This window comes from Ammospiza nelsoni, chromosome 8 (genome assembly GCF_027579445.1).
Source record: "Ammospiza nelsoni isolate bAmmNel1 chromosome 8, bAmmNel1.pri, whole genome shotgun sequence".
In the NCBI taxonomy this organism is placed as follows: Eukaryota; Metazoa; Chordata; class Aves; order Passeriformes; family Passerellidae; genus Ammospiza; species Ammospiza nelsoni.
Genome location: NC_080640.1, coordinates 5,586,886 through 5,730,598, shown reverse-complemented (window position 1 = coordinate 5,730,598; position 143,713 = coordinate 5,586,886). Strand labels below are relative to the sequence as shown.

General features: G+C 43.6%; 3 protein-coding genes across 8 annotated transcripts; 1 reads left to right on the top strand and 2 right to left on the bottom strand.

Moving 5' to 3' along the window:
- The first annotated feature begins 39,290 nt into the window (after positions 1-39,290).
- On the top strand, positions 39,291-72,797 carry GRK5 (G protein-coupled receptor kinase 5). Its single transcript, XM_059476839.1, has 12 exons — positions 39,291-39,381; positions 42,275-42,371; positions 44,482-44,545; positions 45,086-45,226; positions 46,586-46,776; positions 51,092-51,129; positions 51,940-52,029; positions 53,318-53,526; positions 61,880-62,017; positions 64,276-64,413; positions 65,188-65,319; positions 66,097-72,797. The coding sequence occupies exons 1-12, from the start codon at positions 39,291-39,293 to the stop codon at positions 66,193-66,195; spliced, it is 1,428 nt and encodes a 475-aa protein (XP_059332822.1). The 3' UTR covers positions 66,196-72,797.
- Positions 72,798-93,543: 20,746 nt separating this feature from the next.
- RGS10 (regulator of G protein signaling 10) lies at positions 93,544-114,763 on the bottom strand. 2 transcript variants are annotated; one of them, XM_059477045.1, is made up of 5 exons: positions 114,681-114,763; positions 109,170-109,288; positions 107,699-107,785; positions 100,701-100,844; positions 93,544-97,032 (listed from the first exon to the last, which is right to left on the bottom strand). In XM_059477045.1, exons 1-5 carry the CDS (start codon positions 114,727-114,729, stop codon positions 96,886-96,888), a joined length of 546 nt encoding a protein of 181 aa, XP_059333028.1. In that variant the 5' UTR covers positions 114,730-114,763; the 3' UTR covers positions 93,544-96,885. The 2 variants fall into 2 exon arrangements, with proteins under 2 accessions (XP_059333028.1, XP_059333029.1); XM_059477046.1 differs by lacking the exon at positions 114,681-114,763 and adding an exon at positions 113,683-113,855.
- Positions 114,764-122,521: 7,758 nt separating this feature from the next.
- On the bottom strand, positions 122,522-143,326 carry TIAL1 (TIA1 cytotoxic granule associated RNA binding protein like 1). 5 transcript variants are annotated; one of them, XM_059476676.1, is made up of 12 exons: positions 143,096-143,326; positions 136,653-136,749; positions 133,309-133,458; positions 132,957-133,011; positions 132,560-132,647; positions 130,590-130,665; positions 128,569-128,677; positions 128,197-128,292; positions 128,028-128,112; positions 127,613-127,736; positions 126,998-127,137; positions 122,522-126,165 (listed from the first exon to the last, which is right to left on the bottom strand). In XM_059476676.1, exons 1-12 carry the CDS (start codon positions 143,122-143,124, stop codon positions 126,048-126,050), a joined length of 1,167 nt encoding a protein of 388 aa, XP_059332659.1. In that variant the 5' UTR covers positions 143,125-143,326; the 3' UTR covers positions 122,522-126,047. The 5 variants fall into 5 exon arrangements, with proteins under 5 accessions (XP_059332659.1, XP_059332660.1, XP_059332662.1 ...); XM_059476677.1 differs by having other exon boundaries at positions 124,550-126,165; positions 133,309-133,407; positions 143,096-143,302; XM_059476678.1 differs by lacking the exons at positions 122,522-126,165; positions 126,998-127,137 and adding an exon at positions 127,195-127,489 and having other exon boundaries at positions 143,096-143,311.
- Between the last annotated feature and the right edge of the window lie 387 nt (positions 143,327-143,713).

The window sequence follows — 143,713 nt, the reverse complement described above, 5'->3', positions numbered from 1 at the left end:
GTTCTTCAGTTTTTCTTCAGTTCCTTAAAAGCTTAGGAAATTAAGCATGCAAAAAATATGTGTTAAAACAATGAGCAGCTAAAATAAATTTTGAATTAAGTCTGCCTATGCAGCTTAAATTAATCTTTCAGTATATATATCAAGTAATTAATTTTCTTCCCCAGGAGCCCTAATGCTGTCAGTTCAAAAGACTGAGTTAGTCTGGGGCTGGAACCGGGTTGTCTAATAAAGGAGCATAGAATGGCTGACTCATTTACTGCATGAGGTAAAAGGTGTGTGATAAATTTAAATGGGGATTTGCAGCATCAAAGGAAATGGTCTCATAGCCAAGGCAATTGAATGGCATACTAAGGAACTGGACAGGGATAGATCTTATGTGATGATAGGCAAATCACTTAAAATTAGTTTTTCACAGTTGGCCTCTAATTGTGCTTTTTCCATTTTCTGAGTAGCTGCCTTGAGATTTTTGGGTCTTGGTTACAAACGTGTCCAACTGAAGCAAATGGAAGGTTGGCTTTGGACAGAGAGAACAGCATTTAAAGTTAAATACACAGAAAATCAAGTAGCACTAATCAGTAGACACTTTTTACCTTAATCTTCACATGTTTCAGCTCCTCATCTGCAAAATTGGAGTCTCTGTCTCTCAAAGGTGGGGTGCAAATAGATCCATGAATACACCTGAGATATCTAAGGGCTGTGTTGGAGATGTCACAGAAAGATCCATGGGGAGATGAATCACTGTGTCTCCAGAGCAGGCCTGACTGGTGTGCAGTAAATACAGTCCAGGGCCACACACTGAACCAGAGGAGAGCACCAAACACTGAATAGCTGCTCATTATTAGGCACTGTCTGTCCTGTGCGCTGAATGAGGGAAAGGCCCTGTGGGAAAAGCAGTTTGCAGTGATGTAATTACAGACTGTACCAGAACAGTGAGCAGTGGCATTCAGGCTGCACCAGCAACTTTAATTTAGGTTTTTCCTGGGTCTTGAGTCTGAGCTTTGCAACCTCAATCACGTTCCTTTAATAATTCAGGGTACGTCGATGCAACGCTGCAGCTGAATTCTTCCTTGTGGCATATTATGTCCTATTAAAAAAGATATTCTGTAATCAAAAGTGAATGTCTTGCATGACTTCCTGTTTGCTCCCCATGCTGCTATGGATAATTGCCTCTTTCCTGCGGGTGGAATCAAGACTGTTGAAGTCCAATGGCCTCAACCATGGGCTGCTTATTCGATGTGGCGTGTTAGCAGCAGGGATTTCCTTGTCCCTGGCTGGAGACCTGCATACTTTACCTCTTCCATGCAAGTAGGATGAAATTAATCAGTGTTGGTTTTCTCAGCAAGCAATGAAATTTTAACCACTGCAATGTCGGAGGAGGAAGACTCCTCAAAGGGGACCAGGAGAAGGTGCCTGAATGAGAAGCCCCTGCCAAGACATGAACACTATGCTTAAGTGTGTCTGAAACGTTGGGCGCAGAGAGTAAATAAGCCCCATGACAGGTCTAGCCTAACTACCCAGCACTTCCATGGCAAGTAGCCCATACTTTCACCAACCTTGGCATCGAGACGAGGATAATATTTTTGCAAGGATGAACTGCTCTCCAACAATGTCTCTGATGTTTCAGCGTCAATGCAAGCATGCTTTCCTTTCAGATCAGCCATGTGGCTCTTCTTTTCCATCCCTTTCCCCCTTTTCCTTTCAGAGAAGTACATTTTATGTGTCTGCTGAAGAGGAAATCCCTGTCTTCTGTGGAGTTCCTGGGCTGAGGACCCAGAAGACAGTGCACCTCAGTCCTGGGAATGGAGCTGTTTAGCCTTAGCTGATGGTTCTCTCCCAGCCTCGTGCACTGTGCTGAGTGTTCCCATATCCCACCCTCACAGGAGAGCCTACCCATCTCCAAAGTGATAATTACACACTGAATTCCATTTTTAGAGAACTCCCAGCAGCTGTTGCACTGACTGATGAGGTGACAGGAGCAGTCTATCCATGCACATGGGACACAGAATATTGCTGGTGAAGCCACAGCTTGCTGCAAACATCTGTGCGCCCAAAAGCCTTATACAGCATCTGCCCTACCTGTTCTGGAGGTCAGCAGGAAAGTACAAGCACAAGAGGCTACTCTGCTTGGTAGAATTGAAGGGGCAACCCAAATCTAAGTGGCTGCCCCATAAAAGTGATTCTTTTCCCCATGTCTGGGCATCCCTTCACATTTACAGACTCAGAGGTGATGCTTCACACTGAGGGAAGGTGGTGTCACACAGCTGAGAAAAGACAGCATGAGCAGTTGCACAGTTCTTATGTCTGACTTCATCCACCTCACTTCCTCCTATGCTCTTGACCAGAATAACTTGGGAATGAATTTCCCATGTAGTTGTGAGGCTGCTTTACCACACCAGAGTTACTCCTTGCCATGTGTCACTCTGGTATAAAACTTTATGAGATAACCAGATTAGATTTCAGTGTACCCAGTTGATATATTTGAGCAAAGCAATTTCTTGGTGGGTCAGCACCTGGCTGGAAGGATGCTGAAGATGGCAAGCATTAGGATCTCAGTTTTTCATTTATTTCTTCAGATCCAACATGTTGAAGTATCCTCTTCCAAGTGAGAAGTAAAATGTCTAAATACATTTTCAGCATCTAAATATCTTATCACTGCTTATGAGGTAGGCAACCCTACTTGAAGTTTGTATCATTATTGCCTTCTGTTCACTGAAATGTTTTCAGTAACTTTGGAAGTGATAGTCTGGGCTTCTTGTTTTGCAGATCTGAAACATTATCTGAAACAACACCATTATTTTGTGTTGCTGGATATTTGTATGTTGAAATTTAGGAAAAACAAATGGGGCAAAACATTCATAAGGGCAAGATGTTTTTCATATGGCAGTGGAAAAATAGACCAAGAAATGACCAGGAAAAAAAAGAGATAAACTGAAAAAATTCAAACACTAGAATAACTTTTAAAACATGCTAAAGTTTTCACATATTTTCCCCATGACAATGCAGTTTTCATAAGACTGAAGTTCTGTCTAAAATTGGTTTTTCTTTTTTAGTAGACCTAAGTAAGACTGCTCATGGTTTTTGTGTCTGGACACAAGCTGCCACACCCTCTGCATCCATCCCAGTAATTTGGTATGAAGGGATCCCTGGTACTGCAGACTTCTGTCAAAAAGGAGGAAAAAATACTTACCACTGGCAATCCCTTTCTTGCACAAGCTACTTTCAGTACATTTGGAGTTTCTAAATGACTTTAAAACTTCCTTTCCACTCCTCCTATCAATTTTACTCAGCAGCTCAGCTCCTTCACACCCACTCAGAGGGGGCTGTCTCTCAGCAGGCAGTCAAATCAGCCTGTCAATAAAAACCAAGGCAAAGTCACTGTCTGTATTAATATAAATGAGCCACTTGTAGTTGAGCAAAAGATCCAGTTAAGTGGTAATTTAGCAGTGTTGTCACAGGTCAGTGGTACCCCTTAAAAATCGTTGAGGATTGATTATGTTTTTCAGTATATTGTTGTCTCTGATTACTTAGGTTGGTGGTTGAGCTTATTGTGCAATTTTTTTAAAGGTTGGGATTGACAAACACTTATAAAATAAGTAGAGTTTTGCCAGTGTGGGTTTTTGTTGCACTCGAAGTTTGGGGTTTCAAAACATCAGGAGAAAAAATGGAAAGAAAAATACCCAAAAAAATTTAGCAGTGAAGTAACAACTAGCAGCATCTACTATTCTGTTAAAGGATTCACTAATAAAAGGGCTGGGATGCTTAGGACTTGTAGTGACTATTGAGCAGCATGCAGAGTAAGTAAAGCCCATGAATAGTTTTATTATGTGCCTGTCAGTAACGTGTGCTGCTTAAATATGCACTCACAGAGTGACTGTGCTGGTGGCTCTGTGCTCTCTGCCACTTTCTGACCTGGTAAAAGTTTCATCTTGAGAAGGGAAAGCTGCTTTGCTTTCTACCTGGGCTGCTTTAGAAGTCAAAGAGTAGTTCTGCAGAAGTCTTTTCGTCTTAAGAAAGTGATTCACAAGATGTCTGCATTGGTTTCCTGGAACCAAGATGTTTATTTTGTGCTATGTACAACAGCAACAGTTCTGTAGATTTCATAACATTAAACATTCAAATTGCAACTTCTACTGAAATTTTCTTTCAGCGTGCATTACCCAGAATGTCACCAGGCAGGAGTCTAAATAACAGCACTAGACAGAAAGTAAGTTTGGTATTTCAGTTAAAAACTTTCAGACTGGGCATAAAAGTCCCAAATAAAAAGAAAAAAAATTCTCAGTAGCTACGGTCTTTGAGAACAAATCATCCAGTTCTGTCATTCCCATCCAAGGCAGAACAAAATGAGAACAACTAAGTGTTTGTTCCCCGAATTTCACAGGGCGTTTCTGAGGTGAGCTTTCATATTTCTCTGAGGGATTTTTTTTCCCAGTCCTCTGGCCTTGCGGCAGAGACATTGTTGAAAGCCATTTAAGAAGATAAAGGCAAACCCTTTTTCTAGCCAGGGTGGTGATCAGGGTTTTGGTGTGGGCAGCCCTTCCCCTGGGGCTGCACCAGTACCACATGAAAGTGCTGGGAAATGTTGGTGGGGCATCTTTTGTGATCAGGGTGAAGCAGTTTGGAATCCCACCCTGCCCTGAATACCTTTGTGACTGGCCCACAGAGGCAACTGTTCAAACACTGTGCTTGGGAAACCTCACCAGAGGCCCTGATCCAGGGCCATGTGCTTTTCAAGTGTAATTTATGGGAATGGAAAGCAGCTTACTACTAGCAATGGGAATTTTTTGACTAGAAGTGTAACACACCTGCCCATCTGTCTGTCAGCCAGTCATTCTGTCTCCCTGCTCTTTTTTGCTTTTTGTTCCCTTTCTGTGCACTGATATTTTAACTGGCAGCCAAATGTAAAAGAAAGGATATGTTTAAGAACATGGTACCTAATAATTTAAGTTTAAAAAAAAAGACTTAAAATATTCCCATTGCACATTCACAGTCCAAATTTCCTGGTGATTAATCCTGGTGCATGCATTTCCACTGTCCTGCTGGTGTTGATGTGGAACTGAGAGACGGAGTGAGTGTTTTATTCATGTAAATTGTGCTTGACAGAGGAGAGGTGGGAAAACTAAGGTGGGCTTGGATCAAAGAGCTGCTGGAATGGGTGGGAGTCATTCTTTCCATCCCAGTTGGTCAGAGCATGGTGCTGATAACACCAAGGCTGGGGATTCAATCCCCATATGAGCTGTTCACTTGAAAGCTGGACTCGATGGTTGGGTCCCTTCCAACTCAGAATATTCCGTGGTTTCAGCAGGTTTAACAAATGTCTTCATTATTGGCAGCAATTATTTGTTGTCTTTCCCTGCACCCCATCATTCACTAAGGGATATTTTTGATTCTCTGATTGAGGGGCTCAAGCATTAATGGCAAACTCCATCTTCATCTTCCTCAGCTGAGCCTTGAACCTGCAGTTCCTGCTTTTGAGCACGGGGCTTGCTCAGTGACCCATGTGGAAGGGTTGCAGTTGCCTGAGTGAGTAACTTTTACAAGATACCAGGAGTGTTGGTGGAGGGCTGGAATAACTCGGCAGAGTAGCTCAGATTTTGTTAGGATGAGAATTTGTGTTCCACTGGCAAACAGCGTGGTCTCAGGGCAGGGCATTTTCACTTTGCCATCTGACTCTGCTCCTGGCATGAGGCTGGATGACCAAATGTCCCTCCCCAGGGTCCCTCCCCAGGCTCTGGACCCCACTCCTGTTTTCCTGTGCAGTGATTATATTGAGCTCACAGGATCTGGTTTGATCCTCCTCCTGCTGCTGCTACAAAAAGGGTGGGTGGGTTGTTATCCCTCCTGTCAAAATCTTTGTCCAAAATCCACAAAGCCACAAATGAGTTCTGGTTCAAGTACTCGTGCAAACATATTTATGTGACTGCTTGTAGGATTTGACTTTCAAATAGAATTCCATGAGCAAAGCTTCAATGCAGCTGCTTTCAAAAAATAAATGAGAAGATCCATATGTATCACTGAAGTGTATTTAACTGTGAGTTTGTTCCAATATTCTCCAAGCATATTTTCCATATCAGTCCAACTGGACTGTTTCCATCTCCAGTGTAATGCTGCTGTGATGTGTGGAGTTTATCCTTGTAGTCTAATGCCATGAAAAGGGTGGAAATAAGAGAAGTTATACAAAGCAAACACTGTCTGCATCTGAATAATTACATTAGATGTTCGATGATCAGGAGATTAAATTTTGTTTGTTTTAAAAAAGAGAGCTGACAAATAGAGAAAATTAAGTTGGCAGGACTTAAAACCAGTTTGGGGTAATTCCATTGTCTCAAGTAAGCCTGATTGCATTCTTATTTCTAATTAATTAAACTTAGATAGTCAGTGCCAGAACAACTCTTGCTGTAACAGCATAGATGAGGGTCTCCAAGTCTCTTGTAGAAAATCCTAAATTCAAATGGAAAAACTAAAGGAAGGCCAAAAAAATCTTCTTCCCCAGTACTTCATATGTTAGTTCTGGAGCTTTGCTCAGCAATGAAGGGCTGGTTTGAACTGCAGAGCAGGACAAGCTGCTGTTTAGAATAAGGAATCTATCAAGCCATTATCTTGTCATAGGTTGTAACAATTTCCAAGTTTTATTTAAAAAAAAAAAGAAAGACAGAAAGAAAGCAGATGAAATATTTATGGTTAGAGAGAGTGTGCTTTTGCCACGAGCAGGAGAACTTCATCACAGCCCTTGGCTCCAGAGCTGCTGTCCGGCACCTGCAGGGCTCTGGAGCTGCCAAGACAAACACTCCCTGAGACAGAGGCTGCCTCGTCCTTTTTAATCTCCCTGAAGTGCCAGGTGAAGCTCTGAAGCAGCAGAGTGGTTCATGTATAAAAAGGCTCTGCTGTGCTCTCCTGGACTGAATTTCCTCTGCTGGAGTTTGTGCTGCAGGTGAATAGCCAGGAGCCACAGGGCCAACAGCAGCACTCGGGGCTCCCGCACCTCCATGGACCATTTCTGGCCACGCTGCTTGAGGGCAGGCAGTGCCATTAGCCCCATTTTACAAATACAGCATGCCACTGAGGCAGGCAGTGCCATTAGCCCCATTTTACAAATACAGCATGCCACTGAGGCAGGCACTGCCATTAGCCCCATTTTATAAATACAGCATGCCACTGAGGCAGGCACTGCCATTAGCCCCATTTTACAAATACAGCATGCCACTGAGGCAGGCACTGCCATTAGCCCCATTTTATAAATACAGCATGCCACTGAGGTCTGCAGGGCACAGAATATTGGCTGTGCTGGTAACTGAATTCCCACGGGAGCCTGCATGCTTGTGTTAGGCTTTTATGACGTGACTTGCTGCCACAGTTTATAGGAATTTTTGAATGAACTGAAATGTGGTGTTTTTATTCCTGTGTTGTGCTCTCTAACCATCTGGCTTGCCTCACTTTTTAAATGCATTGCTGGGGACAGGGTGAATGGAGAGTCCTCAGCATCTTAATCACAGGTTTGCATTGTAAAACAGCCCCCCTCACTCCCCAAACAACACCAAAAAAAAAACAACAAAAAAAACCCAAACCCCAGAAAATAACAGACAACAAATTAAAATATTAGATTTTCTCCCCTTTTAATTGAAATTTAACAATTTTGACATCAGCAACTCTATTGCCTTGTGTTGAGCTTTTCACTTTATCAATGGTAGGTTTTGACAGGTATGAGATTTTGTTAATAGGACTATTTTTCTTAGGCATGGGCTCAGATATTTTTCAGAACCTTACCAAAATATCTGTTTGGGAACAAATAACAAGGAACTTCCCTCCTGTTGCTTCCTCCCATTCCTGCAATATTCCCAAACAGGCACCACGAAAAAGAGATCCCTCTCTATGTTACTGTACAGGTTTTTGATCAGGCTCTGCAGTTTAAAAAGCAATATCCCAGTTTCTTCATCAGAAATGGTCCCCTGTTTTCTGTTTCTCAGAAAGAAAAATCTGATATGTTTTCCACTCCAAGTACCTGGGTTCCCAGCAAAGTTTATGAAGCCTTATTGGCCATGACATCTCCAGGACTGAAGACCATAAAAAATTAAGAGTAAGAGTAAAAAGGTAGTAATAGGGTCTTCAGATATGCTAACATGGCCCAACTTGGGGTTTTGCTCTTGAACACAAGGGTTATCTTTTGTATTGAAGCATTTTTATTAGAGATGGAATAGCGCCTTTTGTAGAATGCAAGAGCTAATGTTCCAGCTTTCCAGATCATTCTGAAACACAAGAGCAACACAGACACTGTTAATAATGCAATCAAAGCAATTTAAATCCTTTTAAAACATCCACAAAGGATCCTTTGATAAGAAGCAACTTTCATCAGCCTGAAAGACTAGGCAGTTTAGTGTGTGCTGTTTATTAAGTTTATACATAGACGGTGGTAATTCCACTTTTGGCTGGAGAAGAGCAGCAGTAAATTATAAGACATCTTTATAAGCACCAATGTTAGACTTGCTGGTTTAAAATGAAAAATGTATTTATATTAATATAGCTCTAAATGGGGTTATTCAGTGCTTAAAGATGCAATTTGTTTTCTATTAGTACTCTGAATGGACACAAAATAATTCTGTGAACCTTAAAGGATTTAGTCCTTTTTTTGACAAAAAGAAGGAAATTGCTACAAGTGCACAGTGTATGATGGGCTGTGAAAGTCTGTTTGGTTCAGTTGTGCTGCATATTCTTTAATCTTGCTCTTAGTTCCTGCCTTTGTCCTCCTTTTCATTGTGTGTCCCTGTAAGGAAACTTACATAAAGAAAGCAAAGATGGGTGAAAAAAACCAGAAGTGGTTTTATATTTGGGCTGGGCAGGGTAGGATTTCTTTCAGCAGCATCTCCCTGAGTTTGATTGAGGAGGGAGACATGTGATTTTGGGACAATTTTAGCAGAAATTTCCATCCATCTCACAGATTTTGGGGATCACTTTGGCAGGCCCCAGCCCCTTGGAAAAGAAAGTTTTACTTTTGGTGTGCCAGCATCTTGAGAGCTGAGGCACAGCTCCCTCAGGAGATGCTGCTCCCATTGCCCAGCTTGGGTGTAGGGACTCAGCCATTCAAATGCTTTCTGCCATTAATTTGGGGTGATTTTTGTTATTCTGGGACAAAGCAGGTGAGAGGAAGAGAGCAGCAGACAAATCACAGACTTGCAACAGCATCTGAGTGGTTTTGGTTCACCTTAAAGAAGAAAAATCAGGAAGGGAAGATAAATTCTGATCTTGGATCACTGAGCAAGAGCAGGAAATCAACAATTAAGTCTTCCTACATCCTCTTTGGGGGTTCCAGGTGTTTGTTTGTTGGTTGTTTTGTTTTGTGGGGGCTTTTTTAGGCAGCGTAATAACTTTGCATTTGGATCTTACTCATTTTTCATCTGATTTAATGCCAAGGATAGCAGGGATCCAGAGGTCAAGCCCAAATGTTCCCATGCAGCAGCATGGTGCATCTCTTCTTGGCAATTCTCCACGCATTCCTTCGGAAAATCTGCTCTTGGGATTCCAGTATGTTGGAAAATAAAATGTTACTTAACAGATAGTACATAAATACAATCCTTGGTCACACCAATAAATGACCAAAGAGCTGAAAAGATGTTTCTGGCCTTTGTAGACTTTGAAAGTGAGGTTTAAACTGAGCTCATCCCTTCCCACAGACATCTACAGGAGGAAGCCTCACCAGCTGATTGCAGGGCTTGGCTTTCAGAATGAGTTGCAGAAGTGCAGCTTTTATAGCAGTCTTAGACACCTGCAGTTTACACTGAATATCATAAAACCTGATTTTCAGCCAAGAGTTATCACACAGTTTTTTAGTTCATCACTAAGCCATCAAAACCCACAGGTAGATTGCAAATGTGAAAGAGAAGGGGGGACCTGGTCTCTCTGCAGACCAGTTTCTCTCCAAAAGATGGTATTTTGAGCCAGCCAAAAAAAATGAAAGGTATTTATGTGAGAAATTAGGACAAAAAATCTTCACCGTGCACAGGAAGGTTTTTATATAATTAAAATATTAGATTTTCTCCTCTTTTAATTGAAAGTTAAAAAGCAACTCTATTACCTTGTGTTGAGCTTTTCACTTCATCAATGGTAGGTTTTGACAGGTATGAAATTTTGTTAATATGACTATTTTTCTTAGGCATGGGCTCAGATATTTTTCAGAATCTTACCAAAATATCTGTTTGGGAACAAATTTGGCCATAGGCTTTGAATGGTGACAGCATTACGTGTGCAGGTGCAACTATTTCAGTGTGTTCTTTGTGCTGGCTGCTCCTGAAATCAGTATTTCAATACATAAGCTATGAAGTAAAGGGGAAAATGAGTCAGTAGAATTATGAATAAACATTATTTATCTTTATTTATCTTATGAATGTTAATTATGGCATTTTATATAATACCTTTTCTATATTAATCTGTGTTGTTGTTCTGTTGGGAAGATGGAGAATTCACTCGCATGTGTGCGTTGTTTGCCAGCGATATTTTCTAAATAAAGAGTTTGGCGTCACTGAGAAGTGTCTGCTTTCCCAAGAGTTTGACCCACCCAGCCTTTCACCCCCATTTTGGGTGACTTTGCAGGTGTTAAACAGGATGGCGCTGAGGCAGGAGGGTCTGACTACCAAAGATATCACTCTCAGAGCTGTTTTAGTTACACTTCATCATCACAAGCATATGGTTTCACTTCCAAGTGTTTAACATTTCCATTTCCTCAGGAAATCATTCCTTCTATTTTTTAAACTTTTGAAACGGGATGGATGTTTTTACTGGCAGGCGGAACGGGAGCGACCCAAGGCCCAGCCCCAGCCCAGGAGAGCCCTGGCTGCGGTGCGCGCCCGCCTCCCCGTCCCTCCCCATCCTGCAGCAGCTCCTGAGCACGCCTCGGGGTGCCCCAGCCCCGTCTCTGGGGTGCAGCACGCTGCTGAAACACTTCTTGCTCTAATAAAACCTTCCACTCCTTTTCCAGCTTGAGCTCAGACGTGTTTTTCTTTCTTAGTCCGCTCCGGGCCCATGCATCCCAAGAATTAGTTGAGTGCAGATTCCTTTAGCTGACTTGGTGAGGCCAACAGCAAGATCAGAGCCTAAGAAAATAATTTGTGTCACCTACAAGGAATGAAAGCATTTTTGTCGTGTGTTTGTTGTCTGTGTTGGTACATCCATGACGGAGGCGTGGATGGCTCCAGGGAGCTGCTCTGGCTGTTGCATTTTCTGAGATTATTTCTGGTATTTCCTTTTTCCTTGTTACCAGTGGGTCACCCTTCTCATGTGCTGGCCAAGTTCTGTAGAGTAAGAGGAAGTCTGTGCTCATGTCTTATTTATGTTGTGTTTATCTGTGTATATCTATCTGTTTATTTGTATGTTGTAGTGTTTAGCTGCTTGTTTTCTTTCCCTGCTGTTCTATGAAGTTATGGATGTGCAATTAACACACTAATTTACCTGGTCTCACTGGCCCTTTTGGTAGAAGATCATCCTCTGCTACACTGGGTGTCACCGTGTCATAACAACTTTGCTAAACTAACTGCATTTTGTACAACAGTTATCACTGTCCATCAAATGATGTTGTACAAGAAAAACCATGGGGCAAACCAGCTGATTATTGTGTTTGTCCCTTTCTGGTTTACTCTGTTATGAATCCAAACAGTCTCATTCTTTTTTGGCATGGGGGAGCTTCTGGAGGGATTGAGTCCTGCCACCAGGCAGGCCGTGTGCTGCTGGTATTCAGGGTGTATGTTGTATTCATATCCTCACAAGAGCTGGTTAGTCAAGGCAGGAGAAACCAGCATCAGGCAGATGTAGTTAAACCTCAAAAACCTCCCAGGAGAGCTCACCTGAGCCTCTGGCTTTGTGCTGGTCTCTGGGATGTTGTGAGGGCTGTCCTGATCCACTCTCCTCACTCCTTCACTTCCACTAAGGTGCTGTACATGTCTGCACATCCCTCCAGCAGTTACTCACTAAAAATGCCACTTGATCAAGCAGGACAAGCTGGTAGCACCCACAAGGACACCCCACAAGCACCCACAATGACACCCCAAGGCTGCTCCATGTCCCAGGGATCCTGCTGCTTTTCTCACCACACCTATCAGTGCCATGGTGTTCCATGCTGAAGGCTCCAGCTCAGGCAAACAAACCAGTGCCGGGGGGTGGCTGCTGATAATTGACTGAAGGTGAAGTTAGGATTTACACAGTGATTTTGATCCAGTTTTGCTTGTGAGAGGGCATCAAAACATTGCAGTTTTCTCAGTAGATTGAGTGATATCCTGATCCAAAATGAAATGGCAGTGCCAGCGAAAAAATGCTGCTGGCATGTTGTTCCCAACTGCTTCAGAAGACCAGACCAGAGCAGGACCAGACTGAATTAAAGCCCATTTCAGCTATCCCCAATCCATGTCTCTAGTGACCACTGGACCAAGTTCCTGACCAAGTGCTTCAGGAATCAGTTCCTGAAGTACAGCCAGGTGCAGCACTGGGCAGGCTCCCTCCTTCCCCTTAGGTGAGGCAGCCTTGGCTGCTCCTGCCTGCTGTCACCCAGGTACAGGGCAGAAATCCAGCACCTCAAACAGCATTTTCTGTTCAGGACAAATGTCCCCAGAGCGTGGGAGGCCCTGGCATGAGCTGCCCAGAGAAGATGTGGGTGCCTCATCACTGGAAGTGTCCAAGGCCAGTTTGGTTGGAGCAACCTGGGATAGTGGAAAGTGGCTCTGCCCATGGCAGGGGATGTGTAATTAGGTGATCTTTAGGATCCCTTCCAACCCAAACCATTTTGTTATTCTTGGACAACCCATTTCCAATGTTTCCAACCCAAACCATTCCATGATTCTATGGCAATTCTGATTTTTCTGAACATGGTCCCCAGGGCACAAGCTGAGTTGAGCAGGTCTTTCAGCTGGGTGCCTCAATGGCAAAGGGCAGCTTTGGATGCCTTCATCCATGGAATGGGAGGTGCTGAAGGGCATGTGGGCCAAAGCAGAGGGGGAACAAAGACATTGCAGGAGTGACTGCAGGCCCAAGAGAGAAATAGCCAAGGCACTGACAACTTGTGTGGGTTTGGTATGTCTGTTTGCAGTGCTGTGTTATGTGTTTAGAAGCTGGTTGTTTCCATAATAACAGCAAGTGCCATATGGCAGCGAGGAGGGTGGTGAGAAGAATGCCTAAGGAAACACAGTATGTTGTTTGACATGTGTGTACTTGTAGAGGAATAACGTGTCTCAAGCAAGTATTGCTGCTCCAAGCAGGCTGGGGGATTTTCTGCTCTCACCAGAAAAATATCCAGAGCCCTTGGCGTTCGTGCTGGTGCCATGCCAGTTAATGATGCTGATATTCTCCTGCTGATAGTCCTTGTGATGAGCAAAGAACCTTTTGCTGTACTGTGAGTGATGGTTGTGGATGCACCAGCACAGAGGAATGGCATTTAAACATGGCTTTTGAGGGGAAATGCAGTTCTGTGAGGAGTGCTGTGTTAAACTGAAATGAGCCAGATGCCATATGCTCTATCCATTCCTAATGCTCAGCAATTAAATAGCAGAAATTTTGAAACCTTTGAAAATGCAGTGTTTACTATAATTGTTTAATTGAAAGTAGGCTAAGCATTTCCAGAGATGTGGAGCACTTTAGTACTTTAGTGCATATCTAGGAAGCATCCAGGAAGATCTCCACAAATTCCAGCTTTTTCTGCCCTTTAACGTATGACTCATATTTCAAGGACTTGTAATTTGCTCCCCACATTGCCACCAGCACCACCAGTCTGAGCTGTACCTTTGCATACATTTCCACCACAGAAAAATGTGGAATTATTTTTTCATAATAGCTGAATGGCTTTTGCTTGACCTTTACCAACAAAATTCAGCCTCTCTTAATTGAGTCCTAAATCCATTAATTATATTTGTATTTGGATACCTGAAACGTGGTGGCAGGGAGAAAGAGGTTGTGGTGATTTTGGGGTTGTAGTCCTGCACTCACTTGCAATGCTTTGAGCTCATGCACAACCCAAAAGGCAGAGCTGTTCTCATTTTCATGCTTCTGTTCTTCTCTTTCTTGCCTGCAGAGAGAGATTACTGCAGCATATGTGAGAAGCAGCCCATTGGAAGGCTCCTCTTTCGGCAGTTCTGTGAGACCCGGCCCGAGCTCGAGTGCTGCATCAGGTTCCTTGACTCGGTGGTAAGTCAGTTCTTGTGGTATTCTGGGGTGCTTTGCAATGTTCCCCTGACAGAGGAGACTCTTCTGACCCCAAGAAATCACTGTTTTGTGGGATTTTGTGTCTGAAGTGCTGGAGCAGGACAGGGCTGGCCCCAGCATCAGCTTGGCACCACTGGTGGCACTGGGACACTCAGGGACATGAGCCACCAGAGAGGGTAAGGACAGTCACCCCCACAGTGCTGCTGTGGCCTCCTTTCATGTGAACACCTGAGCAGCTGAGCTGCTGTGAGCACTGTCTGCTGATGGGGGTGAAGCCTGCCCTGCTGGGAGGCACTGGGAGGAAAGGCAAGTTGAGAATGGGCTGACAAGAGAGGATGGGGAATGTAATAATTGCAATATCCCTTACCAAGGCTTTTCATCCACAGAGTTCAGGATGGTTCACAAAGGACACCCTGATAATCACCCTGTTTTTTTTTCAAATAGGAGAACAGAGGCGCAAAGTACAGAAATAACTTGACTGAGGTCACTGAGAAACAAATCTGCTCCATTTTCCACCCCAGTGAGCCATCAGTTAACCCAGCCGCTGAGCATCACCCCCAAGCCCTGGGGGACCTGAGGCTCTTTCCCAGTCTGGCAGCACTTGGCCATGTGTCCTGCCAGCTGTTCACAGTGGAAAAGGCTCTCAGTCACTTCCTTTGCTGTGTAAGGGGAAGGTGTTGATCAGCCAAAAGGTGAAATGGTACCAAAGAGCTAGAGGAACTTGTCACTTGTGAGTGCCCACAGGGTCTCGCTCCCTGGATAACACTGAACTCAGAAGCAAAACAATGCACACCAAAAGGAATAAAATTGTTTTGTTTGCACCATGGTGAAGCTACTCTGAAGTATAGGGAAATGTGAGGATTGCCCTGAAGCTGTAAAATTAACAGTCTGCAGAGGACATGTTGTCTCTTAAGGTTTATGTTACTCCTGCATTACTACAGCAAATCTGCAGCATCACAAAAAGTGTTCAATAAAGTCTGAATCAGTTTTTAAATATTTGAAATCAATCAACAAAGGAGACTGCTGTTAATTTTTAAATTTTCAAATATTATTGATTTCAAATATAATTATTCTGTATAAGCTTGCTCCCAGCCCATGAAAATCCCTGCATTAGGCAATATTAATGTCAAGCAACACAGCCCTTGGCCATTAAATTGGATGATTGCTACTGAAATTTGCCCAGCGGGGTCACACTGTGTTTAGTGAGTGGTGGGATTAAAGCCAAGCCCTATGTTAGGCAAAAAAGGCCCTATAATGAGACCAGGAGTCTGACTTTACAGCCCTAATCTGAGACCACCAGTAATGGGAAACCTTTTCTAGACCACCTGCTGTAACAAGCAGGAAAAGCCAAGAGCCTTAATTTTCTTTTTTCTCAGTTATTTTTCTAACACAAGATGCAAAAATTACCTTTTGTGTAATGTCAAATAAAGGGAAAAGATAAAAGGGGATAACATTGAGCTGTTCTTGAGGGACTTACAGAGCTTTTTGCACGTTGAAAGGGAGGACCACCTCTCTTCTTCAGTGCCCATCTAAGTGACTTTACCAGGTGGCACAGTAAGACACTGGCAGAAGCCAGTACTTGATGCCTCCCAATATTTTATTCAGTTTTTGTGCTCTTGCACTCAACTGTCTGCAGGGAAAGAAGTGACTGAGGCTTCTGGGAGAAAACCAGAAGCTGAGTCAGACATTTAACAACCTCTCACCAGCCTTGTGAGAGACTAAGCTCTCTCACACCTTTGCTTCCAAAGGCTGGTGGAATCATCCAGACCTTGCAGACCAGAATATGTAAAGAGACAAAAAAAAATCCTCTCCTGACTGGACATTTGTGTCAGCTGTTGTGTGAAATACCTAACCTGCTTTGAAGTAGTCTCCTGCAAATGTAATTATGGCAGGATTTGGGGATTTTTTTTTCTGTTAAACAGTTGTTAAGCTGCCTTCTGAAGAGAAAGGATTTGTATCACTGAATTCTGCATGCATGTAGGCGTGTAGCTGTCAGCTCCCTCTGAGACCTGTGAATACCTTGGCCAATTTCAACCAGTAATTGAGAGGAAAGTGCTCAGAGGCATAAAGTCTCCCCGTGTTTTGTGAGAGCAGTGTTTGGGTAATTAGTCACAATCGATTGTAGCCCAGACTAACACGACATGTGGTTTGTAAGCAGCAGGCCCCAACTCTAGATGATAACAGTGATAAGAACAAAGAGATGCAGAGCTCTGCAGCACAGCACTGCTGGAGCTGTGGGTGTTTGGTTCCCACTGCTGCTGTGGGACCTGTCAGTGTGTCTGTCTGTCTGTCTGTCTGTCTGGGAAATGGAGCAACAGCAGCCCCTTCCCCCAGCTGGCAGGAGGGCTGTAAGGACAGACAGCCATCTCTTGCTGCAGATATTGTGCAAACAAGCTCATGGCAGAGGTCCTGACTGCTGAGATGAAATATGCTCCGAGCTCCCGTGGGGCTCTGGGGGCATCACGTGCTGGTCTGGGTGCTTGGAACCACAGAGATCTCCCTGGATGGCTCAGCAAAGCCCGATGGAGCCATTCACATGGAGGAACTGTGTGAGCACAAGCTGTTGTCATTAGATGGAGATGGTTTGTGATTACATGGGCTCCTCTAGAAGCCCTCAGCCAAGGAGTCACGCACAGCCCTGAAGCGCACTGTGCTCTGCTTACAAATATTCTAGCAACATTGGAGCCGTTGAAAGAGAGCCATCTGAATCAAGTGTGAGGGGAAATGTTTCCTGTGCTAAAAGGCAGATCAGTGAGCAGGCAAGGGGCTAGCAAGATGTGTTTGCTTCTCCACAGCCAGTGCCTCCAGCACAGGAAGGTGGCAGTTCAGTTCAGCAGGGACCTCCTGCTCCTGTCCCCTTCTCACCAGCACATTCCCTGACACTTCCTTCTCCTCTCCTGTGATTTTCATTCGTCATTAAAATGAAGGCTTTCACTTCTGGACTCCCTTTCCTGCTTCATCTACTCACATTCATAATGTTTTTTTTGCCAAGGGAGGGCTTTTAACAATTTAATGTGGACCAGATTTAGGTTGACTGGTGGAGAATGTGGACAATTTTGGTCATTATTTTCTCTCTAATGTGAACAAGGTTACATTTTTGCACTGGAGTCACACAGGAATACATCCTCTGGAGGAAAATAGCCCTGCTGCCTCTCCAGGTTGTTTCTGCTTGTGATATTTGGGCTCAGGGTGAGAGGCACAATCTCCTCGGGTGGACTTTTCAGCTGAATGCTTCACTAGACATGGCACTTACCTGGGCTGAAAGGATGAGTGAGCATCCATTTAATGCCATTTGTGAAAACCCTGCCTTGCTGTTAGGGAGATTTCATTTGGTTAAGTCCCTTTTGTGGTATATAAACCATCTGTGTGTGTGTGCCTTAAAGCTGTTCAAGGCTTTTCCCATCAGAAATGCCAGTTTGTTGGTATCAACAAACTCATTAACTCAAAACGTGTTTTCAAACAGTTGAAAGGGCTCTCTTTGCCCTGCCTTTAAATATGAAAAATATGGTTTCAAGTTCACTTTTCATTTAGAAATGTGAGTTATTATGAATCCCAGCTGTTTGGGATTTGCCTTCCAGTTTTCAGTCACAGATTTTAAATCTCCAGCAGAGGCAAGTGCAAGGACAGGCACTGAGGACAGAGCAGTAGCAGGGCAGAGCCTGGAGTCTGAGAAAGGACTGAGCAGAGAGATGTTCTCAGATAACGGAGGAGGGAGCTGAGAAAGTGGAGGTGAAAAATTGGGATTGAAATGCCAGCAACCTCCTGCAGATGCTCAAAAGGTGATTCCACTGTTCCTGACTTTTACCAAGAAGCCAGAACTGCTCTGGTGAGAGTGTCTGTTCCCACCTCCATCTTCTGGTGGGTACAAGGAGTGATGATTCCCTCAGCCATGCCATGCTGCTGTGGGAGAGCATCCTCCAGATCTGCAGAGAGATCTCTTTGGATATGTTTTTCCATTTTCACATATTTTTATCTGTGCAGTTTCAGGAGCTCAAATAATATTGAGGTGAAAATTCAGATACTCCATAAATTGGTGTGTCAGGATCAATGTGAGCCCGTGGGGTCCCTGTGTCACTGCCCTGGTAGCTCTCCATCCATCACAGGCCCCAGACCTGAGCTGTCCCTGAGCCTGTGGCTGTCCCACCCCACAGCCAGGCTGGATGCTGCTCCTTTCCCAGCTGAGGAGCATTTTTCCCTTGATCTCAGCCCATCCTGAGGGCAGCTGCTCCAAAGGGAAGGACACTTTGCACTCCCATTCCCCCACCCAGCCACGGCTGCTTCCATGGAAGAAGGAGCCACCAGCATGACTGCTGCCTCCAAAAGAGCAGCCAGAAGGAAAGCTAGCAGCAGACAGTGGCCAGCCCACATCCTCTCACCATTTGGGCTGGAGGATCTGTGCCTGCCCACAGAAAGAGCCTTCCCTGCAGCTTGTCCCACGGAGTCAGGGTGATCGTAAATCCTCCCCTCATTTATGGGCTATGAATAGGGCCCTGTCTGACCCAACCAGGGCATGGGGAAGCTATTAGACTTCAGAGCAGGAGCCTTGAAACACATGCCTGGATTCATCAAAGGAATAATGGAAAATAGTTTGTTCCACAGATTATAAGAAATGATGTTATTTCTAGCAATTAGGGATTTGCAAACTGTGCTTTTGAGCATTGGGAAAGAAGGGGAGGTATCTTGTGATTTAAGCACAAGACCAGGGGTTGAGGACCTTGGTGGCTTCCCAGGCAGGTGGCAGAGAGAGCATGGGGACATCCCTGTCTATCTGCTGTAATAACAGGTCATGGCTGGAAATGCACCAGGGTCTGTTTGCTCAAAAATGGCACTGAAGGGAGAAATAATAATGAGATTAGGGACAGAATGGAACAGGCTTCTAGTGCAGACCTGCAGTGAAATCAACACTGTGCACAATTGGAACTTATGGTTTCTTCTCACATCCTCACTTGTCTGTCACTTCCCACCTTTGCCGCCACCGTGTCACATTCTCTGGGAATGTCAAATGCAAGTTTAATTTAACTTTCCTTTTATTCTATGCTGTCTGTCTTGAGGCAGAACAAGATCCTCTGTGCATGTATAGGTGTGCATTTAGCTCTGCATATGTTGGATCCCATTTCCCATGTTGGAATTGCATTTCAAGACGTCACTTCTTGCTGAGTTTCTGCCTTCTGGTCTGTCCTGATTTGTTTCCTGTTGTACAGTTCTGATGGGATGTAACTGTTATAGGTTATGTGTGGCAAAAAAGACAACAAATTTTTCAACAGCTCCCTGGTTCATTTCAAATAGGAGATGATGACTTATAATCAGGTTTTATTTGCTTGGGAAACAATATATTATCAGAATTTGAAAGCAAATGAAGGAGAGAGAAATCATGAAGAAAAATGCTGCTAAGATGCTGTAAGCATTTCAGAGTTTCTGTACTTTAGGAGCTGAAATGACCCATACTCAGATACCATCTAAAAGGACAGGAAATTAGATAAAATATTTTTTTAAACCCTTGAATTAAGTTTTATGAGAACCTAATCAGTTGCATCCCCAAAACTGTCACTTAAAAAGAAGTACTGTACTTGTAGGCTCTAGTTTTTGGTTGTTTTTTCATCATTCTTATTTGTGGCCATTATCATTTCCCAAACCAAATCAGATCATAATTCCAGATTGTTCAAGATACCTGCCATGCCTGTGTGTAAATATGCAGCTCCAGACCTGAGCTGCAATAGCTAAGTGAGCCCTGGCCAGAGAGAAAGGGGAATAGCATTATTACTACATTGTGGTTTCCATGTCATTCCTGGGTTTGCTTAGCTGGGGTATCCGTTACAGCCAGCCTGCAGATTTATTGCATCCAGCCTGGAGCAGCACATACATCTTCCAATGGGCAATAGTTCTGAAATTTCTTCTTCCAAGTGTTTGCCAGTTCAGTCTGATTTACCTTTTTTTTTTTTTTTTTTTTTTTTTTTTTTGTTAAGCTTCCTCCTCATTTATCATCACAGACAGCTTGTATTGGACCAGGTTATTTAATTGGCTTGGCAGGATTTTCTGGGATCCTTTTTTTAATACAGTCATGAAAACTGCTAGGCTGTTGTCTTCTTTTTTTTTTTTTTTTTTTTTTTTTTTTTTTTTTTTTTTTTTTTTAATTTTATTTTATTTAATTCTGGAAAATATTTTGACCTGAAGGCTAAAGCTTCATATCCCAAGCAGTGCCAAGAATGTCCCTAAGAGAACTTCTTGTCATTTAGCCACTGGGCTCCCCTGCAGCATGTGTTTCCTTCAAATGCCTCCATGGATCTAAAACTTTAGATGAAGTGATCAATATCTGCATGGTACACACATTGTGCTTCTTTTGCTTCTAATGTAAACAAAACTCATCAAAACTCAGTAATACTTCAATACCTAGAGCAGTCAGAATTTTAAAATGTAGGTAGGGTGTGAGGATGGGGTGCTCCCTTTTTTAATACACTAGGGAAGCCAAAGAGAATTTTCCTTATGGTGCCTATTCCTCTAAGTTGTCTCTCTTGTTTCCTCTTGGACCTAAGAAATCTGCCTAAGAAATCAGGAGGGACTGAGCCAAGGGTCAGTAATAGTGATGGGCAAGTCTCGCTGTGCTTTGCACAGGTATTGTTAGACCAAGGTCAAGGCATAAATATATAGAAAAGACACATTAAACAAAAAAGAATATATATATATATATATATATATATATATATATATTCAGTTGGCACTTGAAACACCAAGGGTTAACAAACATTCACGTTCTCTACCACTCAGAGAAATAATTTTACCTTCTGTGTCCACCTTCCTTTTGAGCAAAACCAAATGAAGCTGGTGTCTCTTGTCACTGCATGCTTGCTGAAAGCTAGCTTTGCAAGGTTATAAAATATAAATTAATTAAATGGTATTGGTGTTAATTAAGAGACAAAGCCCCAGAAGATGCACTGCTAGGGTTTGGTCAAAATATAGTGGAAGGTTTTTAATAAGATTGTGTGTTCAGGTTTTACTTCCACCAGAAAATGATATTTGTCCTTCAGATTTTTCATACAGAGTGTTCTGTTAAGGCCACATCCAAAATGAAGTTATAATGGTGAAATATGAGTGCAAATATTGACTTTTATTTTTTATATGTCTGTTCCAGGCAGAATATGAAATTGCTCCAGATGAAAAGCTGGGAGAGAAAGGAAAGGAAATCATGATGAAATACCTCACCCCAGAGGTAAGGGGCAGCCAAAGTGGCATTACTGAAGGAATTCTGCATGGCACACCTTTACTAAACAAGGTTGCTACAGGCTTTGTAAGCCAGACTCCTAAAATTTATGGTGGCAATCTCCAGTGAATAAACCTGCAAGTCTTACACAAACAGTCAGAGAGAAAAAAAATTATAATGCAGTCCAGAAAGGGACTTCTGAGGATGAACTTGACTTAGCAGGGGCTTAATTCATCTGTAGGTGAGCAGAGAGCTTCTCTGGTCTCTCCTCAGTGAGAGAAAGCTCTGCATTGGGGGTCTAATACAAGAGACCTGTTACCAACAGATGCCCTAATTATTTCCTATCCAGCTCAGAAGTGGTGGTGGCATTTCATATTCTGTTGTGTAGAAAGCACAGGCAAAAATGATTTTTCATGACAGGCGCTGTATTTTGGTACAGAAATTCCCGTTTCTCCCCCAGCCCCATTTCCCCCAGGCTGGGGACATGCAGGGGACAGAGGGGTTGGGAGTTCAGAGGTTCTGCCACCCATCCTCGTGCCCAGGGTGGGTCCTGAGTGTTCCCCTGTGGCTGTGGGAAGGAGAGGAGCTCCTGGGAGCAGCATCCACAGGGTGGCACTCCAAACAGGGACACACGATGTGCTGCTGGAATTTGGGACAGGCTGCTCTGGGACCAGCCCTTCTGGGGGGGTTATAATCATTTCCTGACCACATTTCACCTTTGCTGCACAAGTCACTGCCAGTAAGCAGTAAACATCCAGCTTCAAACACAAGAGCAGCTTCAAACACAAGAGCCATCCTGGGATTTTTCCTAAGTTGCTTTCGTAAGAGTAATCAAAGATGTACAACTGCTGCTTCAACTATTTTACAAAAGTAATACATTTGACCTTCAGGAGAATTAATCACATTTTTGGCAGATGTCCTTCTAGAGGGCTTAAGTGGTACAATATGTTTTGGAGGTGCAGGGGCAGAGCAGACCACTCTTTTTCCACTCAGTCATTTTCCTACAATAAACTTTGATGCATACTTTCAGTTATCTCAGGCTGCATTTTGGGATCTGGTTTCATTTACTGGGCCTGGCTAGTTTCATGTGCAGCCATTGAGCACTGCCAGTATAAGTTCCTGCTGCCCATTCATTAGGGGCACGAAGTTCCACTGCTTTTTAAATCCACCAAAATGACCTTTTGTCTTAAAATTCCTGTCAACAGAGCAACAAACTCTGAGGGAAAATATTTCCCACTGCTCCAGCTCCCATCTGGAAAGGGAGAAAGGCATTTTGCTGATAGCAGAGCTAGTAAAGTGAGGGGAAGATAGCATTGCTTCACTTCAGCCAGTCCTGCTGCAGGTTGCCAAAAGCCCTTCACTGCTGTCCAGTGGCTCTCCTGCCATCCATGGTGCAGCCAGAAGCACATGGAATAATTTAGTGAATGTGCAGTGAAGACCAAGCTGAAAACTGCTGCTTCTTCATCAACAAAGAACGGTGGTGTTACAGGAAGGAAAAATACTGGGACTCCAGAGCTGGAGTTTCCATTCTCTGCCGTGCCCTGGACTTCTTATTTGACCTGTGTATCTGGTTTTTCAGTATGTAAAATTGGCACAGCATATTTACAGTCTGCCCTGAGACTTTTCTGGTATTTGCAAGTTACCTTAACAACTCTGAGCAGAAGGAAACTGGATGATGTCCAGTGGTCCCTTCCAGCATCACCCATTCTGTGATCCTGTGAATCACAGAGCTCCCCTCCTTCACTAGTAATCTAAAACTGCCTCCCTGCTGGTGGTGCTTTAATGTCTGCATTGGTCTTGCTGCACTTTTGTTCCTTAATGAGAAACTTCTGCTTGTTCCCAGAGGGATGTGGAAACCTTGCATAGCAGAAAATGCTTCCTGGAGGCAAGGGTGACTGTGCTGTTACAATGGGTTGGATACTGGACTTTCTGATAGGTGTCCCATGCAATGAATACTTAAAAAAACAGAGAAAGGCCTGGATTGATTTAATTTCATTTTAGATACCTAACTAAGGTAGTCAGGTTAGAAGTGCAGATGGCCCACTGTCCTTTCTTGTCAAGAAAGAGAAATAAGTATCTCCAAAGGACACATTTGATGCCACTAGAAGTCAATGATTGAAAGGACTGATGTCTGCAGTCCAAGCAGATGAATCTGGACCCAAATGTCCTAATGGAACATCATCCTGGCCAGCAAAGAAACCTTCTTTTCATTGGAATCAGCATTTCTCTATTTAATAATCAGTTCCTTGAAAGGTACAAATTGCTGCTGTTTCTGGAGTCTTCTGCTTTCAGCTGAAAGCTTCTTTTAAGTAGGTGTGTGTCTGTGCTTCAAAGAACCTGATTGTCTTGATCCAAAAATGCGTGACATACAGCTTGACTGATAGAATAAAATTACAGGTTTAGTTCTTGGACAGATAATTCAGTCTTATAATGTGAGGAGTGTTTTTCCCAGAGTGCAGGATCAGAAACACAGTGAAAACAAAAAGTAGACTTCTCACTCTTTAATATTTATAAATGATTTTTAGCTCTTGCTTCGGTTTTTAAAGGGCATACATATTTAACATAAAACGTGTCAGTGTATCACCCTTCCAAAGGGCGCTCATTTGCATAGGGAACATGCACTTTATTTAATAAAACATACACTTCTTGCACAGCAGAAAGGAGGAGAAGGCACTTTCCCAGATGAGCAGACATCCCAGCAGGACTCCCAGCCCCGTGTGAGTCACAGAGTCACAGCCTGTGAGACGTCTGCCCTGAGGCCACTCAGCAAACCCTGCCCTTGCCAGCATGCTGGAGCAAGGAGGTTCTCAAGTGATCACAGCTCAGGCTCTCCACAGCTTTGGCATCCTGAACAGCCCCTACCTGCTTGTTGGAAAATTGAAATCTTAATCCTGGTGGACAAGCAGGTCAGGCTTCCACCATGTCCCTGACCTACAGGCAGCAGCAGTGACAAATCCTGACAAATGCTGGCACCTGGAAGGAAACCTGGGTGGTTTGGGTGGAAGGAAACCTGGGTGGTTTAGGTGGAAGGAAACACAGGTGGTTTAGGTGGAAGGAAATGTGAGTGGTTTAGGTGGAAGGAAACACGGATGGTTTAGGTGGAAGGAAACACAGATGGTTTAGGCCTCTCAAAGAAGAAGTACATAGAACAACCTCCCTAAGGGTGTGGTGGAGTCCTTATCACTGGAGGTTTTCAGGATGCTGTTGGGCACTGCATCATCTCATCTAGACTACCTCTCCCATGAAATCTTCAAAGGTCCCTTCTGTGCTGAGCTGTCCCAGGATCCTGTGTACCCAGGCCCTAGGAAGTCAGCAGCATTCCCTCTCTCTTGCCTGAAGTTCACTGAAACAGCCACATCCAACAGCCTGTTCTGAGCTCTTTGATGGAAGGGAAATGTAAGATCTCCACACTAGGAACACCAAAATATGAGTGCTTTCATGGCTTCCGCAGCAGCTTCACTTGAGGGGTGAGCAGGAGGGCAAAAAACCCACAGGAAGGGTGTCCTGTAGCTGAGGGAAACATTCTCTGAAGAATTATTCCTCCTCCGTGCACAGGAGCAGCACAATGGTTGTCACACCAGCCAGGCCAAGGTTTCCTGACTAGAGTCTTGCTTCTTTAAAAAAGGCTTTAACAATTTCCATGAAAAAGACACTTAAAGCTGCCTTCTTGACTTCATAAGCCCCTAGGGCAGAAGTCCAAGCCACAGGAAGTCTGAAATTTCTGAGGTTGTGAAATATGATGGTAAAATGAATTGGTCACAAATATTTCTTCCCTGTTTTTTTTCCTAATCTCAGCAGTTGAGTGGAAAAGGTTGAGTTTTAGGTCCAGTTCCATCTGTAAATGGCACCATTGAACTGTTGAATTAAACTGAACCCAACCTGGCTTCATTACCTGACTGCTTCTTGTACTGGAAGAGCAAAGAGATATATTTACCTTTGTACTGCTTTTAAATTAGAGTTTTACGTCTCCATGTAGCATTTTTTCCTTCCTGCCTGACAGCTGCCATGCCTTACTCCACTAAATCACTATCCCACTATTTGCTTTTTCACTGTAAATCACCTTGAGAGACTTGAAGAGACGCTATATAAAACTAAATTGATTTGAAATGGCTCTTAAGACAGTCTCCATATGCCATTATAGTTTATATTTGGACTCAGCTGGGTACTAAAAATGTTACTGAACAGGATGTCTAATGTGTATTGTTATCCCTATTAAAATACTTCACAGAATATGAAGAACAGCGACAACATGAATTTTCTTATCTGAATTCCTGTCCAGTACCCTTTCCTCCAGGAAATGCACAGAATAAAGGCCATGTTTGCACTTTCTTTGCTGCAAGAGGTTGGCTGGGCACAGCAATAACCTCCTTACACCAGTCTGAGGCTATCAGTGGGGATTTTGGTAAACAAAACTATGTCTTTGTTTTTATGACCAATTATAGGATAAGGAAGGGAGGGAAAAGTCCCTTGAAAGGGCCTCTGGCTGGTCAGCAGTGCCTGGCCTTCCACTTGTCTACTGGCAAGAATGTGCCCTTCTCTCAAACCAGTTGTTTATGGAGAAGAAAACATCTCCATAAGATGGGTAGATGAAATTAAAATTACACATGAGGCTTTCTGCTGGGCCAGGCCACATGGCTGAGCCAGGCTGGTGCTCACAGACACCTCTCCCATCTTTGTGCACCATCATCTGATAGTTCCCTCTTGGCCATTGCTTTGATCTTGACAACAAGGACCTTTGCCTCTCTCCTTGGGATTTCTTCCCCTCCTTCCCATTTCCAGCTCCAAAATAAATGCAAAGTCCAGCACTTGTGCTTCTGGGTGAGTCATCTTTGCTGATCAGTGAAGTTCCATCTATCACTTCTTAACGATTCTGGCTGAGTCCTGTAGGTCACACCCTACCAAGAATTGGATTCAAGTCCTGAGACCTCTTCCTCTACCTGTTTAGTTTTACTAAATGCCTCCTAGGGAACATGCTATAATTAGTTTTTGGGACGGCCAGAACAAAAGCTGAATGCCACTCTAAGGGGAGCAGTGGAAGATAGAAACATTAAGCTTCTGTAAAGCAATCTGCAGAGTTTAATGCAAGACAGAGGCTCTGTGTTTTGAAAGGTGAGCCTTCAGGGGCTGTTTTCTACCTTGTTATCTTTCTCCTGCAAATTCAGCTTATGTCACTTATATCCAGCAAGTCATCTCTGTCCCCCTGTAAGCTCATTATCTTGCTGATAAAAGTCCAGCACAGTATCTCTTTTCACTGGCTGCAGTGGATGGCCCCTTCAGGCTTGGTCCAGGAGTTATCTCCACAGCTAGTTTTCAAATTTTTCTAAACCCTATGCATTTCATTAATGACCCAATTGAAGTAAGCAATGAATGAGGTGCCTGTCTGTCCACAGAGTGTTACATGGGCTCGGGATGGGCCAGAATTATTTACTTGCTCAAAGCGTTATTCACTGCATCCTTTGGGCTCCTATTAGGGGACTTCTCAGGATGCAAAATGCTTAAGTAGAAATCCTGGCATCACTTGAGCCAGAATTTTTGCCATTTAATTAATTACCCTGGGACTCTGCCCTTTGCCTCAATGGATTTCTCATCTCCCCTTTCTATTGACTTCACTACTCCACGAGCACCATTTTAGCCAGACATGATAGTATTACTTAGGCCTCTGCTTTGCAGCTCACATAATCAATACATAATCCAGTCTCCAGAGAAATCAATGGATAATTCCTGTTGTTGCTGCAGAGACAGCACGATCAATATCTCTGCTGATCACTGTGTCTGAGCCCAGGAAAGTACCTTCTCTGTGGGCTCTCTGGAAAAGCTCATCTTTCCCAGGTTCAGTTCTGGGAAAATGTCTGGGTGGCAGAATGGCAACTGTGTTACTCAAATTAATGCTTTCTAGTCAGGATTTATTTTAATAAACGTTTGTCTGCCACTGAGGCCAGGCTGTAATGTAGTGTGGTAGGCAATCTGAAGAATCACAGTGTTGCCTTGATTAGGAGTCCCTTTGCTGTGGTCTCAGGCAAAAAGGCTTTTTTCTCACGGTTTGCTCGAGTCCTATTTCCTCATCTTTTACCCACTGTTTATAATACAAATGTTAGTTAACTAAACACTTACTGAGGGCTTCTGTCTCCTGCAGTGGTGCCAAACTTGTAGGAGAGACTATGGAAACAACTTGGAGCCTGCCCTGCCCTGATGATGCTGCCCCAGAATAGGTCCTTGGGTGGTCCCTGTGTCCTGTCCTTGCAATGCCTTTGCTCAGACTGGTAGAAGGTCTGGGCTGGAGTCATCACCTCCTCTGGTTTTGTGCTCATCAGAGCTATTGAAGCTCTGCTTCTCTTTCCCTGTTTTCTGGAGAGGTTACACTCCCCAGTGCTCATGCCTCCTCACTGTTTGTCATTCTTGGTCAGGAAAAGCACTGGGATGCTTTGCTCATTGAGAAGAAGCCTTCTGGCTTCCCTGTGTTTGCTGGAATTGCTCTGACTTGACCCTTTGGACAGTGGAAACTCAATTCCACTAATGGATGTCAGCCACACATGTGAACCTGGCTTCCATCTGCCTGTGAGGCAGGGCAGGCCCCAGCCTGCTCCAGCTCCTCTCAGAGCAGCCAGCCCATCCAAAGGGACTCTGCAAACAAAGAGCAGATCTGTTCAGGGTTATCCGGCAGCAGGAAGGCTCTATTTGCCTCCCCTTGGCTAATGAATATGCTAATTATAGTTTTCTCCTCCCTGTTTTGGGGGTCATCTTTTCCCTATCCCCTCTGTGTGCCCCTCATGACTTCTATTTGGTTTGTATGGATTATCCAGTGGCCAGGGAAGTTAATTCTGAAAGATTTTCAGGTCCATTCAGCTTTCCCAGACACAGCCTTTTCTGCCTGAAAACCTTGCTCACATGGGAAAAAAGGAATCAGCCTTTTCCAGCTGTCTGGAACACTGACTTGCAAACCATCCAGGAATCTGCAGGAGATGGCTGTTGTGTGTTTGCACAGGATGACATTAAAATAGACCTCTGGTGAGTCCAGCCACTTGCATTCCCAGCACTCAGCCTTGGAGGGAGATGGATGGGAGACATGGGATGACTCTTTCTGCCCACTGGCTGCAGGGAGCCTGGGCAGGCTCTGAGTGTCTCAGCTTTTAGGTGATTAAAGTGTGATGAGGTGAATTCCGTGCTAGGTGTCATGCAGAATACATTGAATTACCTGGCATGGCATATCCGCCCAGGTTTCTGGGCACAATTTCTCAATAGTTCAGGAGTCCTTTGAAGTCCTGATCTACCCAGCCCATCCATTCCCCCACTTGCCACAGCTTTGCTGGTTCAGTTTCATATTTCTGGAAGTAAAAGTGTAATGGATCAACAGAAGTGTCTCTGAGCTCAGGATTCCATGTGCTAAACTCAGAAGCAGTAACAGGCAATGCCAACAAAGCAGAGAATCAGGAAGCTCATGGTGAGAATGGAAGTTAATCAAACCTTATTTCTCACCTGGTTCCCTTGTAATAGGAAATTAGGATTCTGGAAAAACATCTGGAGACTTCAGCATCTGAGTAGCCTCTCAAGAACAGGTCAGGCAAATTCCAGTGAGATGCCTGAGGCTGACACCTTTGGCTGGGATGATGTAACTAGAAGAATCAGTAAGCTGGTAGAGTGTGCTAATTTAACATGGAACCAGGAATCACAGGGTTTTAAATGCCACAGGAAAAATATATTTCATTTCCTTAAAATATTATTGTAAAAAGTGAGATTTTTTTAAAAAGTCTTTTTACAAATTGATTTAGAAATAACGAGCATATTTAAATGTGGATATGTGACACTTCAAGCTATTAATGTTTATTTTTTCCCCCAGTAATCCAACAACACTGAAAAAAGTCATTTAACTTGCTTGCTGAGCTTTAGCTTGTATGCTAATTTATTTTTTTTAACCAAGTCAGACTCTGACCTGAGTCAAAAATCAAGCACATAGCAAGTTTATTATCCTTGCACTGATGTTGTTTGTTCAACAAGCAAAAGTGAGGAAGAGTGGAATATGCCACTGCAAACAGCATGTCATTGCCTACAATAAATGTCCTCCCTCCCAGCTCCTTGCAGATGGCTGTTACCATCTGACTGCTAATGGCTTGTGTGATCCAGGTGATGTGGGAATGCCCTGTTTCCAGCAGTGATTTTGTTTGCCTTCCTGGGTGTTTCCAGTCTGTCTGTGAGTGGGCCACTGGCTCCTGCCTGATGTTTGTTTCATTTGTTTCCTAATTCTTTGCAAGACCTTCCCAGACTCTCTTTTGGATTTTCATTTTTTTCATTCAAAATTTTCCTCAGGATTTTGACCTGCCAATGGAAAAAGATGAAGGCAAATTCTATAGAATCCCCCCTGCAAGTGATGGCAAAACATCAGCTCAGTGTGGATCAGGCTCCAGCCTGCAAGGGGAGGGTTACTCCTGTTTACAGCCTTGTGTCTCAGGAGTGAATTCAAGCAGGGATCTGTTTGTTTTCCTGCAAGAAAGCCATTCAGTAACGTTGAGGTTGTAAGTGAGTGTTTATCTGTTTAGGGGTTGTTGGTTTTTTGGGTTTTTTTTTTGTTTTTTTTTAATGGAACAAATGACATTTGGTTTACCAGAGGAAGCCAAGCTATGACTATTGCAACATAAGGTTGCTTGCTAATGTTTAGGCCATCCATCAGTGCAGGAGGATATTAAAAGGTAGGAAGGTCCTGATAAGAGGCTGGACACTGGATGTTGTCCAAACCTATTAAGCACATGTGACAAGAGAAAAAAATCTTCCTGAGAAGAGAAGCTTTCAGAATTGTCCTGTCATGTTTGCTGTTAGTAATAGTGGGAATACATTGTTCTCCCAAAAAGCTTTATCAAATATCTGGCTGCTTGTAGACATGGCTCCGTTGGGTTGTTAACAAAAGTGATTCTGTGACACTCCAAAGGATTGTAAGCAGCCTCACTGTGGGGTGGACAGAAAATCCTGCTTGATATAAACCTGCTCTTCTCTGTTCCTTAAGCTGCCCTCCTCATCCTGCTGACAGGTTATTTCATCTGTTTCCATCCTTTAATCCGGGTGCAAAATGCTTTTAAGGGAGAAAAAGGGCAACAACAAACAAAGCAAAACTTTCCCTTCCCCTGCTTTAAAAGCAAATTTATTTAAAACTATTTCAGCTGGCTGGTTTATGAGCACCCCTCTGCCAATAAACCCATTGTCTACAGAAAGGAGGAAAAATATGTTACTTTGGTGAAGAAACCTCTATGAGCATGTCTACAAAAAGGAGGAAAAAATGTGTTTCTTTGGTGAAGAAACCTCTATGAGCATGTTTCTAAAGAATCATTTTAAAAGTATGGCTAGGGAAGAACTAGGGTTTGAAGATCCAGGAAAATATTCTTCAAGCACTTCTTGTGAGGCCCAATTTCTCACTAATTGAAGTCAAAAGCATATCTTCTGTGCTGACCAGTTTAGAGCCATAAAATAAGCTGTACCAAAAACCCTGTCACTGGTTGGGATTGTGGTGAGTGTTTCTGTTTAATTGAAGAGTATAAAGTCTGCAGCTGATTCACTGGACTTGCAAAAGGAGATGATGAAGCAACTAAATTTTGTCTCATGGGACAATTTGTTATTTCAAAATTACTTTCTATGGGGCTTTGGGTGTTTAAGCTTTGGTCACCAGTAGGAGCCAGGAAGAATTTTCTCCTTCTTGAGTCTAGGCAGCCTTTTCCTTTGTTGCTCCGAAACTCCTGTTGTGGTTATGCCCCCAGATTTCTCTGAATCAAACAAGTCAACATTCCAAGGAAACCACACTTTGGACAGAAGAGCTGTGTGTAGGAAACATGTTGACTCACACCACTTGCATGGCAGTTGCTTGTTTGCCACTATCAGGAGCACAAATGCGGTTTCTAGAAAGGAGCAGCTACAAAAAATGTCTGCTGAGAAGAGGAAAAACAAGGTACAGCCAGATAGCAGGCCCTGTTGGTGACTAACAGGAGGGCCAAAAAATAATTCATATACTTCCTATGCACCTGTCAGAAGGGAAACCTCAGAGGCTGCTGTTTTCTCAAGGAAAGGCACAGTTCTAGACTGCAGCTTGTATCCCAGCTCCAAAGAGGAAGGATGCTGGGAACCCAGGGAGGAAACTTCTCCTTTTTCTGCTGCTGAGGCACCAGAGGCAACCTGAGGAGCCCAGCACAAGTGGGGGAGCCTGAAGCTGCTCCAGATCTAGGCCCAGAGCTGAGGTGGCCCCTTGTGCAGTATCAGTACAACCCCTCCAGGCCAGAACATGCTCAGCTGCTGGCTCAGGGCTCTGCTGCCTCCACTCACTGCATTTCTCTGTGTGTCAACATGTGTTTTGATAGTTTAGCAGCATATGAGGGAAAACAGATTTGTCATGACTCCAGATCAGCTTGCAGCTACAAAACAAACCCCACAGCTGACAGGCACTGATGATTTGCTTCATTCAGATACAGCAAGTGATCCTGCCCTGGGTATTGGGATTGGGCTCAATATTTTCTCTGCCACTGACCCTCTCTGTAATCCTGATGGGATATTTCATGTCTTTGGCCCCTGTTCCCACTCCCAGGGCTGGTGAGATTGGTTTGCTTTGGAAGCTCTGGCTCCCATGACATCTCTATAATGCCTGGCAATATGGGCCCCCATTCTTAGGTGTCATGTCTACACCCTTGTAATAGATAAATTGCTGCTAATAACAGCTGCCTTCCATGCTCCCCATCCACCCCACTGCCAATTCCTATATCTGTCCTCTCAAAGCAAATATCCTGGAATTACGAAGCCTTTTGCTTTACTGGTTCTGCTCATACAGACCCAAATGACTGTGGCAAGGGAAAAAAATAAAAGTAAAGAGAAAATGCAGAAGTTGATTAGTTAAAGTGTTGCAGCTGCTCCTGATGCAGAATTGGCTGTTTACCACACATACAGCTCAGACTGAATAGATAAGATCAGACACAGGGAAAGGCAAAAGAATGTTCCAAGATTTCTTTGTGTAACACCAAAAGGCATCAGGAGACTGCGTGTGCTGTGGCAGTGCTGGGATCCTTTCCCTCACCAGGAATGCCCAGCCTTGGTTTCCCAAAATCTAAATACAACCAAGACATTCCATCTCCTCATCTGCTGCTCTCCTCTGAATTTCTTGACGGGACTCAGTGAACTTAAAGATCTTTCCCAACCTAAAAGAATTTTGGATTCCCCCTGTCAGTCCCTTCACACTTTCCCTCAGTCAGTCTCTGGCTGCGTGGCTGAAACTTCCCTGGCTGGAGTTTAGAGTGCTGGATAAAGCCAGAATTTCCAGGTTTTTGTGTATGAACTGTTCTTGTCTGATCATGCATCATCTCAAACAAAAAAGTTCCTTTTAGCCTGTTTCTGTCATAGTTTTGAGGTCTCTACTAGTAGCAAATCTGTGTGGAGATTTTCAAACAGATTATATGTGGAACATTGCTGTCAACATCTGAAAACACACATATCATGAAGACAAATGCTTGGAAGGCAATTTGAGATGCAGCTCAAGAAAAGTTACAGCTTGAACTTTTGTCCATTGACTGAAAGGTTTTTAATTGTTTTAAGCCAGTTTGCTGTGGAATGTTTTCATAACCTGAAACATAACATATGCTGCACGTTATTTATTTTACGCAAGTGACTTTTAAAATAACTCATCGTGTTTCAGTATCAGCTGCATGCCTGAAACTTGCCAGGAAAGCAGTTGTGTTTGTGACAGAAGTTTTCATCAGGTCTATTCAATCTAAAGAGTGTGGAATCTTTCTGGTTCATATGGCTTCTGTAGTGATGAGCAGTTGTGCTGTAAGACACCCTGATGACTCACATCCACTGGCAGGAGCTGGTATGAAATGAAAGCCTGTACTTCTAGGTTTCTATTCTTTATTCACTAATTGCAAGGGACAATTGGACTGATTTGAGGAATCTGAGCATCTCTAGCTTTCATTTATCCCAGTGCGACTTCTTTGATTTCAGTCACAGGTGATGATCAAATCCTCTGCAAAACACATCTCTCAACCTCCTGTGCACCCTTCTGTAAAATATTGTGAGATTGCCACCTAGCTCATGAAAACTTAATCCTGCACTGAAGAGTTAATATTTTAAGGTTCTTAGATTAAAGTCATTATGTAAGGGTGAAGAATTACCTCTGAACTACTGCTCTGTTTCTTACCAAGTCAGTCTGGCCAAACTCAATTGCTTTCCCTTTTTCTGCTCTGAACTTCAGGGATCTGCAAGCCACGTCATTTATTTTTTTAGGAGACAGTGATGATTGAGACAAGTCTTTGAAGCAGGACTGCTAATTTGCAGAGAAGATTCTTATTCCTTTACTCAGACCTACAGGTTTCCTTTGGTGAGCACTCAGCAAACAAACTCCCTTCCTCATCTGTTCTCATGGCCATGCCATGTGCCTGTGCTTTATGAAGCCCAGTGTTTTGCAAAATCATTGGTACAAAGGACTGGGAAAGGGCTCAAGAGCTTCTTGCATTGAACAGAGATCAAATACACTTAGATGATCAACAGATGTCTGAGTGCCCTTGGAGGTCTTTCAGACCTCTGAGAACAGATTCCACAATATTCATAGGCCTGTTCTTCTGCTTCCCTGTGTGAAAAATTAGAATAAAAAGCCTTCATATCCAATTAAGTGGATTTCTTCACATCATTCCCCCAGAGCAGAGCAGAATATGCAGAATAATTGATCCCTGCCCTTTTTATTAAAAACATTTCTATATTAAAAGACCTTTATCAAGTTTCACCCTTGTTTTTCCAGCCTAAACAGATTCTAAGATTCCTCAATGCTTTCCTCTGGGCTTTTTTTCCTAAGCTTGTTTCTCAGCACTCCAGGCACTTGGTGCTCTTGTCAGCTCTCTGTAGGTTTCTCAAATGGTGGTGACCCCAGCTGGACATGTCTTTAGCTGGATCCTCAACATATCACTCTCAGTCCTCTTCATCATTTGGGCACTTTTCCCACAGGAACACCAGTGTTACCCACAATGAGCCAGCTCTGCCCACGCAGGTCTGTGTTGTGCGTGCATCTGCTCTGGGAATCACTGGGGACACCTTCCCAGCTCACCCCAGCTCCACAAGTGTGAACCCCAGCTGCTGGGCTGCCAGAAAAATGCTCCTGTTCCTTGAAAGTGCCAATCTTTGCTTGCTGCCTGCCTGCTCTCACTCCCACGGGCATGGAGGTGACGCCTGTAGCGCGCCACGTCTTGACCGAGGTCATACACTGTAAATGTTTGGAAATGTATCTTATCTCACAAGAAAAGCTAGAACAAATGACATATCTTCCTGAAAAAGTAAAAGAGAATCTTCTGAATGCCTCCCTTGGTACTGCCAGCACTTCAGCTTGTTTGATAAAGAGTTTGATTTGCTGATAGATCCACACAAGGTCGGATCTCCCCCACACAGTCGCAGGGGAAGCACTGAGAGGTGCTGTGAGTGGCATGGCAAACACATAGTGATGACTTTAGGAGAAGGATTTTTGATGGCTGTGCTGTTCAGTGAACTCAGCAAAGACTGGGTCTTGGAGATCTGGGTGAAATAGCCTGTAGCAAAACTTACAGAGCTGTCAGAAAAGGAGAGGCCACGTTTTAAAGAGTAGAGATGCAACATGACATTCACAATAACATATGATGGGGAGCCACAGAGCCTGGAAGCTTTTATCTGATCTGAATCAGACTTTGCTACTCTTCAGTACTCCAGTGGAGTGCCAGGCCATGGGCAGCACCAGATACTGCTGCTGGACAGGGCCCTGCTGGCATCCAGAGTCTTTGTGGGCATGAACACAAGTAACTTTGAGCAAGTATGTGACATATCATGCCATTGATGGAAAGGGAAGAGCATCTGAGAGGAACTCTTTTATAAAGACAGAAAAAAAGAAAAAATTTAGAAGAGGAGACTTTTCTCAGGGTGGGCTAATGGCACTCAGAAGTAACTGAAACTGAAATCAGGGTGGGCTAATGGCACTCAGAAGTAACTGAAAGAAATATCTATTTCTTGTTTCTCAAATAACCACTAACACAATTCCTAGTTGCATTCTTTTCTTTTCTTAAAAATTAAATGGGAGAGTATCATAAAACAGAGCTATTGCTATACCAGCAAAATATTTGTAGAGCGGTTTTCAATTTCTGGCCATTAAAGAGAAGGTACAGGAGGTAGGAGATTTTGGTTAAAAGCTGGTAAAAGTATTGTAGACTTTTGGACTATTATTAAAAGGTCCGATCAATAAGGATAATGTGATGAGAGAAATTTTTGTTGTAGGATCAACTTCAGCATATTTTGTGCTGCCAGGAATCTGGTTTCAGCTCCATCAGCTTTACCCTAGCGTTAATCAGTTGGTTTGACTGGCATAATTTCTGATTACATTATTGTAAGTGAGATCCAGAATCTCCTTCTTTGCCTTCAGGAAACAGAATAGCCATTAGGGGAAATGTGGAACTATGCTTGTAACTCCCCAGTGTTTTGTTTTGAATGCAAGAAGGTGTAACTGGTTTCTGCAGGTGTTTCTCAAGAGTTAGCAGAATATTCTTTGTCACAAGCTCAGATGTAATGGTCTTAATCACGGTGTATGGCTCTCCTAGCTGCCACAGGACATTTAATATGTTGGAAAAGGTGTCTCTGTTCCCTTGTAAAAGCCAAATTTGCTTTTACAACCCTTGCCCATAATGCAGCAGGAGAATGGTGTTAATAACCATTTCATTGTGGCTGCAGAAATCTTCTGCACCTCTCCAGGGAAGGAGCAACTTTTTCATCTGTAAAAGGCCCAAGTGTTACCTTTGGAAGCTTTCACTCTTGGGATCCAAAGGCTTCCTTGCACGCATAACCTGTGCTACCTAATGGTTCTCCAGGGGAGCAGAAGTAGGTTGGTGGGTTGGGTTTTGGGCTGTAATTATTTCTGGCTTTGTTTGAACTTCTGAAGGCTGTGGGTATGCACAGCATTCACACAGGGAAAGTGGCAGCCATGGCTGTTTAATGGGAGCAGTGGGGACTGGCAAGTCTCAAGGAGAGTCTCAGGAAGGGTCCTACAAAGGCTCCCTGGAGCTGCAGGCACAGTTGGGAAGGGTTGGGCATGTTCTTCCCAGGAATGTGGTGCCCTGAACTCTGTGGAGGGCTGTAGAACAGCACAAAATGTTTTGGTGGGTCTACAGAAGCTTTGGAAATGATCAGCCTTTGGAAAAAAAAAAGAAAAAAACAAACCAACACAACCTCTATTCCTTGTTATACAAAATGGAGTGGTCTAGGGAGGTGTTTGCACTGCACTCGACGGCTTTAGTCCATGCACAGGATTTCAGTGAGTTCGTGTCTTTGCCCACCTTGATATTTTTACCTTGCTCAAGTTTGTGCAGAGGGAGTAAAGACTCGGAGGTCAGCAATGAGTGGTTTTGAAAAACCAAGTGGTGACTGTATCTCCCACAAGCTTGGAGAGAGGAATCACAGTTTGTGTCATTTGTAAATACTTCCCACATTGTCTTACTTACTATTTCTTTTGCTCATTCTTCCCCCCTTTCATTACAAGAATTTAATTTCCTCTTTATGAATAAGAGTTAGCTGATGCTTATAATTTATTTTTAAGTGTACTTTGATCTCAGACAAAGTCTGATGGGATTAGTACTCTAGTAATGTGTCATGGGCATGATCTTCAACACTAACCTCAAGGCAGTTTACCTTCCACTGGGAAATGAACTCCCAATGGGAGATGAAGTTGCCTGGCATGAGTAAGAATCAGGTCACTTGGTCTAAATGACTAATTATGCAGTTTAGTACTTAGCTTTTGGATTCCTATTCTGACCTCTAAAGTCAGAACAAGTTCCAGATGTAGTCAATAGTAACTTCAGTTAGAGGCCCCGGTACAGATTTTACTGAAGTGCTGCTCCATTCACATCAAAAACACTCCTGGTCCACAGCAGCCCCAAAACTGTGGAGTTCAGGGGTGTTTCTGTTCCCTGTAAATCAGAGGGATGATCATCTGGAACCAGGGCTTGGACGACTGGATTCACACAGTCACCTACCAACCTTGGGCTACCAGTGAGGATGTATGTGCAAAGGTGTATCCACTGAGTGCATAAATTGTAAATTAAAGGTATTCATTCATCTGGTTTCTGGCCACAATCAGCTGAAATACTGCTAATCATTAGACTTTTGTTCATATCTGAATATTGCTTTAAAAGCTTTGGGTTTAATCTGTTTCCCTGTCTTTTCCTCAGTAGTTTCAGTGCTGTAGGACTGGAAAACAGGAGGTTTTTTTGTTTCATTGCTTGCCTCTGCTTACTCTCTTGAACCAAAACTGGGACTTAGATTTTGTTGTGAGCATGTGTAGTTACCTCAGTGGTCAATCAAGCTGACAAATCTGGCTTTGTCTCAGTCTCTACCTTTTAGATGTTGACATGAGGGGCTGATCTACCTCTCAAAAAACCATGAAACTTCTTAATTATTAGTAATCTATTCTGTCTGTGATTAAAAGTGAGTGTTCCCTAGATATTTTTTGCTGAGGAAATGGAGGAATATATTGAGGGAATGAGGGAACATTTCAGTGAGGTCAGAGGTGTCCCCAGCACGTTCTGCAGATTGTCTGTCAAGGCTGGGCAGTGAGAGTGCATTGCACAGAGTGCTCAGACAGTTCTGTAAACCATGTTCCCATTTAAAAACATTCAAGTGGAACAAACTTACTTTTTCATGTCACAACCGGGATCATATTCACATTTCAGCAGTGGGAAGGGAAAGATAAAAGACTTAATTCAGCTCTCAACATGCTGGAGATTTTCTGTGGCTCCACCTCTGCCCCTTCCTCTGTCCTCATTCCCAGTGTTTTTGAACTCTGCCTGCAATGCATTTCAGGGCTTGCCAAGATATCTCTGACTAGGGGTGAGTTAATGAGAACATCTGGCCAGGAATGAGGGATGATGCTCTGTGCCCCACCCACTCAGCACATCTGGTGGCTGTGGGCATGGATGGGGACCTTACTGAGCATTAAGGCTTCTGCAGGGAAAGAGGATTTTACCCTCTATGGCTGAGTTTATTGAAAATACCCAAATCCAATTGGTTACATAAAGGGACATTCATGTAGATGGGAGAAATGCCTATGAGTAGGTGCACACACACACACACCCCCCAATATACACTTTGTAATATAATTACAGTATACAGTCAATGTGTAAGGATGTGGACTGCCTAAAAATCTGTCCTTTTAGATAATTAGTCCCCAAAGTCCTAAACTGGTTAACCATCAAGGCATATTGCAAGAGACCTCTCTTTGGTAAGGTTTGCAGGGTTGAATATACATTCTCTCCAAAGGGAGGAGAAGGTTAATAGACTATATGTGGTTGGTTGGCAAAGTTCCTTTCTGAAATTATTATTTTAAAGTTGCTGAATTATTTTTGTCTAAGGATGAACTAAAGTGTCCAGATACTTTTGTGAGCATCTTTTTAATATATAGATAAATGTCAATCTATATCAATAAGTACCAATACTCTGCTCTTGTTTTGCTTTGCTGGTAAAAAAAAGGAAAAAAAAAGATGGAGTTTTTGGACAGCACAATGAATCACCCATGAAGTGAAAATACTGGGCAAATTCTCTTTTGTTTAATAGAATGGGCTGTACACAGCTCAGGCCAGCACATTTTTCATGGGATGCAAGGGAGCAGTTCAAAGAATTGGCAAGGAGCGGGTCCTGCATATTCATGAGGCTGGGCAAGGAGGTGAAAGCACCGGAGAAGGCAGAAAAGCAATGTGAGGATAGAGTGGAATGTGGAGCGAGTTGCCACGGTATCCTATTTTACTGCTCTTTGACGTAAAGCTCCTTTGCTTTTACACAACCGCTGGAATTGAATGGAAGCAGCTCGGGGGGGCATAAATAATGAATGTGCCTCTCACACGTTGGGAGAGCAGAACCTGCACCTCACCGGGGATTTAATGTGCCCCTCTCTTCTCTCCCCAGTCTCCAGCCTATGTTCCTGAAGTCAGTCAAGAACTTATCCAGCAGACAGAGGAGAAACTGGAAAACAGCCCCTGCAAGGAGCTGTTCTCTCCCTGTACAAAGTAAGTATATCACACACACCCCAAGATGCCAGGGCTGCAGCCAGCAGCTCGTGGGGAATGAATGTGGCAGGTAGGGAATGTGACATTCCAGCCTGAACCTGAGGCTCACATCTCTGCTCACACTCCTTGAGGCAGAGCTGACAAGCGGTGAAGTCATTTCATCTGAACAAAATGTAATAAATATTTCCATGCCATTATATAGCATGCACACAGGCACTTACTGTTTCAGGTATTTGACAGAGTGTTCCAGCCAAGTAAGCCAGCCGTGGATTTCATGCTGTGTGAAAAGAGCTACAATGATAATGTATCCAAAGAAAACATCTCTGTTTCAAAGTGAATAAAAATTAAGTGGCTATACAGTCCATTTAGACAGAGGAATGTGCAAACTTGCTCTGCATGGCTTTTCCAGAAAATCTTCACCAGGAGAACGGGGCTTTTTTAATTCTTTCTGTCTGCCCGTGGCGTTCAAACCAACGTGCATTATTTCCCCCTTTGTCTGGGAAAAGGCTTATCAGTTTCTGCAGCCATTTGCGCCATTATGTGCTAAAGCTCCAGGTATGCAATCTGCCTTTGCAAACCCTGCCCTGAGTGCATCCACACCAGTAGATCATAAACCAATAAAAATATGAAAAGGAGGGCTCGTGGCACGCAGGCCCGTGCGGTTCCTGGCTGAGCGCGGTTTGTTTTCCCTGGGTGATGTAATGGGGATTTGTAAAATTTGCTCCGCTGTCATTCATTGTTTTGACTCATTTCATTGACCTTTTCTGGTTCCAGTTATTCTTTGAGCTGGTAGGAGCTGTGGGTTATTTCTGGCCTTCCCTTGTAGGACCGGCAGTTTCCCTGCATGGTGTTCTGTAGAGATGCTCTGTGCCTCGCACCAGTTGTGGGTGCCAGTCCCAGTGACAAAGGCAGAGCTGTGCTCCACACAAACCCCCCTGGTGCCTGTTTCCAGCTCCCAAATGGGTTTGAAAGCTGACAGTTCCCTCTAAAATGCACTTTGTTGTTGCCAAAGAGGGGAACTAAAAAGGAAACAATTGCTGAAAGGCAGCTGCTATTGTTCTTTTAAAATACGTGCAGCTTTTAATTAACTGAATGAAAAGGGCGAGCATTGGGCACCACTTAATGCAGGCTCCTTCCTTCATCCCATCCTGAAACTGAGAAATGAGCCAGGTTTGGGACCTTGTTAATAAATATGCTGATCATCTCACACGGACTAAAATGAGGTCAAAAGGAAGTTTTTAAAAATTGCTGTTGGTATTTACTGGTGCTGAATGATGTTAATTTTGGAAGGGTTCACAGTCAGACCAGGAAAGGGAGGCATACATACAAATATAAAGCCTGCTGTCCTGGAGGAGCAGGGATGGGATGAGTTCCATTCACTTCTTCATAGATAAAAATCAGTCTGCAAGAAAAGTGCATGGATGTAGCTTCCGCTTTTAGCTTTAATATTTTGACTGTCTGCTCCTGCCCTCCTCCAACATCACCTAGAAATCTGATGTCGAATTTGGACATTTGTTAAAGTAAATTAAGACTTACTTTTAATTTCATTTTGTAGTCTTAAATCCATTAAGGGAAACTCTTATGATCTGTATCCAGTCAAAGCTAATGAAGACAGCAACAATTTGACTTGTGCATTCTGAACATGTGCAATTACCTACCTTCACCAAATTGATGGTGCAAGAATTACAAAAAATAATAACATTGTAACAGTTAAGAAATCCCAAAAAGACTAGCTCATGAACAGGGAGGAACTGAACTGAGGAGACACATTACTCATGGTGACTTGTTTGCTCTGAGAACTGCCTCAGGGTAAGACATGGACTATCCATCCCCAGACTAGGCAGTCATTCAGAGAGGATTTCCTCCTTCCAGCAAGATCTGGAAATGTGTCCCTATGCCTTTAGACACAGACACAAATGTGTCTGTGTACACCCAGACAGAAATGCTCATTTCTTTGGGCGCTTTTCACCCAAACCCAACTTGTGTCCTGCCAGTGCTGCCAGCAGAGGTGGCTGCAGGAGCCCCAGTAAGCAAAGCAAGAACCAGCACCAGCATGTTTAACATTGTTAAACAACCTGACCCCCTTCATTTTAGACAACTCCCAGCTCAGCCCATGTTTTCTTAGTTCCAAGCCCTTGGCCTTTCTGATGGGATGCCTGATGCTCTCTGGCTCTTTGCTGCCTGCCTCAAGCAACAGACTTTCTTCTCACATTTGCAGACTTACCCTTTTATTCCTTTATTCCTTCCATTAAGCAAAAGTTTCTATCCACTGCCTGAGCCCCAAAATTCTTTTCTTGATCCAGAAGCAAATCCACATCCCTGTTCAGACTTTTCTTTCCTCTGTTTTACTCTACAAAGCACATAGCTGTTAGGAAATCCCCTTTGACTTTAGTCACATGTACTCTTCTTCTATATAGCATGAATTGAAACTGATCTTTTTGCTCAAAATGATGCCTCAGATGGTCTCTCTTTGATAGAAATGGGCTTCAGCCAGAAGTTTTCTATCCAGATGTAAACATCCCTCAAAGTTTAGGAACTCAATTCCTGAGGATGTTGTTTCAGTTTACTAACAGAAGCAAAGACATTCACTCTGTGGTGGCTAACAACCTCTGTAAAAGTCCTTTAAAGTCAGTGGGAGTTGCCCTGATAATTTTCAGCAAGCATCACCAGTATTCAGTTTGTGTGAGGCCTCCTGTTATGAAATACATCGAGCACATCACTTTGTTTCTATGTTGAAACAGTGAGCAAAATAAAGTACAAAATAAAGTGCAAAATAAAGTAGAAGTAACATAATCCTACTGTAAAAGAACTCTGGACTTTTCTCCTCTTGTTTTATTTCTCTTTTGCTCAAAGTTCAGGATTATAAAATGCTTATATATCCTTTTCATCTGAGATAGATCTGTCCTTGACCACCTCAGTGGGGAACCATTCCAAGAGTACCTAAACAGCATGTACTTCGACAGGTTCCTCCAGTGGAAGTGGCTGGAAAGGTAAGTGTCACAACACTTTTTTGAATAAAAATAAATTAAAATGTTTGTTTTTACTTTCCATGCAAAGTCTGTCGAATATGCTCAAAATCTGACACTTGAGATAATGTTTGCTTCTACAGCTCAAGTGTTGGACCATTTAATGGGCTTAGGTACATTAAACATATTAGGTATGATTAATGTATGTTCAGCAACTTCAGCTGTCTTTCTGTTTAGCTGCCCTCTGAATGTGGTGACTTTTTGTCTGGACCAGTTGTCACTGTTATTAAATCACTCCAAAGAGAGGGAAAATGCGGCGTACAGGTCCTCTCGCCGTATTTATTGGCTGGACATTCCTGAGCACATTTAATAACCAGGCAGCCTTGGTGGGTATTAATTTGCAAGGAGAGTGCCTTTCCCCTGTCAGGGGGTGCTGCACAGACGGTCACTGCTGGGTGACAGTGACCTTGGGCAGGGAGAAGCCCCATTTTGCACAAATGGCATTAATTACGGCGGCTGAGCCAGGGCCGGATCCGTGAGCGCTGTGTGGCAGCAGGATGCCTCCAGATCACAGGAGCTGTGCCAGTTCCTCTCCCTGGAAAGCTGCAGAGCTGCTGCTCTGGAGGGGTGGGCACAGGGAAGAGCCATTTCATGCCAAGACATGCTCCACATGCCATCTTCACTGAGCCCAGCATTTACTCTTCCACTTCAATTAAAAAAACATCAGGTGATTCATCTCTAGCCAGGCTATTTCCTATCTGTTTTCACATTAGGGATAAGGAATTTTCTGCAATGCTTTGAGGATTTTTTTTTTTTCCATTCCCCCAACAAGTGTGACAAGCTGTTGGATATGCCTGGCTTAAGAAGCTGGGAGAATTGTTTTTGGGATTAGCAAAGAGATGTTAGTAGCATGGAGTGATCAACAGCTCCAAAGGAGCAGTCACAGGGTCCATTTATTCCAGGGACATTGCTGAACATGTAGCTATCAATACTAATTGATGCTTTTAACCCCAAAAGCATTTGCAGCAGCCTCATGGAATACTGAAAAAACCATCTTTTCCTCTTCTAGTTTTTTAGTGTCTGCATACTATTGTCCCCTTAGTTTGGAAAACAATAAAGGGCATTAATGAAAGGATTCAGTTCAGCATTTATTCTTCATTGTCATCGACCTCATCATCCCTGTGGTGGGAACAGCCACGTCCCTGTGCTCCCTCTGCCGGCTGGCTGCCTGCCAGAGGGGAGCAGGAGTGTTCATATCCACTGCTGGGATCCCTGTAAAACCTTGGTGCTGGAAACAAAACGGGATCTCCCTGAACCTGGAATTCTTCTTCTGTCGTGTTGTAAAACTTCTACAGTAGCAAAGTAAAGGTTTGGTGTAGAGTTGGAGCAGTTCTGGTGGAGCAGATTTTGTGGGAAGCCTGGGAGGTTGTGTAGGGATCCTATCAAGTGATGTCAAGGGAGCACTCTGCCCTCAAAGACGGACTTATTTAACCTTAATTTTGCTCTGGATCCCTTCTTGCCCTTGATGCTCCCCCAGGAAGCAGGTAGCCCAGAGGGAACGCACTGGCTTGGATCTCGTCTTCCTGCTCTCCCAGCCTGCAAATCCTCCTGCTCCCAGGATTGTTTCTGCCTTTCATTCATATGAGCTTCATGTTTTGTTTAACACAACAGAAGTGTTTTCTGGTGGTTTGAATTTTGGATCTCTTTTTCGCATCTTGCTGGCCAAGCAAAGCAATGTGTTAGCCACCCTATGTGTCATGGGAATTAATATCTCACTGGAAGATCTCAGGCTTCCTCTTTGTTTAACAAAGGCCAAAGCTGTATAATGGAGATTCAGAACCCTTCTTGGTCCTAAGATGCTAGCAGAAATTATACTGATGACTCACTAATGTGTTGTATTTTATTACAGCTTAATATGTTGGAATTGAAAAGTTCAAGCCATACATAGTATTGAAGTAATGTAATTATGTAATTATATATTATATTATATAATACGATTACCTTGAAATAATGGGATTATATAATATTTATCTATTTTGCTTTTCAAAAGTATGCTCTGAAATAAATAAATCACAAAGAGTGCATTAAACATAGTGTGGTGGGGGGTTTATTTATTTATTTCCTTTTCTTCCAGGCAACCAGTAACAAAAAACACGTTTAGGCAGTACAGGGTGCTGGGGAAAGGCGGCTTTGGGGAGGTGAGTAATTCTGAAATTTTCTGTTAAGAGTGTTTCTTACTTTTTGTTTCTTACTTTTCAGACAGTGCAGGTACAGGAGCCTGATGTGACAGAGGCTGATTTACATTAATTGCTGACAGTTCTACTTAACCCCTCGTGACACCATAATCTCAAAGGGACACTTTGGAGAGTTATTTTGTGTTCAGCTGTTGCGTTCACAGCGGAATTGGGGTCACACCCTTGTTTGTATTTTCCTGGTGTGTGGAGGTGGCAGCAGAGGCAGGGGAGGTGCAGACTTGAGAGATTAAACTCTGCACAGACAAAAGGAGGTGGGAGAGGAAGCAGACAGAGGAAAGTGAAATAATTAAACCAATATTCCACAGCAGGTTTGGAAACAGTAGTTTATCCCCCAGCTGCCCCCGCCTAGGCCTGGCTCACTGAGCCTCCATCTCTGGCCTTAAAAGGACTGATCCAGAGGAGATGTGAGGAGGGAAGAGCAGCCCAGACACAGCTGGGTTTGCTTTGCATCACCCACAATTGTTGTGCTCTGTTTGTTCGCAGGTCTGCGCCTGCCAAGTGCGAGCCACGGGGAAGATGTACGCCTGCAAGAGGTTGGAGAAGAAGAGGATCAAGAAGAGGAAAGGCGAATCCATGGCGCTCAACGAGAAGCAGATTTTAGAGAAAGTCAATAGTCAGTTTGTAGTGAGTATTGTTTGAGCTCCGTGGTTCCCTGCTCACCTGCTCTGGTTGAACCCAGTGCTGTTGTTGTTATCTTATTGTATTTCATATTTCTGGAGTCCCATCTTAAAGTCCATACCTTCTTGCTGGTCCTATTATGCAGCTCCTCTCTGCAGCACAGTTCCTCATGGCTTCCACAGGGGCTCATCCTGGGCTCTTGGCCCACCCCTTTTATCCCAGTTGCCTTCACAAGCTACAGCTGCTGCCCAACTAAGGACTTTGCAGCTGTAGCTCATTTAGAATAGCTGGGACCCACTTATCCAACACATAGATCTTACAGGGACTCTCTCCACACAGTGCCTCCTCCATCTCCTGCTCCTGGAGAGGTGCCAGGAGCTGAATCCCTTTGCTTTGCACCCTAGTCCTGCTCTGGGTACCTTTGCAGAGTCTCATTTCAGTCTCTGGTCCGTGAGAAGTGCAGCAGCCAAGGGGCCTGTGCCTGCCATGGGAGCAGGATCTGTTTCACAGCCTTGGCTTGCATCAGGATGAGCTGCTCTTATCCAGTGTGATCACCTGAATTCCCAGGCTCTGGAAAAGAGAGGTGCTTGGAGGAGACTGAAGGAGATTCAGCCCAAACAGATCAGATGAGACTGGCTTGCAGAAGCATCTGAGCAGTGAGGTGGAGCTGCTTGGCCTGATGCAGGGCTCTCCTGAGTCACACCAGCTCTTGTGCCTCCTTTAAAGCTTCCCTTAGATTTAGAAAAAGAAAAAAGGTGTTATCTCAGCACCTGTCATGTTCTTTATGCTTATTTCAGGGAACAGTGTGTATACAACAGATGCAAGGTGTTTGCTTAGTGTTTAGTTGCCTCTGACAGAGGATGGCACGTATTTAAAAGTGATGGGTAGATTTTGGCTGGTCTGATTTTTCCTTGTGCACCCACCAGAGCCCCCAGGGATGATGCTGGCCTTCACATCTCTGTGATTGTCCATTTGATTGCCCCAGGACTGGGACATCTGGGCCTTCCAGAGAACTCACTGAGATGCAAAACAGTGCAGCAGGAGGTGTAGATTCCCTTGATTACTAAGATTTCTCATACATGGGAAAATATGCCTGGAATTAGTATGTTTGCCCAGCCTCTGAAGCCATCTGAGCCTTGAGGGTTTCTGGTCCACAAATAAATCTGTAGAATCCTAACATCTGATTTTTCCGTACTTTTAAAATACGTGCTTACCATTGTAAGAAAGCCCATACCAAAGTCAATCAATGTATTTTTTTTTCATTTTCTGGGGAAAATCTTTAATGAAAATCTTTAATGAAGAGCTAGCACTTCCTTCTTAGCAGCCATCTGAACTGTCACAACTGTGCTGCAAATGTTTTTCTAGGTCAATTTAGCCTATGCCTATGAAACAAAGGACGCACTGTGTTTAGTTCTGACCATAATGAATGGAGGTGACCTGAAGTTTCATATCTACAACATGGGAAACCCAGGCTTTGAGGAGGAAAGAGCTTTGTTTTATGCAGCAGAGATTCTTTGTGGCTTGGAAGACCTTCACAGAGAAAACACTGTGTACAGGTAAGCACTCTCTAGAGTCTCAGGGTGTCTTTTCTGGGTAGGAAAGAATTGTCTGCTTCCTCCCTTCTTATTGTGGTGCTGCACAGCTGAGATGCCCGAGTGCTTTGGCTGAAATTTTGCAGAGCCCTGTATAAATACAGCATGATACAATAATCATGGAAGGAAGCAGTTGCTTCCCTAAATACATCCTGTCTAAATCATCCAGAACTAGCACAAAGCTCCCCAAACCCTACCTCAGTGTGCACTGGGCTACAGAAGAAAATGATGGAAGTTCCTTTAAAGGGATTTCATTTAGGAATTGAGTTCTTAGTTGGGATGAAATGGAGATCATTCCATCCAAGCCTCTATTTTAATGAGTTAGATTATTTTGCAGGAGGGGCTGCAGCACGTCAGGTGTGGGAGAACTTCTGTTGCAGAGGGCACGCAAGAGGGTGTCTGAGACAGAGGGCATGGATCTCCCCTGGTGTGCGTGTGATTAGCTGGATGGGATCCTGGTGATCCTGGCGTGCCAGCCATGGAAGGGGGCCCATTCCCAGGCACACCACAGAGGCATCCTGCTGGCAGCATCCCACCCTCCCTGGGTGCAGCCAGCGGGCACAGCGCTGCCCGGCGCTGCCGCTTCCAGGAGGGCACATCCCAAGTTCTCAGCTTCCACTTTGGCTCCCAGCTCTACACAAGCACTTTTCCAGGGCAGGCTGGAAAAGCAAGCAGATTGCAGACAGAGTTCTTGTGACTCCACGAGGATTTATTTTTTTTAATCAACAGCCACTGTAGTTGTAAACAACAGTTCTTGTTTGTCTTCATCATCCCCGCTTGTGAAATCATCATTGCTGGCATTCACAGCAGAAGAGGGCCTCTAAATTGATGAAAGAACTTCCAAGGACAATGATTAATAGACAATAAGATGCTATTTTTAAAAGCCAAGCCACACTTTAAATCATTTTATATGCCTGGGTGTAATACATATGATGCATGCACTTGTATGCATGGAAAATGCAATATTGTTCCTTGGAAACCTCTAAGAAACTGACACTTGGTTGCCTTGCATCTTGCTAGCTGGCACACAGAGGGCAGACAGATAACATGCTGATTTAGTTGGTGCTCACCCAAGAAGGAAGTTTTTTCTTTCCCCAGGGAACAAAATGGTACTAAATGTCTAACGTCAATTGAAAAATCAAATCATAAGTGAAGCGTCTGGCTTCCTTTTCCCTTAGAAAACCTCCTACCACACATTCAAACATTTTAGGAGGTAGTGTAGTGTTTCACAATCATATTTTAGTGAAAAAAATGACTGGTTCATTCATAACACGGCTCGTAAAATGCCATACTAATTCCATTTTCTAATAGAACAAATCAGATCTGGCCACATAAAATAGTGCGTGGCTCTGAGAGAAATGGCACCTACTTCCTTAAGCAGGAGTTTTCATGCTACTCTTAAAAGAGCTGCTACTTTACACCTCAGATGGCACATTCATTTTGGTGATGAATGATACTACATCCTTGTAGGTGACATTTTCTAGCAGTATGTCAGGAGCATCTGCAGAGACCCCTCATTTGTAACAGCGCAGCGTGTTGTGGGACCCGTGAGAAGTGCTATATAGGTCAATAAAAAATAGCAGCTAAATGCCACTGCCTTCTCAAGGCGAATAATTCATCACAAAACACTTCTTCTTCAGACTTAATTTCATTTTCTTTAAACAAAATGCTCCTGAGTAAATCACAGCTTTGGAAAATGCATCCCCATCTCCTGGGCCGCTGCTGACGCACGCTGCAGACGTGACCTGGGAGAACAACCAGGCTCAGAGTCAGATTCATCTCATTCAGAATTCCCTTGTCAAACATGACACTTGTGCTACATCTCTCAACTGCAGCATGTTAGTAAAGGTCAATGGGTTGGTTGTTCATGGAAAGCAAATGTAAAAAGCTGCTGGTTCTACTAAAATTATTTATGTATATATATATGTAATTCATTTTTATTCATTTAAAGTTCATAATTTATATTATGTATTTAGATTTTTATTTTATAATTTTTATATATATGTATATGTATATAACTTTTTTTTGTTTCTAGAAATATTTTTTATGTATGTAATTTTTTTTCATTTGTACTGTAGCAATGCCTGGAAGCTCTGAGCTCACATTGTCCCAGGCATTGCACAAGTACATGGTAAAGCCTTGTCCAAAGTGATTAATTGAGTTGTTTAGGCTGTCCTGCACAGCCAAACAATTGCCTTTTGAGCGTGGGCACAGTGCCAGCAGTTTATGTTTCAGTGTGTTTGGGCAAGGCTAATTTACAAATGGGAAGCTGAGCCTTTGGGAAGTAGCTTTATGTGTCAGTGTGTCCACCAGGGAGTTTTATTCCTCCTGGACTTTTTTCAGTCATGAACCCTTGGAAGTGCTGGCCATGCAAAGGAAGCCAGCCTTGATCCTGAGGAACCAGAATCCTGAAAACAGGAATGACAGCTGATGCCTGGGAGGGGAGGAAAGCTTCCTCTACTTGCCCTGAATCACAGAGGACCCTAAGAACTGAACTGATGTTCTCAGAGTCCTTCTGGAGTCTCCCATTTTCTCATTCAAAGACAACAATTTCCCAAGTTGCACATAAGATTCTTATCACTGCCCCCAGTTGCAGTTTTATGTGGGACTAATAACTGCTGAGCAGAAGATGAAATAACTGATGAAGGCTGAGTTCTTCAAGGAAATGATTCTTACAGGATTTAGAACCTATTTTCAAAAATAAATAGACAATGCCCTTGACTGTGCTGCTCCAGCATTGGAAACCTTCTGCTGAGTGGCAGGGAGAGCCACAGTGGTATGTTAAACAAAGTCACAGCTTCTCCTCAATATTCAGAAATATGCCCTTCACATATTTCAGCATTGTTTGTTTGAAAAGCAGGCTTGGTACCACTGAGCACTGGGTGAGGTTTATCTGGGAGGTCAGGAAGGTCTGAAGCAAGCAAGGAGAGGAGATTACTCACAGCGCTCTGTGTTCTTGCTTGAAATCATAAATAAAAACAAGGCAAGTTTCAAAATTCCAACTTAGGCATTGTCAAAACTATAAAGTACCCGTCTTCATGCACAGGAAAATTCATGATACTGGAGTGGTGCAGCTGGAGAGGTGGGGTGGGCTCTGTGCTCTGCCCTGTGCCCTGGTGTGAGGATTTCTCTTTGCTCTTTGCACAGAAATTACTCTTTTCTGGGAAGTTACCAGAACCAAGCTGGTTCACAGATGCAAGGCAGCCTTACACTGACACACTGACAAAAAAGAAGAGGCCAAGCAGGGCTTGGATTTGCTGAGCACTGTCTTTAGATAAAAGCCAGGGCATGGTGTGGTGAATTGAAGCAATGCTGTTTTTCCTGCCTCACCCAGCTGCTGGTGCCTCATTCAGGCTGAGGCCAGCACAGCCCAGTCCTGGGCACTGCTGGGACACTCCCAGCCCAGCATGTCCATGTCCCCCTCTGACACCTCTGTCCCACCTCTTGGGCTGGCTTCAGTCCCCTCTGCACGAGCAGCATGAGAAGGAGCCTGCCTGGCTCCCACCTCAAACTTTTCAGACTGCCCAGGCTCTGCTAAATATATGAAAACTGAGATTATTTACTTCAGAAGTTTGTACCTTGCCCAGATTGGGGGGTTTTTTTTTGTTTGTTTTCTTTTTCTCAGGAACAGTAAAAGGCACATCTTTGACATCAGATTGACCACCTTGCCCATTTTCATGGCATTGCTCCAAACCACAGAGGCACTAGAGTTTCACTAATGCTTGTAAGAATAATCTTAATCTGGGCACAGCATTCCCCCCTCTGCCCCGCGTTTTCCAAACTCAACAAAACTATTGCACATGTGTGCACGTGCATGGACACACATTCACACATTCAGTCTGGCTCAGATGCCAGACATAGAAAACTAGAGCCCAGCAGATTGCTATTTCCATTTTCACATGTAAATAAGGGATTTTAAAATCTATTTTTTTAACATAAGATTTTATAACAGAAAATGTTAGAGAGATTTTACAGCACACAGGGCTATAGGGGTTCGTTTACAGGGCTTACAGGACTAGATGGATGAGTCCATTATAGGGTAGATTAGGAACTAAAAGCTTGGTTTGGTGAAAAATTACAACTCCAGTTTAGGAAAAGACATATGGTCTCAGTCTATCTGTGAAGTGACTTGTAAAAGGTTGTATTGGCTTCAGGAGTTCCTTGCTGTTTGAGTTGACACTCAATTAGTTTATTACAAGTAATAAATGCACCCACACAGTTGTATGGTTATGTTATCAAAACCAGCTTCATGCCCATAACTGCTATCTTTCATTTCCAGAGATCTGAAGCCAGAAAATATCCTGCTGGATGATTATGGTAAGTCTCGGAGCTTTACAGAGATGCTTTCACAGTAAAGTAGATTAAGTTAGTTTCAGGATATATATTGCACAAAGACAAATAATGCTCTGAAGTGATTAAGAGGCTCAGCATACACTGATATTCCTGTCTAGGGGTGGCTGAGCTGCTGGAGCTCTGCACAGATGGAGGGAGGCAGCCGTGCCCTCAGCAGGGGCTGTTCTCCAGAGCTCCGCATTGCTGGGGCTCTCTGCCTTCCCTCGCTGCTTTTCCATCCTTGTTGCAAGGCTGGTGCAACACAAAGGGAGCTCTAATTTCTAAATCTGTGCTTCCCTCTCCATTTTTGAAAGTGCTTTCCCCCTCTGCTGAGCCAAGTCTGGTTTCATGCAAACCCAGGTACCCGTTCATTGCTGGAGGCAGCGATAATCGAATCTCCTGCTGACTTGCAGGCCAGATGTGGCCTCCTCAGCCATCACAGAGTTACAGATTGTGTCAGCCCATCCATCCTCTGTGATCAGTTCAAGATACTTCCCCACAGCATGCTTCTCTCTGCCTTTTTTCATTGGTTGTAAAATACCTGATGCAATTCACTGCAGTCCACAGCCTTACTGTTAGCATTTATTTCACTGTGTTGTAGTGCCCTTAATAATTCCTCTTTTCCCAATCAATGGAACTGCTCCAATTCAGTGATTCAGAACACTCTTTTCCTAAAATGTTTGAGCAGTAAATTGCAGGAGTCGTTTAGCAATGACCACAGTTGTGTGTTTTGGACTAATTTGGGTCATCTTATTATATCTGCTTTGTGTTGTTTTGTTTCTTTTTTCCTTCCAGGCCATATTAGAATATCTGATTTGGGTCTAGCTGTCAAAATCCCCGAGGGTGAATCAATCCGTGGAAGAGTAGGAACAGTAGGGTATATGGGTAAGTCTTCCACAGCTCATCTTTTTAAAAATTTACCAAGGTTACTTCAGTTTTAGAGATATTTCTGCCGAGAAAGCTTAAGAAAAAGAATAAAAAGTATTCACATTCAGCTGGGTCCAGTTTCATGCAGCAACTCCTACAGAAATCCTGATAGTGAAAATCAGAAGAGGGTGAAAGGCTGGACCTCTACAGCTCTCAGTGAGGCTGGTCTATAAACTTAAATCAGCAAAGAAAATTGAAAGGGGAGACAGCAACTGGGATTCTAGTGATTTTATTGTAGATTTATCTTAGGAGGGTTATGTGCCAAAATAAAGGTTTCTTTCTAGTTGTTGCTTTGTATAGGAGTTAGAATGTATTTGCATGGTTATGATAAAAGGGGTAAGTCAGACCTATGGTCATCTTGACCAGCGTCAGCTTGAGCTTTCCTCTATGTGCAAAGGAGGATCTGTTTAAAAGACAAGTAGAGATTTCTACATTGGTAAAAAAAAAAACCTCAAAAACTACACTCCCTTATTTAACTAGATCTGTTTTCTAAACTCAATGCAATTATTTTCATGCATTCTCTGGGTGGGCATATTTTCTTGGAGTAAAAATTGCTTATGCTTATTTGACTGAATAGAAACTAGCTGATGTGAGCCACTGTTACAACATATGGAGACTTTAATGAAAGCAAGCAAATCAGTTGTCATGTCTAAATTTTGTTATCCCAGTGTAAGTTTGCGTGCACACCAAGGCTCTGTGCTTGTGAGCACGTGGGGATGTGCGTTTGTACCCCTGCATGGAGGTGAGGGTGCCTGCAAGACAGTGACTCTCTGCCCAAAAGCATTGTCTGTGGTTGCAACACAAAATTAATGGATTGGAGTTTCTTTAAAGGGGAAAAATAAAAGCTATGAATTGACCAAAGAGACAGAATTTGCTTTTGAAGAAATGTCACAGCTGTTTACAGGATGTGTGTTTGCATTTCCTTTCTTCCCTAAGTGGAGAAATCTGGAGGAACTCTTAAAATTTGGTCTCTGCTTAATATTTAGACCCAACTTCTTTCGTGATTTTTTATTTTAATTGGACTGAGTTGGTAGAGAAGTCAGAAGACAGCATGCACAAGGCATGTAGCATGTAGAGTGAACACCAAGGCATGAAGCATGCTGCATTTCAGAAGGTATTTCTGTATTTTACCCACCATTCTCTGTGCATGTGTATTCAGTCACCAAAATGAAACTTTGATGCATTTAAATGCTGTGCCTGTGTAAACACCAAGCATTTCCACAAGGCATCTCACTCTCCTTCACAGCTCCAGAGGTGCTGAACAACCAGAGATACACACTCAGCCCTGACTACTGGGGGTTAGGCTGCCTCATTTATGAAATGATTGCTGGGCAATCGCCGTTCCGTGGGAGGAAAGAGAAGGTGAAGAGGGAAGAAGTGGACAGAAGAGTGCTGGAGACAGAGGAGGTGTACTCCCATAAGTTCTCTGAGGAGGCCAAGTCCATCTGTAAAATGGTAAGGGGCTGGAAGGCTCAGTGGGGCAGCTTCACTAAGCAGCTATGTCTGACACGGTCTGAGCAGTAACAGGGGGCCATGGAGGGGCTGCAGAAACAGGGACTAATCAAGCTCATCTGTGGATGGGATGACTGCACTCTCTATTCATTCAGACTCTGTTTATTTGGGCTTGTTTCTCCGTGAGATTCATCTCGGTCATCCCGAGCCCTCTCCAGAGTTTTATGGCCGAGGGAGCGGTATCTATTCTCATGAGACTTTGAATGTTAGTTTGCAGTCAAGAATGCATCTCTGTCTTTTATAAACTTGTAGAAAAAAAGAAAAAGGACTCGATGATGCAAGAATCTGATTGTCTCCTGCAAGGAACTGCAAACCCCACGCTTCCATTGTCTTTGGTGAGAGCTGGGGGTAAGCAGGACAAAGATTATGCAATGAAATTATTGTGACACTCAAATGTTGTTCCAGCCCATCTCACTAACTTTGTTAGCAGCTTTTCCCCGGGGGTGTCAGGGTATCCAGCTTTTCTTAATACTGTTGAGCTGTTCTTCAAAATGTTTTCTCACTCCTTCAGCTGGGAGTCATTTTCCTAGCACAATAGCCATGTCTGACAATGGAAATCCTCAATCCCTCTGAGAAATCTCAAAGCTGCGTCTGAATTCATCAATGTCTTGTTGACATCCATCTTTAGAAGGCTGAATTGTAATTTGGAAAAGGATGTGGCCTTTTTCTGGGTGTTGTTTGCTAAGGAGTGAAGTCTTCTTTGGAGACAATGACCTATCTGTGTTTGCTGGTGGAGGGAGAACGAAGGAAAGGTCAACAAATAGGTAGGGAGGGTTTCACCAATGCCTTGTGCAACAGGCAGGCAAAGAGCAGATCCACAACACTGGCTGACTGGCTGCAAGAAGAGACACTGAAGTCTCCTTGCAAAATAATAATGGTAGCACTGCCAAGAGTCATGCCTGGAAGTCATTAACTCACAGTGCACCGAGTCATTCCTGAATCCTCGGGGTGGTGTTTAACTGACATCACTCTTGAGAGATGCTCTGGACCCTTCACTGCCCTTAATTGGTGATGCAGAGCCCCCAGTGAAGCTGGCATGGAGCACCTGGGGCAGCCAGGGGCTCTCACAGGGCATCCCATGGGCTCTCACTGACCATCCCATGGGCTCTCACACACCATCCCATGGGCTCTCACACACCATCCCATGGGCTCTCACTGACCATCCCATGGGCTCTCACACACCATCCCATGGGCTCTCACAGACCATCCCATGGGCTCTCACTGACCATCCCATGGGCTCTCACACACCATCCCATGGGCTCTCACTGACCATCCCATGGGCTCTCACACACCATCCCATGGGCTCTCACAGGGCATCCCATGGGCTCTCACTGACCATCCCATGGGCTCTCACTGACCATCCCATGGGCTCTCACACACCATCCCATGGGCTCTCACACACCATCCCATGGGCTCTCACACACCATCCCATGGGCTCTCACAGACCATCCCATGGGTTCTCACACACCATCCCATGTGCCCCAACTGCCCTCTCTCCCCAGGCAGCATCTCAGCTCTCACCAGGTGAGCAGCAGAGTCTGCTGGAGTGGCAGGGAATTTCTGTGTGTGTCCTGCTGTTAATCTGAAATGGAAATGTGAGGCAAAAAATTTACCTTGCTGCTTGAGGCATAGAATCAGGATAGCTTGGGTTGAAAGGGACCTTTAAAGATCACATAGTTCAACCTCCCTTTTCTGGCTGGCATACCTGTAGAACCCTTCTTGTTACTCTTTATTTCCCTTGCATAACAGAAATGAACATACACTTCGAACATAACCATGAGAACTTAAAGCTGGGAAGAATTAAATGTGGCATTGATGGGATAGTGCTGTGGATGACCTCCCACACTCCCAGGGCAGCAGACAGGCATGACACTGTGGTGGTCATTTTCATCTTCCAGCCATGGAGACTCTGGTTTCAGGGAGTCGGGACCTCAGGAGATCATCTAGCTCTTCCTCTTGCCTCAGGGAAGCTTGGACTATATATAAATTATTCCTGAAAACTTGATCACTGCAGCTTCCCTGTCCAATCATGTGACATGTTTATTGAGGTGGTTTGTGCAAACTATTAATAGATCCAATGATAAGCTTTCCTTTTCTGAGCATTAGCATCTTGAGGCAGGAAGAGTCTGAGTCCTGGTACTGAGTGTGATGGCCTTTGTGGTTTCCCATCCAAAAGTAATTTATTTTATCAAGTGATGTTTTTTATTTTTAAATCCATTATTCAAATTCATGTTTTCTCCATTTCTTTTTGCTTTTTATAATGAAGGCCAGAACTTTGTTGCTTTCCATCAGCATCTTAACAAGGAAACAAAAGAGTCATAAAGTACCCATCATGTCTGCAAAATTAAGCAAAAAGTTGCAAGACATAAATGAAACTTGAGCCTTCTTGAAGATCCAGCACAAAAGGCTTTCCCATGGTGGACTCTTCAGGGCAGGAGTGAGGAAATGTTTCCCACCATGTTGCCCAGCCTTCTCTTCAGAGCTTTCTCCATGAGCTAATAGCATCACCACCAGGAAATACATTGTCTTTGTTCATTTACTCATAGGAAAACCCTCTGGTGTCACCCCACGTCAGCCTGCCCCTCCTGGATGTTTGTGCCCTTTTGCATTTTTGCAGGCACATATCATAGCTCCCATTAATCATCATCCATCCCATATTTCCATGTTTCATTTTGTAAGTAATTTCCCATAAATCAGACCTCATTTTGGACTGAAACAGAGATGAATAACAAATAATTAGGAACAGGGGCAGCTGGCTTTCTGGGAAGCTCCCCAACCCATAGTTCCCATATAACATAGCTGCTCCTGGTGTGTTTTTTCTGTGAAAAAATCCAGTCTTTCTAGGAAATGCTCCGTGTTTGTTGTGGTTATGCCTCGTACTCCATGATGTACATGCCTGTTTTCCCTGACAAGTGCAGTCATGCATCCCGAGATGTGACTTGAAGTGCATTCAAGTCAGCAGTGTTGGATGGGCCCTCATTGCTGCGCTGCTCTGTCACTCTGTCAGGGCCCTGCTCGTCTGCATTTCCCACAGAATTGCCTTCCCTGGTGCCTTTTATCCCTGCAGCTCCCATTTTACCCTGCACAAGGGGTCTCTGGTGGGATGGTGTAAAGGAGACAGGGCCAAACTCTTGGTTGGGTGTCCTGCAACAGGACAGGAAGCAAGGGAAACAAACTGGGGCACAGGAGCTGTTCTGTTCCCTCTGAACATTAGGACACATTTTTCCATCCTGAGGGTAACCAAATAGTGGAACAGGTTGCCCAGAGAGGCTGTGCAGTCTCCACACTTGGAAATATCCAAAGCCCAACCAGGCAAGGTCTGGAACAACCTGCTCTAGGAACCTCTGCTTTGAACTAGGACACGCACTAGAGGGGTTGGACTAGACCATGTCCAGATGTGGCTTCCAGCCTCAGCTGTTCCATGTTTCTGATCTCCATTCCCTTTTCAAAGTGTCACCCCAACCAACTAAAATATAACAGGTTCTGTTTTCCTTAAAAGCAATTTTTTCCTGTTCCTCACTTACCATCAGGAGCTCTGTCAGCATACAGCTCCTCCTGCCTGCTGCCATCCCTCCTTTCTGCTTTCATCCCATGGAAATCAGCATTATGACACCTTAAAGTTTAGCAGTGCCCAAGAATAACTTCTCTTTCATCTCTCTGCTCTCATTTAGTAATTGACCAAAGTATTGCCTTTCTGTTCTCTAAAAATTGCTTAAAATAAAATGTTTACTTCAGTGTCAGGGCTGAACTTTACCTAGGTGATTCCTCAAACTGCTTGATCAGCTGAGTCAGTGGAAGTGGTTTTAGCCTTCCCCTTGTCTCCTTTCATGAGTGGCAATTTTTTGTTTTCCTTGCTCCTATAATTTTAGGACTAACATCTTAGAACTTGGAATTATTTATTACATGGTATGGTCTGGAGATGAACTGACTGATCACATGAAGATAAAACAGTGCTTTGGGGACTTTTGGCTTTTTTTAGCAGTCTTCACAACAGTTGTTTCTTTTTGTAAAGGAAGCAAAACAAAGTCATGGAAAAAAGTCTCAGACATTGCAGAGTTTGAATCCCCAGTGGGGATCAAATGAGTGACATGAAAGTATCAGAGAGCTCTTTGTATCAAGATCTTGATGGAACTTTACTGCTGCTACTCAAGACTCTCTTTGAAAGTCCTGTTCTAGTCATGGTCTGCCCATGAACTCTGCAGACTAAATCCTAAATGTCCAGTGTCAGCTGGAGCCTTTTTTACCAGAGCTCACAGCTCTGCTCTTTGGCATTAGCTTCATGCGTGGTTGGGTGGCCCAGGCCATCTCCCGATTTGAAACTGTGAATTATCTGCAGGCTCTACTGTAGAATTACATTTAAATTACATTTGATGGGGTCCCTTGCACTGCTGTCCCAGGAGGGCTTGTCATCAGCCTGATGGAGTTGCTTTTGTTCTGCTCCCTATTCACATTAAACAAACCCTTTGAAGCTGAATTAAACAAAAGTGTAGAGATGACTTATAACATACTGTTGTTATCTCCATTTTCTTTTCCATGTCACATTCCCAAATGGGATGCATATTTCAGGCTCTTGAATGGATTTATTATTGCAGAAAGCTTCTGGGGCAGGAAATGGTGAAAGACTAATAATTCCTTGGTGAAAGGAAGGATTCTCCCTTCTGGAAAATATTCTAGTCCATGCTATGTCTTGATATCTGCAACAGAAGCCAGGAAGAGTGGCTGGTTTCACCTGTTGCCATCTCTGGAGCTGGCTCCATCTACAGCTTTTCAAGTTCCATTTATTTCTAGCATTTTTCTCCATTGTGACTCTCCTGGGACTCTTAGGAGACTGCAGCTCCCCTGCAGCAGGGTTTTGCAGGAGAATCCTCTCCTCTCCCTGTTCTTTCAGCCCCAGCCTATTCCCAGTGGCCTGTTCCCTTTTGTGTCTTCCAGCCAGCAGTGGCCAAGCCACCCACAACCAACTGCATTCATGCTCCAGAAACTTCCTTCTTGCATCTGAAGTTACTGAATACTCCCTTGTTTGTCATGGAGGAACCCAGGAATCCCCAGGCAGCTTTTTCTGTCCTCAGCTCCCCTTTTCTCTGACTGCACACTCCAAACATCCTACAGCCTGACAAGGGCAAATTCACACATCAGCCTGGTCTCCCCACTGAGCCCAGAATCCAGACTGCAGAGATGGGAAATAACCCCCTTTCATCCCTTCAGAGCTGACCTGAGGGCAGAGACTGCAGAGCTCTCCTGTATCATCTCCAGGAAGGTCCAAATCCATCCCTTCCTTCTGCCACTTGCTCCTCAGCTGTTCCTCAAAGGTCCAAGGTATCATTTCTAAAAGTATTCCAGAGCCATGGGTACTAAAAATGATCTTTCTGCTTTCAGATTCTTCCTTACATCTGTCAGGAAAGTCCTATTGACACGAGAATAAAAGACTAAAAGAATTTTTGATTTCTTTGCCCAACCAGAATAGAATAAACCTGATTCTGATTGGAAATTCCAAAGCAATCATCTTCAATAGGCTAGAGCATAAAATTGTTGAGATTTTAAAAAACCAAAAAACTAAAACAACACAGAAACAACCCCAAAAAACTCCTCACAACAAAAATCCTAGTCTCAGGACCATGAGAACTCAAATCTAATGCACTTATTTGAAAGCAAAGCATCTCTCTTTCCTTCTAGCAGAGGAAGCAAAGTCCAGAGAAGTGCTCTGAGACAGATCTTTTGCAGTGAGTCAGATGGATGTGGTACAGTATCATGTGAATCTCTCTGTTCAGGGAATGACAGGGCATACAGATGTTTCCTCAAGTCTTTTTAAATTTATGGATCAGGCAGTTGTGATCTGTCAGCCCAGATGTCACCAGCTTGGCAGCATCACAGGCAAAGTGTGGGGAAGAAAGGGCTGTTGCTGTTTGGAAGCTGAACATCGCTGCTGTGGCCAGCAGCAGAGGAATGGCTTTAAACCCATTCCTCTGACCATTCAATCTCCTGTTATTGCTGCTGCTGGGGCAGAAAGACCTGAGCAGAAAATATGAAGGGACTTATGTCTACAAGCCCCTTCAGCACCATTTCTGGCCTGGCTGCTGCCTCTGCACCATGGGGCACACGGATTGCCAAAGCCATTTGCCATCTCAGGCTGGAATTGAGGTCCCCAGCAGCACAGAAACAGAACTGAGGTGGCTGTTGGAAGTCAGATCAGAAAACCACCAATGCCCAGGTGGTGAAAATGCCCAGTGGTAGCAAGGCCTGAAGAGCTGTGACACTGTAAACCCCTTACAGGGACAAGAAACCCCAGCTCCAGCCAGGCACCAGAGGAAAGAGCACAACATGACATTAGCAACAAACAATTTCCACGTTCCCTGTTGGTGAGACAAGGCAGCTGAGCTGGGCTGCTGCCTCGGTGGCTGAGGCAGAATGTGCTGGGGCACACAACCCTGAGCTGGGCACACAAACCCTGATCTGGGCACACAAACCCTGATCTGGGCACACAACCCTGAGCTGGGCACACAGCCCTTATCTAGGCACACAGCCCTGATCTGGGCACACAAACCCTGAGCTGGGCACACAACCCTGAGCTGGGCACACAGACCCTGATCTGGGCACACCATCAGCATCTCCAGGCAGCCTTGCCCCAGCGTGGAACCCGCCTGGCTCCCTCTCCTGCTCCTGCAGGGATGCACCCGAGAGCACGGGATCCTCCCCAGCCTTCCCAAATGTGTTGGCATCCCTTCACCCGCAGCTGGGACCGTCCCGGGGATCTCCCGGGATGCTCCCGGTGCCTGCCCGGGCTCAGAGAGCCCAACCCAGCCCTTGCCCCTGTCCCGCCTGCCGCCGAGCCCCGCCGGGCTTTGCTGATGCTCTCGGTGCCATCACCGAGCACAGCCCACCCGGGCAGGGCTGAGCGCTGCTTCTGGCCCGGCTGCGGGCCCATAACGCCGGGGCCAGCGGCGGAGGAGCGGCGGCAGCGCTGCCATCCCCCGGAGCAGCCCCGTCCCCGGGCAGCGCTCCCGCCGTGCCCCGTGTCCCGTCCCGGACAGCGCTCCCGCCGTGCCCCGTTCTCCGTTCCCCGTCCCGGGCAGCGCTCCCTGCCGTGCCCCGTTCTCCGTTCCCCGTCCCCGGGCGGCGCTCCCGCCGCTGCCCTTTCCTCTGCTGCCTCCCGGCGGCACCTCCCGAGCGGCTCAGCATCACCCAGGGAACGGCAGGAAGGTTTGTCTCGGAGGGATCCTTAATACTGTCCAGTCTAACCCTCTGCCATGGCAGGGACGCCTTCCACTGGAGCAGGGTGCTCCAAGCCCTGTCCAACCTGGAGTTGGGCACTTCCAGGGATCCAGGGCAGCCACAGCTTCTCTGGGCATCCTGTGCCAGGACTACATCGCCCTCAGGGAAGAATCTCTTCCTAATATCCTATCTAAACCTGCCATCCCTCATTTAAAGCCATTCCCCTTGTCTATTTGTGAGTTGCCCTTATCCAAGGTCCTTCTCCAGCTCTCTTGCACTGGAAGGTGCTATTGAGTCTCTCCTGTATATATATCATATTGTGTATATATCCCTGTTGAATCTCTGCTGGATATTTATCGCAGTGTTTCTGTTCATGGACTTGCTTGCCTGATAGAGCAAAGATGCTGAGTTCACTTTGGTGGGCACTGCTCCATTATGGGTACCCAGGAAACAGGCAGGACTTGCTGTAGCAGGTAGAGGTTGTGCACTGACCTTCTCTGAAAACAAACAAGGCAAAACTGAGGATAATTACTGAGCACTGGCTCCATGGATGGAACTCCCCATGACTGTAAAGGGGTGGTTCAGTGTGCCATGTGATGCTCTGGAATGTAGTGCAATGGGTGAGGGAAATACAATTTGGTATTTTTGGTTTTTCCTAAGCACCTGTTCTTTTGAGGGAAAATTATTCTTACAAATGTAAAAAAAGGCAAAACAAAAAGAACTGAGACAAAGAACATGGAACTTATGAATGTACATCTTTACATGTAAATAACATATAAGAAAGTAAAATCTTTATGTGTTACTAGGACATGTAGATCTCCTCTTGAAAGTGTTCACTGAAATCAGGCAAAAGAAACGGTCTCTATTTTGACTGTAAACACTTTACAGCAGGTGATTTTCTGAGGATTTCACCAGCATGTAGAACAGTGCAATCCTAATCCATTTAACTCCAGTTTTTAAGCAACAGCAGTTGCAACTCCCCTCTGTACATCCCTATGGGCACATTCAACAACAAGTGGAGATAAAAATATCTTTGTGGAGCTCTTGCTTTTCTGACAGCCTCCCCATTCCTGTTGGCACGTTTCAGCTCCTCACCAAAGACGTGAAGCAGCGGCTGGGATGTCAGGGGGAAGGGGCAGCAGAGGTGAAGAGACACCCCTTTTTCAAGAGCATGAATTTCAAGCGGTTAGAAGCAGGAATGCTGGATCCTCCCTTCGTGCCTGATGTAAGTACAACAGCAAGGACCCCCAGTGGCCTCTTTTAAGAGGTTTGTTTCTAAAATAGCTTCTCTCTCTCTCAGAGCTGTCATCGCTCTCTGCACAGGGAGCTACCCCAGGAAGGTGTGATGAGTGGTGGAGCTGGAGTGGGGAGGCTGGGAGGAAGAGGAGAGAGGGCTCTGTGGGCATGGGGATTTAATCTGGGGCTTGATCCATTCCCACTCCTTTTACCACAGCATTCCTGTATGGCACTGGAGGCACTGAGAACCCTTATCCATGGCATTACTGTGAAAATAAGTGTGCTCAGAACCAGGTGGTGCCTGGGACAATCAGCAGTGAAAGCCAAATGTGTGCATGCAGGTTTATAGAGGTGAAACCAGAAATGCAAAGTCCAGGGCTCTGTGGAGTTGGATCATCATGAGAAGAGTCATTTGCTGCAGAGATCCGAGCCAGGCTCAGCATCAAGTGTCACCTCAAGCAGAGAAGGTGACTTGGACCTTAGAGAGCATTTGAATCTCTCTTTCTCTCTCATTTTGGGGCACAGAACCCAACACTGAGTCCTTGCCCAGATTTACACACCAGGCTCACACATACTGAAAGGCTTTGTTGCACTGGCAACAACAAAACTTTTTCTACCCTTTTGTGGTATGGGTTTCTAGCCCAGTGCGCAGAGTTATCTGATTATTTCCCTCCTGCAGGGCTCTCTTTCTGGCTGGAGCTTCTATCCTTAAAGTCCCCATATGGTTCTAAGTAAACACTGCCATTTTAACATATTAAAGAAAGTAACATCTTGGCAGCTCCCATTCCCCTTGCTGCAGGCTCAACCAAACCAAAGTGGTTTGAACGCTACAAAAGTTTACTTTAGTTGCTCTGGTTTTGCTTTACATTTTACTATGCAGCCTAGTTATTCCTGCCAATTAGCCCGTGGTGTTACGACCTGCTTTAGTGGGAAGAAATAAGAGACAAGCTACTATTTCTTTCTGATGTAGAAAATTATAAAATTCTGGGCTCAAATTTGAGATCCGCCAGAGTGCATAAAAACCGTGGCACGTAAGGCCTAGAAGGCACCTCTTAGGGACATATTTGCAAAAGCAAAGGCACATAAATTTTTATGGCTCTTTATTGGGAGCTCGAGAGCTGCCCCTAATTTAATTTATTTGGCACTTCATCCATAGATCTCCCAGTCTTCACTGAAGTCAGCTGAATCACCCAAAGCTATATAGCCAATGGCAGAAGTTGTTATCCAAACCATGTCTCTCCATCCTCTCTTACAAAAATTGGATTGCATCTGTCAGGAATGCAGAGGGATACAGCCTCCAGCAAACAGGACTTCTGTCAGGAATTAGGTCAATTTGTTTGGTCACAGTGCTGAGAACCAGATCAATAAAGTGCTGCACATCCTGGCTGTGCAGTCCTGCTAGCAGGGACAGACAGCAGGATTCCACATGGGCTGGGGTCCAGGCTGGTCCCACAAGTGATCCCTGCACACCAAAGGTTGGGAGATCCCTGGGCACACACACTGCCTGTGACAGGCAGCCACTGATGGATTTTCTGCTCCCTGGGGCTGACTGCTGAAATAGAGAGCTGAAAGTTCCATCACTGCAGAGAGCTTTGTCTCTGTCATCCCAGAAAACTGAGTGGTTCAAAAAGGCAAAGCCATTTGACTGTTCCTTTGAAGAAATGCAGCCGAGTTAAAAGAGTTAATAGAGGTAATTCTGGGCAGCTTCCAGCAGCAAAGCTATTAATAAAAACAATGGAAAAGTGCCAAACCTCCTCTGTTTTCTTTAGCAATTAGGATGCATTCCTTTAAACTTCCAAGCTGCAAACTCCACAGCTATCTGGGCAGGAGGGCACTTTCTATCTGAGGCCTCTTTCCAGGGCTCTCTCAGTGTGCCACTGTGCCACTGGTAAACATTCTGGTTTTCTGTTGTTCCCTCTCTAAATAAAAAGACTGCTGAAGGGTTCCATTTTTCTTTTCTGGCTCTTTCTGTCCTTTTGCCCTCACCTCTTAACCAGATGGTACATGGATGACTAAAACCCTCTTTGACTGATGCTTTGAGGACTTTGGAATAGGAAGCTTAATGTGCTTAAACTGAAGTCAGCCTTTGATGATAAACATGCAGGCAGAGCAAGCCTGGAGAAAGAGGATGCAGACACACACTTGTTAGACATTCTCACTTGACTGAATCTGTGAATGAAAGCACACGGTCCGACTCAGAAATATTTTTCCTCTTGTCATTTCTCCTTTTTTTTCCTGCTGACATAGCCCAGAGCAGTGTACTGCAAGGATGTGCTAGACATTGAGCAGTTCTCCACAGTGAAAGGAGTTAACCTGGACCAAACAGATGACGATTTCTATTCCAAGTTTTCCACAGGATCGGTGTCTATTCCATGGCAAAATGAGGTAAGGATGTATCATAGCAAAATTACTGCAATAAAGCCCATAACACAGACGATTTAAGGGGAGCTCTATGTTCCAGTAATATATAGCTACTGGAAAACTTGCCAGACTCTAATGCTTTCATGAGTTACAAATGGCCTCTTTCAAGATCTGTAATGTAGCACAGATGTCAGGTTCAGGTGACTGTATCTGTTGGCTCTGTGTGTTTGTGTGAATTGGCAAGGATCCTACTGTACTTCCTCCTCCTGGGTTTCTGCAGAGGTGTTTGGGCAGCTCTCAGCCCCTTCTGTGGCTCAGCTGGAAATCCTTAAGGATCCTCCTCTGGTGACCCTGCTGTCACCCACTGTCAGCAGCAGTTCACCCTGCACCCTGAGCTCCTCCAGCATTTCCATGCCTGGGTCTTTGTCTCTGCTTGGCATCCAAACACAGCCAGCAGTGGATTTCAGAATCCAGCTCTGCATCAAACAGCAGATCCACTTGGGCAGAGGGCTGCTAGTAACTGGGATTTTGTAAGTGTGCCTGTCTCTGCCTGGTATTCTCTGCAATGCTGGAGGAAAGAACAGAAAGTCTTGTGGGGCAGCTTCTGACAAGCCTGATGTGCAAACACACAGAGCAGACTCAGCCTCTGCTTTTCATACTCTCAAATACACCAGCAGGAATCCGACTGTTAACTCTCCTCACACACTGCTGACTTTGAAGAACCCAGCCCTACTGGAATTTATTTAGTGCAGATGAATAATTCCCTTTTTTTCTCTCTCTCTATATATATTCCATTAGATGATAGAAACAGAGTGCTTCAAGGAGCTGAATGTATTTGGACCAAATGGTACTATTTCACCAGACCTAAACAAAAGCTACCCCCCAGAGCCACCCAAGAAAGGATTGCTACAGAGAATATTTAAGCGACAGGTGAGATCTTTTATGACTAAGACCAGGAAACTGCTGTAGATACTTTTTTTCACAGCCCTGTTCTGGTGATATTTGTGCTAGGAGAAGGGCAGTTCATCTTTGAGAGGGCTGGCTCCCACATTTTCCTCCATATCTCAAGTTTTTCATCTACCCTGTGTGATTTTTGCCACCAGCAGTTCCAGTGTTGCCCATGAGTTTTGTTTCCAGCAGTTGAAAACTTCTCACCCAACCTGTTTTTCAGTGCTATGCCTTTTGAAACTGTTTTATGGTTTTAAGAAGTTCCTTGTGAAAATCCTTGATTTATGTGTTTAAAAAAAAAAGGCAAATGCACATTTTGAGGGAGGAAAGCAATATAATAAAGAAGAGAGCAGCCTGGATAAAAAATTATGTGCGGCTTTCATGGGACACCAAGGCACCACTTGCAAATGTCAATAACATTCTTAGACTGGGCTATTTCTGTAGGGTTAAAGCCATGCCTGAGCACTGGCAGGTACCCTCTGCATTAGTCAGATTTAGCAGATACTGACATTTTGCAGTGAATTGATTTGGCTCTTGGAGCTGGAGTGAGTCTCCTTTGCTGCATTGCTCAAGAGCTGCCATGGTTCTGCTGACCTAGAGAGACTACAGGTAGGAAAACAAAGAATATTTTCCATCTGAAGATCTTCAATCAAGAATCTTGCGGTCTAGCCAGTACCATAAAATGAACAATGTTGGATTAAAAATAGAACCATGGCATATTATGGAAATCTAATTGTAATTTTCTTCCTCTTCCTACAGCATCAGAACAATTCAAAGAGTTCTCCAAATTCAAAGGCCAGTTTAAATCATCACATAAATTCAAATCACGTAAGTTCAAACTCCACTGGAAGCAGCTAGTTCCAGCTCAGTCCCATGAAACATCATGTTGCATCCTTCCACTATAATCTCTGGAGCTTCTGTGGATGAGAGAGCCTCCACCATTGAGTGAAAAGAAAGAAAATCTGGATCTCCCAAAATGGAGATTTTTCTATCCATTCCTTCCAGTGGAGCCTCACATTTTAAGAAGAAATTTCCACTCAGGTCTGTTTTTGGAGGTGGCACTCAAGACTGTGTGAATCAAATTTGTCTCTTTAGAACATTGCAATAGAAATTCAATGAACATGACTACTTGCACGTATTTAAATAGCATCATACTAGAACTGAATTTTGTCTTTATTATTTTTAAAGAAAAGTTTTGTAAATTTCTCTATTGTCTCAGTTTACATTTTGTACATTTGTATTTAAATGAAAGTCAGACTTTGGAGGTGTATATTTTCCAAGCAGCAGCTGTAAAGCCATGTGTTTTAAGACATTTTTTTAAAAGAAACAAAATGTGACTCAAGACTTCCAGAGCCTCAAACGAGAAATCATTCTTTTTAGCAATTCTAGAAAATTCTTCATAAATCACTTTATCACACGGGGGTTTATTGACATGCATTTTTATGGAACAGTTTATTCTTAATTATTTTACATCTGTATATTTGGTTTACAGCAACACTGCATACATTTCTCCTCTTCATTAGTTTGTAATGTCTCACATTAAATGCTAAAAGACAAGATTTTGATGCATTCACAAATGCTACTTGCTATGCTGATGGTTTGTGATGTCTTGGGACCAGCACAGCTGAGATTTGCACTTGTGTTGTTGCTCCATCAAAGGCTTTTTAGTTAGACAGGGAGCCCTGTTTTAAGCTCTTTTCCTTCACTGGTGTTTGTGCTGTTTCTAGCAACAGGCAGAACAAAGCTGAGGGAGAGGTGACCAGGATAGCAAATGTCCATTTCTTTTTCTAGGACTTCAAACCTGCACCTGCTGAAAGGAGAGCAAAACTCAAAGTGTTCTCCATGCTGCAGTCAAAAGCCCAAGGCCTTTCCACAGCTGCCCACATCAAAGAGGCAGCAGGAGGGAAGTTCAGCAGTCTGGCTTGTGCCAACCATGAGATTTGTGACAGCTTTGTAGGGCTGAGCTGTGGAGGCTCAGGGTGGGATCTGAGCTGCTTTTGGGCAGTAGCAGAACCCACAGGCTGTGGCTGCACTTAAAATTCTTCCATGTGTCATGCAAACACCCCCTGACACATCCCCTCAGTTAGACCCTCGACTGAATGAAATGCCAGCATGAAATAATAACTCCCACTCCCAGCTCCATCGTTCTTTGTCCAGGATCCTTTAACCATTGACAAAAACTCTGCCCCACTAGGATGAGCAGATCAGGCAGGATCAGTAGCAGTACCTCAGGCATCAGAATCAGGCTCTTCTCAAGTATTTCACTCTTATTGTTAAGAACACCAGGCCAAAAAATAGGGTAACTTCCCTTCCACAGGAGCTGGAAATCCTTTGTGCCCACAACTGCAGCCCAAAGTGTTCTGTAGGGTGTGTTGGTTCCCCATACTCCTTACAATGTTGGCTAGACTATACTGAATTTTTTAAACCTTTGGGTCATCAGGAGCATCTGAAAGCCACCCTGGTGTGTTTAAAATCCTGTTAGCCAGCAGTGGAGCTACCCCAGGGTCCAAGGAAGTGATGTTCCAGTGGGAGTGTAAATAGCCAAAATTCATTAGACTGCCACGTGCATGTTCTGTGTGGCCAGTGCTGAGGGGGAAAAGGATGAAGGTTGGTGGTGGCAAATCCCTGAGTGAGAAACACACAGGAATGACATAGCAAAGCAGCTTGAAGCTGTGAGACAGAGGGGCAGAACAGGGACTTGCATAGAGCAGCTGACAGAGAAGAGTCAAGACAGGGAGATGAGGCTTCAGCCATTCTCCCATGTCAGATGATGGCATTGCAGATCTTATAGAAGGTGCAGGATTTTAGAGATGTCGCTAGTTTGGCATGTGAAGACTAAAATCTTCATTCTTCACCATCTCCCAGTATTGAGAAATACCAGCCAATCCCTTACTGAAAGCTGGTGAACAAACTGCAAATGTTGGTTATACCTTTTAGATGCTCCCAGCCCTAACCTGTGGTGGATGACATTTTAGGGACAGCAGTGAATGACAGCATTTGTGCCTTGTCCTGCTGTCCTTTCAGGCAGGACAGTGCTCACTCAGCAGCTCTGGGGCTCTGGCAGAGTCCTGGAAGGGTGAGAGCATTCTCCCTGGGTACCTGCAGGGTGTGATGCTGGGGCTGGGTACCCTGAGTTCTCGTGGCATGGAAGAAGGATGCTGCTGTGCACCTGAAGGCATCAAGCCTGGGATGGAGCCCCCCTGAATCCCACCTCCTTGGAGCATTGAGAGAGGAAGAGGAGAGACAGAAAACACCACCAACAGACAGAGATTTCATCCCTGCAGTGTCTCTACAAACTACAAACAGTATTACCATGCTGGGGCAGCAGAACTTTTCGGCCTCCAGCCCTGGAAAGCTTAAAATCCATCAGAAGTGCTAATGACCAGTCCTAGGGATCTCCTTGTCGTGGTTTGCCTACAACAAAAAAACCTGCAGGATTTCTTGTTTATTCCTTCTTATTTTTGTTGAGATGATTTTTATTATTTTTGCAGCTCACCATGCACTCAGAGCTGGAGTAGGAGCACAGTCCTTGCACTTCCATAGTGTGACCAGGTGCAGTTTGGGCCCAGAACTCAGGGCTGAAGCCCTCTCAAGGCAGTGCCCTGCTCAGCCAGGCTTCCACAGGCATTTGGCCATTGGCTCCATGGAGTCAAACTTAAAAACCACTGGGAACTCTGAAAATAACAAAAGTAGTTTTGTCATACAACCTTGGAGAGCATTTGCAATAAGATTTTTAGTATTTTGACTCCAGGTGAATTTTGAGGTGGGTCTGCAGGTAACAAAGGAGTAGAAAGGAGTAGTTTTGTAATAGCTTTCCAGACGGATTCATTTTCTTTATGTCCTCTTCAGTTAGCATCCAAATTCTTTCCAAAAATGCATATGCTCAGATCTGGTTGCTTGTTTTAAATAGACAGATGAGCAAACTTAGCTCTTTTTAAGAATCAGAAATCATTTGCAATCTGATCCTGAATTATGCAAACATGCCTTTTATTTTTAAATCTTTGTTGAGGAGTCTGATGAACACTAATTAGTTGACAGACTTTCATGAGTCAGGTGTTTGCTATTCATTTCCTACAGTGTCTCAAGGTTCATTTGAGTCTTGTAGCATTTTTTCCCCACTGTTGGATGTGAGGCTTTTTTTAAGCAAATGAATAATGAAGAAAAAAAAAAAAAGAAAAAACACAAACTCTTAGATGTGCACTCTTGACCTGGATTATCTAAAAAGAGGTTTTCCACAAGAATGGCCATGACTCAGATGTTGTTTCTGAACGAAAACCTGCTTGTGAAGCTGGGAAAGGTGTGAAGATAATCAAACCAAGCAGGTAGTGCAGATCAAAGGGAGTGTTAGGGAGCTGCAGAATTCAATATCTCAGTGTTCACCTGGCCCTGCTGGTTCCTGCCAGCTCAGAGACAAAGCAGCTCTCCATAAACACAGCTTGGTACCTCCTCAATTTGCAGCCATCAGCTGGGAGTGCCATCAGCAGTAGGAATCAAATTTGGCTGACCCAGTAAAGCACCAGATTTGAAGACACAGATTCTTAAGGTCATTCACCCAAACCTCAGGATCCAGCTTGAATTCTCTGCTCACATTTCCAATCCAGTTGATCTTTTTCAGTGGCCATGCCTCAGCTGAAGGAACCAGCAGGAAATGAACTTGCATTAGTGGTAAAAGCACAGGCAGGGTGAGGGAGACAGAAGCTGTGAGCTCTGGAGGACAGGCTGTGAAGTCCCATGGTGTGTGGATCTCCAGCAGGGGTGCAGTGGCGCCACACTGCTGCACCTTCTTCCTTGGGGCCACCATGTGCTGGCCAGAGTTCCTGCAGTGACCTGGGGGTGGCACACACAAGGGCTGGCCCATGGCTCAAGGACAGTGTTGTCCCTCTGAGGTCAGAGGGGACAGCTGGATGGGGCAAGCAGGAATCCCCCAGCCTCAGCCAGGCCTGTGCACCCAGCCTCAGCCAGGAGCTCCCTGCACAGGCTGCTCGGGAAGAGCAATAAATGCACAGCCCCAGAGCACAGCTGCTGCTCCTCACCAACATCCACAGGACGGGAACGGGCTCCATTGTGAACAAGATGTTGGTGTTTGCACCCCTGCTCCACAATTAGTTGTGATCATTGATTTGTTCAGTTAATATTTGTCATATTCACTGCAGTTACTCACTGCAGAGGAGTTCATTCATCAGGCATTTCCCATACAACCTTGGAAAGACTGGATTTTTCTTTGGAAGAATATCCTTTCTGTCTCTTGGCATCTTCCATCATGTGGAAGCCTGCAGGAGCTCAAGTCCTCACTCCAAGGCTCTCCTGCCCAGGGATGGTCCCAGTCTGTCTCAGGCTGCAGGGAGGTTCCTTTGGCAGTGAATTTTGGAAGAATCAAATGTTCAGTGGCTCCATGGAAATCAGGAAGTTCCAGAGTTGTCTTTCTCAAGCCTTTCACAAATATAACCTTTAACTTAAAATAATACTAAAGATTTAGAGTAAGGAGAATAATTACTAACACCCTCATGCTAAAGTTAAGAGAAAGTCTGCATCATTTAAAAACGTCTCTTCTGTGTGCTGGGCAGGACACACTTCCTTTTATACTAAATAATATTAAAGTGCTGGCTGGTAATAATTGTCTTTCCTTAAATGCAAAAACTGAAAAGATAAAGGAATTGGTTCAGAGGATTTTTAAATTATTTCCTTTGGGGAAAAGAAAAAATTTCATCAAAGAAGGTGAAAGCCAACAATATGCTACTGTATTATGGGCTGACCTCCCCCAAATGTCTCTGTGATAATACAAATACAATCTGCTGCAGTTGGATCAGCTAAGCTGCTGTACTGACAAATGGGCTTTATGAAAGAAGCAATTTTAAACAGATTGCTGCCTATTCATTAACATGAATATTACTGCTGGCACATATGTATTCTCCTTGCTGTATGTACTGGAGCCAGGAGTGATGGTTTCTATTCCTCTTCTGGCTGTGTTTTTCCTCACTGCCCTGGGCAAACCTCGGTGCAATTTTGTTTTCCCATTCCCAAACACGGGAGGGATGCTCTCTGTCTGTCAATGGAAAGCACTTTGGAGTCTGTGCATAAACCAGATCAGTATCAGGTCTTTGTATTATTATTTAAATGAAGTAGGCTTAGTGTAGCTGCTCTTTATTTACATGACCAGTGAGACACTCTCCTAAATTAGGACTCTTTTATTATTGGTTTGTCTTAGCTCCTTAGAGATACTGAAACAGAACAAGCTGCACTTCTGTAAGACATCTCCAGCAGACAAAGAGGTGGCAGTGCAAATGTTTAAAGCATTCATTTCTTGCTGAAGAGCTGGCCAGTGAGTGTGGCATTCACATGGAAACACTTCCTCTGTTTCTAGAATGGAGATAAATAGTTATGAGGAGGGGAGCAAAACAACATTCATTGGTTCGGCTTTTTTGGCCATGCCTGCAAAGGATTCCCTGGGCACCCACTGAGAGAGGTGCTGTGTGAAGTCCCAAACGTGGATCTGGGTCTGGAAGCAAAAGAGGCAAAAAGAGCAAAAGTGCCTGGGGTCCGCGGGCTCCAGGATTTCTGGAGTGGTCCTGCAGAGAGGATTCACTCCCAGAGAAGAAACACCTCAGGGAGTGGCTGGATGGCAAATGTGTTTTCCTTTCTCATCACCCCACATGCAGCTGTTGGATATGTTAATTAGCAAGCTCAAACGAGTTGTTTCATGTGTATTGAATGCGGTCTCCCTTAATTGCATTTCTTTTAAACACTGGACACTCTTCTAAAAGACTGAACATTTTAGCCTTTTGAAGCTGAAAGCTGTAAAAACTTTATTTTGTGTTTCTGAGCAATGTAGATAGACCTAAAGATTTCACAAACTATCATGTGGTTGCCCATATCTGACTAATAATTAAATTGTAAAATTGCAGTTTCATATTAGGGTTAGTCTTTTCACCTGCTTTAAAAATTAAAAATCATATTTGGTATATAAACACACACAGAATATCCTTCTTATTGAATTTCAAGAGCATATCCAGGAGTAAATGTTTTTAAGCACTTCTAATACTGTAGTCTATAAGAGGAGCAGACACTTCTAAAGCAATGTTAAAAGTTGTCTTTCATAACTGAGTCAACAGATCATTTTTGTAATAAATTAAAGCAAGTGTTCTCAATTAGAAGAGCTAGTGGCTGTTGATATTGTACAAAAAAAAAAGTCATTCTAATATCCAAGGGGTTAGGGGTGGGGAGGGTCTGTTTGGTTTTGTTTCTCTTTCCAGGGAGATCTTTAACATTGTTTGATGAAGCTAGTTTCATTTTGAGATTGTTACTGAAGATAAAGGCTTCTGTGTTCTATGGCTGCTTGGATTCTTCGTACATAATGTCCTAGTAATGTCACAGTGCTGCTGTATTTAGATCAAACCACTGTTTTGATTGGGTTTTTTGGCTTTTTTTTTTTAAATAAATTCCTTAATTTAAATACATGGAAACCATATGTTTTGCTTTAATGAGGCACCTAATCAAGCAGAGATTCCGCAGGTGCTTTGGATCCTGAAGATGGTTACAATGAGGGTGGGGTATCTCATCTCTTTCTGGATGGCTTTGTGTGGTTTGTGGTCTCTGTCCCACCACAGAGATTGGGGGACCCAGCCTGAGGTTGGATCTCATTTTGGGCACGTCCTGTTCTCACCAGGTTGTGTTTCACCTGATCCTTCCCTTCCCTTCCCTTCCCTTCCCTTCCCTTCCCTTCCCTTCCCTTCCCCAGCAGCCAACACAACTTTTTTGGGGTAAATTCAGGGAGAAGGGGACAAAATCCCAGCAGGAACACGAGCTGCAGAACGTTTGAACTCTGCTTTAAGTGAAGTGAGCACTGCCTGATTTATGAGGCCCTGCTTTGCCTAAGCTCCAGACAGACAGAATAAATTTACAGGAGGAAAACAACAACCAGCCAAGGTGCTGTGCAGAGTTCCACACAGGAACACCTGAAACAGAGATAAAGGGTGGCTGCAAAATCACCAGCAGGACAGTGATGGTGCACTGCTTTTCCTTTAAGAGGAGAAAGAAGAACTTTTCAGAGGCATAAAGAATATTTTTATGAGACTGCTAATGGCAGGCAGTGTCTGCATCAAGTTGCACGGAAGAACATTGAGAAAACAGATTATCTGCATGAAAGAAGCAGCTACATCCAACAGCTAAGCTCAGTAAAACCCAAGGTAATAGACTATACAAATTCAGGTCATGCATATTATCACTTTCCAAACAAACCCAAGAAATTTTTTCACAAGGTTTTAACAATCTGAGAGGCTGTGAGATGAAATTTTATTTCTTCTCTTAACAGCTCTTGGTGGGTTTTTTTGGGGGGTTTTTTTGGTTTTTTTTTTTTTGTTTTTTTTTTTTTTTTTTTTTTTTTTGTTGTTGGTTTTTTTTTCTCTGTAACTTCATGTCTTTTCTATGCAGAAACATCTAGAAATATTCCCTCCAGGGAGATTTAGTCTTCCTAGACTTTTCCACTATCTCTGACATGGGATGTGCAGCTTCTCAGAGGAAAGTCATGACACTATTTTGAAGGAAATCCAATTTAAAAGACACGTCAACTTTTTATAATTCCTCAGGGTGCTTTACAGATGAAAAATACCATAAATGGGCCTGGCTGTGAAATTTCAGGTCTATGGGGTCCTTCTGGGGGAGGAAACATTACAAGTTTATGCCAAGTCAGTCTATCTTTTGGGATTTTGAAATTCTGTTTCATGTTTGGTATTCAGTAAAAGCAAAAAATAAAATTTAAACATGGCCTGTTAAAAACTGATGCTCTGAATTGTCTTCAGTGGAGAAGTACCCAGAGGCTGAGCAGCTCAAATAACCCATTTACAGATGCTTGGGTAAATCACAGAACCATAGAATCATTAAGGTTGGAAAAGACTTCCAAGATCATCAGGTCAAACGTTTGACCAAACACCACCTTGTCCACTAAACCATAGCATTAAGTCATTTCTGGAACATTTCCAGGGATTCCGCCACCCTCCCTGGGCAACCCATTCCAAAGCCTCACCACTCCTTCAGAGAAGAAATTTCTTGGTTTTCTGGTTTCTTTTTAATTGCAGCTTATTGCTGCTATTTTTTTTTTCTTAAGGGAGCTTTGTTTTCCTTTGCTGTCAGCAAATGTCAGTCTCACCCTAACAGTGCAAGTCTCCACATTCCTCTGTTCATTTAAATCTGCACAGAGGCTCAGGATGCTCCAGACCTGCTGATCTGGGGTTATTGCACTGTGACAGCCATTAAAACATCAGGAGCAAAAAGGCAGGCAGTTTCCCTTTTCTGAAAAGCTTGTAGGTGGGAAATGACTTGCAATACCAAACTTCAAAAGGACACATCCAAGTGTGCAAAGCCACATGTTTAAGAAATTAAAGAATTAAGGTTGCCTGTGTCCCATTAATACTGTTCCTCATGCACTGTTATTATTATGCCCTCACATAATACCGTGTTATTATTGTGCATCCACTCCTGGAGGAGAAACTAACCTCTGGCAAGCTCACAATGAAAACCAGATGCATCCCTTCAATGGCATCTGCTAATACATTATGAGTTTCAGACTTCCATTTAAATCTTTCAAAATAAAAATATTTTCCTGCAGGGAAAATCTCACCTAATTGGCTGCTCCCTCCATTTGCAGCAGGAAGACAATTGGGAATTCAGAAAAGTTTATTTGTGCTAAATATTTAGAGTTTTCTCCCACGCACAAAGGACTGAGAGCTCTCAGTATCCTATCTGGTTTCTCTTAGATTATCTTGATCCCAGGATGGGGGAAAGGATGTGGAATGAGTCTTAAATGTTTCCCTTCCCCTTTTTTTAGGGGGAAAACTCTTGGTTGTTTCCTGAGGGAAGTGGCAGAGGGATGTGAGAAGTTCCTTAATCTGCCCTCCCCTTTCCTGGTATCTCTACAGTCTGAAAAACACAAACATGAGGCCAAGAGCTGAGGAGGCAATGCAGAAGAAATATTTCTGCAAGCAGGTGTTGGGAAGAAGGGAAATGTGACCTGCAGAAGGGACAAGACAACTTGGGGCAAGTTTCACCAGGGCTGAAGAAACAGAGGCACAAGGAGGGAAAAGTGATGGAGAGGAGTCAGACAGGATGGGGCTGGGTATAGCCAGGGCCATGGTTTACTTGTTAAATCACATTAAAACAAGTCTGAAAGCAAAGAGAGAAACATCCATTCCAACCACAACTATAATGAGGAATTTATTGCTGATGATACCACAGGCAGTAATAGATCTTTCTGGAAGCTTAAAGTCATTGCTTCATTTGGGTCTGATATTCACTGTGGAATTAAACATTGACATTTCCCATAGTAAAAAGATTCAGCTGCAGCTGACATTTTATACTTACATGACCACGATAAACATTAAAATACGATAAACAATTTGAAGTTCAGATTACATTAGGAATTCCCTATGTGGTTCTTGTATTTACAGAAGGAAAGAGGGAAGGAGCCTTCTTTCATACTTAATTCCATCCCTCTAACTTAAATCCAGCATTTTTTCCTCTCTGCCCCTGCGGTGGTTTTTCAGTCAAGGGGTTTTGAGTCTGCAAATAAAACCATAATGGCTGATCATATTTAAATGTAGATCTTATGTCTGTGTTTGCTTCTTCATGCATCAGACTCTTGCAGTGATCCACTGATTACATGGCAATGACTGAAAATCAGTAATTTCTCATCAACTATTTGCATCTGTGTCAGAAATAAGTCACAGTAAGAAGATAAATTAGTCAGGCCACAGTGACATCATAAAAGCAAGGGGCTTAAAACAGCGAAATAAAGAGGCAGAATACAACAGCCTTTCCTCAGATTAATTAACACAAAGTGCACAGCAGGAAACAAGCTACTCCTCTGACACTAATCAGCTTTTTTGAAGGCAACTTAAGTATTCTAGTAATACACGCATGTATGTACTATACCTATGGCTCAATCATGCTGATTCTTTCCAGGAAATAACTGAAAACAAATATATGCAATGGTAATCAAGAGCAATCCCAAAACAAGCCCCTTTCTGCATCAGAGGGGACTGAGCTATCAATGAGAGCGGTGCAGGAACAACTCTTCCAGGACTGCAGGAAAACCCGTGACCATCTCCAGCATCACTTCTCCTGCACCAACGCTTCCAGAGGAGCGGTGATGGGCACTGTCAAGAGCTCCAAGAAGTCACCAGAGTAGGCCTTTAGGATGCTGTGGATCTCCTGCTGAGCCTTGCTGTCCATTCCCGCGCTGCTGTGCTGCTGTGCTGGGCCGCAGGGCTGCTCTCCCTCCCTCCCGCTCCGGCACCGGCTCTGGTTCCTCTCTGCAAACCCCCTGCATCTCCTGCTGCTCCTCCGGCCCTCGCAGCTGCCCAGCTCCAGCAGCCTCTCGGTGAAATACTCCTGCAGGGGCTTGTCCTGGAAGCCGGGGCTGGGGGGCCGGTGGGCTCTCGAGCAGCCTCCAGAGGGGCCCCCCAGGCCATGGGGTAAGGAGCCCCTCCTTGGGCGGTCACTGAGCTTCCTCCCTCTCTCCGGGTCCTGGAACGTTTGGCTGAAGGCAGGATTTGCCAAAGAACTTTTTGATAGCTGTTTTAAAGAGAGGCGGGGGAGGAAAAGGCGGGGTTGGGGGCAAAAAGAAGAAGGAAATATTAATTAAGATATGTTGGCTTAAGTAGAAGTGTTGCCCGATTGATAAATGACACAAAACTCGGATAAGTTTTGTGGGTGCTTTATTAAGGGCCCGGGGAACTGGGGGACTCATGTCCCAAAGTCCGAGCCCCCAAATTCACGTATGGGTGCTTCCCTCTTATACATGCGATTCACAACAAAATCTCTAAGGAACAGTTCCCTGTTCCCCTTGCCTGGTCACAGACCCCTTGTGATACATTCCTTGGTTCACAAACAAGGTCATTAATCCTCTGCTTATCTTATTCTAAGAGCATTGTATGCTGCCTCTAGACAGGTTAGCATTCTTACTTTCCTGCACTAGTTTAATTATTTATTAAATCTCTAAGACTACCTGCTAGGTAACACACAAAACCCAACACACTTTCAACGGCTACAAAACTACTTTTTAACAAACCAGTTCACACACAACTCACTATAATTAAATATTTTGCTAAATTTCATTTCTTTTCCAACAGAAGTAGATCTCAGGTATAAGATTCCATACAATAAACAGCTGTTGAGATGTTTGAGATTCTTAACCAAAATTTCCTGAAGACCAAGCAGTTTGGTACCAATCCCTCTCTGGAACAGAAGTCCAGGGGGCTGAGGTCAATGCTGAGCATTTTTACCTCCAGCTGACTGTGACACAATTTGTGTTGTCTCTGTGAAATTCTAACTCTTTTAATTTCTCACTTGTCTGAACTTTAGGTTTATCTTTTCCAAATCCCATTAGCTTGTAGCTGCTGTTTCCCAAGGCAAACCTTGATCCTACTTCTAAGAGATTCATTTCCCCCCCATCCCTTCTTTAATCCCAGGTAACTGCTGAACTCAGTGTATTTTTACAAAAATTGCAATTTTCACATTCAATATACATCTACTTCTACATCCTACAACTGTGAACTATTCAATATACATTCATTTCTACATCCTACAACTGTGAACTATTCAATATCCATTCATTTCTACATCTTGAAACTATGAAGTTTATTATTATTATTATTATTATTATTTTCATCATCATCATCATCAATATGCATATTTTTTCTCCTCTTTTCCCTTTGCAGAATGCTTCTCTCCTTTCCAACCTGCCAAATCAATACTCAAATTATTTAAATAGTAAAGGAAAACCTGGCCCATCCCCCATTGATACACTTGGGCATCTTTAGGGTTGATTTCAGGGGAACATCCATGTGATAAATCCTTTTATTGACTGGGAGATAAAATTTTGGCAGAAATTCACCATGTAAAAGGTTGCCTCCCCACAGTTTAATGTCCTCTGGGTTTTCAAAGTCCCTGCCCTGCCATTCCCACCTTTCTCACAGGTACTCCAAGACACCCTGGCCTGTCTCAAGCCACCAGGAGCAGCAGCTGGTTTCTGTACAGACCATGGCCTTTTCCTCTGAAAACCTCAGCAGTTTGGCTTGAGAGAAGAACTGTTTTATATTATATTACTGTTTCTAATCAATAAAAAGAAAGACTATACTCTATGTAGATGACAGCCACAGCGGGGTCGTGGAACATTTTGCAATCATTTATTATGTCTGACAATGCCTTTGGTATTTAAAAAAAAAAAAAAAAGCCATCACTCATGCAGTTTCTGACAATCTCTAATTAAGTCTAGATCCTCACTAAGGGTCCAGCCACAAATCTGGTTGGAGAGCCCAGCAATGTCTCAGTGGGGCACTCCATCATCAGCCCCTGGCACGCTGCCTGCTCCTAATGAATGAGCAACATTGAGCTCAAATGAGAAATACTGGGTTGGACATGCCATGTAAACTGAAAAGCAATCGAGGTTTTGATCTCCCACTCTTCCATCACACTTCATTCTGGAGGGGACCCAGCAAATCTGATGTCCCTGCCTGCAGTGGTTGTACTTTAGGAATAAGTTAGGTAATTGGACACTTCAACCTGGCCAAAGCAGCCTTCCTAGCTCAAACTTTTAAAAATGGTTTAAAAAACAAAACCAACCTAAAAATAATAATCAGCTTTTAAAATGTAGCAGAATAAAAGCCTTTCAAGTTAAGTTTTTCTACACCCAACCACAGCTCAGACTTTATTATCATATCAAACATCAGCTTCCCAGAACATAAGGGAGCTATTCATCCAGCAGAAGAATAGGTAGCAGTCACCACATATTGCAAAGAGAGTTTTGGCATGCAAACCTTGACATCCTGGAAGCCTGGGTATTCTGGGATGATGGGCAGGGCACACTTGCTGACTCTGTTTGAGCTCTGCTGTTTCACAATCCTACGAGAGCACCTGCAGCTCCTGGAGAGGGGGCTTTGCCCCAGCTCAGGTGGATTTTCAGCAATGCCAAGCACTCTGCAGTGCTTTATGTAGCAAGTTCTCAGGCACAGTGTGGAGGCAGGGCCCTCCATCTCAGCAGGATGCAGAGGAGTTTGGGAGCAGTGTGTATTCCAGAGTAATTCTCCCAGGAGTTTGGGAGCAGTGTGTATTCCAGAGTAATTCTCCCAGGAGTTTGGGAGCAGTGTGTATTCCAGAGCAACTCTCTCTCCCAGGAGTTTGGGAGCAGTGTGTATTCCAGAGTAATTCTCCCAGGAGTTTGGGAGCAGTGTGTATTCCAGAGTAATTCTCCCAGGAGTTTGGGAGCAGTGTGTATTCCAGAGTAATTCTCCCAGGAGCTTGGGAGCAGTGTGTATTCCAGAGTAATTCTCCCAGGAGCTTGGGAGCAGTGTGTATTCCAGAGTAATTCTCCCAGGAGCTTGGGAGCAGTGTGTATTCCAGAGTAATTCTCCCAGGAGCTTGGGAGCAGTGTGTATTCCAGAGTAATTCTCCCAGGAGTTTGGGAGCAGTGTGTATTCCAGAGCAACTCTCTCTCCCAGGAGTTTGGAAGCTGTATGTATTCCAGAATATCTCTCTCTCAGGAGTTTGGAAGCTGTGTGTATTCCAGAATATCTCTCTCTCAGGAGTTTGGAAGCTGTGTGTATTCCAGAATATCTCTCTCTCAGGAGTTTGGAAGCTGTGTGTATTCCAGAGTAATTCTCTCCCAGCTCTCCTCTACTGCATTCCCTGGTCCCAGGGTACAGCCTGTGGTGCTGAGTGCCAGCAGCACAAACAGATACCAGCAGGAGATGCCTGTGCTGAGGTCTGGGACCCTCAAACCATTAATGCTGCTTTTATCCCCTGAAAACTCCCCACAGAAGGTCGGCAAATCAGAAGGAAGACCGCAGAGGGCTCAGGTGAGAGGGAATTTGCAGGGATTAGAGTGTCCCATGTCATCTCAGCCTGCCTGATGTGGCTCTGACGTGGTGGCAGCAATTAGGGAGGATCAGCAGCCACAGCAGGAGGCGTCACTCAGCCGATTTGGAGCAGGCAGATCACTGCCCTTGTGACTGACAGGGATCCCTGACACCAAAACCTTCAGGGCTTTAGCCCAGCAAGGTGAAAGGTGAGTTAACACAAGAACAAACAGTGTAGGAAGCCGCAGTAAAAAATTCCTCCCAAGAAATCCTGTGCCTTTTGGCTTCCCCAGTGTGGTTGGAGATGGGCTCCAGACCTGGAGATCCAAAGAGACCTGAGCTGCCTCACTGTGTGTGTCAGCAGAGGGATGCTCTGCCTCCAGACAGCCCAGCACCAGGGCAAGTTTGGCAAGGGATCGTGGAAACAGCAGGATTCCTTTCAGCCAGAGCTGAGCAAATGTTCCCAGCAAGAAGCCATGGCTGCCCTGAGCAGCTCCCAGCCCACACATGGCAGGGGAGAGACAGCCAGGGAGCAGCTCCACAGCTTGGGTTTGGAGATACCTCGGTGGAATCATCTGCTGGAATGTATGTAGCTGCCACAGTTGGCACAGCACGAGCTCTGCCAGCACAGGGCTCCCCCTTTTTGTCCCCAGTGACAGGGGACACCTCCAGTCACTGCCCCACTGCATGCAGAGCTTTGGCACTGGGGCTGAACTGCCTCTTCTCCATCACACACCCTGGAGTGATTACTGTGCTCACTGCTGCTTGTGGAAGGAATACAGAGGGGATTTGCAATCCCCTCACCCTCCACTTAAGGCTTCTCACTTATTCATAAATGTTTGGCATTCATAAATGTTTGCCCACTCTGAATACATTCATACAAATATTTGCAGGTGCCCTGGATGAGCTAGAGCTCCTTATCAATCCAGGGCATCCATCAACATTTGCATGCATGTTTTCAGAGCCCTGACTGTGATCTAAAGAGCTTTGGATGTGATCCATGAGGCCATCAGCTGGATGCAGGTTAGTGCCTCGGGTTCTCTGGCAGATGGCAGCAGGGCAGGACCCTCAGCACCCCCCTGGCTGCTGGAGCAGCAGGTCAGGAGTGGGGCAGGACCCATGGAAACATTTCCACACAGCCCTTCACTGTCCAGCTGCAAAGCTGCACATTCCCTTTTTTACCTGCTCTGTCAGTTTTTCATTTGTGGCTAAAACAATTCTGAGGCAGAGAACAAATCTCTCTGTGTGAGTGGCCATTGCAGGTCAGGGTCTGAGCCCACAGCTCTGGATGAGCCACACAAATTCAAATGTGAGGCTGGCAGTAACAATCTGCATGCAGAGATGCCACAGTGCTCACAAAGGAATGGGGCTGTGAGTCATCCCTGCTGCTGCAGCCCTGATGGTTTGCAGTGCTGTTGTGTACATAATGGTACCTTCAGATAGAAATATAATGTGGCCTTGCTAGGAGCACCTGAGAAAAATTTTTAAAACCAAAAAGATTTTTTTTTAATCAAAAATATTTCCTGGAAAGGAATTTTCCCCCAAAAGGCTTTCCTTATCTCATTTGGCAGGGGAGGAAAAAAATTATTTTTTTTACTAGTCATCCTTCCAACATTTTTCAGATACACCCTGGGCCACAGTTGTTTTGTGTGGCGTTTGTGAAGTCCCCAGGATGAAGTAAGAGATGAGAATTTGACTCCATGTTCCCAGAAGGTTGATTTATAATGATGAGCTAATGTTATGTTATGTTATGTTATGTTATATTATATTATATGATATGATATTATATGATATTATATTATATTATATTATATTATATTATATTATATTATATTATATTATATTATATTATATTATATTATATTATATTATATTATATTATATTATATTATATTATATTATATTATATTATATTATATTATATTATATTATATTATATTATATTATATTATATTATATTATGCTATACTAAAGCCATACAAAAGAAAGAGAAAGGATACATCAGAAGGCTTAGCAAGAAATTATAATAAAAGCTCGGGACTGACTCAGACTCTGATACAGCTGATGGTGATTGTTCATTAATGAAAAGCAATTCACATGGAGCCAATCAAACATTCACCTGCTGGGAGACAATGTCCAAGCCACATCCCAAAGCAGCAAACACAGGAGCAGCAATCAGATAATTATTGTTTTCATTCCTCTCTGAGGCTTCTCAGCTTCCCAGGGGAAAATCCTGGGCAAAGAGGATTTTTCAGAGAATATCCTGGTGACAGTTTTGGGGATGTGTTCCAGGCAAACCAGGATCAGTAAGTCCCTGCAGACGAGCAGGGGCTGGGTTTTGTCTGTGAGTGATCAGAGCAGGTCACTGCCCAGAAAAAGGTACCCCTACTGTCCATAACTCTTTGTTTCTATTGTCTCGTAATTGTCCTAATTGAATTTGTCCAAATTATTATTACTCTAATTTTAATACTATTTTTATAACCATTTTATTACTATTAAACTTTGAAAAATTTAAAAACAAGTGATTAGCGTTTTCCACAAAAGTTGTTTATTTTACCTATTGCATTCTTTCTCTGACGGGCTGAGACCTGTCCAGCAGGTCGGTTCACGGCGCACTGACCGCCCTTGGGCTGGCGTTAGCTTTTTATACTAAGAACTACATGTACTTTATTTACGATACTTTTCCAATACCTATCACCTATTTCTGACAGTCTGTCTCTCCTCTAAACCAAGCCAGAAGTGCCACCATCCCAGCAGAAGATGGAGGACAGGAGCGAGAAGGGCAGAGACAGAGCGATGTGCGCTGCAGGGCTGCCCTGCCCTGCCCAGGGGCACAGGAACAGCAGCAGGAGCCCAGCTGGTTTCACTGAGGGTTCTCCTGTTCCACGCATCAGGAACCCGCGATGCTGCCCACACCTCGTCCTGGCTCATTGAGAGCTGTGTGAAACCACAGGTAAAGATTTCCCTCTTTCCATTCAAACCTGCAGTGTAAAACCTCTCCTTATCAAACCCTGCAGGCCCCCAAAGCGTTTCCCGGTTCAAGTGAGACACCCGCAGCTTTTCGCCTGTAATTGCGGATTGTTCTCCATTGGATGTGCGAGCGCTACACGGGATGGGTGAATTCCTGGAGCCGGGAAAAACCAGCCCCACATTCCTGCTTTAATGGGAGGGTCTGGTTCTACTCCCGCAGCCTGAAACTGGGGTTTTGCTCTTTTCTGTGCTGCTTCCTATGCCATGGTCTCGGGTTTTGTGTTGCTGGAATGGCTCCCGAGGTGTTAAAAGTCTTTTTACCCAGCGACCGAAGAAGTCAAGATTCCTCAGCTCTGGTTTTCAAGGTGTGAAAAATGTGTATTTTATGATTGACTTTTAGCAAATATTAAAATGAACATTGTATGTCACAAATATTAAAATGACTATTGTATATGTTTTGCTAGAAATTAATGCTCTATTAATTCTCTTAAGTAGTGTGGTAAATATAGTTTTAGGTTATAACAAAATGTTAAAATATAAACTATGCTATGTAGGATACTTTTTTTCCTAAAGAAAGGACTCGCACTGAGATAGCAGCCACAGGACACCCAAATCTTTCAAAGAAAGAGAATTTATTGCCTCATTATCAGGAGAAATGAACTTTTTCCCACCTCGCTCAGCCAGGATGACACCGTCAGAATTCAGAGGAAGAAGCTGACACTGACCAGACAGAATCCTGTGTTTGAATGGAATTTATGCATCATGTATGAGCTGTATGAATATGCAACAGGCTGTTGCTTTTAAGGGTTAATCCTTTGTTAACGTGGGTCCTTTTCCAGGATTACGTTACCCAGAAAACGTACCTGGACTGTCAGTAACTCTTTGTTTCTATTGCCTCGGATGGTCCTAATTCAAGTTGTCCAGACTATTATTACTCTATTTGTATTACTATTTTTATAATCACTTTATTACTATTAAACTTTTAAAATTTTAAAAATAAGGAATTTTCCAGGGTCTGGAGCCCTCCAGGGCAGCCAGAGAGATGTCCTGGGTTCCAGCATCCTGTCATTACTGCCTGCAATGGGGCCAAGGCAGATCTCTCTTCAGCAAAACTCTCCATCCTGTTTAACACACACCTTTGCATTATCCTGGTATCCTCCAGGGAAAGGAAACATGATTTTCAGTAATGTGTAGGCTTCACTCGTTACCCACCTTATCTACCAACCTTTAGATTCTTTTTAAAAGAATTTCTGGATAGTTTGGGTGACAGTCAGACCCCTGAAGTCACATGAGGTGCTCAGGATGTGCACAGCCTGCATCAAACCCAGAAGGATGCTCTCCTGCAAGACTGAGTGCATGAGCAGGCAGGAACAAACACTCACAGCAAGAACAGAGTGAATTGCACAGCAAATCCCTTCCTCTGTGCTGCTCAAGGGGTGTCCCTGCTCCAGCACTCTGTCCTGTGCTAGAAACAGCCCAGAGTGTGCCAGGACACAGCAGCAGTCCTGCTGCAGCACCCAGAGCTCACAAATCCTCTCTGAGCTGCCTCAGTGCCCACAGAGCAGGCTCCCCTCCAGCCTGCAAATCCTGGGCCAAGCGTGGTGTAAAGCCTTTAAACCTTGTGTGTGATCTAAAGCCTTTATGTGTGATGTAAAGCCTTTAAAAAAAGGAGTTCTTGCGAAACTGGGCTAAGTGCTGGCTTGTAACACCTAAGGACAGAGGCAGAGAAGTCAGTCCCAAATCCCTGACAAGGCAGAGCCAGGCAGGGGAGCCCAGCAGAGCTGAGGTTCCTCTGGCAGCCCAGGGCTCTGAAACAGCCCAAAAGTGGGAAAAATGAGCATGGACACACCAACCCCATTGCTGCTGCCCACGGGAGCAAAGTGTGTCCTGAAAAGAGAAGCAAGGAGCTGTTTCTGGCACAGAGCAGGGCCCTGGTCCCTGCTCCAGAGATTGGGGTTGGGAGCAGAAGTAGAATTGCAGAAAGCTGAGTCAAAATTGTGTGTTGTGATGTTACTCAGTTCCTCATTTGGTCTGGCCCTAAAAGGAAGCCTGGGCTGTATGATTGCCTGTGCACCCCAAGTTCCCCCAAACCTGCAGGTGTGACTTCTGCAGTTTTCTCCCCCTCAGTTCCCAAGAAGAGCTGGGGGCTATAGCAATGTGCTTTTTGTTGACAGAGCGACAAAACTATGCTTTGTCCCCTCAAAAAGGAAAGAAGCCCTGAAGTTTTTCTCCTTGATTAAGTGAAAAAGCCATCTCATAGGCCTCAGGGACTTCACCTTAAACTTAAGGGTAGCTAACTGGACAGAAGCCAAAAGATCCTGCTTGGACAATTCACTAGGCAAAGAAGTGAACAAAGAAACTAATGGCTTTTGGGAAGTGTTTTAATAGGAGCAAGAACTTCTTGCACTTGGCTCGGTTTTTCTCTGTTTGTTATTTTGCCTTTTTATTAAACCTTTTTGTTTCCAACACTGCAACAGAAGCTATCTTGCTGATTTGATGCCTCCAAAGGCAGCTGAGTTATCTTGGGTATGTTATAGGCTTTTAAGAGCTTATGAGACCTGGCTCGAGGAGGCTTCTATAACAGGGGGGTGAATCTATGCCCCATTTTACTTTGCAATCAGAAACCCCTGATCTCACTCGCATTCTTTTGACCTCAGACCAAGTTTCATGCATCTCTTTTCCTTTTTTAGACAGTTAATGCTCTTACAGGGAGAGACAGATGGCACCCATTTGCAGATGTCAAACCCTTGCCTCACGTGGCACGTTCACTATTGGATTTCAGCAGAGTGAGATTTCAGTCATAATCACCAGCCTGAAACGTGAAACAAACACTCCCTGACCAGGTCTGGCCACAGGTACATCACTCACGGCTTCTGATTATTTTAAAACTCATTTGTGGGTTGGAGTACAGCAGAGGGATTGAATGCCTGGAGTGCAGGAGGAAGAATATTGGAAGTGGGTGCCAAAAAAGAGACGGAAAAAGAATAAAAAATTGTCACTGCTGCACTCATGGGAGGGAAAGGGCAGAGCTGCAGGACAGGACCCACATTTCTCAGTACATGTGAAGCTGATTTGGGAGCAATGCCATGGGTGTTTGTGGTGAATACTCTGATTTACACTCCGATTTACACCTGGCTCTCCTTCCATGCAAACTTCCCCAGGTGAGCAGTGGGGCAGGCAGCTGTGACCCTCCTTGGCACAGAGCAATGCAGCTGTGAAGTTCGCTGCTGCATCCCCCAGGACTCAGCTCTCGGGGCTTCTGTTTCTTTGTTTCTTTTCCTGTTTTTGAGCCCAGGTTCCTGAGCTTCCTGGAGGGTGGCTGGAAGCTCAGGGAATGTGCTGTTCCCTCTGGGAGGGCAGTGGGAGTTCCTTGTGTCTGCTCACAGCTGCTCTGGGTCAGGAATGAACCCACCTGGACCTGCTCAGCCCTGGGGCAGCTTTGTGGCACTTTGACAACATTGCCAATCTCCAAGAAAAAAAGCTCAGTAAGGCACTAAAGCATCCTCCTCCCTCTTAATTCTGGAAACTAAAGGGGAACACAATTGTGACTGTGTTCACAGGGGTCTGAGGATGAGGGAAGACATGAGGATCTGACTCCATGTTTCAGAAGGCTGATTTATTCTTTATGATATATATTATATTAAAACTATACTAAAAGAATAGAAGAAAGGATTTCATCAGAAGGCTGGCTAAGAATAGAAAAAGAAAGAATGATAACAAAGGTTTGTGTCTCGGACAGAGAGTCCGAGCCAGCTCACTGTGATTGGCCACTAATTAGAAACAACCACATGAGACCAATCCCAGATGCACCTGTTGCATTCCACAGCAGCAGATAACCAATGTTTACATTTTGTTCCTGAGGCCTCTCAGATTCTCAGGAGGAAAAATCCTAAGGAAAGGATTTTTCAGAAAATACCATAGCTACACACAACCACAGTGCTGGCACTGCCACGTGTTTTGGACACATTGAGCCAGTGTGGTTGCTCCAAAGTGCCTCACCCACCCACCTTCATCCCATGGCAGCTTCCAAAGCACAGGGAGCCGTAAGCAAATGCACAGCCCAGCATCCAGGGTGCAGGAAAAATACAGCAAAAGTCAAATTAAATATCCCCAAAATCCCCAAATTACACACAGAAACCCCTAAACCCCAAATAAAACACTGAAATCTCTTAATCCCCAAATAACACACAGGGACCCCTGAATCCTAAATAAAACACTGAGATCCCCTAAGCCACAAATAACCCACAGGGACCCCAAAATCCCCAAAAACGCCCCAAAATCCGCCCCAGCGCGCCCTCTGCCGGTGCTTCGGGGCCCTGCACGGGCCGGGGGCGCCAGGGCCACCGTGGGGATTTGGGGGTCCCAGGGCCGTGATGGAGTTTTGGGGGCCCTGGGGCTGCCACAGGGGTTTGGGGGTCCCACAGCTGCAATGAGGTTTTGGGTTCTACAGCTTCAGTGGGATTTGGGGTTCCAGGGCTGCCGTGAAGATTTAGGGGTCCCGGGGCCACCATGGGGATTTGAGGTCCCGGGGCTGCCATGGGGGCTTGGGATTTCGGGGCTGCCATGGGAATTTGAGGGTCCAAGGGTTGCCATGGGGGTTTTGGGGTCTCACAGCCGCAATGGGTGTTTGAGGGTCCAGGGACCACAATGTGGGATTGAGGGTCCTGTGCCATGATGGGGATTTGGGGGTCCTGGGGCTGCCATGGGTCCAGGCCTGCTGTGGGAGTTTTGGAGTACGGGGGCCACAATGGGCTTTTGTGTTCTCATGGCCATAATGTGGGTTTGAGAGTCCAGAGACCCCAATGGGGATTTGGGGGTCCTGGGGCCACAATGGGGTTTGGGGTCTCACAGCTGCAATGTGGGTTTGAGGGTCCTGCTGCCACGATGAGGATTTGGGGTCCTGGGGCTGCCATGGAGGTTTTGGGGTCCCAGCTCTGCCGTGTCCCCCTCACACGGAGCTCACTGGGAATGGAGCTTTGCCCCCTCACAGGGAAGAATCCTCCCCAACATCCCATCCATCCCTGCCCTCTGGCAGTGGGAGCCATTCCCTGTGTCCTGTCCCTCCATGCCTTGTCCAAAATCCCTCTCCAGCTCTCCTGGAGCCCCTTTAGGGGCTGAAAGAGGCTCTGAGATCCCTCTGGAGTCTCCTCTTCTGGTCTGACACCCCAACCCTCCCATCCTTTCCTCACTGCCAGCCCTGACCATCCTCAAGCCCCCTCTGTCCTCCCTGTGCTGAGGCCACCAGAGCTCCACCCTGCACCAAAATGTCCCCTCTGACCCCAGCTGCAGTTTCAGGTGCTGTTTGAGCCCCTGAAAATCCCAGCATTAATGTCGTGGTGGAGGTTGAATCTCTGGCTTCTGTCAGTCCAACCAGCCATGTGAGACAGGTGCCCAAAAAGCAAATCTATTAAATGGTGTCAATGCAATGAACCTGCAGCAGATGCAAAAGCTGCCACCTGATTAAATCACGTTTAAATTGGTGCTGTTATGTGTGGAAATAAAAGATGGGGCTGCAGCCCTGGTGGAGCACGTGTTTGCAAATCCTCCCAGGCCAAGGGCAGAGCCAAGCTGTGGCACCTGCAGGCTCCCAGGGAGGATTCACTGCAAGGCACAGCCAGAGCTGCTCCTGCCACAGCTCCATCCACACCAGCACAGCAAACTGAAACCTCAGCCGCTGGTCTCACTGGCAAAAAATAAAACCAAAAAAAATACCCCCAGGCAAAACCCTTCTATTTGTTTTTAAAGCAGAACTGTGTAGTACATCCCAGTGTCAGGGGGAAAAATCATGGAACAGGTTACATGGAAAACAGTGATGCTCACCACACTGGGAGCTGTGATTTTCCTTTTCTCAGTAACAATGACTTCTCTTTCCTATCACTGTCTTTTTACCCATGTTGAAAATTAATGGTTTTTATAAGATATTTAGGAAAGTTTGTGGTCCAGAGGTACAACCACTCCTGCCCACTGTATTTATAAAATTTAAAGGAGAATATGAAGAGGGGGAAAAAAGTAATAATCCTGGTGTAGGTTACTCCTAAATGGAAGGGTGAAGGAGCAGGGTGGAGGCCGCAGAGACCAAAGAGGGGTGGGAGGGATGTCTGCACATCCTCTGGGAAGTGGGTGCTCATTCTGCTGTGCTCCAGATGCTCATAAATCTCCCACCCTGGTGAGGCAGGACGTGCCTTGAAGGAAAATGCTGCTCAATGGAAGACTGCTGCCACATGAATAAAATTAAGGTTGTCAGGGCATCCCCATATCATGATACTGGAGGTTTTAGTTCTCAGCTGAACGCACCCAGAGGCAAATTAGGAATCAACAGTGAGGTAAATAATGGTTTTCAGGTTATAGCTACAGCTCCCCTGGGACCAAAACTGGAACTTGGCTGAATGCAGATTTTTTGTCTATGTCACTTTAGTTACTACTATGCCTTTCTCAGTTTTATTTAGCACACCATGAAGACCTTTTAAAACTGATAAATATAAAAATATAAACTGATTTTTCCCCTCCTTTTTCTGTGCAGTTTGAGAGCCCTGTTGGGATATCATTTACATCCACAAGGACAGCTGGCCCTTAGCACTGAAACCTTGAACAGAATCCACCTTTGGCAGTTCCCAGCCCTGCAGCTTTCCCTCTCCATCCACTCCCACCCCTCTGGGGGTCAGCTGCATCCTTGGGCATCCCTCTTTGAAAATGCTGAGCCCTGAAAAAGGCTCAGCACTTCCCAGTTCTGTTTCCCTAACTTGTAGCCTCTGTTTTTCAAAAATGAAAGAAGAAGGAATAAAGTCTGATTCAGGTTTTGGCAGCTCTCCACCTCTCACAGAAGAATATTCCACGCCTGCACACGAAAGGGAATTTTTGGCCAACCAGAAGAAAGAACCAAAGTAAAAAAAAACACAAACAATTACCCAAAAAAAAAAAAAAAAATTGCTACACTCAGTAGTTTTTGTGACTGCTGCTACTGGTTCCTTGCCTAATCTTGAGCTCAGAAAAAGACAGATCATCTTTAAGTTTGCAGTGCTGTTGGCCCAGCTACAGAGGATAGGATTTCCCTCAAGCCCTTGCCCAGTGATGACTCCAAAAACAACAACTCACCCCGAGGCTGGAAATTCTGCTTCAGAGGGATTTCGTTTGTGCTTTGTAAATGATACACAAATTTTCATCTGAGTGGATGGAAAACGTTTGAAAGCTGCAGAAGGCAGGGAGTGAGACCAGCCCCGAGATGGAAATAATTTCCTTAATTCCTTGCAGCACTGCTGTCACTTCCAGCCATCTGTTCAGCTGGGAAGTCTCTGCTAATCCAGGGAGCAGCCTGGGCAATGGAACCTCCTGAAAGCAGAGATCACAAAGAGTTCACTCGTTGCTCTGCAGTAGGAAAGGAAGTGGGTGGGGGGAAGGAATGAAAGGATGAAACGCACAGCTCGAACCCTCCTGGCTCCAGGAGAAAAGATCTGCTTTAAAGAAAACCCTGGTAATTTCATACTTCCTTGAGGAGAAACGGTGTCCAAGATGTGGAGTGAGCAGCAGTTAGGGCAGGGCTCTGTGAGACCAATTATCTCCATTATGGGGTTAGATTGTCATTTCAATCCCACAGGTCTGGGGATTCTCCCAGCAGCCTGGCCAGGATGTTGAGAACAGCTTTTAGCAGTGGCTGGCTGAACACTGCAAGAAAAGCAACAGGGATGGGTTTCCCACTCATCTCTGCCCAAAACTCTGCCCCTGAGGTCTCAGCACGAGCTGAGGTTCTCAGTCTCAGTGATATCTGTGGCAGAATTACATTTTGTCCTTCATCTTTTGGGGTTTCATATTGTTTGGTATCTCTTTTTACATACTAAGAGGGATGTGAGTTTCTCCTCTCTGCTCTTGGCTGTCACATCCATCTCTGTGGCACCTCAGGCATGCCTAAAGGATATGTATATGTTGTGTGTGGTGCAGAGGTGTAAAAAATGTCTACATCTAGAATTCAAACCATGGAAAAATGATGAAATCAGTAAATACAGAACAGGAAGTAAGAAAAATTTATGTTCAGATGTTCCTCTGGACTGCAGCTCAAGAAAGGACCTGAAAGGTTTCAATTATTGCCAAGTCAGTGGGGTTTTTGGTAACTCTGGGAGAGCCTCAGTGCTGCAATTGTTAACCTAAGTTGGTCAAACATTTCAAGTTCCTGTCTCATCTTAGTCATGACATGGAAAAACACTTGAAATCTGTCTAATCAAATGGTTCAGCAGCTGAGATAGGCCTGATGAAAACCACATTTGCTAATGCTGATACAGCTCGAGCTCAGCTCCTGCCAGCTGAAGTGCAGCCTGGCACTTGGACATAGACATGTCACCCTTGTATGTGTCACCCTTGGACATGTCACCCTGTCCAGGACACACTGACCATCATGATCCCCCTTGGGCTACCAGGCTCCAGCAAGGGGACAAACTGACAGATTCTGCTTGAAATTTGTATGGCAAAGAAAACAGGAGCCCCATGTCTGGACATCCCCCTGATGGTGCTTTCCTGAGACACAGAGCAGTGCAAAATCCCCGGCCCTGAGCCCACAGCTCTGCTCTTCCCAGCCAGCCTTTCTGGTTTGCAGAGTTCTGTGCCAGGTGAAACAAGAGTCTGAGAGTAACACAGGGCTCAGGCAGGCACAGGGTTGAATTTTGGGCATATGACCTCTGGAAAGGCTGGAGTGATGCCTCAGGTTTAGCTTTAATATTTTTCAGATTCTGTGCTGCCTTAATGTGTGGGTCTGGTCTTCATGTTAGGGCATGGTGAGCTCTGTGCACAGAGCAGGGAGACAAAACTGCATTTTGTGACCATTTTGGTTCATCTTGGGTGCAGCCCTGGCTGGGCTCTTGTGCTGCCCAAGGTGGATCCATGGAGGAGATCGTTTTAATAAATCTCTGCTTTATTCTTTAGCTCTGTTCAGTCTCTGTTCTAGGGCAGCCTTCTCAAGGCATCAGTGGCAGGAGCAGGGGTAAGAGCTGTCAGCATTGTGGTCACTGCTTCCTGCAGGAAATGTCCTGACTTTGGGGGCTCAGCTGGGCACAGCACACAGCAGGAGCAGCAGGAGTGAAGGTTTGTGTCACAAAGCATGTTATCAGCGTTATCTGCTCTACAGTGCCAACTTTCAAAGCAATTTTAATCTCAGTGCACGGGGATCACCCAAGTTTTGGTCAGAGCAGCATCAGCTGACAGGCAGAGCCACTTGAGCAGATTTTGCTGTCTCTGAGCTGCATTTCCTGCTGCCAGAAAAGGTCACCAAGTGCGCTGCGTTCGAGGAACAAGCAGCTTGAGACCTTTCCCTGCTGGGGCTCTCTCTCCAAGCCCCGAATCCCTGCGAGTTATTCAGCCCAGAGCCAGGAGAGGGTGCTGCTAATTTTGGCCGTGCTCCCGTTCCTCCTGCCAGGAGCCGCTTTCCCTGCTTCTCCCCAAGCCCCTGGAATGGGAATGGGGCACTTTTTAACTCCTGGCCGCCTTGGATCTGCACAGGATCGGTCAGGATGGAAGAGCCCTGATGAGAAGCATCTTTCCCTTAATCACAGCCAGACGGGAGCGATCGGAACTGCGGCTGCTGTGGCAGCACAGCAAAATCCCAGAAATCCTGGGGATAAAGGGTGGGATAAAGGATGCCCCACAGCTCACTTTGCACCGAGGCTTTGCCAAAAGCCCTGGAACATGAGCTGTGCTGGATGCAAAGCAGAGGAACCGCCTCTGGCACAGGAGAATGATCACTGCCGTGTAAACAGGGCTTCTGGTTTGTCAGGGGGGACACTGGGCCAAAAAATGCATCACTTTGTAGGACTTGCTGCCCTGTTTTAGGATGAAAAGAGTTATAAACAATTTATGTAAGGGAGCTTATACCACTTTGCATCTTTGGATCAGTCACACAATTATACAGGACCTCTCTGCATCACCAACCTAAATAGTTTTTAACCCACTTGAAATGTCTGAATTGTCAGTAAAAAAACAAGCACGTTCCAAGCTGTTATCCAGACAGGAACATTAAAATAATTTTCTCTGCCCCCCTCTGATTTTTCAAACCCTCCTTCTCCACACCAGTGCAATGAAAGAAATGTAGCAGGAACAAAAGAAATGGAGATGGAGCACAAGAAGCATCTTCCCCTGTGCAAGTGACTTACTGCAATCTGTTCCGAGCCCAGGCAGATGGAGCAGGTACAAAAAGCATCTTCTCTTGTCCATCTTCCCCTGACTTACTGCAATTTGTTCAGAGCCCAGGCAGAAGTGAGCCCCACTGTGCCATTCCTTCTTCCAAGGAAAAAAAACCCACACACCAGGGCAGAGTGTAAACTGTGAGAGCTGAAAATGGGATCATCATGGGACATGGAGTCATCTCAACCCAAACTCTGTTCAGAACATAAAACACCTGTCAACACACAGATTTGGTGTATTTGTAGAATATTTTTTATTTTTCAGCTGAGAAACACAAAATAGGGTAGAGTTTAAGGCATGCAATCAGGCATGAAACTTCTCTTGCTTGTTTTGTGTGCTCATACCTTCAGTGTAAATTCTACGAGAGGGAGTAGATCCTATCCTTAATCTCTACATGAGCAACTCTGAGCACCCACTTACAGCCTGAGGTTGGATGCAATGTTTACAGTTCCTGGAATGAGGGATTTACTCCCAGGCAAAACAGTTCTTTCTCTTCTGTGTGATTTGTTCTGTGCCACATGGAGCAAGTGTCACCTACTTCCAGGAGCAAGTTTGTAGTAATACCAATTTTCCCCACATATACACAAATTGCAATTACAGGCATCTGCTTGCATGGGTTTAATTTGATTGCCCTTTTACTGAAAAATACAGATAATCTAATGAATAGCAAGAACATCTTTGCTTTCTGCACATTACAAGTCTACTTGTGGGTGTTGTAGAGAAATCAAACAAACCCAGGCACCACAAAGAGAATGGTGCAACAACTTTTTACCTCGGAGGTAAAAGAGCAACTCAAAGATGAAGAATTTTGTGGGTTAAGGTATATTAGGTGTGTATATATATATATATATATATATATATATACACACCCCTATATATATAGATATATATAGGTATATATATCTACCTATTTATAAGGTATATATAGGTGTGTATATATATATATATACACCTATATATATAAGGTATATATATAGGAACATAATAGGTACTGAAATAAACATGATAGGATTGGAGATGCTGCTGAAAAATCCATTTCCATTTCTTAGTAAGTAACTTTCATCCTGTGGTAGTGTAAAGCACCTTTGTGTCTACTCATGTGGGGCATTTGCTCTGAGCAAGCAAAGACAGTACCTGAAAGGGAACATAATGCCAAGGAAATATTGTTCATAAGCAGCTACAAACTTATTGTCTCTCTTTAATACCCCACCTTTGTTCATAAGGCTCCTGGTTTTGTTTTCTATTATTACCCTTTTAAAACATGATAGTCAAAGACTCTCCTGCCTTGCTCATGCATTTTTAAAATCAATATGATTAAAAATGAATCTAGTGTGCATCCATGTGATGAATGTGGTAAGAGCTCGTTCTGCATCTTTCCCACGAATGGCCCCATGCTGAATTTTTCAGTATCACAGACTAATGCAGCAAACACTGGGAAAATACAAATCCCACGTCCTAAACTGGTTGAGCTGCCCACTCCCAAGGGCTTCAATGCTATCACAAGTTCTGTCCTCTACTGTGGCAGGCATTAAGAGTTTTGTTTTTACAGTGGATTTTTAAAAGAGGTAATCCTGAGATTACAAATAGTTGGCAAGTCCAGAACTGGATGGTCCCATTTCCAAGGCCTCAGCAGAGGAAAAAAAGAAAAAACAAAAAAGATTCATGCACATGTTTAGTTCATTCTTATTCAGTAAAACATTGAAATACAGCTTAAGCATGAGGTCAAATACCACTGAAAGTGCCTGAAGTAATGGGACTTCACCATTAAATCTTTCAAAATCATAAAAAAGAACATTAACTCAGTGCATAAGAATTACACCTTACAACATGCATATTGTGGAGGCACTGACCTCTTCTTTCTTTGATTTCCTAAAAATGAACAGGGTATGGAGCTCTAGGGGAAGAATCAGAACTTCCATTCCCACTTTTAATTAGGGAAAAGCCCATGGAAAAAACTTCATTTACACAATACCTGCAAGAGTGGCTCAGAGTTAAAAGAAATAACCAAGTCTACCAAGTGAGTCTGCATTCTCAAAAATGACAAACTAGACTTAGATTTTTAAACATTGATTGTGACAGCAAGGTATGAAACATATCTGGCCTTTCTGACAAAAAAAAAATAAGTACAATGTGTTCAAAAGCTAACTGTGCATTTAGATTAGCCAGCACATAAACAAAAGTTCAAGACAAGCAGTGCAAAAATTGGAAGAGTAAATAATGAGAGAGTGGGAAACAGCCAGACCACAGCTGTGAAGCTTGTAAATAGAGCAAGTAGCTAATACACTTTCCCAGCTTAAACTGCAATTTAGTAACAACTGCAGTGAATTAATCAAAAAATACATGAACACAAGAAAAACTCTATGCCAAAATGTGCTTTGCAGTGCTGACACATTCCCAGGACAACATGGAATGCTCACTGGGAATGGCAATTGGTCTTTTTCCACCAACCTTTGATTGCACAGGGCAGAAATAAACTCTCCTTGCACTTGAGCTTGATGTGAGAGTGGCTGAACCCCAAACCCAACTCCCTGTTCCACTGCAGCTCTCCAAAATCACAATTAGGAAACCCTGAAATATTTGAGTGAGCAAAAAAAAAAAATTCTGAAGGGTGATTTTAGCAGGAAAAAAAAAAAAAAAGAGTAAAACAAAAGCAGATTTGGTGTGTTGGTCCTTTGCCAAAGCACAGTTGGTGCCCAGAGCAGGATTGGTCAGGAGAGACCTGGGAGAGACCAGATGCTTCCTGATAGCAGCATCTGATGTCACACTGGTATGAGGGACAAAGCCAAGCCTTGCTGAGACCAGTGTGCCCTGAGAGGGACATTTTCTCATTTGCTGTCACATTTCCTAATGGCAGTTAGGAATTCTTCAGAGATTCTGCCTCTTTTGGAGCCTTTGCTCCCAAGGGAATAGAGGCTCTCCCATCCTCGGAAGAAGGTGATTGTCTACTGCAAAAAAAGGGGAAATTTAGGAGATACAAAAATGAAAATCATGACTAGGGAAGTGTTTTGATTCAGCAATAAAGGCAAAGCAAAACAGACATCACCCTTAAAGAACAAAGTCACACAGGAAGGGATTGGATTCTACTGAGCTTAACCCTGAAAGATGCTGTCCCTTTATGATTAAATTAGCTGTGAATGACTCACCCACAAACTAATGTGAAATGTTCTCCTCAGCTGCTTCTCCCAGCAGTTCAGGATGTAAAAACTAGTCCTCAAATAAAAATTACAAGGCAAAAATAAAAACCCAACCACGCTATCTCCCGTTTCTCATCACCAAGATGCCTCACAAAGGAAAATAAAAGAACTGAAAGCATTTAACTTGTGAAGTATGAAAGGAAATTCATGCTAGGGAGGAATACCTCAGCATTTTAGCTGGGGAACAGTCCTTCCATGGGTGCTTGGTTAATAGCTGTCATGCAAAAACAATTAGTCATTCAAGCAATTAAGAAGGTAAGTATCTCCTAAAAAGGTTCTGAGCTTTCCAAGCCCTAAATGCAACTGCTATGAACCTAGACTGTTCCTGAGTGTAATTTCCTTATTGTAGGGCCTCTCCTGAGGAGATCCATTGTGTCTCATGTGTTGTAAATTCTTGATGCTCTTTTAGCTGCAGTCTGAGCCTCTGGGGAGTTCTCCTCTTGCTCCTCACTCTTCTTATGGTTTAGGAAGATGTCTGACTTCAGGAAGCGGCTGTAGCTGTCATACTTCATGAGGTTGAATATCTGGGAAGAGGAGGGAAAATACAAAGCAAATGAGCTCAGCAAAATGAGAATTTCAACGACAAGGATGCTGTAATTCCCATGTACTAGCTGTACAATGTTCTGTCTGTACTAGAGGATTACATTTTAAAGAAATACACTTGCAGCTCTCCAAGGGGCAGCATGCAGCAAACAATGTTGGTTCCACGGTCACTGCCTGGCTGTACCACCCACATTAGTTTAAAAATCAAATTACACTTTTCACAATAGCCAGCTTTGCACACCTGATACTGAAGGTGGGAGGTTCCATGGCTGGCTCAGGGAGGAGATGCACTGAGAGGGACAAAGCAGAGCTCTGAAGAAGGAGAGGTACCCTCTGTGCACCTTTCTGGCTGCAGTGACTCCTGAGGGCTGCACAATAACCCATGCAGAGCACTGATAACCCAGGAAAGCCTCTGAGTGATTCACACAAATACTGAAACACCTGGTTCAGCCAATATTCCTTAAACCTTCACCAATCCTCCCACCCTTGCCAGACAGAATGCCAAGAGCAGTCTCAGGCCAGATGAGAAATGTTGCAGGAACCTGCCACAAAGAGCTGACCTGGTGCAGATGTGCTTTGCCAGTTAAAATGTGGGTTTAAATTGCTGGTGCATTAAACCTGTGTAATTATACTTTTCACCAGGCCAAGAGATTCTCACAGCCAGCATGGAAACACAAAGTCAGCCCCAAGCACAGCTTTTCTCTCCCAGGGCTTGAGCTCAGGCTCATCCCTCAGCATCACTTCTGCTCTTCTATTTATACCCACTGCAGACCAAAAAAAAACCAAAACAACAAAACCCTACAATTCTTTTGGAGTTTTCTGAAAACAAAAGTGTTGGGAGAGGAGCCTGGATTCTGTTCAGGTGTCAAGGTCAGGACTATATTTTGCTTGGTGTTGAAACAGAGGGGAAGGGAAAAAAGTAAACTTCGAAACTATAATTGAAGCAAAACCAAGGCCAGCCTCACCCTCAGTCTATTATTTCACTGGTGGAGCCTCTCTGAGTCATGTTTCAGGACAGATTATTTTTTTTGATACTCAGAATAACTGAATTTCCAAGACAAATTCCTGTGTTCTCACCTGCAGATGTGGCTACTCCATGTGTGGATAACTCAGCTTTACCTTTACAGCCCTCACTTCTAGCTGATAGCACAATCAGCTAACACAGCTCTCTGCTAGGAGGAAAAAACCAATCTCAAACTGCTTTTTCATTTCACATCCTTGAGGAACCTGGACAGATACAGGCAAACACCTAAAATTTGACTGTTTTGTCTGTGCACTTGCTGAAATAGCTCCCTTACAAGTAAATTACTAACCAGTAATTTACTGGATTTTACTAACAAGGTGTTTGTTTACATGTTTAAATAGTTACATTATTACTAAAACTGTGGAAATATTATTCTTTAAGAAACATACTGGAATATGAAAAAACATCCCAAAACACCCATTCTGTGTAGAGCCTGATCTCCAGGGTCTGAACTCTTGCTGAGTTAGGCAAAGCCAAATTATCCCTCCTGACACTGGCTAACTACAATATAATTAAATCTATCCAACCAGCCCAAGGGGAAAATATATTGTGAGGAAGACATTTCCTGTTAAAACATCATGCCTGTGTTAAGAACTTAGACTCCTCTTGCTCCTGGTATCACTTAAAGCATCTCCCAGAGAGAAAGATCATTGAAGATGAAGATCTTGTGCAGTCTGGGCAGCCAAATACACAGAGCAGAGTTCACAATCATGTGCCAAAGCAGACCCCTCCTTTCCCCCTCCCTCCTCCTCCTCTCACTGCTTTGTGGAGCAGGAACATTCACCCCACAAGCATTCTGGATTTCTGTGAACCACTCTTACCCCACTCCATCCAGCACAAAGAAATGGCCTGGGGGCAGCTGGGGCCACCCCATGGGCAGCAGCCACAGCCCACCAGTGTCCCCAGTTAAACCAGGAGCTCTTTGGGGGCAGCAGCCAACCCCACCAGTGTCCCCAGTTAAACCAGAGCTCTCTGGGGGCAGCAGCCAACCCCACCAGTGTCCCCAGTTAAACCAGAGCTCTCTGGGGGCAGCAGCCAACCCCACCAGTGTCCCCAGTTAAACCAGAGCTCTCTGGGGGCAGCTGGGGCCACCCCATGGGCAGCAGCCACAGCCCACCAGTGTCCCCAGTTAAACCAGGAGCTCTTTGGGGGCAGCTGGGGCAGCCCATGGGCAGCTGAGACACCCTACCAGTGTCCCCAGCCAACCCCACCAGTGTCCCCAGTTAAACCAGGAGCTCTCTGCAGAACTGAAGCTCCTGTTACCAGCACTGCTGAACACCAGATTGTGGCCTTCCAGCTCTGCCTTCTTCTCCTCCAGACCCACGGTGCCAGCAGTGCTCAGCTCTGCTCCTCAGAGAACAAATTGCACTGCTCCTCATAACTTTATAAGGATTGAAAGCTGGAGAAGACCATAACTCTTCTGAGCCATTATCTAACAGCAATAAACAGTAGCTTCAAGCACTGGAAACTTGCAATGACCCATAAATGCTCTGCATTTGTTTTTAAAAGCTCACAGATTTTCTTCCCACACTAGAGGGATTCCTCCACCACTAGCCCAGTGTGTTTCCAGTTCAGGTATTGCTGATCCTTGGCTCTCCATGTGCATGTCATTTATAAACAGCAAATATTTTAACTCCAGTGTTCTCTCCAGCTCCACTCACCCTGAACTGCAGTGCTAAGATCTACTAGAACAGTTCCTTCCCTTTCCCCAGGTCAGAATTTTTTCCATTAAAAACTCTTTTTCTTCACATTGAAATTGGGTTTCAGGTATTTCCACTGCTAATGTCTTGCAATCTGCCTGAAAAACAGCAGAAACTTTGCTCCTCAGACCCCTCCAAGTGCCCCAGCCAGTGTATTCAATACCTGACTGAAATGGGCTGAAAACCCTGTTTAAATCACTGAGCTGTTTCTCCACAAAAGGAAAGAGCCAAGTGGAAAATACAGGTAGTCCTGAGGATGGTACAGGAATTAAAAATAGTACTGCAAGTGCTGGAAAGCTGCAGATAAGAATGACTCACTTCATAACTTATGCTTTGAAATCAGCTGAATATCAAGAAAATTTATCACCTAAAGACATGCCTGCAAAATTGCTAATTTCTACCAGACCTCCCAGGTTCTTCAGGGAAAGGTAAAGCAGAGACCAACTCCTCAAAGTCTTGCATGTTGCAGAATAGGAGGGTTTTCAGCAAACTGTGCTACATTCATATCAAGATAAATACCAAAGCAAAGTAAAATGAAGAAATTTGAGCTCTCAAGGAAACCAGGGGCAACTACAGAAACAAACATCAGCAATGACTCAGAACAAGTGAATACACAGGAAAACAAAGGCACTGAGTTAGGCAGGGTGATTCTCAAGCTACCCACGCAGGGACCCTGGAGAAAACTCCAGCCAGTTGTCCAGGAAGGTCCTGAGCTGGAATTAGAATGATTGTATTGATTCTCCTTATTAATTGGTTGTAGTGAGAAGGAGCCAAGAACCTGGAATATCTCAGAGCAGCTGCATTAATACCCCCAGCATGGACAACCCAGCTCTGTGCTTACCTGTTCAATGATGGCTAGAAAGCAGAGCTCACCAAAACCAGACAAAAATGAATGAAACTGTGTTGTTGAAATAAATAACTTTACCTGGTCCTGGAGCTTCTGGAACATGAGAGGGTGAGGTGTCTCCAGGATGGTCTCACTCAGACGGGACTGCCCCTCAACATTGACCTGGGAGGAAGCTTTGCTGGACAGGAAAGTCATGTAAATCTCTTTAGCTTTTTCCTGCATCTGCAAAAGGAGATTTATTTAAAGAGTTATTTGCTGTGGGAATGTTCTCTGCATCAGGTTTATCTCACTTGTGTTATGTTCATTTGTACTGGAAGAGGAACAGGTCAAAAGCTACACTGGGATCAGTGAAAGCTGCCAGAATTCAGCAGGTTGGGATGCCTGAATCTCAGCAGCCGCTGTAAAGCTGCTCAGCATCATCAACTACACCTTGTCTTTGCTTTTGAGACAAATGGTTTTCCTAACAGGTCATCAGTATGGGCAAGAAACCCAGAGGAAGAAAAACTGGGAACTTGCTACAAGGGAAAATAGAGTGAAAAAAACAAATTAAGAAAACAGCAACAGCTTGGCTAATTGGCAATGATAAGACTCTCAATAGGCTCTGAGAGTTGATAAATAAGGGCCTGACCTGCCTAAAGCTGTTTGTTAGTATTTGCCCTATTTCACAGCTCTTCCCTTGTCAAACAAATAACAGCAATAACATCTTGACCCCACCAGCATCTTCAAAGCAGTGAGTGGCCACAATCCCCTGAAGTTCAAGGAAAGGCCCCTTAACAGATGGTTGGATGAGAGGAAGCCAGAGAGGGAGAGCAGAACCAAGGCAGGCAAGGGCCCAGCCCCTGCTGCAATGTGAATTCTGCATGCTGAGAGCCAGCAGCTGCTCTGGGCCATCTGAGCCCTGGGCACTCAGCAGAGCCCCCAGGGTGCCCCTAATGAGCAACCACAGCCCCACAGCAGCCCAAGGGATGTGCCTTTGATGGGGATGGGGCTTGAAGAAGGAAGCATTTAAATCCTGCCCATGAAGGAGTGTCAGAATTACCTCCATGTTTTACAGCTGAGGTACATTTACACTCACGGGTAATTAGAATAAAAGCTGCATGTGCTTGAGCATTCAGGAGGCCTAAAGAGCTGGGGACTCACTGCTGAAGGGGACACCCATGCTCTAGAATTCCTTTTTAAAACTCATTATTCATCTGGTGGGTAGAACATTACCTGTCAAGTGCATTAGGTCACAATGAACTGTTTTTAACCATTTCCAACTTGTTTCACAGCTCAGGGAAGACTAGGTCAGCCACTTCTGTTCTAAATGACCAATTAATCCAAGGGATCAAAGGTGTGGCTGCTACAAGTGCCACAGTTAATGTCCCAATGATGTCCCAATGAGGGCACAGCAAAGGGGCCTTCAGCTCTTATTGCATGAAAAATTGTATTGTCAGTCCCACCCAAATGACTCCTGAACCTGCTGTCCAATCTCAACCATATCTGAGAGAGGGGCAAAGGACTGAGAAAAATATTACCCTCCTGCTGAGTCAATGGAAAACCAGAAGGAAAAAAGAAAGGGAGAGGAAAAGCAGCACAAGCACCAAGGGAAAACTGCAGTCTGAAGTTCTCTGCTGTGCTTGAACTGCCAGGATGTTCTCTGCTGCTGGCTAATCAAGGCAGATGTAGCTGCTTGCCCAAGGACACAGGAGCAAGCTGGGCACTACAGAGAAGGAGCAGAGGGAGGCTGGAGAGGGAACACAAAACTAGAAGTAACTGTGGGGAAGTTTAAAGAGCATGGAGAGGAACAACAGGACTGTGTGGGAGGCTGCTGAAACAGGGAGGCTCTTTGGATTTTGTGAGGAAGAATAACAAAGAAAGGAAGTGAAAGAGCTGTGGTAGGGAGAGGAGGCCATTGCAGAGACACAGAGGACCTGGCTTTACAGCAGTGGGGAAATCTGGAAATTTTGCTCAGTTGAAGGTTACAGGTTCTGCTGCAAATAGAACTGCTCTGTGCTTCAGCAGCACAGCAGCTGATTAACTACAGCTTATAATTTGCTTTAAAAAGAAAGAACAGTCAAAGCTGCCAGTGTGCTCATACACCCCCCAAATGTCACTCAGGCAGAGCCAGGTTCAGGTGGAGGAGGCAGAGATTGTCCCTGTTCACTCGGTGACATTCTCTGCTCTGCGGCAGCCTCTGCTCAGGGGACTCTGGAACTGGAACAGCTCTTGAGCTGGGCTCCTGTTCACAGGTGGCTATTGAAGATTGCTGGCAGTCCCCAGCTCCACCTGTGTGCTCTCCCCAGTGTCCCTGCCAGATTCCCATTTGGAGCATGAAGTTCTGTCCACAGCAAACCCCCCTCACTATTTCCAGTGCATCCAATATTCCTCCCCACTTCCTTTCCTGAGGTCAAGCTCAGCTCCCAAGCATGTGTGGCTCCCAAACGAGCAGAAGGGAGCCCCAGATGCTCAGCAGACCAGGCTCCAGCTGTGCAGCATCACCCAGCCCTGCTCAACCCTTGCTGCATTCCACATGGGAAGCAACAGAAGAAACCCCTGAATGTACAGGGCTTTGTTCTGGAATCATTCACTACAGAACTTCAACATGGACATTTTGGTGGGTTTTAGCAATAGCTGAAAATATTCCCTGTTGTTGGAAGCATTTATTACAATCTGTAATTTATTTTCATTTATTACAGTCTGTAATTTATTTTTGAAGCTTGGCTGCAAGAGGAGAAACATTTAAACCCTGGGAAGCAGCACGACTGACATGTTGTTTATTTCATTAACAGTCACAAATGCAACAACATGTGACTAACTCCAACAAAATATTTAGAGTTAAATTTCATTCCCTTATCCCCACCACTCCCATTTCAGTAATTAAATTCATGCCCTAACACAAGGGTGGCAGCAGAACTCACTGCTACGAGTGGAATTGATCCCATTGTTTTCTCAACCTTCACCAAACATTAAATCTGTATTTTAACTTCAATTTTAAAGGAATTTTTTTTTTTTTTTTGAGTTACAGAGATGTGTCTTGAGCTGAGGGGGAACTTTGTACCTTTCTGCTAGAAGAAGGGGGGCAGAACCCACCATAAACCTGTCTAGAGCAGCAATGTACTCTGCCTGCTGCCTTGGTGTGCAGCTGCCAGAGATCTGCCCTGCTCCCTGACTCATCCACTGATGGAACAGCAGCCTCGACAAACCCAAACACTGCCCCAGCCTGGCAGAGAAAGGACAACAAGAAATATCCCTGGCACAAGGGATGCTTAACCCACTGCTCTATGCTGACCTTTGGAAAAGTTTAAACTGACCAAGTAGAACCCCAGGCCAGAACTCTCACCTCCAGTAATGAAAAGTTTATCTCATCCTTTAAAAATAGGAGGGGGAAATCCCATTCATAGAATAATGGAATGGTTAGGGTTTGAAATAACTTTAATTTTGAGATAAAGTAAGTTTGAAGTTACTTTTTGAAATTACTCAGCTACTTCCAGCCCCCTGCAGGGACAGGGGACATCCCCAACTAGATCAGAATTCTCACAGCCCCATCCAGCCTGGCACTGAACGTTTCCAAGGATGGGGCACTGATCACCCCTGTGGGAAACCAGTTCCAATGTGTCACCATCCTCACATTAAAGAATTTCCTTCTCTTTATTCCATAAAGAATTTTTCTCTTTATCTAAACTTGCCCTATGTCAGTTTGAGGCCATTTCCCTGTCCTGTCACTCCATCCCTGTGTCCAAGTCCCTCCCCAGCTCTCTTCAAGCCCCTTTAGGCCCTGGAAAGTCTCCCTGGAGCCTCCTCTTGCCCACCCCCAGCTCTCCCAGCCTGGTCCAGAGCAGAGGAGCAGAGCTTCTTCAGCCCTTGGAGCATCTCTGTGGCCTCCCTGGACTGCCTCCAATCTGGGTTAAATTGATATCAGCTTCATCTGACCAAGAGCCTCAGTGCCTGTGAGCTGATCTGTGTGGGAAACCAGTTTTAAGGAGAAGTGAGCTACAAAACAAGTAAAAAACTGTTTTTAGAATGCTGTGTGCACAATGGAGAGATGAAAAGGGACTTCTGCAAGAGTCACATCCAGAAGAAAAATCCATGCTTCATGCTACCATAAACACTGGAAAGATTTCTATTTTTAGTGCTTTTCCTAGCTTTGTAAATTATCTAAACAAAGTCACCCATAAGCAGTAGCTACAAAAATTTACTGTAAGTCTGTGTCATCCTAAAGCACATTTATTCAGGCTTTAGTTATAATAATTTGGGCAACCCCAGACTCCAGGCTGACCACACTATGGAATGACTGGTACTGGATAATTAACCTAAATAAAACCTAGTTAAATCTCTGTCCATTCATTTGGCAATTCATTGAAGGATTCACCAAGCTCCTATCCCTGTACATCACTTGAACATTTTCTCTACTGGCATCCTAAATTAGCAATCCTAAATCAGCTAGAAATATGGAAATTATTTAGCAAGGGAAAATATGATTATTATCCCACTGAAAGCGTGGGACTTTACAGAAAAGTTGACTGACTGGTTGTTCTTTCCTCAAGACTTTCTGTATTCCTGGACCTTAATGAGGGAGGGAAGCAGCTGAATACACAAAACTGGAATTACTAAATGTTACAAAGTTCACAGACAAATTGAACATTTCCCTCTTCTTGCAAAAAAACCCAGTTTTGTTGTGTTTTTATGGATTTATCAATACTCAAAAAAACCTCACAGCTAAACCCAGCAAAATTGTTTTGAGGGGATTTTTTTTTCAGTGCAAAACACGGGATATTTACAGAAAGCAGACTCCCCCATGCAAAATGCATTGTTTGGAAAGACGGGGAAATTTTTTTGCTGTTGAAAATCTGCTGGGAAACTGTTTAAGCTGACAATATTTGACTGACTTTAGGAGAGGAATCTGCAGTCTGGACACAGCCCTCTTAGGGCTGCTCTTCTTAACACCTTTCCTAGCCCATCTCTCATATCTGATTCCTGTTCCTGGGCATTCCTGGTGTTCCTCCAAGCACATCCAATCCCACAGCACTCCTGGGAAAGCTGCAGCCCAGGGCTGGCACAGGAGCACTCAGTGCTGGGCTCAGACCTGCCTGGATGGGACAGAGAGGGGTGGGGATGGTGCTGCATCCAGCTGGGGCCAGGCCCAGGGGTGTCCCTCAGGGCCCTGTGCTGGGGCCAGCTCTGTTCAATATCTTTATTGGTGACATGGATGAGGGGATTGAGTCTTTCATCAGTAAATTTCATAAATAAAATAATTAAATTTCATCAGTAAATTTGCGGACGACACTGAGCTGGGAGCTGTGTCCGTCTGTTGGGAGGCAGGAGGGCTCTGAAGGGAGACCTGGAAGGGTTGGATGGATGGGCAGAGTCTAACAGGATGAAGTTTGATAAATCCAAGTGCCCATTCCTGCATTTTGGCCACAACAACCCCTGCAGTGCTCTGGGCTGGGGATGGTGTGGGTGAACAATGCCCAGGCCCAAAGGGACCTGGGGGCACTGATGGACAGACAGATGGACAGGAGCCAGCAGTGCCCTGGGGCCAAGGAGGCCAAAGGCTGCTGGCCTGAGGCAGGAATGGAGTGGCCAGAGGAGCAGGGAGGTCACTCTGCCCTGCCCTGGGCACTGTGAGGGCACACCCTGAGTGCTGTGCCCAGCTCTGCCCCTCAGCTCGGGCAGGACCTTGGGACACTGAGCACATCCAGAGGGGCTGGAATACAAACCCTGAGAGGAGCCCCTGAGGGAGCTGGGGGGGCTCAGCCTGGAGAAAAGGAGACTCAGGGCTGCCCCCATCACTCTCACAGCTCCTGAAAGGTGCCTGTGCTCAGCTGGGGCTGGGCTCTGTCTGCAGCAGCACTGACACAGCCAGAGCACACAGCCTCAAGGGAAATACAGGTTGGATATCAGGAAGAAGAGAGTGATAAAGTTGTGGAATGGCTGCCCAGGGAGGTGGTGCAGTCCCCATCCATGGGTGTGTTTAACAAGGCCTGGATGTGGCACTGGGGGCCAGGGTTGAGTTGAGGGGTTGGGGCTGGGCTGGACTTGATGATCTTGAAGGTCTCTCCCAACCCAGAAATTCTGTGATTCACTTGGAAGAGGTTTAAGAGCATTTTCCCACTCTCACCTCTTCATGGTGCCAAATGTGCCCTTTGGCAACAAGAGCTACCTCAGATAAAAAGCATAAAAGTGGGATTTCAAAAAAAAACCCTTTAGGAGTCTGACACTCAAGGACAGGGATACTCACTTGGAGTTTTGATTCTACTTAATTCCATATTCACAGAATGAGCTCTTAAAGAGCAGATAAATTTGAAATTTCTCAAGAAAACAACAAAACAAACAAAAAAAGGCACAAAAAACATTTTGAGAAACAAGCAAACAAAACATGGTACATATCTTAGGCCTGACTCTGTGGACTTTAAAGTCTAAATGTGAAAGTGGATCCTCTGCTCCTGGTGGATCTAAATGTAAACCAAGATCCAAGCAGTGGGAAAAAAACTTACTGAAGGTGCCTGGTTGAAAATTTTCCAATAGAGTGATTCCTACTAGAAAGGTAGAGCTGTCATCAAAATGAAAAGGCTCTGCAGATATACATCAGTTTGGATAAATATTTAAGTAAAAAAGTTTAAACAGACCCCTTATGTTTTGTAACTTGTAATTTGATAAGGCAAAATGTTTTATTTTGGTGCTGTGAAATATTTTTGTTAGGGCCATTTGTTATTTTTATGTTCCACTAAGAGCACCGTGGTGTAAATTTCCAGCTAATAGCTGCTATGCTCTAGAAAAGTTCTGAATGAAATATCTTCATATTTGCAAACAAGATGATGCAACATCACTGCATTAATAAAACTTTTGCTATTCCCTAGAAACTACAAAAAGTTCAGTTTTCAAAACATGGGAAACTTGACAATTTCAGCACTTTGTTTTGATTTGAAATAGAAATGAATTTGTTTCCAAACAATTCCACCAGGATGATTTTAGTGCCATTTCTTCAAATATATCTATGTGCATTCATGCAAAGCACATTATGCAACAGAGATGTTTTAGCTCCAGCTCTGCTAAGTAAACTTTGTTGACAAGCAGAATTTATTTAGGAAACATACCTGCTTTTTTCCCTGTGTTTTCTTGAATTCTTCACATGCTAACCAGAACAAAACGTTTTCTTCACTAAATTCTTTCTTTAAAAATTCCTAGGAAAGAGAAAAAACAAAACCACCAAGGTTAGGATCCAATTTCTCAGCTGTTTTTCCCTGTTAGCACCAGAAGCTGCCTACAATTAACTTCACCATGGGTTTGCCCAGCCCAGTGTCACAGAAGCATTTGTGCATCTGCAGGGCTGACATGGAACACTGTGATATTCTGCTCTTTGAAAGCACATTCCAGGAGGAGGATGGGCTCCATCTAATCTCAGACCATATCAGTAACTAACAGGAACAGCTTCTTCAGCCTCCCTTAAATAACTCGAGCACTTTTACAGCCACTGCTCAAAGGGAAATCCAGAAAGAGATTAATTCATTCCCAGGTGAGTAAAAGGAACCATTTTAATGAGAGTCACAAATCACTTGGGATTCTCATGCAGCACATTTCTGACATTTTTAATGAGTAAAATCTCTACAAATAACAGTATTTCTAAATGGGATCATCAGTGGCAATAAATTCACTTAAACAAACTGAAGCAGAGGATGTAGCTGTGCTCTCTATGCTGTTTAAACACAGCACATTCCTCCAAAAGTGAGGGAGGGGAGAAAATGTACATTAAATTTATTTATGAAATATAATGACTGAAACTTTTATAGCTCTGAGATCATCAGTTTTTTCTTTCAAGTGTTAAAAAAATAGAGACCAAGTAATGCTGGGAATTAAACAGCACCAAGATCAGTTGGGGGTGGTTTTTTGGTGGTTTGTTGTTTTTTTTTAAGAATTTAAAATCAGCATTTTGTTATTCTTGTTTACCTAACTTTTTCAAACCAGTCTGGCAGGAAACCATTTTACCCCAGTGCATTTTATCAGTACAGCATGGCAAAAGCACTTTGAAGTAGGCAGTTCCTATTCTTACATCTAACATGGCAAGAAGGCCTTGAAACACCAACTCACCACCCTCACCTAATTAAACTTCAAGCCATTTTGAGCTGCAGCAGCCCACACTTTGTAGTAAACTGAAAGGGAATATTTTCAGTAGAGCTGCTAAACACAGAGCAAGAGCCACGGAGTCATCAGATTGCTCCTGGGAACTCATGGCTTAAGGACAACGTGTGAGAAGTGAGAGCCCAGGATCTCAGTGACAAATAATGCCTGCCAGGAGGGATCAGTGGCTCAGGGACTGCAGTTTATCCAGCTTGTTAATCCTTGCAAGAGAGGAAGGATCCCATCAGGAAGGTGCAGCCAAAAGCCTTGCCATTGCCTTTTGAGCACAGGCTGCAGTGGCAGGGGGCAAAAGGAGCCACCTCAGAAGCTCTGCCAGCTCTAGAGGGATGTGTGCTGTGCTCACAGTGCTGGCACAGCTGCACCCTTCATGCTGAGGCTCATTCTGCCTTAAACCCTGAATTTTGCTTAATCCATATTTAATATATTGACCCTAAAGCGTTTGACTCCCTCCGGGTCTTCCAGGAGGTTCTCCAGTGACGTGGCCCATTTCGAGGTTCCCTTCAAGGCTTGGTGGCTGCTGCTTGGGTGGCCCTCACCATCATTTATCTCTGGAAAAAAAAAATAAAATGGACAAAACAGCATTTTCTTTAGAAAAATGGGAGTATCAGCCACGTGGATGTCCCCCCCATTTCCCCCTCGCTCCTGATTTCTGCTGCTGTCTTTAAAGGAAACCCCATAAAACAGAAACTGAACACACACACATACATGCATAAGGAATTTTTGCCTGTAAGGAGGCAAAAACTCCTTACAGCCACATAATTCATGAGCATGCAAGGAGGCAGTGTCACTGCTTTAGAGGGGTCCAAGCACCTCCTGCCTGGGGAGCACAATGACCACACCAATGTCCATATTCTGCTCTGGCACTGTCAACAATGTTGGCTTCTCTAAAGGAACTTCTGGCCAGTCACACATGTGAAATTTATTTTTAAGAAGAGAATCCTCACTGGGAGCTGGATGCTCAGTAAAAGCAGAGAAAGAAAGAAAAATAATGGTTTGTTTAGCAGGAGGACCAGTCCAAGATATTAACCCAGCCCAATGGGACGAAATACACCCAGCAGAAGAGCATCGCTCCAGCTGAGTCAGCCTGGTTTTGGGCAAGAGGGTGATTTTACTGTTGAGGGTGATTTTACTGTTTCCAAGCCCTGAAATTCTCCTTTCATAAGGTGTACTGGACTGTGCCACATCTGATCTGCCAGCCAGCCTTCTCACAGACAGGAAAGATGGAATACAATTCCTATTTCCTCTATCCCAGGAACAAGTACATTTCATTCAAGGCTGGCGATGGCAAAAAACCCTTCAGAAAACCCATTACTTGGAAAAACTCCAGGAATGCTATTGCTCATCTGAAAAACTCTAACACAGGCATAAAGTGCTCAGCCTCCTCTCCTCTCACACACAAAGTGCCCTGGGTACACAGGAGGGAAGTCAGAAGGATAAGAGCTGCACTTCAGGTCACTGTGCACTGGGGAGATGCACAAAACCCTTACTGCAACCAGTACAGCTTCTATTTATAACTCCTTCATTTCTCCCTACCAACTTACTGGAAATCTGCATCTGCTTAAGCTCTGCTTTTAAAAACACTTCTTTCACCATGAAACTAACCCTCAGTAAGTATCTCAAAAAACTCTCTATGCAGAAATACACATATATTATTATTTGTATTTAAATACACACTAGCAGATGCCCTTTCCAGCTGGTGACTGAGGTTAAAGCCCTACAAAATATTGGCATGACAGCAGAGGCTCCTGAGCTTTGGATGGTGGGGACCTGTGGAGTCTGCTTGTTTCACCAACTGCTCTAAATGAATGAACATCTTTTCCACCTTGATAGGGAGGGGATTTTGTTTTAAAAACTCTGCTAGTTTAAAGGTCAGGAGCCAGACCTAAGGATTGTCTCCAAACCACAGCTGCAGCCTCCCCATGTGACAGCAGCACAGCAAGTTAGCACTGCCTCAGTTTGCCCCCCTTCGTGCAAAAGGATGTGGTTCTTGATCAGCACTTGAAAAATTTGTTTTAGAAACCTGACTCAAAGTATTTGGGCGTGCAATCTCAGTAAAATCTGTGAGGTTGGAGTGGGAATGGCCGAGTGTGTTGCAGCAGAGCACAAAGCCCTCTGAGGAGCTGGGATGTGCTGCTGTGTTCATGCTCACCTGGGAGAGGGATGGCAGCCCTGGGTGTGCAGCTGCTGCTGGCTGCAGAGCCAGGCCATTCCCCCTCTGAGCTAAACCACACAACACAAAGAGGCAACATTTGATTTCCAGTGTTCCTTTCCCAGCCAAATCTGAAGTGGACACTAATGATTACTTAGTGGCAAAGCAGGTGTTTCAATGAACCAATGCAGACCAGCCCCTTGAAAGCCTAAAAAAAAAAACCTGGTGGGCAAAGGCCAGAATAAATCCGTCCAGAAACTGAGGATACATCAATCTGCTTCTCTTCTGCTGCTTTGACTGATCTTCCATTATACTGCTGGCCATTCTCTACCCTCCCTGATCATCATTTCCCCCATTTTCCTCTCACTTCCAGCCCAGCCAGCACAGCCCAACTCCACCCCTGCATTCATGTTCTCTCCTCCTTGTCAGCCTCCAAAACCTACTCCCTCTAGTCCCCTTTTCCCTGCATTCTTCTCCTACAGCCTTAACTTCAAAACCAGAATTTGGTTCAGAAGGGAGGACCTACATGAGTGTCCTGGTGTCCATTCTGCTGAGCCCTGCACAGAACATTGTCACTCAGTTTATTTCCTCACTCAACCAGCTCCCCACAGCCCAAAAAATACCTTGGCACAGAGACAAGGGTTGTCTGTCCATTGCAACCCTTCCATTTACCCCTTGCCTCATTTATTCCATTTATCCCTGGCCTCATTTCTGTCCCCAGAGCAGAGGCTGAGGGGTGTCTCAGGTGCTGGGCAATCCCAGAGGTGCAATCCCAGCTCAGCCCAGCCGACAGCTCCCAGCACTGCCCACCCAAGGCTGGGGACACCAGGCTGAGCCCCATTAATCCCCATGTCCAGCGTTCCTCTGCAGCCACCACAAAACATCAACATCCCCTTCAGCACAAACATAAATAGGCTGCAAATGACAGTAGGAAATATCCTGAAATTTTATGAGGCTATTAAAGCTGCTGGGTGTTTTTATTATACCCCATTAAATATGCCATCACCAGCATTTATTCTAATACAAAAGTGACCTGACATCCCCTCAGTCAGGATCATAACTTCCCGCTCCACATGCTGGTTTCATGCAGCAGATTTAATATGTGATTTTCAGATTTTTTAAAAGACAGGAAAGAGGTTTTCCCCAAAAATGACCCCAGAAGCTGATCCCCAAATCTATCTCTATTACTAAATTACCTTAAAAATGATACATTCACTGAAGCGCAAATTAATGAGTCTGAAAAAAAACTAATTTGAGGAAGAAATACAACAGTATAGTTACATGAATGATCCTTCTGACACCATCTCTGATATTATAAAAAGACAACTTCATCCTGTTAAAATCATCTGCTGACAAAGTTCAGTAACATAGCCTTGGAAACAACAAGCTTGATCCCATTGAATAACAAGATCCCAAATGTACATACATCTGTATGATCATTTAAATGAGGAAGGCAGACATTTGCTGTTACTAAAAACTGGGAGATAATTTTGTGCATCACAAAGGGCATCACAAAATGGCAGTTCTGCCAGCAATATTTCTGTCAAAGCAACACACAGAATATGCATCAGATGATAAATAAGCCAACTGCATTTCTTACATTACAGTTCATTTATTACATTAGCACACGCTAATTAAATTTCAGAGCAGAGCCTGCTGCCTTTTGCACGGGCTAGGAAGCAAGAGGCAGAGAAAGGCAGCAAGGCACGCAGAGCAGAGCTCAGTTGTAAGAGTTTCTGCTGAAGCAAACTTTCCACTGAGTTGGAAATGTGCTTCAGAGCCGCCACGGCTCGCACGGCGTGCGGGGAGCAGCCAGCTGCTCCTACCAACGCAGCAAATGATTGAGTGCTTCTTTTAACAGCACCATTCTTCAGAGCACTCCATGCTCAGCCAGTTGCATTATCTGGAGCGTTATTTTAGAGGGAAAGCTCGCAGGAGCTGCCTTGCCATCACACAATGGCACTGCAGCAGCAGGCTGCAGATAAAGGCTCTTTGTGCGCGGCACAACGGTAAGAGCAGCGCTGAGAACGCCGTAATTATCAGCTGAAGGGTGCTATCAAAAAATGCCAAATATTTGCATCCTCCAAACAGGAGCTTGGGCTGAAATCCCAGGAGGTATCAACACAATATGTACAACTTTGCAGGTCAGAACTCCCAGTCCTGGCCCTTGTTTCTGACAAGCGTGAAGAGCAAAAACCTGCGGGAACCCCTCAAGCGGAGTGATTCGGACACGGCTAATTGAGTTAGCCACGCTGATCACCCTGCCTCCCAAAGCACGGCCCACTGCAGCCCTTTCCCAAGCTGCTGCCACTCTCCAGCTGTTGATACCGTGGCCTTTGTGGCCCCATATCGAGCAGCACAGGCTCACACACCCTCACAGAGTCCTGCTGAGCACATCCCTTCCAGCTGCCTGTCCTGCCCATCTCCTGCTTGCACACCCTTCTGCACACCCCCTAACAAACAGCAGCCACACAAACACTCACAAGGACAAAAGCACCATGCAAGCAGCACATTCCTCACTCCACATTTAAGCATGGATGTACAACAGGAAAAGCCACTTCCATCTCTTTTTGAAGAACTTATGACCAGTCCTCCCCTCATCCACCTGGATCATAAATCTGCAAGCCACAAGCCTTTATTATTACTTTAAAAGCACTCTGAATACCTTGTCTTGTCCTACAGTCACCAGAAAGCCTACCCAGCAACAATCACCAGTCTGGAATTAATAAATCCAAGGTATGAAGCAGTGGGAAACTTCATTAGCAAGCAGCTGAAAAGGGAAAATTCCCTTACTTTCCATGTATCCCAGCATCAGCGGATGACTCCTCGCACAAGAGTTTTTTCCTAGCAGCAGCTGAATTTTAGACCTTTTTGCTACAGCAGAGCTGTCCTCTCACGCGTAGGGTGTTCAGAGCACGAGCTTCAACATCCTCTTTTGACTGTCTCTAGCAACAGATGGCTACTGGATTCCACTTTTAACTATAAGGAAGGAAACTAAAGGGACGTTCCTCTTTTGTAGCATCTCTGGAATTGTTCACCAGACATATAGCCTTTAAAATACCCCCTTCCCCGTCTGCCCTCCTCCCCCTCCTCCCAAAGAAAAACAACCCAAAAAAACCCCAGAAAACCCAAACAACTCTAGACAAAGGTTTCATTCGGCTTTTCTTAGAAAGATTGCAACTTCTTCCTGCACACCATAAAACAAAGTGTTATTTTCTAGGATTTGGAGATTGCAACTGTTGCCCCAAATGTCCCAGCAGTGACAGATGTCAGACATCACCCCTCGGAACCGACAGGCTCGCAGCATCGGGGATACAAAACACCCAACGGCGTCACAGCGCCTGGCTGCAGAGGGATCCGCGCTGTCCTACATTATTACTGCCTGGAAATCCCCGTTCCGGCTAGAACCCTCCACAGGCGAACTCCTCAAAGTCAATTTGGAGTAGGAACAAGCACGCTGTCATGTCCCGGTAACAGCGGCAGTTCCGAGTGAAGCTCGGCTGCGGCGGCACCAGCCCGAGCAGAGGAGCCGAGCCCAGTTCCCCCTTCCGCGCTGCTCCCACAGCGGGAAGCGCCCCGGCCACGCATCCCCCGCGGCCCCGCGGCCTCGCTGAGGGCAGAGCGGCCGCCGAGCAGCCCCGGCCGCGGCCCCGAGCTCCGGCGGGGCCCAGGGACCGCCGTGAGCCCCGCGCTTCACCCCACAGCGCTTCACCCCCCACAGCCTGGCCCGGCGCTGCCCCGGCGGGAGCGGCCGCGGACTCGCCCGGGGGTCGCGGCCCCGTCCCCGTTACCTGAGGGCGGCCGCTTCCTGCTGAGGCGGCTCACGGCCCGGTTGAACATCCCGGGCGCCGCTCGGCCCCGCTGCCGAGCCCGAGGGCGGCCGCGCTGCCCCGCCCCGGCCCGCCCCGGCCCGCCCCGCCCGGGGAGCGGCGCCAGCCCCGCACCTGCCCGGCCCCGCCGAGCGCCGAGCGCGGAGCCAGGGGCGCAGGGACCTCCCGTGCAACGTGGCACCGCCGGCGATTGCCCCCTCCTCAGCCTCCCCTGCCCAGCCCAGCCACCGCTCCCACTGCCCTGTTGTTATCGCCGTGCACCCCGCTCATCCATCCCGCCGCTAGCTCTGCCCGCCTCAGGGCTCCTGCTCCTCAACCAGAACTGCTCCTGTCACCGTGCTCGGGGACACGGGATAGCAGCGTCCGTGTCCCCGCTCGGCTTTAACCACCAGCCACCCTCCTGTCCTTGCTTTAGCCACCTTGGAGCAGGTGCAAGAAGTAAAAACACTTCCCAAGATGGGCACCTTCATGAAATTGTGTCCTGTCTTACCAGAATAGACATGCCAAGCTTTTTGTGTTGGAGTGACTCCTTTGCTCGGCCAACATTTCAAAGGACAATTATTTCTGAACAGAAAAGTGCAATTACAATTTTAACCAATGTATTTTCACTTTCAGAAATAACGTTTTTACCAACGTATTTGTTCAAAAATCCAGCATGTGAGAAGTTTGTGTAATTCTGACAAAGCTGCGAGCCATCAAACAGACAATTACCTCAGCAAAACAGTAGTGGGAGGCAATGGGAGCGCTTAAATCCCACTGGAAATATCGCCAACACACAAAAAATCACAGAAACCACTGCTAGCAGACAAGTCAACAGTTGTTTTATTTCCACCTCAGCCAAATCCCATCCTGAACACACAGTAACACATTGCTAAGAAGCTCCGTTCACAGAGGGAACTTGGATGGGCTCCCCATCTCACTGAAAATTATGGATATTTTCCACTTATATGCACAAGGCCAAGATCTCATTCCTGGGAACTGGTGACACCAGAAGACTGAACACAAGAATCAATTGCATCTGTGCTTCCAAAATAAACAACAGCACAATACCTTCCAGCTGAAGGGATTTGGCCTGCACCCCCTGGATTTCTGCCTTCCGCACTGGGGCCAAAGGCTGTGTTAGCTGGTAAAGATTTCTTGGCTTTTGGGGTGGATTAAAAAAATATGAAAGTTTGCTGTTCTGCTGAGGGAACTGCTCAGCAGCTGCATGTGGTGTTTCCAGGCAGATGTGTGAGACAGGCACAACATTTGGGACACAAGTGGAAATTCCGTGCAAGCATCAGAAGAGCAGGGTGTAACACCCCGGCAGCAGCAGGGCCGGGTGACACAGCTGGGAGAGGGAAAACACGTGGAGAGGGACATGGGAAAGGAGCAGGGGGCAAGGTGGGAGAAGAGAGCTCGGACATGCACCTCCCAAAGCTTTTTATAGTCATATCCACTAGTGCCAGGTATTCCAGGCAGAACATTCACACTGAAGCAGTACAGACATCACCAGGTTTTATTTTTCTTTCAAAATTCAGGTCACAAAGCCCAAAGTTTCTATTTTAAGTCTTAGGAACTCATACTCCTAGGACAACTACATCATCTTTGAGCCAGTGTACTGACAAGAAGTTACCAGATTAGCTTCAAGACTTAACATCAAGGATTTGGGGCTGAGGGAGTACATTAAGAACTGTGAGAATGTTTGGAGGTCAGATTGTGCTCAACAGACCCAAGAGAGCCCAGCTCCTTGTCCATTGATATAACAGGACACCTGACCTACAGATCTGCCACAAATTGACCTGCAGAATCCAAGGTTCCTTTCCCCACCTTGATACAAATGTTTCCAAGATTTGTTTCTGCCCCTTTTCCTTGAAAATACTGCTGTAGAGGCAGAATCCCAGGTGGGCACAGCAGTGCCTGCTCCCTCAGTGCCATGTTCCTGATGCTGCTCTGTGTGTTCTGCTCTCATGTTCAAGAGCCAGGGCTTCATCAGACAAAATGACTTCAGGAAATTTTCCTTCCAGGTGAATTCAGCGGAGGTTTTCAGGCACAGTTCATTTGGTGGTGCTTTTTGCATCTTTTTCCACTAAAAAGCTGCAATACCCATATATAGCAAATTATGATTTAATTCAAACTGTGCCAGTGTCCATATGCCACATCTCTACATTTTTACTTTGATTTTAGACCTTTTTTTACCAGCTTTTCCTTAATTTCACAAGGCAAAATTTCCCTTACAAATGAACCCACACACATTTCATAACCTCTGGCTGCAGGCCAGGCAACACAGAGAGGATGGTGTGCTCTGAGTACTTACCTCACCTAATGAACTGGGTGCCATTAAAACTGAAATCTCTTCAAACAGTCAAGTGCCCTTACAAGTGATCCTGAAAGCTTTTGTGAGCCTCCTCCTGCTCCATTCTGCACATGCATGATTTGTTAGCACACAGTGTGAGAGCAAACCTTGGGCTGCTCATCAGCCCAAACCAGGGCAGCTTTTTGAATTTGGATAAAATTCAGCAAATTTCCCACTGACACTGTCAGGAATGGATGTGAGTGTGTGTAGGGGGAAAGAGAATGTGCAAGACACCCAAAAAGGCAGACACACGCTTGATAATGTGATTTCAGACAAAGATGCTATTTTAAAATTTGACTTGTATTCTGAAGAGTAATTTTACTTAAATTTAAATAGCTGGATTTGAAAAGAAATGAAAGGAGTTGTGCTTAGCTGTTGCCATTGCAAAAATCTATTCTGGAACATGCTGAGCTATGAATAACACCACAGAAAATTCATAAAATGCACAGCTCATTTCAACACCAAATTGCAGTTGAAAGACTCAAAATTAATCAATAGAGTGTGAGAACCCCAACTCATGATTTAAAGCTGATTTCATTTACATCAACATAATGCAACTGATTTCAGTAGAGGTGGAACTTACTTATGTGATTATAAGAACTTAAAATTAGAAATGTTAACAAGGAGAAGAGGAGGCCTTCAAAGTAGGAATCTCTCTTTTCTCTGCAAAAAAATCCCAGCCCTTTAAATCAATTTTAGACTTTAAAAGGTTAAGAGTAGAAAATAAGACCAGACACTGCACTGCAAAGTAAACACTGGCCAGAAAATGAGGTTTTTCATCAAGAACTAGTGCACAAAAATCATACACTGTTCAGAGAATCACAGGTTCAATAAAAGCACATTTCAAACTTCTTCAATGTTCATCTCAACATCTCGATGTTCGTGATGGGCTGGCAAACTTGAAACAGCCAATGCTGAAATGCACTGAGTATCATGAACCTGCAGGGACTCATTTGTGGGGTTTTACCTGAATGCTTCAGCACAGACATTTTCAGTTTCACCACAAAGCACGGAGTGACTGCCTGCTAGAACACAGCAGTGTGGTGGTTAACCCTGCTCTTTTCAGAGGAAGCAACAGGACTGGATGCTAAGATCTGGGGTGATTTTTCACTGCTCAAAGCCAAGAATCACTTTTGAGTTTTATTAACCTTAAATCAACAAATCATTTTTAGTTTCAAGCCAAGGTTTATAAGTCTTAGCTAAATGCAGTTACTGCCTGAAGATTCACAGATACCAGAGTGAAAGAGCAGATAATAAAAGGTTTTAATCTTTTAGTAAAATACAGAGTAAATCTAAACATAACCTTCCTGCAAGGTACACAGCATAAAACAGCCTTGAAGAGAATTCTTGTAGAAAATTATATTCTATTTCAGGCTTGCCTAAATAAATCAGGGGAATTCATCCAGCACTCTTCACTTTGAACTCACAGAAAGCTGTGACTCACCCCTTTGCAATACTTTCTAGTAGAAGGAGGTTCACAGGGTCAACTTTTATCCCTAATCTTGTGGAACATTCCTCAGTGCCTCCAATCCAGCAGCTTTATGTGTGCCAAAATACAGAGTGCAAAATTCTGGCAGTGAATTCAAACATGCAGAAACTGAATTACAGGCTGAGTAACTCCAGTAGTGCTCCCACCTTACATTACTTACACCTAGATCTCTTCATAAATTGCAGTCAGAAAAAAAAACAAGACCATGTGTTTCAAACCTTGAAATTTAGGTGTGACTGATTTTTTGCAGTTTTATGCTCTTTGCATCTGTCAGGGAAGAAAATGTTTCATTAGATTAGTAATAAATGTGTATTTAAATTTGGTAACAGCCTTACTACTAAACCACTCTTACTTGCTTTCTTCAACTTTGTTCTATAAAGAAGAAAGAATTGTATTTTCCTTTTATATTGCCTTTAAATATCAAAGGCAAATGCCATTTTTTTAACCTACAGGATTTAAACCCAGCTTTCAGAAAATAAAGCAGCACTATGAATTAACTCTTGAGATGAAGAAATATGGTTTTCAATAAGCAATTTCACAGCAAGAAAAATCTTGACTTGGTAAAATATTCACATATTCAACTAGAAATGAAATAAATCATCAACAAAATCTTAAAAGCATTTTAAGGCCTTCTAGACTACACATAGGTAGGACTGACTGGGGGGTGCAGTAAAGAAAACCCAACTTTGTGAAACGTTCAGTCTGGCATGAACCTGAAGATAAAAGAAAAAAAAAGAGATACTTAGCACATGCTTTCAACACCTATCTGTAAATCCTAAAACAGGTACAGACAACAGAAATCAAAGATTTTTGAATTACAGGGGAATATTAAAAATGATACCTGAGGTCAGTGTGTTTCTGCTAAGAACCAGATGCAAATACAACAGACTTGTCTCCTGGTGCATGAAAAGCAAGAACAGCTCTGTTAACTAGAAACACAATTAAATGAGAAACACAGCAAAAGGGGTGTGGAAAATGAGTGAAACGTGGCCCTGACAATAACTGAATCAGAACTCACAATTCAAGCATCCATAGGCATTTTCTACAGTGAAAATAACTACAAAGGAATCTCTGTTTCTACAGCCTCAGGAAACTCAGACCTACCTGGATCCCTCTAACAAGTGCCTTGTATCTTGTCTTCCTTTTACTCAGGAGCCACTGACAGGAGAGACCCCAGAAATACCTTTCAGAAAGGTTTTGCTGTAGAAGCACTTCAAGGAAACATCGAGTTCTAAGTCATGCAGCTTGTCAGACACTTGGCACTGTGACCTTGGAACATGAATTCAAAGTAAAATGTCACGTACCTTGGCAAATTTCTGTGCATACATCTTGTAGAAGAGTTCCTATGTTCTTCCACAAAATCCCACAGAACAAAAAGGTGCTGGAAGGAACTCTTTCAGAAGGCAATGTGAACACAGCATCACCTTGTGAATTGGCCTGAAGTCTTCAAAATGCAGCATACATTCAGAAATAGCTGCTGGTCCTCTGACCTCAGGTATTGAACATTTCAAAATGTATCAGCAATACATGTCAAGATCTTGTTATATGTATACTTCAAGTTTATATAGATTTATTCCCTTATGAAAATATCCATTATGAGTGATTTGAGACACGTTTCTGGAGCTTCATACCCTTGTTCCATAGAATACATAAATCCAAGTAGGAGGCAAGATCACATTTCTAGGATACTATTCTAGAAACATTCGCATTTTATTTTTCTTAAGTCTGAAAAGAGCCACGTTTCTAGCTAATGTCACAAACACAAATTGCTCCTACAAAACCACAGCATGTACCTGTAAATGAAAGAAGCCCCAATTCACACCAAAATAGCAAGAGTTCAGAAAACACTGCACCTCAGCTTTCTCTGAGTATTTGCAAATATTCAGAAGAGATTTATTCTGTACAGAACACAAGCTTTGCAATTTACCAAAGAAAGCAGCAAGGCATAAATGTTTCCAGCCTTTGACTGTGCAACGAGATCTGGTGCAGCAGCTGTAGGATGGAACGGCAGCTCGAAGCAGTTGAGTCCAAGGTCTATTTGTGTAGACTCCTTGTGCTTTCTGGTGCAAGTAAAACTCAAATAGAAATGGTTCTACAAAGGTATATTGCAAAATTAAATAGTCCTGTTAAATTAAATAGTCCTGTTAATAACTAAGAGGGTAACTTTCCCCTCAGTCAGTACCTGAGTTGGAAGATTTAGAATAAACAATAAATATTAACAATTAGTCTTTCCCACCACGCTTGACAACCCAGCATGAAAGGAAACAAATCATTTGTGGAGTGAAAAAATCTGCCCCATTGAAAGGAACAAAAACCCATGAAGAGCATTTTTCATGGAACAGCAGCCCAGTAATAATTCCTCATTTATTAAGGTCAAAGAACTAGCTACTCAAATGGAGGACAGCAGCTTTTCATCATCCCCTGTGATATTTACACTTTTACAGAGTTGGCTCTACTAAGTCAATTTCCATCCAGGAAATGTGAGCATTATCCAGTGTTTCATGTGGTAGACCTACAATTCTTATTCAGTCCTTATCCCTGTTCCAGAAGTTGTCAAGCATGGGAAGATGTTCAACAAGCAGCTGTGCATATCTGAAACTACTTCAGTTATAAAAACAAAAAGGTCAATACAGACACGCAACAGAATGCCAAGCTAAGAGGTCTGCATTAAGCAAAAGTTACAAATTCTGATGCTTAACACAATTTCCTTTGTTTAGTCACCTTCAGTGTTCTAGTTGGCTGTTTAATATGCACCTATTTTGTGAGGAACCAAAGAAGCTATGTGGTTTCTACTTTTGTAATTTTAAAGCCACATTATTTGAAGCAAGCAGATAAAGCAGGTTTGTGTCTGAATGGTCACAACCTTTGGGGGTACTGCAGTGTCCATGCAAAGCTGTTGTGATGCTAAATGTGTTTGACAGTCTGCCTTGGCACTGCTGCACCAGGCACACTGACTGGGCTGTACCACCCATTGTCACCATCCTCCTCCTCCTCCCTTCCACACCAGCAGCTGGGAAAGAGCTGCTGAGAATGTGGGATCTGTGAGAGCCAGGTTCATGCAAGGAATGGTAACTGAGCCACTCTTTCAGAAGGGAAACATTCAAACACCATCACCCATCAGTACAGAAAAGTCAGTTTACACTGAATTCCCTGACAAATGCATTAAGTGTTTTTCTTCTGAACAAAAAACAGTCTGTGCAACTCTGATGTCTTATTGACAGCTTCAACACTAAGATAGAAGGCAAAGCCATGTTTCTTTCCACAGCATATCAAGAATACTTTAATAACCAGTAAGATTCTGATCAGCTTTAATCAAAGCACAGGGAGCTGTGTATTTAAGCAAGAATAACTTGTATTCAAATAATCATTACTGATGTCAAATTAACGTTCTGAGTCATTACCCTTGAAATGTCAGTGAGCAGAGCATGTCATTCACACATCCATGATCCACATCAGCACACAGCCTCAGAAGGACAACACAATCAGTGTTCACTTGTCAACATGAAGTCCTGTTTCTTTTTCAAGTAAAACATTCAGTAAACACTTCAGCATTTTCTTTGATTTGAAATTATGGTACAGCAGGATGGGATTTTATCCATGTGATATTGAAAAACACAACAATTTTTAAGGGTTTTTTTTAAACAAGCAACTGGATTCATAGAAGTCAGCTGAAATGAAACACACCAAAGACCTTCCCAGAAGCTACTGCCTTGCAGTTGCCTTTTTATGAACAGAAACTTCATTACATAGTGAAACCCTTAAATTTATCAATGTGGGATAGGCACCACATGTGATCAGAACAAATGAATTCTCACTCAACTTTCAAGAGAACTTTCTTTTGCTCTTACAGCCACAATCCAGATCCCAGATTATATCTATATATGAAACTTCAAGCTGGAACAAGGCAGTTCTTCACAAACCCCATCCATTTTTTGGAAGTATACTGAACAAAAGATTGCCTGTATCTTGCAATGTAAGAACAGTGCAACAAAATCTTTTATTGCTGACCAGGAAACAGTTTCACGTGATTAAAACAAACACTTGTGCCCTTGTTCAAAAACAGTCAGATAATTAAGAAGTATCAGACACTAATCATGTCCATACAGTTTAAGTCTGCTTCCTTGTGTACAAACACAAGAAAAACAAATCACTATTTTTCTGCAAAACTAAGCCTTATTCACTGTGAGACTTTTTTGAGTGAAATGAAGGCAATGGTTCTGGTACAGTGAATCACTTCTCATGAAGTTATCTTAGTAAGAAGAAGGTTCTGCAGGTATGTCTAAAAACTGTTAGCAAATATACACAAGGAGGCAGGATTGATGAGAAGCTACACACGTAACCTTAGATTTACAGCCTTACTACTGCAACTCTGCAAAATACAAAATGATTTTGTAGGAAAAATTTTTAAATAAAACATCTTTTACATGGTTGCAAGTGCATAGTTTACAAGTTCAGCCTTGTCTGCCTGTTGTCAGTTTTACAGCAAAGAGGGACAATGCTTTGACAGATGACAAATACAGGATAAGCCCTTTATCATGTTCCACTTTTATTGAACATTTTCTGCAAACGCAGATTACAACCTTGGTTCAGGTTGCACGCATCAACTTAAGCCATAATAAATCAGTGTTTCTGAAATCCAAATTCTAGTGGTAAGGGTTAGGTAGTGGTCAATTTCTGTAGTTAGAGAAATTACAACAGTGTAAGTGTCACTCATAAAAGCAGTATGGTGCAAGAGGCTCTTTGGTGCCAAAAAATTGTCAGTGATGCATTTATGGATGCTACTGAGTAAAAAGCAATCTAATTTACAACTCCTCCTCGCAGTGCTAGAGAAACATTAAAGGACACTGGAGACCCCCACACCTTGAGCAGTCTGCGAAGAAATATCACCATTACAGAAAAGCTGTATAAAAATCAATGACAAAAGACTTAAATCAGAAGGTATATCCTATCTTTCATCCTGAAATACAGGTCGGGTACGGCCCAGCTCTACAGCAGGCATATTAAATAATCAGATTTAAAGTGATCTACACATTGAGACCTGAAATATCACTGCCTTAATCTCACGCCCATTTATATGGGCATTTATGTGGCAATGTACTTGCATCATCTACATCTTCAGTAGCGCCTAAAGAACAAACTGCCTCCACACCAGCATGCACCCAGAACAGCCATATGGCAAACACCTAGGAGGATGTAGAAACCCCAGATTTCAAGTGAAGTCTAAGATATCCTAAAGGAACTCACAATTCATATCTCTACAGACTCGTGACTTTTTAAACCAGCTGAGTGTAACAAAAGCACAGACTTACTTGTGAGGTTTTCCCAAACTACAATGTATAGGCCGATCCTCGCGTAGATATACACATATGTACAAAATGTATAGAAAAACAAGAGTCCGGGAGGCAAAGATTCCTATCTTGAGTGGAAAGACACTACAGATACCATAAAGGAGAAAAGGAGATAAAGGGCCAACTCCGCCAGCACGAGCACTCGTGGTTCCACACTAACCTCAGTCATTATTGCATGCATTGGATGCCCAGAGTCACCTCTGGTGCAGCTGAGCCAACTGACTAAACTGCTCTTCCAGCACATCTCACTCTCAACCTGATCTAAAAGTCAAGGTACTACTTCACACATCAATAAAAGAGGAGGAAAGAAAACCCTCATGTGATTTGCTACAGCAACAAGTGTAGTTATTTGCACAACCTGGCTGGGTTTAACACAACTGCAAATCTCCATTTCAAAACAGACTACTCTACCTCGCAACACCTGCATGGCCAGAAACAGAGAAAATACACAGCTGCTCAGACACTCACTTAGAACTACCATCTCTAAAAACCAGAAGTTCTGTTTCTTTTTAAATGCAAGTTTGCTGCACTGAGCTACCACTGCAAATCCTACTCCTTCCCTTCCAACGGTGCCTGCCTCAGCATTCCAGATGACAGCTGAGGCATTTGCACCCTCTAGCTGTCACAGGGAGGACACATTACTTATATCTAACTTACATTCATTTTCAACTTCAAATTTATTGAGGCAGTTTATATCAATGTATCCATAAAATAATTCAGAAATAACCCAAGTATACCATTTAAACATCTTCATGATTTATCCATTTACACACTCAGTACACAAACAACCCAGCCTCTGTACAAGTTCATCACATGCAAACCATCCATAAAGACAAAAACTTTAATTAAAAATAAGTCACAACTCAGTGTACTGTTTCAACTGCATCTCCATTTACCAAATGGCACATTGAATATTCTCTAAAATAAGATGTTTTTAACAATCTTGTTAAAAAATTCTTGGGCAAAATATTTCTAGACTTAAAAAACATCAAGATTTTTCAAAACACTCAAGATACTATACAACTTATAATAACCTTGAAATAGGTTTACAAGGTTGTTAACCAAGGTATTTACATACCAAATAATGTAAAGCAAAAAATTTGTATTTCTAATGACAAAAAGGTGATGCATTAAAGATTTATGAAATTAAAATTAAGGCTCTTTGTTATAGTTCTTTATGTAACTTTACATAATAGCCAACTTTGGAAATGTCAGTCTTGCACATTCTTGTCAATCTACTGCATTTAAAGCAGTAGGGTATATTAAGTATTACTTTGAATAATTACATTGCTACTTCTATGTTTGAGCATGCTTTTGAAACACTGTAATTATGAAATATTTACAATGTGTAGCCTTCAAACTTTATGTAAAAGCCCAAGTATGACTGTCTGATTTGAATACAAACAACATACTTGTAAAAACACTTTTACTTTTCAAAATTAAATGTAAACTACTAGAGTTTTAACAAGCAAACCAGCTCTGAAAGTTTCAACATGTGCCTGAATGTGGACAGTAAAAGTTATGTGAAATTTCTCAGACAGTACTGTTTTTCATCTCAGACTGAACTGTTCATTGTATCAGCTGTTTTCTGTAAGCATGTAGAAAAATTAAATATTTTTTTAAAAAATTCTTCCAAGACCTACATATACTTTGAGCTATGTCCATAGGTTTCTTGAAAACTCAATACTGTCTTGCAGGTTGTAGTGATTGGTCCACAGTTTATTTCAGGATGTGTGTTCAACTAAAAGCAACTCCCTGTTTTTCAACGTCATTTCTCTTAAAAGCACAATGATATAAAACACTGAAGACAAAACCAAAAAAAAAAAAAGGAATGGTAACCTCAAAATCAAATTCATTAGCCATTTCTCCTACTATATCAAAATTTGTAGTCAGAATTGTCTTTATTGACTTTATTTTTAAGTTTTGTACACAAAGAAAAACATGTTCATATCCATCATGAACAAAAACTTAAAAAGGCAGAACTAGAAGACATTTGTGTCCTTCACCAAAGCAAAGCTGTGCTAAAGGTTCCAAACATTTCCATTTTTAAAATAAATATTTTCTTTTGTTTTTTCATTGTCTACATTCCAGTCTTCAGAATGTCACTGGAAACTGCAGCCTATCATGAAATACACACTTTTAAACAGAGTCCCAGCTCACTGTGTTTGGTAACTTGCCATACCATATCCAGCTTGGTTAGGTATTACAGGAGCACCTTGTCCCTGGGCAGGTTGAGCACCAAATCCACCCATCCAGGCAGCAGATGGAGATTGGCTTAAAAAGAAACAGGATGGTTAAAAACAGTGGGGAAAAGCAACTTGAAAAAAAAATATATAAAAACATACTTCCTACACAACTACGTGTATCAAAATAGAACAATTTCTTCTTTTTAATGAGTAATTCAGGTTAAGCTCTACAACATGTGATTCCTGAATATATCATGAGCTTTTGAAGAACAAAGGAGAAAAAAACCCCACAAACCTTGGGTACCAGTTGGATATGGCATCTGCCTCCCAAGGCATGAACACACACAGTTGGCTGGAACTCAACATCAGTGATGCAGAAATGCAAGAAATACCCAATACCTCATGGGCATGAACACCAGTGAGAGGTCTATCAGGGCTTAATATGTTTAACTGGCACCAGATAATGAAGAACTAGGCAAACAAGTTATTTCAAAATTATGTTAAAACAAAAGAGTTTTATTGAAAAACTCCATTCTTAAAAGCCCACCCAAATTCTGAAACTGCACAAGTTCAAGGGTCTGTGTTCCTTCTCTCCCTACAAGCAAATACCCAGGCTCCTGGCTCAGACTCACCACCTCAAGTCAGAACCCAGAACAGATTTAGATACCAGACAGAAACACCACCCAAAACTTTTCCAAACATTGGGTGGTTTCTGTGCCTCCATCACACAGAAAATGTGCCATCAGGTACAAGTCAGAGCACTCACCCCAGTATCTGCTCATGGCAAGCACTCAACATAAACTTTTAAGCACACAGGAATCCCCCTAAGTTTGAAACCTTGTGCAATCCTTGACCCAAATGAGCCTGAAACTTAAGCTACAGCATCCTTGGAATATTCTAAAAAAATTAAATATACTCACTCTACTCCAAAACCCTGTTGATTCCATGCTTGGCCATACATTCCATATGATGGTACTTGCCACCCATTAGCCATATATTGCCCATACTGCTGTGGGTTTCCATATACTTGGCTCCATTGTCCCCACTGACTGTAATCCACCTGCAGAAAGAATAATCCATTGTACTTCAGCTTCTAGAGATGGTTTATTTTGCATTTGTGCTGCTGAAGGCAAAGTTTTGGCTATATCACTCAGAGAGCTAAAACAAGCAATAATGAGATCTGAAAAATAAGATGTCACTATGACTTAATTAGATCCTTGTACTGAAAAATTTATTTGTGTGTGCTTGAAACCCCAAAGACTATTTGGTTGGACAGCCACCTAATCTGCAGTTAGCAAAACAGCAAGAATTAAAATTACCTCAAAGTTTCTCCCTATCTTGGATCATATCCAGAAGACAGTAACAGATATTCCATCAAAATCACTAGCCCAATTTGATGAACTGGAACATAACTGAGACAGAACATGGAATTTCATAAGAACTCCACCACAAAATTTAACCATTATAACTGGGAAGTCATTACAGGTATAAACACAATTGCTTTTGGAATAAAAGAAAAGGTTAGGTACAGTTACCTGTTGGAAGTTTTTAGTCATATCAGGGGATTCTTTACCCCAATAACATTTAACAACATGTCCTTCAATTGTGGTTCCATTAACTGAAACAATAGCATGTGCTGCACTTTCATGGGTTGAAAACCTATAAAATGTAAAAACAAACCAATGTTATGTTTTACAGAACTTCCACCTGATTACTTAAAAAACAGTGATTCCATACATACAGGAAATCCAGAGAAAAACATCTGCTTTCACAAACATTCATCTTCTCAGGTAAAAATGTTGGTGGCCCTTTTTACAAGTTCCAAATTATTTTATTAATATATGGTGACAGATTTTGTTGTATCAGGACAAGTTCAATCAAGTGAAATTACAGAGAAATGAAGTGTTACTACAAGCACAGACCCAGAGATTTTGTTTTCTCTGTCCATACCTGACAAATGAGTAACCTTTTTCTGGAAACACCCTTATTTCCATAATCTGTCCAAAGGGTGAAAAAGTCTGTCTCATAAGCTGATCTACAACATAAGATATTGTTGAATTAGTAACCATCCTGGTGTCCAAAAAATTTCAATAATAAAAAATAAGAGAACACTTCATACCTGTTAGCCCCGAGGCAATTCCTCCACAGTACACAGTACAATTTTTTGGACTTGACTGATTTACTACATCTTCAAATCTCAACTGTTTTGTATTATCTGTAAAGACAAAGGCTGCTTTTCAGCAGTGGGCTGACAGTAACCTAGACACTTACCTCATACACAAGCATGAATTTCACATTTAACAAATATATTATTAACAAACACATTCAATATTTTATTACTATGCTGATACAGCATACCAAAAAATCTAATCAAGATCTGGAAGGCAAGCTAATATGGGATTTAAATGACATGATTTTGGCTTATGTTTTATTCTCCCACTTTACAGTGAAAAGACAGCAAACACAACACAGCATGACATGAAGCTCTTACTTTCTTGTGTACTTTTAGGGGCTGGTGGTTTCCTTGTTGCCCAGTTAGTTCTGATCTGGCGGCCTCCCAACCACTGGCCTCCCATGTGTACAATAGCATTTTCTGCATCCTGCAAAGATTAAAACAGAGATTGTAGCACTTCCAAACAAAAATCATGTACAAATCTACTCCCAAGACTTGGTTATCAGTTAATTCCACTGACAAAACCAGTAACAGTACTAAGAAGAGTATGAAATTCTGAACAATCATAGTAAGCAGACAAACATCAATTAACATGAAGGGAACTGGTTACAGAGAAGGCCCTCAGAAGTCATTTGGTAAAAACTTCCTCCCACCCATTTTCTACACAGGATAAAAGCCAACTGCAATCATATATACATATATACATATATACTACCTAAATATATACTACCTGTATACATACATGTACACACACACATTTATACCATATACACACGTACTACACAAGCATCTGCATTAGATGTTCAAAAGCTGCCCAAAAAAGTGGGAAGGTCACACAGATGTCAGAACCAATCACTGAAATAAAATAATTATCACTAAATGCTTCTTTTGCTTCCTGGAGGTGTGCAACAGATGCTTTGTAAGTTCTCTACACGTTAAAGTCATTGCATGAACACACATGAGAATCCATGGCCCACTTTTTATCCTGAACATGAAACTGAAGACAATCTTTAGCTCCCAGTGTAAGCAGAAACATCTGACAAGCAAGGGTAAGTTTGCTAACAGCTGCAAGAAGCAATTTGTCTCCCAATTACTTTGGAAGAAGACAGGTAGAGCAAACAGTTAGTGCACATTTCAAATGCTTTTCCAAGGGCACAAAGCTTAAGGAAAAAAACTGCCAAGCACAAGGGACAAAGAAAATGTGGACAAGTTAAAGGTGAGCTGCTCCCAACTAGAATTCTCTTCTCAAACTCAGGACCTTGATTTTCTAGGTTTTAATTATATTGAGTACTCATTTTGAAAACACAGAAATACAAAAATGAAATTACAAAAGATGACCAATAAGAAAAAAAAAAAAAAAACTCAATCTAAATGATAAAACCAAATCCCCAGACAATGAAACACCCCAATTGATTCAAGCACCCTTGGTTCCTAAAACATGGTGAATACACAATGAACTGACTAGGAAAGGAAACACTCTCTGATCAATCTTGCTGCTATCCTGCTTGAGGATCACAGCTGAGACAAAAAGGAACAGAGCTCAGGCCATAACTGATCCAGTCCAATGCAGGAGTTCCATTTTCTCTGAACTGTGTTATGCATTAAGAGCTCAGCCTGGAAGTCTGGGAGCACATCCCACTTCCCCAAATCCAGCAGAATGATACATTCTGAAAAATGGGCCTTAAAGTACCAGCTCTGGACTGTCACACCACAACCCTACAGGTGCAGCTGCTGTGCAATGAACAGCAAACAGGACATGAAATTTAGAGTACTTTTTAGTAATGTGTTTAGAATTAATCCATTAATTTTGTAGGATGAATACTAATTTCAAACTGGAGTTTTTATGGCTCAGTCTAAAAAGAATTCAGTAACTTTAATTCCATGACTGTTACAGTTCCCCCCTGGTGACAGGAACCAAACAACTGTATGATAAGGGAAGAGGGGTTCTTGCCTTTTCAGCCATAAAACAGAACAAAGAAATTGCAACTGGAAAAACACACTAAATCAAGGCATTCAATTGCAGCATCTTATGGCATTGGCAAATCTGAGGAAAATAAAATTTTTTCTCTGATTAGGACAGCTCCAGAGATCTGACATTTAGGACTTCTGACCACACAGGCTTTATATGCCTAAAATCCTGAAACTGTGAGTTTTCCCTATGCAAAACATTTAAGGAGAATTATTCACAGTTTCCCCACATTGTCTTAAACATACATCCAGCTCCTGTACATGTAAATTTGCTTCCCTGGGTGAAGTCTAATAAACAGTGAATACATAAACAGGCAAAAACTAAAAATGGAAAACAGGAACTATTTTAAACCTGCATTGTGATTACTCACCAGTTTGTTATAAAAAGATACAAAACCATAGCCTTTTGACTTTCCAGTTGCCATATCTTTAACTACCCGTGCATCCCTGTGAAAAGAAGCACAGCTATATGAGGGTAGTATTGATAACCTGCAAAATAAAAACTAAAAGGAACCACACACACTGTATTGTGAGCATAATTTTTTCTTATAAATTCAGTTAGCCCTAAAACTACAGTCATTCCTGAACTCTCCCTATTGCTTCTTTACCTGTTAGAAAAAAGCAGTAGGACAAAAAAAATAACATGTAATAAACATGCAACCTATGCACATAACCTATACTGGCTATAACTAGAATGTTCAAATTTGAAGTATAAGAGAAACAAAGTTTCCTTTTCTAATATTCTATTGGCTAGGGTCCTCTAAGGTTTACTGTTCTATAAATTACTGTAACAATTCTATCTAATTTACCATGCATTTTCTAAATAGTTAAATGTCTTCTGCCTAGTGATACAAAATATATGAAATATTAAAAAAATCGAAAAAGAGGAAAAAATAGGAATTAAAAGGCATACATGGCCTGTTAACAGATTTCTTTATTTTTCTTGGTCAATTCTCTACCATCATTTTGGAGTTTGGGTAGCTGTAAATTTTGAAAAATTGACATTTTCAGAAATTTAAGAAAGGAGAATAAAACTAACAACAATGCTAAGCACACCAGTACGAAAACAACAAATTTACACAGAAATTTTAGTGAGTAAGTTAAAATGATTGGAAATATAGAACTGCACTGAATAATAGAATGTTAAAATGTAAATACTAAAATATGTATATATAAATAATGTATAATAAGAATAAATAGAAATGAGAAAAAATCTACAACTGAGTTCCAGTGTGCACAGTTCCTTGCAGTTAGCCTTCAAGATCCTGTCCATTCTTATGAGCAATTCTGCAAAATAACCAGAATGCTATTACTTTTAATTGTGACTTGGACTTTAGAAAAACTGCAGGTCTCAGGTATAAATATAGATTGAGAAACAGAAACCTGAATTATTCTTTTTAAATTGATTTTTAAAACAGTACTACTTACCACATTAAGAGACAAAAAGCAAAGTAAACAAAACAGCAGAGGTAAGAAATAAGATTTATGATTCATTTAAAAATATGCGTACAGAACAAGAGAAAAATAAGAATTTTGTTCTTAGAAATATATTCCTGTAAAGTAGTACAAAAACCTTCATGTGCAACTTTGATTTTTACAAACTGATAAAAGATTAACAGACTTTTTTTGTAGCAGTACTCTTTAGGACATTTATACTTTAGCACTCTCAAGGATTTTGCAATGTTAAATATGTTCAATTAGAACACCAGGTGATTTAGGATCACCTGAATTGTCCAAGAGAAGTTTAAAGAAACATTCTCTTAACTGGCAGAAATGTGCACATATTGTAAAGCCACCATTCTTTCATTTAAGGTATTATAATTGTAATTCATCCCATTATCATCCAAAACACCAGATTTCATTCTCATAAATATTAGCTTTTTCAAAACATTCCCAAGTTATTAACCAGCTGCTTTATAGAATTAAATTTCAATTGCCCAGTTTTCCACACTGCCTAAGAAATGCAGCAAAAATGCACATAAAACACACCCAGGATACAATATATATAGTATGTCAAGTCACTACTCTGTACACATTCTCAACAGCAAAAAATCACACTTAGAGCAGTAATTAAATTTTAATAAAAGGTTGAAGGACATTAGCATATAAATTAGGTTAAAAGCACATTGCTTTCAGCAAACTAGAGCACAATTACATTACTGCATTTACATTGTGAAACACACTGAGATACAACCCCTCTTTACTGCCCACCCACCCACCACAAGGAAATGAACAGCAGAAAAATTATCTCAAAAGATAAGAAATAACATTTCAGCTTAGTAACACATTTTCACTATCACATTTTCTGACTGATAATGGAAATGTTTATGATGATACTTACGATATTTTACCAAAAGGAGCAAATGCTGACTTGATGTCTTCTGTTGTTATTTCTGGACTTAAATCCCCAACGAACACATGGAAGTGATCTGCAAATAAATAATTTACTAATCAAATATTTAACTGCTATCTGAAGTTTCAACTCCTGAGAAAGTGATGCTCTGCACACACTCTGGGAACCAGGGACGCTCAGGATTCCATGTGAAGAGCAGCAGCAATTTAATCTGTCCACTCCGCTTTCCCCAGTTGTAAAGCAGAAACAGAAGAATTAGTTTGCAAAATTCTATCAAACACTAGATGGGAAGGAGAGAAGTTATGTTTAAATGCATTTATGATAAATTATTACCACTCTGTGAAGTATTTGTGCACAAGGGATACTGTGGCATTACAGTACTTACTGGATGTATCTTTTTTCTGGCTACTTGGTGTTGTTGCCCAGTTTACTTTGACCTCCTGAAAACAAGTATAAAATTTAGTATAAATTCACACAATTCTTAGATTTTATAAGTTTATTCAAGGGTGGGTTACAACTGTCAACATTTACAAATCATCATTTAATATAAAACACCATCATAAATAGAAGATCACAAATAATACATTTCCTAAACAAGACTTACTTTTTTATATCAATAGTTTAAAAATATTATTCTATCAATATTTAATCTTGGTAAAATATCTTCAACAGTTTTATTAATATTTTCACACAAATCTATATTCTTTAAATCTAAGATTACCATGTGAGCAACTTACCTTTCCCAAAATTTTTCTCCCATTCATAGCAGCTAATGCAGCAGCTGCATCTCTGTGTTCATAAAATTCCACAAAGCAATAAGGGTCATTGCTTGTATGCTGCAAAACAGAAAATCCAACAGAAGAGTTGACCCTTCTGCTATCGGGTTGCTGAGAAGAAAATCCAGGAAAATATATTACTTACAGCTAGAAACTTTCAGAATGATTTCATCAGATTTATGAAATAGCCTTTGACATTACACTTAAATGCAAGAATTCTAAGACGGATTTTTTTATTCAAGGTCTAGCAGTTTGTGAAGGATAGCTTGCTTTGAATGAGGACTGAAGTTTACTGAACTAATAACTGATCAGAAAAGTGATCTGCAAACTGGATGGAAAGGGGGGGGGGGGGAAAGGGAAAGAATGGAGAGAAGAAAAATCTGCTCCATGCATATACTCAAAGCTAGAGAAGTTCAGTCCCCAGACACATTTTCACCAATTTTCTCTTGCCCTACTTAAGAAGTCTTTCCTTTTATTTGACTGAAAACCACCAGCAGGCAGCAACCTGGAACCTGCTCTGTCAGTCTCAAGTGAAACGTGCCATAGCAAATGTCTGGGAAATAAGCTTTTAAAAGAACTCAAAATAGTTTGACTGAGGGAAAAGGACACTAATCAATTGACTGTTAACTCTGTTAACCTTGAGTACAACCTGTTTTTGTAGGATGGCCTAACAAATCACCTTTAAAAATACTCACTGGCAGAGGCCACTGAAGTAATAAATGTAGCTGAGTATAAAGTGCAAAGAACAGAAGAGTTTTCTGAAAAGCTGATCAAGTGGAAAGGATGTTGAGAATGCCAACTTGAACACTGGATTTGATCTACCTCCAGGATGTAATGAGTACAAAAACTCTAACCAAACATTTCCATTAACTATGCAGCATGTGCACGGACCAAAATGATAAAATATAATTCTAGAAACACCAATATTACCCTAAACAAGTTATTTCTCACATGGAAAGGGAAGGGTCTAGCAGAGAGGAACTGCTCTGGCATCAGTATTCCCACTATCAACCTCCCCATACAGGTAGAACACAGCTGTAACACAAGCTAAGAGAAGCCTTTTCCAGCATTCCTATTTGACTTCTGACAACCCATACACATTAACACTGCTGAACAATTCCATTCCTTCTCCCTAAAAATGGATTGTAGAGCTTAAACGCAGTCCTGTCTACTTGTGAAGCTGTGAAGATGCAACAGTTGAATGGATCACAAGGCCTTCGTACACCTAAAATGGTCTGGGAGCCTGAAGTCATCCTCCTGCACACTGTCACTACCTGGGGACTGGAACTGATGCACCACGAACAGATGAGAGAAATGCACCTGAGATCATAAAAAAGTTTCACTCACAAAGTTCTCTACAAGCACACTCACCTCAGATGCCCCAAAAAAGAAAGCCTTAACTCACCCCTCCTCCCACACTACTTTGGGAAAGCCATTTAAGGCTTCTTTAGGAAATTTGGTGCAGTTTATGCTTCAGCTGAAGTGCAGGCTTACTTTGAGATTGTAGGGAGGTCTTCTTTAGCCCTGAGAACTTGTCTGAATCTCTTTTGCAGACACTCAGATCTTTAGATGCTCAAACTATCTACAAATATTGTGCCAGCAGCCTGAGTATCACATACCCCCAAAAGAAACACCTGAAATTTTCAACACTTGATGTGTTCATGTCACATACTCTACAAAAGAAGAATGACTTAATGCATCTTGCTAAAATGGAAAAATCACAGGTTTTTAGAAGGTGATGGTGGCACTAACAATGTAAGAACCACCTAACCATGACACAGTCCCCAGGACAGGTTAACCACACACTGTAGAAGGGTCTTGTGACAGTCTAGAATCCAATCTGCACTTCTGTGATTGCTCACTGGCAGCTGCTGAGGTCAGCCCAGTGCAGTCACCTGTGTGGCACTGAAACAGCTGCCAGCAGTTTCTGTTTATCTACTTGTTCATGAAGATGTCTCACTCATGGAAAGATTTAAAACCACAAAGCCTCAACCAAGGTAAAAATGTTGGAATTTCTCACCTGATCCTCAAGAAACCAAAGTGCTGCTAACAGCTCTCACCCAGCCAAAGGTGGGAGCAGCAGCACCTTATGCCTGTAGAGCACATGACAATCAAAAGTGTTTCTTCAGAGAAGAACTAACAACTGTCATCTGTCAGCCTTCTGCTATTTTTCCCCAATAAACTTAAAGCAAATCCAGCAGAGAAAAGTGTCACATGGGAAATTAGTAGTCCAGACAAAGATGAGAGTGATTAAAGAAGCAGCAAGTTGATGATAAGCTAAAAACAAAGAAACAAACAAGCTGTGTGACACATTGAAAGGAGAAGAAGCCCACAGGGGAGTTTCTGGTAGCATTCCTAAAGAAGCCTGGTCACAAGATTTGCCTTTTAATACTTTCATTAACAACCCTGACAACAAACTAATGTAACTGTCCTCCAGAAATCTGTAATTGCAAGTTAGTAAGAAGCATAAGATGTAGTAAAAAGTATGAAGAGTTTACAGAAACCAGAGATGAAGGACCAAAGCTTAAACTTGGCTGAACTCAGATTAGTCCCTGCCTGCTCAAAGCCTACCAGTTACAAATGTAGAAGGAAGGAAAAATACCAGGGAGAGAGAAGTTTTGTAGGATGTGTCAAAAAGCTCACAGAAATGGCTGCCAACCATAAAGGTACCAGAGTATTTACAATGGAGATAAGAAAACATTAATACTTACCAACACTCTGTGCAAGACTTTATCTGGAATACTATGGAAATTTTGTCACTTTGTTTCAAGGAAAAATTAATTTAAGAACAGACAGGTGCAGACAAGAACTATTTTTACTAGTGCAGACAAGAGGTATTTGAACTAGTGCAGAAAAAGCTGAGGAAGTGTCAAACTTATTTTGAAGGACTTCTTACTTTTCATCCATAGCAAAGAACCATTTATTCAAGAGGGACAAGAATTACTGAGGCTCATGTTCAAATAAAGTGAAAAATGTACAGAATAGGCATGAATTACACTTGAAATAACAAGGTTTCTGATCATCAGAACAATGTGATTCTGCAAAGGGGTAACAATCTTTTAAATAAAGTGGAATCTCATCAGCAGCTGATAAAAGGAAAAGATTCCCATGTCAGGGCTACAGGCAAAAGCACAGGATTGCACACAGCAGCTCTCTCCTGCAGAGTTATCCCAGAGCCAAACACAACCAACCCAAAGAAACCCCCTGCCAGTAATGTCAAAAGAAGCCCTGAACTCCATTTGTTTTGGATAGCTTAGGATAAAGTTACATTACATTTGCTACCCCCCAGATGTGGAAGGCCTTACCTCTGTTATCATTTTACAGCTTTTGCATGGTCCAATCTGGCTGAATAACTGAAGTATGAGAACCTCAGTCACATCTCTGGACAGGTTTCCTACATAGCTACACAAGGAAACAAAAAACCAAGATTTTAAACCAGAAATTATCTTTTAAAATGTAATTATGGTTTTAAAAACTTAAACAACTATAAAGAATCTCTCTTTAAAACATTTCAGGTATCTTAAAGACAATATTTAGTAATTACTTCATCGTTTTAATGCAGTACTCATGTGGTTTCTGAATTATAACATTGGCTAACTGAGAAGTGAAGCTCAGTGCAGACAACACTGGACACCCAGCCCTGGTGCCAATCATTTCCTTGGCACTGAGATGTCAAAAGCACAAACAACATTGCTCAAGAAAGCTGTGCAGAACAAGCAACCAACTGGGCAATGATATTTTAAGTTTCACTTCCCACTGAGTATCTCATCAAGAATACTTCTGAATTTGGGTACAAACACACATCTCACTGCCATGAGCTCAGGAGCAGCTCCTGGACAAATTGTGCTGCCTTGCAAACAACCAACTCAACTTTTCTGTTCTCCTGAGCATTTGGAAAGGCAGCCCACTCACCAACAGACAAGGCAATTTATGCAGCATTCTGCCATAGGAATGCACTGTGCAGCTCCCACCTTTGTAATAATCCCCAAAATTCTGGCAGTGTTATTTTAATATCTCCCAGACTTCTTTATTTTTGTTAGTTTGTAAATCTTGAGAAATAATTCCAAGTTTTGAAATACTTATCAAGTTTAGATAAAAGTGCTAGATCTACCAAGTTACAGTAATGGCTGAGAAATTCTTCAATGCAAAACTAAATTCTTTTTAACAATGTGACTAATTTGTAATCAAATTGTAAACAAAGTGATCAGCTGAGAGAAAGGCTTGTCACAGTAACAGATGTCACAAGCCATCAGCAGAGGGACATTCATCACCTTCACAAACAAGGCTGTCAAGGCATAAAGAATTCAAGTGCAACCAGTAAGATGAGCAGAACCTTCTGTGATTTAGAAGTTGAAAGAATTTACATTTTACTCATTTCACTCTGGTCAGTTACAGAACGTCATAAAACTGCAAACTCAAGTCAGCCTGACCTTAATACAGTGAACATAAACGTGAGCAAGCCTTTCTTAGTGCTCACAGACAAATGTATTGAGTTAACTAAAGGTGTGCTCTGAAAGGCAACCCTTGAAATTTTTCAAAGGCAAATTGTGTTTGACAGCTGGACTTTCATCCGGATCAGCAACATCCAAACTGACACTGTTTGTTTCCATCAGAACACACAACGTTATCAACACATGTTTGTTTGTGTTCTTCTTTCAGCAGCTATGGGGCAACTCTGCACTTTCTCTGCAGGACTTCAAAGCTACAAGACCCAGAGTGAACTTTCTGAAGCACCACCTGAATAGAGAACATCCACTAAAATCCTTCAGGTACTCATTATTTTCTTATTAAATATGTATGAATTAACACAAGCCACTGACAGAAGTCAGGACTGTTATGAAGCTTTTCAGTAGAGAAGTTAAAAACTGCAGAACTCTAAGAGCCCTTACAGGACAAACTGTCCATCTCACTGACTTCTCAGTTCTATCCTGAAAATTTAGTAGTTAAACATTTATCCATACTTTCTTTCTGAAATATTAACTAAATTTTTGTTAATCATTCACCAAGAATAAATTGTAAATCACTAATAGCTTTCAGTGGAAATATTAACCTTTGAAGATACTACTAAAATCAGATGGGAAAAGTATATCCCAGTAGGAATTCCAACAAAAAGGGTCAGTTTATTGCTAGTTCTGGTTCCCTCTGTATGCTGCAGTATTCATTAATGCTGAGCCTCAGAGCACACTGATACAGAAACACTGATAGAAATTAACACATTATTTCTACTGCAAATCAGATACAGTAAGGAATACAATTAACATTAACAAGAAAAAAAACAAGTATCATCCTCTTCTGCATAATACTAACATGTATTCGGAAAACACAAGTCTGAAAATCAAGCTGGAGAATTCCTCTTGGTCTGACAAAAATTTAAAACAGAAAAAACACCAGGGAAAGCCATTCCTGAGTCATCTATTCAACTAAGGTAAGGAAAGTTACACTAACTGCTGGAATATTTAAGATATACTAAGTGGTTTTTTGATACCACCATGCCTTCAGCAAGATAGTTGTGAGAATGCTGCACCATAAACCTCAGCTATGAAACAAGCTGCCTTTTCACAAAAATCAGGACCACCCTGACTGCTAGATTCTGATGGGATGTGAAATCCTACTGGTCCATGAATTCCCTAAATGTATCTGACAAACACTGCCTTGGTGCACAGTATCACCATTAGTCAGAGGCATTCCCACCCTTCCCAAGCTGCTGAAACTCAAAGTTCAGGAATGCACCCACTGAGAATGCTGCACAGTGAAGGTTCATGCAGCAAGGACAACACCAGAGAGACCCAAATCTCTCAAATGAAATGGAAAACATGGAAATGCAAATCTCTACAAATTTGAAACAATATGCTAAAAAGTAAGACTTGATGGTTACTTGGTGTCTTTAAGCAGACTGCAGTAACATCACCTCCTCCAGTACAGTTAGAGATGACTTTAATAAAAACATACAAGCAAACACCTTCAGTGGCAATGCCTGAGTACTACAGAACTAAGAAATCAATATATTCACCACATCAGGAGCAGACACCTCACCTTCCTGGAAACACAAAACTTGGCTGAGCTGATGTTTATCACCCACCACACATGGCCAGCCTGTGCTCAGCTTTCCCCTTCCCAGCTCCATTTACACGTGAGGTAACCCAACAGCAGCTTCTATTCTACTTCATGAAATCAGAATTATCACACACACACCTCAAGAAAGGAGAAGACTCCTAACATGTATTGTACTGTATTCCAACCTTTCTGGACTGATACATTCTAGAGGATGTATTATGCAAACTTTTAAAAAGTTATGAAACCCAGCAAGGCAGAAGCACTAAACTCTTACAGGTGGTCTTGGATGATGTGACAGGGCAGCAAAAGTTGTGCCTTTAGCACACAGACCACAGTGTTTGCTCCCTTCTGCAAGCCTGAAGCACCTAAACACCAATTAATGAGCAGCTACAAAAAACCCCAACAACCCAGACAGACAGATGTCCTGACACACATTTTTATCTATTACACTCCTGAATGCTGCTGACAACACAAATAACAAACTACTTGAAATTCAGAGGTGTTGTAGAACTATCTAAGGAGCACAGAGACATGTGTCAGTCCATAATGAGTTTTGGAACTCAACTCTTTGGCTTGAGCAGCAAAACTCTCTTTTTGAAGGCAAACAGGTTTGTATTGCATGCTAGACAGGGAGGTAAGAAAGGGAGATTTACAGCCACTACTTTGAGGTACACAAAACTCCTTTACACCCTTTTCTTGAGGATAGTAAATCTGATTTCTCACTCACACAGGCAACAGGCAAGAAATGGCAGTTTGCATATTTAAAAGAGGAAATTATGATAAGCAATAAGGTAATTGATGTGCTCAAGAGCCCGTGGAAATTCTAGCAACTCTGCCTAGTGCTTGTGAGCTACTGGAAATAAAATGATGCCAAGAATAATCCACTATGCAGCCTCCTCCAGGAGACAACATTCCTGTGCAGAGCTGAACTGAAGGGAAGTTCAGGAGAAGGGAATCTGGGTGAAGCTTTACTCCTGCACCTTATCCACATTCCAGAGCTGGAATACAGCAGGGCAAGGCTGCTGAGAGAGCAGCTGTGGGCATGCAGTGACTTCAGAGCAGTCCCTGAACACCTACAAATCACACAAAACATTTCTAAAAACTTTAACAAGAATGTACAACTTTGCAACTTCACTGATTGCCTGTGAGAACTGATAACATTAGCGGCACATCAGGTTCCTGATAGTTTAGTTTTCACTTTAAAGTAAAAGCAGGACTTTGATGCAGCCTGTGAAATCTAACAGTACTCACAGAGAACAGAGCTTTCAAGTGTTCTATTAAAACAAAAAAAATCAGAAGCTCACAGCTCATTTTAGGACCAGTTAAAAAATGACATGTGACAAATCATGTAGAAGGGCCCCCATTCCTGGAAAGTTTTATGGCAGAAAGTATCTAAGGTTATTCTTCACATTTCTATAAAGTTAAGAAACAAAAATGCAAACAGTGTCAGCATTCTATATTAAGCCTCAGAAAATATTCTGAATTCTTAGAGGTTTATGACAGACCTATCATGACTGGAATAAACATTACAGCCCTGTAAGTACTGCAAATTGGAACAATCCTTATTCTGAGCTGGTTAAGATGGGCATAAATGTTGAGTGAATAGTGGTAAGGTATGTTTTGCTTTTTATAAGTAAAAAAATCGGCTTGCAACTGTTAAATAAGAAAATTCCTTCCTAATTTACAGATTTTGGATTTCATTTATTCCTTCAGGAGTGAAAAATTAAGACATTCATAAAGTTCTGCTTACACTATCAAGCAAGTGCTTTTGCACATGGTGAAATAGCCACTGAAACAATTTGTCTTCACTTTCTCCCTCCTCCCCCTCCCCAAATAATGAAAACTTAGAAGTTCAACTAACAATATTTTTATTTGTTCTTCTTGGGGGACAGTGAGTTTTATTTATGAGATCACAACTGTTCTATATGAAAAGCAGTGCTCAGGACAATAATCTTTAAAACACACCTTGCTATTCTACATTCAAAGATATTTCAGATAAAAAGTAGGGACAAGAAGGTAAAATGAAAAAAATGCTGCAGCAAAATTTTTGTTTTCCAAGCAAAAAGCCTACAGATAATTACAGGAAAGTAACTTTGTGATTGTGGTTACTACAGAACTACTAGGAAATTAATGTGCATGTTGTTTATTAGTTTAACAAATGAAACAGTCACACGTGTGCAATAAACCATTTGGGGCAGCTGTAGATGCTAGTTCAGACATCTCAGCACAAATTTATTTTTTTCTTGTTTAACTAAGAGGTTAAGTCAGGTCCTTGATGGATGTGATCCTGGGAAGGACCCATGGCCAATGTGGTACCTAAACTTGTTAGCACTTAAAACTTAGTGGGACCATAGCAGTTCTTAAAAAGAAAGAAACAGAGCCAATAATGAAGAAAGGAGCCTTGAAAATAAAACTGAATAAAACACTGTGTGACTCTGCTCTTTTCCCTCCTCCTATTCCAAAACAACACTTCAACCTAGGTCTGCTCTGAGGGCCAGGCAAACTCAGATCATTTGGGTAATCAACACAAAAAGCATTTCAGATCTGCTTACTCAAACTATGCACCTCAGGGAGGAAGGACTAAGTACTTATACTACACTATAAACGAGTTTAAAGAACTTTTGCAGACCTAGAAAGGAGAAAAAAACAAATTGCCTTGCTAAGCCTTAAATGCCAAGTCATCATTTTGGTAGTGAGAACAGAATTATGATACATTTTACTCTGTTTCAGTAGTTTCTTTAGAGTGGCCTTCAGTCCAGACTATCTCGGGGAGTTTTTCTGAAGGCTACTGTCCTGAAAGCTAAATAGACAAAGATTTCATTTGCACAGTGCTGAGCTGTGTTTTGTCATCTGGGCAGCCCGAGCATGAGCCTGCCTTTCTTCCAGGGACAGCCCGAACGCTGCACGGCTCCCAGAGCCCCGGACACCCTCCGGCAGCTGCTCTGCACATCTGGGAACTGCTTAAAATCAGCAGCAGCACAAAATCCCCGCTCTGCAGTGCCCAACCACAAGTGCGAGCCTCCCTCCTTTAAGCCAACAGGACAAAGAAAATTCACCAAAACCACATCTGCAAAGCCGAAAAGAACCCAAGCAACCCCAAAACGCTCAAATTTGTATTTTCAAACAGAAAACGGATGACATCCACCGAGTGACTAAAGAGCGGGGAGAGCCTCGGCGAGCACAGTTATTTCTCTCTGCTGGGCCCGATACCCGGTTATTGAAGCACAGCGTGACACGCTGGAGGGAAGCGCGATCCCTCCCGCTTTGCCCATCCCACCCACCGCCGGCACAGCACAAAGAACTTTCCCAGCGCCGGCACCGCCGGGCAGGGGGGCCCGAGGGTGCCTGCGCCCCCCGGGGAAGGCTTGGGACCCCCGCCTGCAGGTCCAGCCCCGCGGGGACGGGCCCCGGAGGCTCCGGGCACGGACCCCGTTACACGCCGCCTCCAGCCGCGCCTCGCCCGCGTTTTCCTTGGATCGCTGCGGCGCCGGCTCCGTGCGGGCCGCGCTCCGCTCCCGCTCCCCCTGCCCGGAGCCCGCTGCCGGCCCTGCCGCACACGCTCCGTCCCGCTCGGCCCCTCCGCTCCCCCGGCACCCCCGCTCGGCCCCGGCCCCGCTCCCCGGGAGCGCACCCCTGCCCCCGCCCCGCTCCGCCCCGGGCCCGCCGTCCACCCCGCCGCCCCCTCCCCACTCACAGGGTCCTGGGCTGCCCGTCGTCTTCCATGATGGTGGGCGAGCGCCGCTCTCCGCAGCCGCGCCCGGGGGCAGCGCCGGAGGGGCTCGGCGGCGCACGGAGGCGAAGGGAAGGTGAGGAGGGTGCGGGCGGCCCCGGCTCCCCCCGCTCCGCGTCGCCCCCGCGCCAGGTCCCGCGGCCGCAGATCCCGAGCGGGAGAGGGAAGCGGCACCACAAAATGGCGGCCGCCACCAGACGCTCAGGAAGCCGCGCTCTGCGCAGGCGCCGCCCCGCGCGCTCCCGGACCCGCTTCTCCTTCCAGGCCCCGCGGGGCGCGATGGGAATCGTAGGCACGGTCGGGCACGGCGTGGCGGAGCCCCGAAGGCTACTGGGAGTTGTAGTTCGCCTGGCCGCGCATAGAGCGGCGCGACGCAGAGAGAGAACTACAGCTCCCGGCATGCCCGGCGGCAGAGGCGCCGCGGGGGCGCGCCCGGGCCGCCGCGATTGGGCGCCGGCAGCCCGGGAAGATTCGCTTCGTCCCGATCCCGGTCCGGGTCCCGGTCCCGGTCCCGGCCCTCATCCCAGCCCCAGCCTCGGGCGCACCAAGCGGGACGGGGATGCCAAGGCTGTGCCGGAGCGC

Bases quoted from the DNA above. Each gene is read 5' to 3' on its own strand.
- TIAL1 (XM_059476676.1), bottom strand. From the start codon at position 143,124: ATGGAAGACGACGGGCAGCCCAGGACCCT. The intron at 136,750-143,095 runs GTGAGTGGGGAG...TTCCTTGTGTAG, and splicing joins GACGGGCAGCCCAGGACCCT to CTATGTAGGAAACCTGTCCA. The intron at 127,737-128,027 runs GTATGGACAGAG...TACATTTTATAG, and splicing joins AAAGGTTACTCATTTGTCAG to GTTTTCAACCCATGAAAGTG.
- GRK5 (XM_059476839.1), top strand. From the start codon at position 39,291: ATGTTCCTGAAGTCAGTCAAGAACTTATCCAGCAGACAGAGGAGAAAC. The intron at 45,227-46,585 runs GTGAGTATTGTT...ATGTTTTTCTAG, and splicing joins AAGTCAATAGTCAGTTTGTA to GTCAATTTAGCCTATGCCTA. The intron at 46,777-51,091 runs GTAAGCACTCTC...TTTCATTTCCAG, and splicing joins AGAGAAAACACTGTGTACAG to AGATCTGAAGCCAGAAAATA.
- RGS10 (XM_059477045.1), bottom strand. From the start codon at position 114,729: ATGTTCAACCGGGCCGTGAGCCGCCTCAGCAGGAAGCGGCCGCCCTCA. The intron at 109,289-114,680 runs GTAACGGGGACG...TTTTTTTTCCAG, and splicing joins CAGGAAGCGGCCGCCCTCAG to AGATAAATGATGGTGAGGGC. The intron at 97,033-100,700 runs GTAAAGTTATTT...TCCTCTTCCCAG, and splicing joins TCCAGAAGCTCCAGGACCAG to ATATTCAACCTCATGAAGTA.